The sequence below is a fragment of the Phaseolus vulgaris genome, chromosome 11 (genome assembly GCF_000499845.2).
Source record: "Phaseolus vulgaris cultivar G19833 chromosome 11, P. vulgaris v2.0, whole genome shotgun sequence".
Taxonomy (NCBI): Eukaryota; Viridiplantae; Streptophyta; class Magnoliopsida; order Fabales; family Fabaceae; genus Phaseolus; species Phaseolus vulgaris.
Genome location: NC_023749.2, coordinates 3,111,179 through 3,255,357, shown reverse-complemented (window position 1 = coordinate 3,255,357; position 144,179 = coordinate 3,111,179). Strand labels below are relative to the sequence as shown.

Sequence of the window (144,179 nt, the reverse complement as noted above, 5' to 3'; positions counted from 1 at the left end):
ATGCATGCAAACACTGTCATAGGAAAACAAAACAAGAAAATAAGACCTCCAAAAGTAGTCTAAAACATTTCCCAATAAAACAGGCATATAATAGAACTACACTTCGATATTGACAAGTTTAATGTCAGAATAAATAATCAAATATAAACTGTATAAAACATTTCATTTTTCACTTGAGAGGCACCAGGCAACAAATCCTGACATGCACTTTTACGAATAAAGGATGCGGATCAGCATATATATAGTACCCATGCAAAATCCATAGTCAGGTCATACATAGCCAGAAGGAACCGAAGAGGAAAAAACAGAACACCATCCAACAAAAACTTAATAATTGTAAATTATAGATTGACAGATGAAAAAAACTGAAGCATTGCAAACTCTAACCTAGGATTTCACAGTATATGATATAACACCAATTCATGGAGTAATAAATATAATGTGTAACACTGAAATCACACAAACATCAATACACATGCTGTCCCAGAGACAAGTCTCTAATACGGAATGCACTTGCTGTATCAGAAACAAAAGTCTCCTATATCACAAACAAAATCACCAATACACTTGCTGTCCCATAGACAGAAATCTCCAACAGAAAGTATTCTCTATCCACAAACTAAACATGACTTCACGTCGCCTAATTACACAACCTACCATCAGATGTATACTCCTAAATTCCTAATACATAACTACCAGCAGTTATTTTCTACGCATGGCTACCATCCTACAGTTTAATACATTATTGTTTTCTAAAAGAGTTATTTGAGTTCTGTTTCTAGAGAAGTTTCCATCATTATACCTCAGAAGTAGAGTCACCGTTTACAGGCTTTGCTTGAGCCTCTTTATCAAGAGCTGCTCTTCTGCGAGTAGCATTCCTTGTTTGAGGTCCTCTTGACTCCGCTTGCGCGGGCTTTAATACAGCTTTTCCCTTACCCTTAGAAGAGCTAGTGCTTTTATCTTGAAGTATTTCCTTTCTAGATGTGTCACCTATATTAACAGATGATCTGGATCTAGTAGAATGACGACGGGTGGTGGAAGGAGAGGATACACCACCTCCTGCAGGAGTTGTCCCTGATTCAGAATGACCAGCAGGTACAGTGAACTTCTGACCAGATTCACTTCGCTGGATACGAGACCAAAGAAATTCCTCAATGGCTGCTAAACTTGCTAACGGATCAACCAAAACAACATTTGATGAATAATCCCTAAGTGACTTTTCACCCTGAGCTCGACAAAGCCGCAACTTGAAGGGATGAGATAATGCACTTAGTCCAGAGGAGAGGCGTGCACTCCCACTTGATGACCTGGATGAATGACTCAGCACAACAGGGAAACGCTCCAAAGAGGACAAGGCATTTTGAAGCTTCTGGACCAAGACAGTCATAGGAGTCACAGTCCCAACCTCAGTTGAGGAAGGTAGAGCAACAGCTATAAATAACTTAAACCTTGTAAGTGCTTGTTGGCGAAGGTTTGGAAGGTGGGTTTCTAAAGATTTATCTTTAGAGAAGTACCCACAAGAAAAGTAATTCAACAAAGCTGCAACAACACCACTACCAATAAATTCAAAAGTAGATACACCATCACCTTTGCCAAGTTCCTTTAGCATGTCAGCTATGACCCCGATTAAATACTCTTCCAGAACAAATCCAGAAGATTTAGATTTCCCCTTTCCAATGGTCCCTTGTTCATCCGCACCAGCATTTAACTTCATGCAAAGATTTTTCAGATTCAAAAGATCATCAGTAATACCCACTTCCGAAGCCCCAGGATCCGAAGGAAAGTACTTATCTTTAAAAGCTTTTGCAGCTGTACTAACAGACAAACGAATACTGGAATTTACTGTTGGAATCTCCACAGAACTTGGAGGCGAACCAACATTTACTGAAACAGGAGCCTTCAAATCGTCCAAAGGATTTCCATCAGGATTGGAACTTCCACTGCGTCGCCGATAACGCCTAGAGCGAGATGATGCTCCAGATATAGAATCATTATCCTTCTCAGCAGAAGATGCCTGAGTAGAGATATTGGTTGAATTTCCCGGTAAAATAAGTTGGTCCACTGCATGCACAACACCTTCTCTAATGAACATCTTGGAGAATGTCCCAGGAAGCTTTTCCATAAGAATTTCAGCAATTTTCAAGGCAGGTACCAGCACATGTGGATCTTTCCATGCTAGGACCCCAGCTAAGAAACTATAAATCAAATAGAAAATGCATAAATACTTTGAACACATAAAATCAGTTAGAATATCAAGTAATATCAATCCCATTAAATTTCTACATACCTTGATATATTGGTCACACTCAATAAAGACTGGATCATCTCTGCTGTGCTGAAATACATCAATTTTCCAATGACAGAAAGACATTTGTGCCGAACAGGACCATTGACACTAGAACCATATATCTGTATTAAAGGCAAGCCAGTACCATCAATTAAACCAAAACACAAATAAGGAAGCAATGTAGCAATTTCTCATAACTAGTTTTCAATTTCACAAATCTATGAAGCAAAATTTAAGCAATTGATCAATGCAACAAATGTCAACCTGTATTAAAACTGGGAGAAGATCCATGGCAAATTGCCTAAGTAGTTCAGGCTGGTCATTTAATAATTTCTCACGGGCTGATATCTCAGGAACAGTTCCATTTGAATCTTCTTGTTTCCCAGAGCTACCAGCGGGAGACTTCCTTACAATGGGCCCTTTCAAAAACATGTTGGAGATGATAGGGAGAGAAATTGTTCCTTGTGGCAATGGGGGAAGGAGCTCATTTGCCAGGTTTACAATCTCAAATATCTATATATAGAACAAATAATTAGAAAACATTCATCTCTTAAAAAATATAACAGAACTGGAAATATCAAGGCTCTAAAAAATGGTGCATTAAGGTCAGGTGAATGTTTGATAAACGAACCATTACGAGATAAAACTACACGTGAATGACCAAAAGAAGAGTTCTGAAGTTAAACCATACCTGCTCCGGGGGCCTACTTAATGCAGGAGAAACAGAGGCATTAGAAGATACTCCAGAACCAGATAGAATATCTTTAAGAATACCACTAATTCCGAGTAGCAGTAAAGTTTTAGCTCCAAGAGGGGATCCACTCGCACAAGTTGAAAGAAGTCGGATTAAACCCTGCATATGCCCAAGTCAAGGAACAAAAACTGCAGGCAAAATGCATCAAAGACTTGAAGCAAAAATTACACTTACGGTATATGTTGGTGTGCTGAGAGAAGCTTGACCCCCTCCAGAACTGCTGTTAGAGATGAGGGAGGCAGCTTGTGTTACCAGTCCATGGTTGCACAATTCATCTAGTTTGTCAGGAGATGACGCAAACGCTTCAGCTATTCGAGTCAAACAAACAGAGGCGTGCTCTAGAACCTACAAAAATTTATAAAGCAAAACGTGAAGGTATATATAAATAATTTATACTAGAGAATATAATTATCAAAATTTCCCACCTCTCGAGGTAAACTTCCTTAAAAAGATAAATTTTATGGACGCAAAATAGAAAATACAGATTCCATTACGTGACAAGACCGACAACAAAACATGACCGTACCTTGGCATCGTGATAATGAAGAAGGTTTGTCAGAAGCGGAACAGCTTCCATCACAAAATCAGATGCATCTGAAGGAAGTTTCTTGCACATATTTGCAGCAGTGGACAATGCAACCCGCTGAAACAAAGAATAATGTCAACTTACACTTGCTCACTTAAGGCACCTGAGGCCAAATGAATTATGACAGTCCAAAGGGACAAAACTATAATCAACCACTGAATGTAGGTCCTTCACTGACAATTTACCTGAACTCCAGTAGAAAAGAAGTCCAAATAAGAAAGCACGGCCATAAGAGCACCTGCTCGTAGGCAGGCAGTGGGATGCTCCTGAGATATCTTCTTCAGAGCTTGAAGGGACTGTTCATGCCATCAAACACAGTAATCAAACTATAAGAATTTCATTTTCAAAATGCTATGTCGCCGATAAAAAAATGAAAATTTATTCTCAAACTGAAAATATGACCCAGGGAGATTGTAATGTATAATTTTAAAAACAATTAGGCAGCACCAGAGTTCAACATCGAAGCATATAATATTTGTTTTACAAGTTTTGAAGTCCCACAACAGTCATGAACTAAGGAACAACCTGCTCAGCCAAGTCCATGTATTCTATGGTGAGCAACCTCGCGCAGAAGATTGAAACTGCACCATAATGAACAACCGCAGCACAAGATGAAGGTAGCACGTCGCAGAGATGGGTTAATGCTCTTGCAGCAAGAAGCATGATGTCGGGATTGTTCTCGTGATTCAACAAACCCACAAGCACAGGAACAAACGAATCAACTGAGAATGTACTAAGCGACTCTTCGGTCCCAATTGAAAGCATTTCACAGAGTTGCGTCAACGCTTCAACCTGCCGCCCTTCTTCGCCGTCCGCTCGCAATCCAAAAAGGATCTTTTTCAGCCTCCCGTTCTGGTGAGAGGAAGATGCAGAACCCATGGCAGAGGATGGGAGAAGATCATCCAACCCAGCACCAAGCTTCCGAAGAAGCCCCTGAAGTGCACTACTCGCAGAGGTCAGATTTTGATGCAAAATCCCCACACCACCTTCACTGTCATTATCGTCATCTTCCGCACCACCATCCATGTTCAATGACAGCCCTCTGTCAGCATCTCTGTCCCTAATCCTAACATCGTGTTCTTTCTCCTTACCCTTGTCGGAGTTGTCCTTGCTGCGGCGATCACGTCGAGAACCTGATGATTCATTGGCAGAGTCCATGGGAGGAGGATTCTTCGGAGGTAAGGGTTGTTCCTTAGTTCTGGATCCACGGGAGCGAGTGTTGACAGAAGAAAGAGATGCGGTGGCGGTGGCGGCGGCAGAAGCAGAGGAAGAAGAAGAGAGACGCGCGCGCTTGCTTGAACGGGTTGTGGGACCAGAGGAAGGGGATGAAGGGGCAGCTGAGGAAGCCTCCGCCCGCTTCCGGCTCCGTGTTTCCATACAAAATCCACCCAACCCGCAGTCTATCAACTCGCTCGCCTCCGAGCGTCAATCACGCTTTCATCCGCCCTATAATCCCTACCATGGATCGAATCTTTGTTGGCGGAACGAATCTGCTCCACAATTTGAAACCCTAGAAATTGCCGATGAGGGAATTGCACAGTTTCCGAACAAGGCCTTGAGTGAGATTTCGGAGGAGTGTAATCAACGGAGACAGATTCTGAGGTAATAACGAAATAGGGTTGTTGCCGGAAAACCCTAAGCCAGGGAAAAATGGGTAAGAGAAGAACAAAGAAAGAAAAGGAAGAATAAAGGGACAGAACAGAATCAGGCTTTTATATGTAACTTTCTTTGCCTTTTCTTTATATTAAAATAAATAAATAAATTATTTGATGGTGGTCACTTTCGTTCGTCCAACAGAACTGAACTAGCCATCCTCCTCTGTGGCACTGTCGCAGTGTGGCGCGTACACACCACTCTCGCGACGTCGTTTCATCCAACCCCACACAAGTTACCATAAATAATGAAAATAATATTATGCATATTTGTAAATCAAAATATTGTATAAAAATTTAAATAAAATGTAAGATTAAAACATATTTAAAAGTAGACGCAGATAATTAAGGGGAAGGATCTAAAAATTGGAAAAAAAAATATTTATCATCCCATTATTCCATATAATTATACTATTTAACATATGACTCTCAATAAATTATCTTTATATAAAAGAAAAATTGGTAATAAAACAAAATTATGCCATATTATGTCATTTCGACCATGTATAATCATATTTGTCATATAATAAATTAACACCGGTAAGTTTTGTGAATTAATTCATATCTTAAATATATTACAGACACTTGATTTTATTTGATATTTTCATATTAATTCAATATAATTTATTTCCGTATAAAGCTCAATATATTCTATTCCTAAAGTACTTATTAATATCAATTTAAATATTCACATTGTGCATAAATCAAAGTTTTAAATCCATTAACTAAATTCAACAACACTTCGATTGTCATAACTCAGTAATCAACACAAAACTCAAGGATTATATTTATTTATTTTTCTTCAAATTTTGTTATTACTCAAATATATTTGATATTCTGCCAAATCATGGAGATATCTGTAACCTATAATTTTCAATTTCACACCAATTATAATTAAAATTTTGAGTTAATTTCATTTACCCATAAATTATTTTTTTTAAAGTGAATCATGTTGTAAAGAAAATATCATGAAATTTTAAGTAATTTCGCCAACCTTAATATTTACCAAAACCGTGAAATTGAATAAAAAATCATTTTTCTTATAAAATAAATGATTAAATAGTTTATTCTTAATTTATATCATCAACTTTAATATTCATCATTAAATATCATTTCAGCCAATACTTTGTTCTCACAGAATATACTATTTTGATATATGAAATAAAAATAAATAAAGAAATCAAAATGACCTTTTAACCACACAAAAATTAACAATCTACATATTATAAAAAGACACTTTAAGAACGAAACCCAGAGACAGTATCTTAATATTATTTATTTGTTTATTGGTAATAATTAAAATTCATCTTAATAATACGAGCATATCTTAAAACCGTCTAACGTTAATAATAAAAAAAGTAATAAATAATGAAATAAAGCTTACATGTAAATATAATACTTTAAATCTTTTTTAAGTGGTTATTTAATTAGATTTAGAATTTCACCTTAACGATATAAGAAAAAACTTCATTAAATAACATTATGAATTATTGTTTTAGATTAATTATTCTTTAACAAAAGGTCAATTTAAATACTTTTGGAATATGAAATCACTTTTGATTTCGTCTTTGAATTCTGAAAATTAAAAACTTTGCATTATTTCAAAAAAAATATTAAACTTTATTTATTTTTAAAAAATTGTAAATAATTGCAATTTATAATAAAAATTTGATATTCCGTTAAAAATATTTATTTACAAAAATTGCGTCTGAATGTTATTTACAATAATTGTAATCAGCTCAAACATAAAACTTTAAATATAAAATTCCTCAAATCTCATTTTAGATTGTTTATGTCAAATAATAGATTGAGTGAGTTTTTTTTTTCATTTTACATAATAAAAAACGAACGTTAGAAAAGTTTGATTGTAAAAATCGTAGATAAAAATATTTGCTGGTAACGATAAATTTATAATAAAATTGCTGAATTGTGTTTAGTTAAAACTCGAATGCAAATTATAACTTTTACCTGAAAGCTTGTTGAAATTATACTTTATTTATATAACACAACTTTGTTTGTATGTAAAAACATAACTCTACATAATAACAATTTTATGCTGCCATAAGAGAAAAACAATTATCTTAATAATATTTATATTGTTCAATTTTAATGATAGATTATTAATATTTTTATAAGGTTGAATATTTTTGTCAAGTTCTTAAGGTTGAATATCTTTTGCCAGGTTCTTAGTTTCGTTAGATTTTTCAGTTTGTCTTCGTTACTTTGTCTCTCGTCCTCTCTTTTTATAGGTGGTTTTGGTGTGTAAAGACATTCTAACAGTCAAGTCAGATGATTAGTTCGGGGTTAAAATTTTCATTATTTTTCTCCTTATGTGTTTCTCCTATTTATAGTTTTGTCTTAGACCCTTTTATGTAGACATAGATTATCCAAGCCCAATATATGTCTAATTGTGTTATTAGGTCTTAATCATGTTTTAACTATAATTAATCTCCTTAAGATTAACTTATTCTGTCGAGGGAGCTTGTTACGTAGAAAAAAGAAAGCTATATTAATATTCTTATACAAATAAATTATATAAGAACAGTAAAATTCTTAGATTCTTTTTTGAAAAAAAAAATATAAATCCCTTTTTTTTAAGAAAAAGACTATTCCAATTAGAATAGTAATTAAAAAAACCTTATTAAATGAAAGAAAGACACATCTTTTATCTAATATCGAAGGATTTGAACCAAGATTTCCATATGGATAGGATAAGGTATTTGTATATCTCACTTATGACTTAAATATATCAGTTTATCTTCGAAAAAGGGAAAAATGAAATGAATTGATTGTAAATTTTTATAAGATTTTACGCTTTCTAATCCCCTTAAGGAATAGATAAATAATTGTAGAAAAAATATAATCTCCACGACGACACCAAAACCTTCTAATATTATTTGAGAATCAAAATTATAGTTATAACCTGCGAAAGTCTATCATTATGATCCTTGATTAATAGATTTGTTCGCCTTATTGAGAAGTCGAACGGTATTCCATACAGACGAGATAGCCAAAAAACACCAAAGATTATTAGACCACGTAACGAGGTGTTTTCGATATTTAGTAATCAACAATATAAATAATAAAACATTCATCTAAAATAAATATTATAAAATAACAAAGATATATTTTTTTATTTTAACATGGGCAATGTACATGTAACTATTTATTAGATATAACTAAATATATGATAAATAAAAGCTCCAAGTATATAAATATGTTATAATTAAAATGTATAGAAAAAAAAATAGTTTGTAATATAAAGTACATTTTATAATACAATTCTTTGTATCTAATTTAAGATTATTTTTAACTATTGATGATTATTTTAAGAAATAATATTTAATCTGCAAATGTTAAGAAAACAAATTAAAAGTGAATATGTTGTTCTTATAAATACCTTTATTAAAACATGGTTATTCTCATTTAAAAAAAACGACATTAATATAATGTAAATCAATTTAAATACATGTGGGAGCAATAACATTTTTAAACATTATCATTCAAAATAGTTAGTTATAAGAAAAAACAGTAGAATTGTGTATTATGATTTTATTTTCTAAGCACTTCATTTTGCTTTTAAAAACATGTTAAAAGATGGATAACTTCTTGATAAAAAAAAACTTATGAAACAAACATAAATATTTTATATTAGTTTGTAGTCTTGTAAATTTTTAAAGTTTGCTATGTTTTTATAATTAAAAATAAGTTGTGAATATTGATTTAGTAAAATATTGGTTAAAGTGTCTAATGCAGTACATCGCTTTATAGTACAAGATTTTTGTCTTAATTAATTCGTTTGTCTTTTTTTCATGCATATGTCATTGGAGCATTAGAGGGTATTAAATTATTTATTCTACATTAATTGTAACTTCCTTTGTATGATATCGTATAGTATTTCTAGTTGAGGTTTAGCTAATGAAACAATGTATGTTCATGTGTCTTCTTCAACAATTTTTGTGTGATTTATGGAAGTTATATTTTTTATAAATAGGACCGTGTATGAACTGTTGTAACCAACCTAGAGTTGAGTGTTCACTGAGAGAAACTTCAGGTTATAATACCTCTTAGAATGGATTTATGATCATAGATGTATATTGAAGTTAGTTAACACTTCAATTGAATCACGTTAAATTTCTCTATGTCTTTTATTTGTTACTCTTTCTTGTTTAATTGTTTAAGTATTATTCTGGGTTTCTTTATTATTGTTTGGTATTCGTTTGTGTTGGTAGATGACATAGTGAGTTTGTGAGTTATTCCTCAACAAACTAATGTAGTGGGCATTGAAACTTAATTATCATGACTTTCACATACTACAAGGATGACAAATTCAATAGCTTTAATGATTTTGGGTTGCAATGGTTGAAGATTGGTGCTTTTTTAGTTCAACGAGGTCTCTTTGAAGCTTTGAAAGTTGATTCCAAGCTTGATGTAACCATGTATGAGAAAGACGAGAAAACATTGTCGGAGAAGACTCGTAACGCGATTGTTTTGTGTCTTTTGAACAAAATGTTAAGCCAAGTATCCAAGGAGAAGATCGTAGTGAGACCATGGATAAAGCTTGAAAGGTTGTACATAACTAAGTCCTATATGAAGCAAGCATTGTACTCGTACAAGACGAGTAGTGAAAAAGACATTTAGCGAATAGTTGAATCGATTCAATAAGTTGATTACTGATCTTAAAAATATCGACATTCACAATGATGATAAAGATTAATCACTCATTGTGTGTTCTTTGCCTAAGATACATGATCATTTGAAGGAAACCTTATTGTATGGAAGAAAGACTATCTCTTAGGCTCTGTTTGCTTCAAGGGTTCCCCTGTTATAAAGGAAGGATGTGGGGGAAATATACATGGTTTGGATCAATAGATGTGCAGGGAAGGGGGGAGAGTGGATCCGCATGAACAGTGAATTCTCTTCCCCCTCCTCAGATGCAAAGAAAGATTGGAGGGGAAAGTCATGTAGGATAATGGTGTTTTACCATTTTCCCTTTGTTTTTGGTTTCGCATGGAACAAGTTTAGGGACCAGATTTGGATCTTAGTGATTTTGAATCGTTGGATGATAGAGAGTGGTGACTATTTGAGAAGGAAATGTTTAAACTAATTGGAAGGTTAAAAAAAAGTTGTATTAATTATCAATAACTAATATAATAATATATTAGATTAGGATGACACAACAACGACTAATTAATGCAATAATATATATCATGATATCTTTTATTTATATTATTTTTCCATCATATTGTGTGATATTTCATATTTTGTTCTATATATTTTCTCTTTATAAATAAATTTATTTTACATTTCACTTCACATATAATATTTTTCATTATAAAATGTCGTATAAAATATCTACATGATTGTGTATTTACATATAATCCATTTCAATGAATGGGAAAATCTTTCAAAATGTATAAATAAATATAACGGTAAATTTGTATATTCTTATATAATATTATTTTTATGATTATTTTCATGTTTCGACAATGTTAAATAACTTGTATTTTTTCAAAAATAATTATTCAACAGTATCGAAAATAATTTACAATATTTTAATTAACTCAAATCTACACAAAAATACCTCATATTTAATTATTTAAATATTTTTAGATATAATGGTAAATTTGTAAACTTACATTTTACAACTTTTAAAAAAATTAGAAAATTTCTCTCAACCATTACATCACTCCCGAACTTCAATAGACTTTTCTTACAAATTCACTTTAACATACCACAATCCAATTGCACTCACTTTTTTTACACTTTTTCTCAAATCCTCACACATCCACTCCCTCAAATTCTCACACATCCCCTCTCCAATCCAAACACAAACTTAAGAAGGTTTAGACTACTCTAAATTCAAAGGAGTTGAACGAAAAAATTGACATGAAGTCAAATATTGGAGATGCCCTTGTAATAAGGGGGATTCGTTAAGACGTTATACAATATAGACACTACTAGAATATCTAATACTTGTTAGATGATATTATGATAAGGGAGTATATGATTTTTTATGATAACAAACACTATAATATGTGTTAAAGATATAGCCAAACTTATTAGTGTGCAGGTATAAATTTTAATCCAATAAACAATCTAAAATATTAACCTTTTATATTGTCTCAAACTGGTTAAATTTGTTAGATGGTTTTAGAGTACAACAACATGACGAATGATCTCGCAAAGTTAAACATGTTAGACTTACTATACGTTTTCATGGATTACAACATGTTAGATAACATTTAAACTGAACACACATTAGACAGTTTGGACATTGTCTTTACAATAAATGATATAGTCTTCGTTCTCACAATAGGCGGTTTATTGTGTTAGGGAGTTTCTAAACTCAATCTATGTGTTCTTAAATTGTTCTAAAACCATACTTATATGTTTTTGAAACTCGTCTTTGAGGTATTAACTCATTTGAATCAAAGTTTTCACTCACCTTGTTAATTGGACTATTTTGAAAAGTTTTCAATATACAAAAATAAAACATAGTCTTTCAAAAATTTCATATCTTTGCTTTCATGATTCTATTCTTATAAAATACATCTCATGGATGGAATGCAATTTATTTGAAATACTAATATGCTTTGATGACCAAAAGTTAATATAGTTCGGAAAGATTTAGAAAATATAATGTTAAACAAAAATGTTTTTGAAAAATAAAGAATACAATAGTTCTATTGTTGAGAATATTGTAATTTTTTTATATATATTTTAATCATGTAATGTAAAAAAAATGATAGCATAGGAAATGTCGAGTTGGAAATAGAAGAAAAATTAGTTACACTACAAAATCATATAACACTTGATCCGTAAGGAAAAGGGAAGGAAAAACACAAGATGTAAGACACAAAATGTATTTATAAAGGACTACGTCCCTCTTTGTTTTCGTTGATGTAGTGATGTTTTGGATGAAAATGGATGGATTTGTGGTTTGTTTCCAATGATTTAAAAGAAATGGCAAGATGGAAGAGATGTGCACTCTCCTTTATTAAAACATGAGATTTTAGAGGAACAAGTGTTGATAAGAGAGAATGAATAAATATAAATTTTAATATAAAAAATATTTTATTTAATTTTACATTACATCAATTAATCCAAGCATTTTTTTATTTTTTTTCTCTTAGCTTTTTTTTTTTTGTCATCTAAATTCACTTCATAATCCAAACACCATAAGGTTGTGTTTGGATTGAGGAGTAGAAATGTGATGATTTGAGCGAGTAGATGTGTGAGTATTTGAAATGGAAATGTGAAGAAAATTAATGTGTTTGGATTGAGGTATGTTAGAGTGAATTTGTGAGAAAAAATGATTGAAGTTTGTGAGAATATTTTTTTAAAAGGTGTAATATAAGATTGTAAATTTACCATTGTCTTTAAAAAAATAGAATAATCAAATACTATATATTTTTGTGTAAATTTGGAAGAATTAAAATTATTAGTAATATAATCCAATATAATTCAATAATTAATTTATGAAAAAAACGAGTTTCTTGATGAACAAATAATTTACACGTAAAATTTTGAATACTTGTAAAAATTGTCAATTGTTATATAGAAATAAATAATTTAAATATTCATAAATTTAAGAATTGTAATTATAACATTATTTTGAATTAAATATAAATAGTATTATTATATATAATAATTATTATATATTTTTTTATCATAAATAAGTATATATGTTTGTATTAAAAAATTATTTTATTATTAATTATTATTATTTCATTTTATTAATATATTTATGCTAGTTAAATTTATTTAATAAGGATAAATTTGGAAATAACACTATGACATGACTTTTCATTTGTTTACCTTCATTTTAAGGGGAGATGATATTTATTCTTCACACTAATATCCTCTCATCTCTTCCCCCACAAAACCATACATCCGGATAATTGATATTCTTTCACATAATTGTTTGTGAACAGTACATTCATAAAAGTAAACAGTCCCTAAATGTTTTAGAATAATTTTACCAATATAATATGTTTTTTTACCCAAAACTTATATGATCAAGTTATAACTAATTATACAAGACTATTAAATCACAAATTAAAAATAATGTAAAACATAACTCAATTCAACCACATAATCTTACTCTTAGGAATAAGAAAAATACTGCTCACATCTTTTAACATATTTTTTTCTGTAACTTTCTCAATTTCTAAACAATGAAATGAGTAACTTAACATGTTTTACTAAACCAAAAGAAAACAAAATTACATTTCAAAATGACTTCATCATCATAACATATAAGAACATACAAAAAATTAATGCCAATTTCATCCCATGAAAGTTAAAGGCTTACACACATGATAGGGGTATTAAACTCCTCAAATGTGATTTTTTAAGACCATCAACTTGTTTCCACACCAACATAGACACTACCACCACCACCACAAATCCACCATGTTTGGACCAAGTATGAGGAGGATAACCAACCACCCAAAGAAAAAAACACCACTTCATGCAAACAAAACCACATAATTCAACCTGCACCTAAGAAATAACCTTGTGAACTTTGAAAGCATCCAATCATGCAACAAATGAACCAAATTGGATTCATAGAAAGTGAAAACCATAATCGATTACATGGGTCGATTATCCATTTAAAAAACATAGGTAGTTAATTTCACTGAAAAAGCGAAAGGTAATTGACTATCTATCTCTACAAAGGCACGAGAACATCGATTATGCGAGTGAAAAAAACACCAACATCGATTATAGACACCAAAGATTTGATGTTCACTTAAAAAACACCTCGTAATCGATGTTGTGAGTATTCAAATGCAATTGAACATCGATTATGAATTGGAAATACCAACATAATCAAACATATAATCGGTTATGGTTCCTTCAAAGTTTTTTGTCTAAAAAATGATCATTGGAATTTTGTTCTTACATCAATTATCCAACATCAAACCACTAAATATGTTCTGCAAAACCATAAAAGCATAGAGAAATATGGATCAAAGCCCCAGGAAAGCACAAACTTAACAACCAAAAAATTTCAACACAACAACACACAAAGCCTAAGAGTTCACAACAATCACACTTATTATTGTGAATGAACTCATCTACCTCCATTGATGAGTATTTAAGAACTCCACCAATAACCCGGTCACCAAATTCAAACGGTAAAAAAATCACGTGTTAAGGAATCAAAGTTGTGCATGATTAGGAATCTTTGCATGCAAGATGAACAATGTAAATTCCTTACATAAAGTTGGTGGCATTATGAACAATGCATATGCCAATATGATTTTCTTATGCTTTCTTTGCCCTCAAATGGGAAAGAAAAAAATCACGAATCTCGCGATTTTGTGCTGGTAAATCAGTAACATTCAATAGATACAAATGCGTAACTTCCTCGTCTTTCCCTTTACACAGAGCACCAAAACCAAACAATATTTAAATATTTTAAGATAAATTTACCAATATAATATTATTGTTTATCCAATTTTTCTCTCATGGAGGATATAACTTATTTTAATAATATAATAATACATATTAGTACGTTGAATTAGAAGTAAAATGAATATAATTAAAATATTACCCTATTAGATTGCAAAGTTTTTCCTTTTTCATACACATATGTATTTTCTATGGATATGTATAACTCATAGTCCCTTCAAGGCCTAGAAGATGTTGGTGCATTGTACACAGTCCATGTTTTTGGGTAGACACTGTTACGTACAAAGTTTGTTTTAGTTTAATAAAACATTTCTAATATGTTTAGGTCGGTGCATTGTATAAAGTCCTTTACTCGCAGGACTTTACTTCGCAAACCCACGTCCAAATAAATTATAAAAAATATTTATTTAAGTTTAAATTAAAATGTTTTATATGTATTTTTATTCATTTACTATTTACAGTATATTGTGTGGTAAATAAAGCGGACAAATATTCAAAGAATAGAAAACGAGAAGAACCAACAACACCGGATATGGGATCAAATTATTACCAATGAAAAGAAGTAACGTTATTTCATAAATATTCTGTTATATAATTTAATTTTAAATACTTTCTATTTAGTTTTAAACCTTTTTATTTTTCTATTCGGATGTTGCTTGGTTTGATATTTTTGAATATTCGAAATGTATTCAATAATAATTTTCACTGTCCATAATATTATCTGATATCGTTAAATAATTGGTATATTTGTATCTATTTAAATATTTATTTGATGTGACATTTCCTCTCAAACTTCTCACAAACACAACACAGTACAAAACTACAACAGTGTCAACCGGTCAAACTGCTGAATTGTAGTTGCAATTGCAGTTGCAATAGCTACCAACACCATCTCATGTTCTAATAACACCCTCCTCAAGCAAAACAGTGAAACAATTTTTTTAATTTTTTCAAGTCTTTTACTTATCTTATAATTTCTTATAAATAATATATATTTTTGAATAAAAATTTGATACGGATAATTTTTTTTGCAGTTTGAAAGATAATTTATTGTCTTATTTCATATGGAAAGTAGCCAGGTGTCGTGTGTACGCTGAGAGGCATTGGGCGTGAGGGTCACCGAGAGGTGATACGGCCGAAAACCCATACCGACAACTTCCCATGCACGCCACGTGTACAAATAATATTTTTTTTATTTGCATTTAATTTCGTAATTAATTTTATGGATGCTTTGCTTTCTGCATCGTCTCTGGGCGTTCAATTGCTTGGCCTATGGTCTTGGACCGTTTCGTTGACCTGCCCCACCTCTCCTATAAGGACAGAAACGCAACCGTTTCATCTTCATTTCTTCTAAATTTTTGTTTGCGTTAGCTTAGTAGTTGTAGCAGTAATGGTGAAGTAGAGGAGAGGAATCGCGATCTGGGACACGGTGTAGCTCAAAGAATAAGGATCGAGTTCAGATGGGTTTCTTCAGTGCCATTTTGGGGTTTTTCGGATTCGGGGTTGGAATTTCGATTGGTCTTGTTGCCGGCTATTTTCTCTTCATCTACTTTCAACCCACTGATGTTGAGGTATGTATGCGTGTGGCACCATACACTGTGATTCTTTAAGCATTGTCTTCGTGTTTCACTTTGATTTGTGGCTTTGACAGGATCCTGAAATCAAACCATTGGTGGAGCAAGAGCAAGAGACTTTGCAGCGGATGTTTCCAGAGATTCCTCTCTGGGTAAAAAGTCCGGATTTCGATCGGGTAACCCAACTACTCAATTGCTTTGATTGTTTCTTTTTCTGGTTTTAGGATGGCCACTGAACTAATAAGTTTCTCCGTTTCTTCTCCAGCTTGACTGGCTCAACAAATTTTTGGAGTATATGTGGCCGTATCTTGATAAGGTTTGTAGTTTTTATGTGCTTTGCCTGGACTTTTGATCCTCCTTGTTTCTTGTCTTGTTTGACTGCAGTGATGTTTTTAATTATTTATTAGGCAATTTGCAAGACTGCCAAGAACATTGCAAAACCCATAATTGCTGAGCAGATTCCTAAATATAAAATTGATTCTGTTGAGTTTGAAACACTCACGCTGGGTTCACTGCCGCCAACTTTTCAAGGTTAGTAGATCTGGACATTCTTAGGGTTTTGACAATGTTTTGTGAACTGTGTCAGCTATTTTTATCGAGTTTTCTTTTTTGGTATAACTAAGAGATATAGTCCCACCGGGTCGCTCCATTCTTTTTGGATAAAATGGTACCCGAATCAGACTTTTAGATGTGACTTTATGCCCAAACCGAGAGTTTAATCCCAGACATTGGTTAAGGAACCCAAATAGACAACTTGTGCTGACAATTTTTTGTTTCGTGGAGTTACTATTCTATTGTTTGCAAAGGGATAATATAGGAAGAGGTTTTCCTGCTGTCTGGGAGAGAAGTAATTTCGAATGTTAACCTTCAATTATATTTTTAACTTACAAAGTTAATCTATTGTAAGAAGAAAAAATAGCTGTTAGATCATGATGAGTGAACCCTTGGCTGTTTGAAATATGACTGCAGCTTGTCTAGGTCCATAAATATGGCTATTTTTAGACACTGGCAATGATAATGTCTTTTCGGGACACACAAGACATTATCAGAAAAAAATTGATTGATAGAGAAAGAGTAACCAACATTTACACACAAGTTTCTCGTTTGTCACTGTATGCACAACTCCAACGTCATGGATTTTGTTGGTCTAGAATCAAAATTCCCCTATTAAATTCAAGGTTTGAAATTGAGATTGCTCTGTACTTGAACTGGAACCAACAAGTGAGAGGACAGTTTTCAGCTTGGAATTGAAGAAAACTTGTTTTATATGATGCATTTCCCTGGAAGACCTCTGTTGAGTTTTATTTCTTGTGTGAGTCGGTTGTTAAAGTCTTAAAGATGACTCTTTTATGTCTTCATCTTTGCATTAAAGGGTTATTTGCTATTCTATATGTTATAATTGATTCTGTCTAGATAACCTTTTTTTTGTCGTATTTATATTCATAATATTTCTTTTCTTGAACGCACATTGATAGGAATGAAAGTTTATGTCACTGATGAGAAGGAGTTAATTATGGAGCCTTCTGTAAAATGGGCTGGAAACCCTAATGTCACTGTTTCTGTTAAGGCATTTGGGTTGAAAGCAACTGTGCAGGTAATTTGTTGTGTTTTTGTGTGTTAGTAGAAAATGGGTAGATGATTTTTCCCCTTCTTACTGAGATCTCTGATTTCTATATCAGGTTGTAGATTTGCAAGTTTTCCTATTGCCTCGCGTTACTTTGAAGCCTTTGGTTCCTAGTTTTCCTTGCTTTGCCAACATAAATGTCTCCCTTATGGAAAAGGTTGGTGATTGTTGTATTACTCCCCCACCTACTTTTTATACACACTTGAACATTTAATGGAAGACACAACGAATATTTGATAGGGTTTCCTAGTTTTCGTCAACTGTAGTAGCTATATTCGATAGCAAATTCTGTCTCTGGAGGAGTGATTTCTTGTTGGAATTAACACTGGTAGAAACCCCTTACTGGATGGTTGGAAATTATGTTCATATTAGGAAGGAGGAGCAGGGATAGGTCTTTCATTCTGATCTACTTGTGGGCAAATATCATGGTCATCCTATTGAAAATGCTTAAATTTAGGATATATTTCTGGATTATTTTGTTGCTTGTATATTTGAATTGTTTTGTTGTCCCCGTAATGTCTTTGAAAGTTTTTAAAGAATGAGCTATAATTGTTTTTACTGTTTAGAATACACATCTATTAAGGATCACTATCTTCTAGAAACCACAATCACAACTCCCTTACAATGTAAGCCTAAATGAGATAACCTTTGCAATTGTGATGTTAAGAATGAAAAAACTAATCATAGTCATTGATATTTATGCATCTTACAACTGAAAGGTGACTTTCAACATATTTTGAAATTCTAGGACAGTTGGGACTTGTTCCGTGAACGTGATATGATGGGATAAGGGAATGTGATATGATGGGATAAGGGCATGTGATACGATGGGATAAGGGAATATGATATTATAACAAGATAAAGTATAATCATATTTAGTGTTTAGCGCACACAGACAAGACAATAAGCTAAATAAAGATAGCATATAATATACATTATGTTGAAATGACAAATTTTCATTAAAATTATATATAATTTTCTAATAATCGAATTTCAATTTAAATTTGTTACAAATTATGAAAATTACAAAAAAAATAATAACTTTGACTAAATTATATTTTATTTATAGAACTATTTATTATAAAATAAGAAATTAAAAAGATTTTAAAATTATAATTAGCATATATATTATGATATAAATTAATATTATCAAAATTATACAGAATTTTATTTTATTTATATAGGTACTTTTTCTTAAAATTGTAAATGCATTATGAAAGTTTTGTTAAATTAATATTATGATGCATTTTTTTTAAAAGAATTTGAATAATATGATTTTTTTTATATTCTAAATCTAATTGCTATTATAATTTAAATTTATGTTTGAATATATATATATATATATATATATATAATTATCATATGCAATCCTATATATATATGTTTGAATATATATATATATATATTTATATATATATATAATTACCAAATGGACCCTTTTATAGTGACGATTAATTATCAAACTCTCAGCTTTTGTCAAAAATAACTTGCTTCATGTTAGTAGTTTAGCAACTTTAAATATAATTGTGACTGCTTTTCTTTGATTAGGGTGGACTTCCTCCATATGTAAATGTTCTTTGATTTTATGTATATTTTAGTTAATGCTTATTATAATGATATCTGGAGTTGTTATTGCCATTTTATGATAACCTATGATGTTGAAATTCCAACATTTTTTCTTCCTTATAGATAATTGAATTGTTATTTGATTTTATTTTAATGTTTGAGGGAACTTTGGTTTTGTTTTCTTCCTTCCCAAAATTGATATATCAACTAGTGATTATTTTTTATATATGGTATGTACTTATCTTCTCTTTGTTTCCGGTGTACATTATCTTGTAGCCACATGTTGACTTTGGGCTAAAGCTCATAGGGGCTGATCTTATGTCTATTCCAGGCGTCTATAGGATCGTTCAGGTAAAAAATGCCATTGTTTTTATTTGTGTTTGCATGGTAGACTTGCTTACATTTGTTTTCCACCCTTTAAGCCAGAATGGCTGCTGCCTGCATAGTAGACCATGTCACCTGTGGTAGATATGAAGAATTGTTTGCTCAAATAGATTTTATTTTGGAATGAGTGATATTATCAATCTTGACCATTGATTTTGTGTTTGCACAAAATATCTTGCTTGCAGAATGAAGGGAGAATTATCATGGAACCATTTCTTGCATCAAGCTGGTTTGGTGTTTGTTCATGATAGATAGAAATTTGATTGCTTGGGAAATTGGAACTTGTGTGTTAGTGATTGAAATTGCTTGTATAATGTGGATGTGAACATGAAGAAATACAGTAGGTAGTGTGGAGGTCTTAAATTTAATGGTTTGTGGACTTGTTAGGTGTTATCTTACAGTTCATTGAGGGTATAATCAGGTCTTATTAGCTAAAGTGGTTCAATGGTGTGCAGTTATAATTTTTTATTGAAGCCAGTTTCTAGTTTGGCTATTTGTGATTTATTCTTTTGTAGCATCCTATTTTTTTTTTTTTACTAAGCTTATTTTGGTTTATTGAAGTATTCGGTGCTTTTAAACTAATTTAAAGAGTGTTCTTTTCAGGATCTTATCAAAGATCAGGTTGCAAACATGTATTTATGGCCCAAAACCTTGGAAGTTCCAATTTTAGATATGTCAAAGTATGCTTCTTCATTTCTATAAATATTTTTCAAAATATATTTTTATATTGCCTCAACTCTTTTCTGTTTTTCTTGCAAATGTTATTGGGAAATCGTAGAGCCTTGAGGAGGCCCGTTGGAATTTTACATGTAAAGGTTCTTCATGCAATGAAGCTAAAGAAGAAAGATCTTCTTGGTGCATCTGACCCTTATGTGAAGCTAAAGCTTACTGATGATAAATTGCCATCGAAAAAGACTAGTGTGAAGCACAAGAACTTAAATCCTGAATGGAATGAAGAATTTAATTTGATTGTTAAAGATCCAGATTCCCAGGTTTTAGAGATTAATGTTTATGACTGGGAGCAGGTAAACCTCTTGAACTTTTTGAGTGTTTTTTCTAGTTTCTTCTTATGATATCTCAACTGAATGTTGGTTTTATATCTTGTTTAGGTTGGGAAACATGACAAGATGGGTATGAATGTGGTATCTTTAAAAGATGTTTCCCCTGAAGAGCCTAAAAGTTTTACTCTTGACCTCCTAAAAACCATGGATCCCAATGATGTCCAAAATGAGAAGTCACGTGGGCAGATTGTTGTAGAATTGACATATAAACCCTTCAAGGAGGAGGATTTGGCCAAGGGGTTTGACGAGACGCAGACAGTGCCAAAAGCTCCTGAAGGTACCCCGGAAGGTGGAGGTTTGCTTGTAGTTATAGTCCATGAAGCTCAAGATGTCGAAGGAAAGTATCACACTAATCCACATGTACGACTTATTTTCAGAGGGGAGGAGAAAAAAACTAAGGTAGATAATCCTAAGAAATATTTGCATTTTTTTATTTCTTCTGAATTATCCGCAATAAATAAAATAGCAGGTTTCCTAAACTTTCCTGTGGAAGATAGGAAAAACCACTTAAAACGCTCAGGTTTTAATATGCCTTAATGAGTTTTTAGACTTCTTTACATTCAACTAATCCCTGTAGACTGTTGATAATAGACCCTACTTGGGAGGGGTGGGGTACAAAGTCTAATCTGGTAAATCTCTTTTGGAATGTAGTATAGCGTCAGAGCTTTTAATCAAACATATTGTAATTTAGCTATTCAACCCACCATGTGGTATTGGTTTGTGAGTTTAATAGGTTGCTAAAACAACGGCTGTATAATGACATTGCTGATTTGATCTAATGGATTCACGTCTTTAGTCAAATTCCAAATTCATTGATTTTGTTTAACTATACCAAAAGTAGAGAAGACCAAGAAGATGGTAGCATGTACATTATTTGGATTGGTATTAGTTTTTTTATGGAATGCTAATGATACTGTGGTCATAATCACAGCGCATTAAAAAGAATAGAGATCCAAGATGGGAAGACGAGTTCAGTTTTATGGTGGAGGAGCCTCCCACCAATGATAGATTACACGTGGAGGTTCTCAGCACGTCATCACGAAACCTTCTCCACCAAAAGGTACATAATCATAGCAAGTCTGTTCCAAATATGTAATGTAATATTATTAATATGATGGTATGCTGTAGAAAAGGTACATGATCATATCAAGTCTTGTGTTACGAATATATACTGTAGAAACTAAAAAACTAAACCCGCCAGACTAGGAACCTCAAATTGTTGAAAGAAGTTGAAGTACTTGCAGAATCTACACATTATTAATGATTCCAAATCCAAATATAAAAAATTTAGGTTGCATTATACACAAGTGCCTTTAGCTTTGGGTGATGTTTTGTTCAATTTTCCTGCATGTGCTTCCAATTAAAGCATTTATTTTACCGCAACATGCTCAGAGTTTTCTATTTTCTATTTTAACGGAAGCTTTATGAGTTTACATATTTATGAAGTTGATTGTTTTAATTGGAAGCAAAGAAAGTAAATCACATGTGTCTAAAGTTCAAGGGAGGTTTATATACGTTGGGAATGATGACTGTATTCGTGTTTGTAGAATTGAATACATGTGAAATTGTCTTCGGTAGTTCATTCTGAATTTTTTGGGAGATAGGAAGGTAGAGAGGATATTTTATATGTTCTGCGGTAAACTATATGCTCATGCATTAGTTTTTTGTCATGACTATCTTTGGCCATGCCTTTACTAGTTTTTGCCCTTCATTGCTAAAATACATATTTATATGCTCACCTTCAACTTTATGTTTTTAACACTCAGACGATTCCTGGATTGCATAAACATGTTCTTTTAAGCCCAATGGTTTTTTTTTTCCCCTTTCGTGTTACTTGACTTAGCTGAGTTATCCGCTGCTCCTTTTGGCATTAGGAAACTTTGGGTTATATCGACATCAATCTTGGGGATGTTGTTGCCAACAAAAGAATTAACGAGAGGTACCATCTTATAGACTCCAAGAATGGTCGCCTCCAGGTAGAGTTGCAGTGGAGAACCTCACAAGCATGATGAAATAATTCTCCATCAATTTGTATTTCTGATTCCTTTCTCCGCCCTCCTTTCATTTTAAAATTGTCTCGTGAGATATATTGGTTTTATTTGTCAATCATGTACATGTTTGTGAAAAAGGTTTGAAATAGCAAAAGCATAAATACGATTTGGTTTGGAGTATAATATACGTTTACATTATTTGTTTGAAGACCACCTATTTATATGATGCTTAACCGACTTTCATTTGGTCTCTTGATCTGTGCCCCGTGTTTCTTTTTTTCTGGTTTCTTCCCAGATTAATTGACTAGCCCCAATCCAATATATCATGAATCTAGAGGCAATGAAATGTAGTAAGAATTTTGTTATCTGGTACTTTTGACTCACGAAATTTACGTAGTCGTAAGCAGCCATTCATGTTGGTCTGAAAGATTCAGTTTACAAGAGCTAATATCTCATCAAAACCTACCCGTGGCTTCCATCATTTGGAAATTGTTTTGATAAAAATTCCTCAAATTCTCCTTAGGGGATTCCTTATTATAACCGTCTTACACAATTTTTTTCTATTGTACGTTTATTTAATATATTTTATTTTATTAATACAAGGAAATATTTTGTCATTTTATATAAATTATTTAAAAAATAAAATTATTTTTAAAATTTTTAAATTAATATGAATGTATAGTAGTTCCTTGTTTCTTATTTTAAGAGAGCATACTTTCGTAAAAATTGAGTAAAAAAAAAATTGTCAAAACATCTCAATCTTAGATGTCAACACTCTCTCCCTCCATTGTTTGTTAGTGTATATTAATTTCTGTGCAAATATTTAAATTGAAGATACATTTTATACAGAATATAATGTTTAAAATTTCATATCAACTTTGAGAAAAATGTGAATATTTTTATTTAAGGTTTTTTTTAATTAACGTTTTTAAGAAAAAACAAAGTTAAATGAGAATTTTCAAAGTGTTTAAGTTAACTTATACATAAATTTAAAATAAAATTTTAAAGAAGTCGTGTTGAAAGATTTTTATAAACTAATTGTAACTTATAAAAATGATTTTACTTTATATTTAATGGTGTTTATAAAAAAAAGTTTATTTAGAAAACCTTTACAAAAGTGATGGAATAACTTAGTTGCAATAGTTAAAATTTGAGATTAGATTCATTTAAAAAATTATTCAAAATTTAAAATGAAACACTATAGTTATAACAAAAACTCAAATATATAATTAATTCAATTATTTTTATATAGATTTTTTAGTTTTTAAGTATTTGTCTAAAAGCAAATTATATGGATAATGGACATAAAGGTGACCCTCAAAGGATTATATGACCATAGGATTAAACTCTAAGCTTTAGTTTAAAAATTACTTGAATACGTTTTTATAGTATATATAGAACTACGAAGTTTTGAATTTTATCTTTTATGATAAAATATTCTTCTTATGTTGCTCTAGAATTAAAAAATAATTGTTTTGTATCTCAATGATACTCGTAAATATATGTTGAATAAAATATCACGCGACACTTTAGCCTTTTTAATATAGTATCAATATTTAACATTTAAAAAATAGAATCTACTAAAAAAATATTATTTATTGAGATGAAAATAAAAAAATTATATTTTACATAAGCTAAACTTGACACTCACTCTTTTATAAGGACTACTAACAATTATAATAATTTTACATAAATAAAAACAATTCATTTCATAAAAACCAAAAAATCTTAAATCTTATGTTACAAAGATTTTAAAAGTTAGAAAATTGTAAGAGAAACTGTCATCATAACATTTTTTTATTTCGTTTTATTGTGTTTATTTACGTGTAAGTTTTAAACGAAAATTATAAACAGAAGGTAAACAAGTTTTCAAGATTGTTTGTTTGAATCTACGTCTTTATATATATAGGAATTTTCAATTATAATAGTTTGTTTTTTTTATACACAATTTTTTTCTGATTTTATCTTTATTTAATATATCTTATTTTATTAGTACAATAAAATATTTTGTCATTTCATATAAATTATTTGAAAAATAAATTTATTTTTAATTTTTAAATTAATATTAATTTACAGTTTTTATATGATGCTTTCCATTCTTCCTTAAGGCAACAATACTAAAAGAGAATACTCTCACACGTTTCCACACAAAATCTTACATATCAGATAAAATAACCTCAATTTTCAATCATTCTCTTCACTTTATTTCAAGCAACTATATTTTTTGATAAAATCATTTTTCTTTTGTATCTACCATCAAATTAATCCTAACCTTAAAGTGAACATCATCATACTATTCGATTCCAAAATAATCAGTGGAAGAAAAGAAAAAACTTAAAGAAAAGAGACTCTAATTGAAAAAAAAGATTGTTTAATTAATTTATAATTATTTTACATGTTATTTTTTGTTTTCAAAAAAATTATGTATTTATGTAACATTATTATTTTTGTATATATATTAAATTTTTATAATTATGAAATACTACAAGAAAATCATGAAATAAAAACTAATTTTTAGAGACCAAAGTAATTAGTTGCAACAGTAACTAAATTAGATATCATTTTAGAAACTAAAAGAAAAATTGGTTTCTAAATTAATTTTTATTATTGTTAAGTAGTTTCTAAATTGATATCTAATTAACAACAAAGTTTTTATTATTGTTAAATAGTTTTTAAATGGTCTCTAATTTAGTTACTATTGCAACTAATTATTTTCGTCTCTAAAAATTGGTTTTTATTTCATGATTTTCTTGTAGTTGAGTAAAATAAATGCACAGAAAAAGAATGGATTTATTTAAATACACAATTAAATAATTTTTGGACAGATGGATAAGAAAATCTTAAAGTTTATCTCTGGTCCGAAACAAATTGAACATTATTGCCTTGCATAAGAAACTTGCTCATATATTTATGCTGAAAACTTCCACAGTACCTTTTTATTACCTGGTTTTATTCACACAAAAACTCAAATTATTCAATGAAAAATATATAGTTTTATTTAGAAATATAAAAAAATGTGAATGCAGTTTGTCCCTTCCTAATTTTGATTTGTTTTTAGGTGATTGATTATGAATTGTGGTGAAGCGAGGGAGTGAGCCAATTAAGAAACGTGACGTGGCGATAGAGAAGTGGGAAGGCATGGGAATATGCTATGGTACTGGGAGCACCACCCATACATACAGCACAATTATCCATCCATTCACTCATTCATTCATTCTCAGTTAACAGTTTGCAGTTAGCAGTGCAGTGAGGTTTGCTTCTTTGTCGTTTGGTTTTCCCTTCAAACAGATTCCGTTATCCCTTCAGTATGGCGTTGCCGGTGGTGGTCGACTCGGAGTACCTCAAGGAGGTCGACAAGGCTCGCCGCGATCTCCGTGCACTCATCGCTAACAGGAACTGCGCTCCTCTCATGCTTCGTCTCGCGTATGTTCTTCTTCTCTATTTCGTTTATTTTCTCCAACCAAACAGTTTCATGCTGATACTTAGGTTTAGAGTTTTCGCTTGTTGCACGGTCAACGCCGCGATCGTGCAATTGTATTTCGTTTTTCCGTTCATGAAATTGCTTAATCTGGTGCAGCTGGCACGATGCCGGCACTTACGATGCCAAAACCAAGACCGGTGGACCTAACGGTTCGATCCGGACCGAGGAAGAGTATTCTCACGGCTCCAACAATGGCTTGAAGAAGGCTATTGATTTCTGCGGTATGTTTTTTCTTGTCTCGTTCGCTTTTATCTTTTCCTAAAATTATCATTCAATCCTCGTTTTCATTTTCCTAGCTAGGTAGCAGGTAGCAACATATTTGTGGTTAGGAATTGAAATTCTCCGTGTTTATCTATTTGCGCTTTGTGCTATTTGAGTATTGAATTTATAACGAGACATATAGGCTTGAATTTGATTTTATATTGGCGTGGTCCTGCCTTGTGTTGAATCGAGATTCGAACCTATTCCAGTTTAACTTGCCTAGGATATTTTTAGCAAAATAGTACCGCTGGTTGTAACTGTGCTGGTCCCCTTATTTTTCTGAGAGTTGGCTTATTTTCTGATGTCACAGAGGAAGTGAAGGCAAAACATCCTAAAATTACATACGCAGATCTTTACCAGGTGATCATTCTGTTTTCTTTCAGTTATTTGTTATGAAAGTCTGTAGTGAATCTGATGATTTGGTACTGATTCGTTTAGTGAAAATTGTAGAATGGGGTAAATGAACTTCTAAATTTGTCTGAGATGTATATGATAATTGATTCAGGGTTCCATTTTCTGCAGCTTTTAATTCAATTTACTCTTTTTGTCCGCTGTTTTTTACGCAAATCTGGTGGATGAATGAATCATAAAGTTACAGACTTATCTAGTCCAGTGACGCAGTGCCTTGTTACACTTAAGGCTCATGCTCTCATAATGTTTGACAACCCTGATTACTTATGGTTTCAACTTACAACCCTTGATGCGGCTGTGATATTGTGGTTAGTGGTTGTGTTCACAACCACATCACACCTTTTGATATGGTTGATAATCACAAAATGATCTGCAACATAAGTGCAATCAAAGTTCTCAAACAAGTTTTTCATCATTCTTTCTCTTTACTTGGTAGATTTAGATGAAATTTTGAAGGCTGGGGAGTTTTAGGGTGTTGGCAAGTTGACGAACGAAAGGTATTATTTTAAAGGCATTTACGGCGTGTTCCATACTACACACAAATGTTTCCCTCTCAAAAGAAAGGGGAAAAATCAGTAAAACAAGAATTATGGGGAACTATGTCAATTTTTGGATTAAGAGCTATACTTATACTACACCTAGATTTTCTAGTTAAAAAGCTTACTGGAGTACAATTAAAGCTCAAGCTCCTCTGTTAGTTAATGGGATGCGTTTCAAGTTTAACGTTAGTGCTTAAGATTTCTGCAACGAAGTTGAACACCATTTGACTGGATTTTCTTATGCACTTATGTACTAATGTTTAAGGTTAGAAAATGTCAGCAATTTCGAATTCTGAATATCAAAGTTTCCCTTAACGTTTCTGTAATAGTTTATATCAGAATCAAGCGTTTCTTGATTGTGTATATGACGCACAAGTCAATTAAATCCAATGAGTGCATGAATTCAGATTCTGTTGAAACAGAGAGGCAGAAGATTATCACTCATGGGGCATACGTTGTATAAAACAAGACTCACATTCTCAAGTAGAGAATTAAACTAACTGCCTTATATATTATACAATCTGCTAAAAAATCATTTCTTTCTTCACGTGCTTCCAGCTTGCTGGCGTTGTTGCAGTTGAGGTTACCGGGGGTCCCACAGTTGATTTTGTTCCTGGTAGAAAGGTATGTTATGCCATACAAAGTCGGAATATTTATTCTTATGAAATCACCGAATCTTATTTAGTTTACGTAATTTTCTATTCTTGTAGGATTCAAAAGTATCTCCTAAAGAAGGGCGGCTTCCTGATGCTAAACTAGGTGTGTTTTTAAATTTGTCAGTTGTAGAACTATTCTCTTTCCCTGGACTGTGAAATATGTTATATATTTTGTATTCCCTTCACAATAGACAGGGTTAAGAATGTTAATGAAAGCATAAGAATATGCCAATGCTGTTTGTAGGTGTCCCTCATCTCCGTGATATCTTTCATCGAATGGGCTTGACTGATCGAGATATTGTGGCACTGTCTGGAGGGCATACGCTGGTAATTCTCCTTTCGTGTATTGTCTCTTTTATTACTTACTGTGTTTATGGTAAGATATACTTATCTTAATTTCTGTGGTCTTATAAGGGGAGAGCACATCCAGAGAGATCAGGGTTTGATGGACCTTGGACAGAAGACCCTCTGAAGTTTGATAACTCATACTTTGTGTAAGACTCGTGTTGTATGCGATATTATTAATTTTTGCTTTTCTACAAAAACATTTTGTAGAGCTTCACTAGTGCCTGGCAATACGGAAAACGGAAAGAGTTTGATTTTTGTCTACTACTGAATATCACCATTGACCAGGGAACTTTTGAAAGGCGATTATGCTGGACTGCTCAAACTTCCAACAGACAAGGCTTTATTGGAGGATCCTGAATTTCGCCGTTACGTTGAACTATATGCGAAGGTAATTGAGATTAATTCAAATAACTACCATAGGAAATGTGTTTGTGCCGTATCCAAATTACCAATTAATGTTTCTCTGTAGTGTTTTATCGGTCTGTTTGTTTAGTATAAGCACCATTAAGCCTGTGAGCTAATTGCATTAATTATTAGACCAATCTTTTGTCCTGAGTTACCTCTAGGGCTGGTCCAGTGGTGAGGGATTTGTGTCGTATTCATAAGGTAGTAGGTGGTTCTACTCTCATTGCGACATTGTCACCGTTGTCCACAATAAAATCTTCTGGCCTGAGCTCATTAAGTAGTGATTGATTAGTAGGACCCTTCATACCCATAAGCCTTGTGCTTTGGAGTTTACTAGGCTATCTTGGCACTTCATTAAGTTAAAATGTTATTTTTCCCTTTGTGTTAGTTGGGTGGCAAAACCAACAAATTAACTTATTTAATGTGACATCAACCTTTTATCCATTGGTTGGTCAGGTATAAATAAAACTACTTACTTTTCCGGCAATTGACCATACCTTGGCGTTCGTTTTCTTTCTTTTTATAATGATGAAACTAATTTGTACATTAAACTAAATAACATGCCTGTTAGCCTGGAACAGAGCTAGACGTAGATTATTGGATGGCCAACCGTAGAACAGTTTTACAAAAACATAATTCTAAGTTTCCATACTTACATAAATTAGAAGAGAATTACAATTATAATTTAATTGTCTAATGAGTTGCACCCCTTACGAATTTTTGCTTCATTACATTCAACTTTTAAAATAATTATAGTACCTAATTAATTGAAATATTTTGAAATTATTATAAAAAATATTATTTTATTTTTCCATGGTCCATGGCTTTGGTACAATATAGACGGGTACGGTCATTTCCTTAAAACCTTAGAATAATTTAGGTCATAGGTGTGAATTTGTGATTAAATCATGTCAGAGACTTAGAAGTTATGATAAATCAATGGTTGAATTATAGAGTAAAGAAAAAGAAGAAAACGATGTTTCCTAAATTACAGGTCCCTCATTCTATTTCTGTCACAGACGCACAGTCTTACCCAGGGAGAAATAATTAGGGAAAGGGATTGAAATTTGAGGGTTGTGCAACTTCCCTATGTGCTTTCAAATAAGGTCACGCTGCATGAGACGACATATAAGAGAGAAAAAGGATTTTGAAAAGATCAGGGAGAGAGTTAGTCCCATGAATATGATTCTTTGTATCAGTAAGAATTGAACACATTTTAAGGAGTTTACGATATTTCATGTATTTTGTTTAACCAACTGAACTAGACTTCCTTGACAGTCCATAAATATGATTAAATCATAAAATATATAAATTATAATTCACGCTATAAATAATTAATAATTATACTAAAACTGTCTAATAATTCAGCCTCCCATTTAAAAGGTGATGGTCTAGTAATACTATTGTGAAAGAGTGGTATTCTATTTGAATTATGTTTTTTTTTCATTATACGTGCACAGTCCATTCTAATTGGTGGCCCTGCTATTAGCGCTTGTATTGTATGTAGAGTTTTAGAATAACTTTAGACATTTATGCGAAGTTTATGTTTTGCTCCATTAAAGAAAATTAAGAGCATAGCTATTTGCAGCAAAGTTGTGATTGCTGTTAATGCATCATTGAATTGCTTGAATCTGTCCGCTGTCTTATATTTTTAAACTGTGTCGCTCTGGCAGGACGAGGATGCATTCTTTAGGGATTATGCTGAATCGCATAAGAAACTTTCAGAGCTAGGCTTCGTGCCAAGTTCAAAGGCGATTTCTGTTAAGGATGGGACCGTACTGGCACAAGGTGCTGTTGGAGTTGTAGTTACTGCCGCAGTGGTGATTCTCAGTTACTTGTACGAAGTTCGCAAAAGAGGGAAGTAGACTTGGACCTGTTCATCTCTCTTGGATATTACGTTTGCGTGACCCCGACCCATTATGTGCAAAATAGGGTTCATTTTTGCAGCTTCAGTTTCTGTTTACTTGGAACCAATAAAGAATAATGCTACAGCCACTCTGAATTTTATATGAATAGACTAAAAATATCCTGAATACTCAATTTGACAGCAACGTCATAATGCGTAAATACAAAAGTTAACATTCCCAGTTACGTGTTATTCACTGAAAGGTTAAAGGAGGGTAGGCGTGCCCATCTGCTCAAATCAAAGAGGCTAATTTGTTGTGCATGTTTCGTGCGAGGAGATCAGAATTACGAAAACTGGTACTGCACTAGCTGAGAATTATGAAAATCATGCATTTAGTTAGGCTGCACTAGCATAGAGAATACTAGTTTAAGTGATAATCAGATATATTACCGTGTGTTGGACAGAATTATTTACATATTCAAATGATTTGTATGTATAAAATAAAGAAATGATTAGTTCATAATTGTTATAAAATTGAATATACACCATCAAACATAGCAATTTATTAAATTGTTTCCTTACAAATTATATATATTTATATTTTTTAACTTTGTATTGTATAATAAATCCTATCAATGTGAATAATTAAGATTTTTTTTATCAAGTGTTGAATACAAGGAAGGTATAGTAGATAACGGTGCGACAAGGAAAAGTGTTTGTTATGGCAATTAGGAATTAAAATTGGAGTCTTCCTGCCCTCCTCTATCTCTAATATATGCCAATAGAGAAAATGTATAGGATGGAGGAGCGGTAAAAGGAAGAATGCACAGAAAAAGGTGAGGAAGTTTGTTAATAATTTAATTTATAAATGTATTTATTTAATGTAGTATATTGAGAGGGGAAAAGGTTGAAGTTGAGGAAGACACATGTGGAGGACAGCCAAAGAGGTAGGTAAGGGCTCTTGGAAGTTAGGAGAACCTCCCACGAGTACCTAAGCACATGACAAACTCGTGTTGATGTGCTGTGCTGGCTATGATCAATCATGTAAATGCAAATCGTACGCCACAGTCTCTTCCTCTATATGTAGTAGTAGTAGTATATTAGACGACTCCCTTTTCCTTTCAACATTCACATTTCCCCTCCCATGTGACTTGGCCAGTGTTTACAATTGGGGGGAGCAAGGGGAAGAACCCTTAGCTTGCTCCTCCTTTTTGGGTTAGCTAAAAACCCCCATCATATCATATCATATGTTTCCTCATCTCATCTAATAATTATACCCAACTCATTCACTTCTCTTCTTTCGCCTTTCTTCAATCATATATTATTTATTCGTAACTTTACTATTCTACGCACATTGCATCTTTTGGCTACCCAACGAAATTTTAGTTGCCTTCCGCTGTTGTCTCCCCCAATAAAATCTCCCACTATCATACCATATCATATAACAATGAACACAACTAAATGCTAATGGTCTTGGTTGAGTTGTTCATTCTCTTTAAAAAGAGAGGATCAATTTCTTTTGCACTAAAATAGTGTGCATTAAAAGCCAATGCAGTTAATACGAGATGAGACGTTTTGGCGAATAGAATTTTTAAAAGTTGTGCGTGTTTTTAGGTGCACACAAATTGATTTGGTTACTCGGGGTGCGGTACAGGAAGTGGTGTGTTATGTGGCATAGTTGAACATAGAACAGTGGAAGGATTTGGTCTAGAATTGCAAGTACAGTCAGAAGAGATGAATAGGTGGGTGAAATACTCCCAAATAATTTCACCCATGTGGACTGAATCTTTTCCCTACAATCGTGCCGTTCCTCCTTGAAAGCAACCTGTACCCATGAATATTAACCCTTACCAACCACTTTACGTTCTCAGGGAAAGAGAAAGAGTGGATATATGTGTGGTAGTGGATAACTACTATAATAAGATGACAACAAAAAGATGAACGATGCCCCCGATCCCAACCTTTTCCTAAACTTGCAACACAAGGTTTGAGGGGAGAGAGAAACCAAAAGTGGAAGGTAAACCAAAGCCCCTACACAACCACAACCACAACCACACTCTCACTCATTTCGATTTCCAATTCTCCCCTTCTCTTATTTCAACATCTTTCCTTCAACTCAGCCTCCAACACTTCTAGAAAGTAGAAACTTGTCTATTTGATCCCTCTCTCCCTCTCTCTCTCTCTCTCTCTCTCTCATGCATGATAATGCACCAATACAATAAAGAACCACAACTACCATTACCATCTCTGTGCTTTTCCACGCTATTCTCTTTTGCCTATTGCAACTAACTTTCCCGAGTAAACTATTCTTTTAGGGAAATTAAGCCCACACCACCCTCTTATGTTTAACACACAGTATTGGTTGGTTATTATAAATCTTCTTCATATGTAAATTCTGCTTATATTACTGTATCCTTACGTTAGTTGCTGTCCACAATAAAACAAGTGAATGATTGTGAAGACCCGGAAAACGAACTATTGTTAGAGTCTTTTAGAATTATGTTTCATGATGTCAGAAATGAGAATCATCAATGATCAAATATATATATATGCAGAATTAAACTGCCATCCGATGCAGTCATGTGCTCCATCGAAAAAACATGGCTCCGTCTTCTGCGTGTACACACATGTTTATTAAAAAAAAAGGTTTAGAAAGATGAGAGGCTGTAACATTCCAAGATAATAATAAGAATCAAACTGAAATGCTGCGTTAAGGTAGGTAGATCCTCCTAATGAAGTCAATTTGGAATAATAAAAGGCTCTATAACTTGAATTTGATTCCACTGTCACATGTACATTTTTTTAATCCTCAACCTAGACGATTAAACAACAGATAGCTCAGAGCTTGAAGCTTGACATTGAGCAGCTATTGAAGAAGGAATTAGGAACTGAATTTTTACTCAGCAGAAGAAGAAGATGAATTGGCAAGTGTGGGGTTTTTAACTTTTATATTAGGGGTAAAGCGTATGAGAAATAAAAAAATGTTTCTTTTTATTCCAAAAAGGGGGTAAGAGATCACATCTTGTCCTGCCTTGCCCATACTTTAATACATTCTACTTTACACCAACCTGAAGGTTACCCATTGTTAATGTCTTTTAACTAGTTATATCATTGATGCAAATATAGTATAAATATATCATCAGATAGGGAGAGGAGAGAGAGAAAGAGCCAACAGCCACTCTCCTTAACCTGTCTCACCAACACGCGTCTAGAAGCACCAATTAGGGTCTTCCTTCTCTGTCCTCTCTCTCCCTCTCTCTCTCTCTGTATGTGTGTGTTCTGTCCCCTTTCTTTTGGAGTCAAAAGCCTATAAAACCACACCCCAACTCCCTCTTAAACCGGCTTCTTTGTTGCTGCAAGCCAATCCTAATTCCTACCCTTACTCACATTACATACGCATCATATCATATCTCTAAAGTGAGCAAAAAACAGAAATTTGACAACACAATTCAATTCTGAGCTAATTATGGGAAGATCCCCTTGCTGTGAGAAGGCTCACACAAACAAAGGTGCATGGACCAAAGAAGAAGATGACAGACTTATATCTTACATTCGAGCTCACGGCGAGGGCTGCTGGCGCTCCCTCCCCAAAGCCGCCGGCCTCCTCCGCTGCGGCAAGAGCTGCCGTCTCCGCTGGATCAACTACCTCCGCCCCGACCTCAAGCGTGGCAACTTCACCGAAGAAGAGGATGAACTCATCATCAAACTCCACAGCCTCCTCGGTAACAAGTAAGCAAACTCATCTCATATCTTGTATCCCATATTCTCGTATTCTCATCACATGAAAAAAAATCTTATCTTTTTGTCTAAATCAAAACAAGACCACAACGTTGTTGGTTGACGTTGTTGCTGCTGCTGCTGCTGTTTTAGGTGGTCTTTGATAGCTGGAAGATTGCCTGGGAGAACGGACAATGAAATAAAGAACTACTGGAACACTCACATAAGAAGGAAGCTTTTGAACAGAGGAATCGACCCTGCAACTCATAGACCTCTGAACGAAGCTGCTTCTTCTGCAACAGTTGTAACGGTTGCAACTGCCAGTAATATATCTTTCGGTAAACAAGAACAAGAGACAACAAGTTCGAGTAACGGAAGCGTGGTTAAAGGGTCCATCTTAGAACGCTGCCCTGACCTGAACCTCGAGTTAACCATCAGTCCTCCTCGCCAACAACATCAACAACAACAGCCTCAGAAGAATCTTTGCTTCGTTTGCAGTTTGGGTTTGCCCAAGAGCAAGGATTGCAGCTGCAACGTGGCCAACGCAGTCACTGCCAACAACACCGCTCCTCCTGCTTCTGCTTCTGCTTATGATTTCTTGGGCTTGAAAACCAACGGTGTTTGGGATTGCACCACCTTGGAAATGAAATGAATCCAAGCCATACCTATTAGTTAGTGTTGTTGGAGAGAACTGAGAGAATGAAATTCATTAGTTTTGAATTTTCTCTCCTTATTCCTTTCTTCTCTTCTCTGATTTCTGTAATTAATTAATTAATTAATTAATTAGTCGCTGATGCATAATATATAGTTCCAGTACAGTTGAACATCTTCCCCACTTTTCCCTTTCTTGTTACTCTTCTCTAATCTGGAATCATCATAATGGTATACCAGTATATTCATTTTTATTTTCTTCGGATTGGGATGAGTAATGACAGCTCTTTTAATCATATTTTACTGCATATTCAATGCTTTATCTGCATCATCACATCCCAGGTCATCATAGTTAATCTTTTTTCTTTCCTAATTCTTGATTTTTAATATCAGTATGAATAATAATTATTCGAGGTTTCACATGGATGCATTGAACAATTGCGGTATATCTGAATCCTGTGATTTTGGGTTTATGCCATGGTGAATAAATATCATGCGTCATACACAGAGCACAGGCACCAGTGAGGCTGTGGGTGTGGATCTTTATTTCCCTTTTTCTTCCTCTTTAAATTCTTTTTGGAGGCTTTTGGGCTTGTCTTTTATGGAGAAAAATAAAAGGAAAAGGGAGATGATAGATATATCCATCCATGTATACTCAAACAGTGAGTGGATAAGCTGGGATTGGAGGAGAAGTTTTTTGGATGGAATTAATGCTTCTATTCCACACTGCTACCTAATCATGTTTAAATAAAATAATGCTCCCTACATCTACACATCATTTCATATTTATTCTTTAATCTAATTAATCACATGTTCATGCTCCTGTGTGGAGGAAACTGAAACATGTGGCTTGTTTGGTAGGAATTGAAAAAAAAAAGTAGTAAATCTGATTTGTACTGAATACAGCTAGCTAAATACTGATACAAATGATATGAGGGTAGAGGTAGAAACAAAATAATATGTAAAACACGTGAATGAACTCGCAGAATCCGTAGTACCACATGTTCCTTCTACCAACCTCATTAACATTTAATTATATAGGCCATGCTCCAACCAACTTCTGAAGTTTGGTGTGTATAGATGCGAACATACCTAGGTTTTCCCATACTTCATTTATTTTACCTTACAGAGAGATCCACTCCAAACTCTGCTCTTCTAGATTTGGTGATATATCAAATTAGAGAGAAACCAAAGACAGGTAAAACTGAGAAGGATGGTACAGAACAATTAATTAGGTAGTTAATTGGTTTGGTTAGGTTAATGAAACCCCAGCAATCCTAAACTAGATGTTGTTTTCAGTCCACATCTATATTGATTGTTAGTTATTTAAAGAATGTTTTGTGGTGGTTTTGGGTGATGAAATGGGAGTTGCGTGATTATGTTTGTAAAGTTGCTTGGTGTGAGTATGCTTTCTGAATACTGGCTAGGTAGCTAGTAGCCACATTATTGCGTATTAGAATAGGTAAATGGCATAAATCACATTAAAAAGTGGGAGCAACAAAAATAAAATTTGCAGTAAATTGATCCTACCAACCATTCAAATATTATCTGCCGCATTAACTGAGGGTCATGTCATGGGGTCTGTCAGAGACCAATTCGATTCGATTGCCCAGTTCTGGGTGCATTGGATTAATGGGGATGTTTTTCCCCAACCTAATAACATTTCCAGATTGTGACATTCGTGTCTGTTACAAAGAAATTGAATTACGTTAATGAGTGTTTTGTTTTGTGATTTGTTAGTAAAATTGTGCAGATTAGCAGTGTTGGGATTATCAGATAAGTACGAAGAGAAAGGACAGAGGTGGTGGGAGCGTCCCTTTTGAAAGCATCCCTTTTTTCCTTTTTCAAAAGTGTTAGGTAGAGACATTAGAAGGTTCCATGAGATATTTTTATTTATATTTATTTCTTCTTCACTGCTCCCAAGCCAAGGTAGCCTCACAAAAATGATGGTGTTGTTTTGATTGCGCAGCCATGAAGTGGCCCGAGATAGATAGGGAGTTTTTGTGATTTAAATTTATTGCTCTGTTTCTGAGACCGTGAAATAGCAATTGCTACTTACTTATTGTTCCTTCTCTACTCCACTTTGATACATGTTAAATTGGTTGAAGCTGCACCCACATCACATGCATCATTTCTAGTGGGTCCATTCTGATTCATCTCTAGATCCTCACTGCATCACCTTGGAGATTACTAAATTATGGACAAGGATGCCTTACATAAGCCATTGTTTGGTGCAAGTACTTTATCCAATTCTGTTTCTTGGATGTGCATGTGTAGCATATAGATATGGATCTCATCATATTATTAATTATGATAATGTTGATAGTACCTTAACCAACTTGATAAATGGCACCACACATGTCTACACTTTATGGCCATTCCCTGGGCTCCTTTATAGGTAAAACTGGGCCTTCCTTTCTCAATTATTGCTTCTCTTTTTCTTTCCCACTTCATGCACTCAACTTTACCACAATTTTCATTTTCACTTAATGTTGGACAAACTCTGTTTCTTCACTGCCATGACCAATTAATGTAAAGTAATCAAATTACCATTGCATAATGTTAAGAAAATGAGAAGGGTTGAATTGTTGGTACTCCTTTTCTAGGCCACTTGCATAATATAATCAGACAAAAGTCATAACTGTTATTTTGGAGATAGAAATTTCCTTGCTAGTGATGAAGTCATTTTCTTAAAGCTAAAGCAAAGAACAAGAAGAAGAAGAAACTTTTATTCTTTTTAACTTGAACAACTTGAAACATCATCCACTTTCTCTTCATAATCTGTCTTTCATCTATGAAACTGCAGGTCCAAATACAGTGTAAGCAACAGACAAACACTCCAAAAATATATAAATGTGAAATCTTTTGTACTTTAGAACTTCATTCAATAATGTAAGTGAGAGGTTAAAATGTAGTTGTGAAACACTTATGTGTTCACAGAATGATGCTATAAAAAGACTTCATGCTATGCACACGAACACTGTTTTATATTTAATGATTCGATAAAACAAGTTCAAAAACTTAGTAAAATTCATGTAATGTACTTGTACAAAATCTATAGGTACAAAATCTATAGGAAAGTGTATTTTGAATTCACCTTCACTTCGTCCTTCTGGTTTCTCCTTGTTCTTTTGTACTTCTATTATCGGTTCCTCGTGTTTCAGGAGCTACTTTCCGATCTCTTGATATTTGGTGTGGTACCTGCAGGAACACTCTAAAGCTTAATCAGTATTAGCGTTAATTACCCTCCAGAAAAACTAAAAAATTAAACATTCTATCTATTTATACTACTTGTTAATGGGTCTATTGAGTATGTCGCATCATTTTAATCCTTCTGTTTTTTCTCCAATAAATTAATTTTTGTATTTAATTAATTTTATTTATTTTTCAAGCATGTCTCTTATTAACACTGACACTTAGTAAGTATACTTTTTCACGTAATATTTTCACTAATGCTTACCGTTATTCTTGACTTCGACTTCTTAATTCCCCGATGTTTGGACCTATAGACCTAACCGGTTCATGAAATAAAATCTATAGTTAGACCTAAATTAGAAAAGCATAAGGGATATTTATAATTGGGATGAGGAAAAATATGCATTTGTGTAGTGGGGGAAGGAGTTGGACAAAATGTGAGGATTGGTCCTTCAAATTGAGCCAAAAAGTAGGAACACATTCCTTTCGAAATTAACATGAGATGAACGTGTTAGTTTGGCATGTATAAGGTATAGTTTGCTATAACTGGGGTTTCCATTCACCACCTTCCACTGAAATTAGGATTAGTCTTTTTTTTTTTGCAGGCATGGACTCAAGACATGGAACTAATTATGTCGTCAATGCTTTGACAATTTATCTTCAACATAAGCTTTCTTCTCTCAACAGACACATCATATAACATAGATCAGTTACAATAAACTTCTCCATACATAACTGTAAGAAGTAGATTTTTTTCTAAATATAAATTAATTTTAAATAAATTTATATAATCTTTTTACAAATTAAATTTTTAAAATAATTATTTTAGTTATATAAATATTAATATAGAAATTTATCTAAAAAATCGATAGATATTCATTAATAGTCCTTTTGAATATCCACCTAATATTATAAGAATTGATTACGTAAAAGGGGTTTATAAAAATTCAACCTTGTTTTCGAAATGTAGGTACTAATTAGAAACTTGAATATAATTTAAATATCTCATCCTTAACTGAGTTAGTAAGGAGTTTGTTATGTCGAAATCTAGATGAGTTCTGCGGATAGTTTTTCTTCAAATTTCAGTGAATAACTTCCTAGGAATAAAGGAGAATTTTATATGTAGAAAACACTCTGACGCTCAAGTTAATAAGAGCATAAATTTCTATGCATGTATGAGTCCATAGTACTCCCTGCAAGTGGTCATGTATTTATAAGCTTTCATGGGCTTTCATCTTTGACCCTGGTCTCTCCAAGTGTTAAAGCGGTTGTTTGTCATATCTTTCCACAAAATCTTGAATATCATAGAGTATTTTTATTATGTAATAAGGGATATTAGTAAAGTAGAGCATTTATGTGATATAATCAAGGATATTACGTGGAATATTTATGTGATATTATAAGGGATATTACGCGGGGCATTTATGTGATATTATAAGGGAGCACTTCAAAAAAATCAAGATTTTGTGGATTAAAAACGCATTAATTATGTTGTGACGAGATTGCTTATTTTTTACATTAATTTAACAAAATCACCAAATTGGGTCTATACCCACTTTATCGTATTTTGAGCCTGTTCGATCAGCCTCATCGAGCTACATGGGTCGGTTTACTCAACCCAATTCCTAGCAGTCCCAGGACGGTACAGAAAATGGAGAAGGTCGACATGCTCAGTTTCCTCACGATTTAGGTTGAAATAAAATACATCCAACTTAAACTTTGATCGATATATGTCCGATCAAATCTGGAACGGTACAATTTACATCATAGAATTCAAAAGAACTAAAGTTAAATTTATATTTAAAAATAATAATTTTAGAAGATATATTTTTGTTTAAATGAAAAAAAATCACATATCTCAATTATTTTCCTCGTGTATAAAAATAAGTTATTTCAATATTATATTATAAATAAGGATTGATCGCACTAATGGATAGAGAATATGAAGAATTAAACCTCAATTCAAATATATAATACTGTTTTAATATTGAAATTAAATGCTCAATATTCTAATTCATCATTTCCTTCTCCAAATTAATTCATACCTGTGATAAAAAGATGAATTACTATTTTTTAAATTGTTAAACCAAGAAGAAAAAAAAAATACTATACATAAAAGTTTTATACTGATATTTAATCCTAAATCACCTATAGTAAAAAAAATCAAGACAATTGATATAAAAGTAAATTAATTAATTAATCGGGAACATAAAAAGTAAATAATTTAGTTTATAAAAAGTTTATATTTTTTTGGTGAAAGTTGGTTGGCATTAATTTTGATGATTATAAGATAACAACGTAATAGCTACTTATAATGTTTATGTGTTGTGATTAAATTGTTGTGAAATTAGTTTCATAAATATATTTAGAAGTTAGTAATGATATAGAGATATTATAATCCAATAATAAAAATAGCATTATTGAGTTGAATAACCTACCCATGGTGTGGACCCTCAACATTACCAACTCGAGTATGTTTTGGGGCGGTAGTTGGTAGCCGTCCGACGTAGGCACATGTGCGCTGCTGCAGCGGTGGGTCCTCTCTAAACCACCGTCAATCACCCATGGTCCCACCAAACCCTAAACCTTCTTATACTCATTTGTCAACACACACTTCAATTCAATTCCGTATAATCAATTTAATATTGTTTAAGGAAAATCTCCCTATTAATTCAATGCTTTAATCCTTAATTCTTCTCTCTAATCTCTAGTAGACAAACCACTGCATCATGATCAAACATTCATAGAAAAGTCCATAGAAAAAAAAATGTTTCACTCATTCAGATCTTAAGTATGAATTATATCAATATTTCATTATTTTATTTTCAACGACAGTCAATGATGCTTTCACATTTTCTATCTATTTATATATTATAAAATATTTTAATTTTGAAATTTTAATCGATGTGGGATTCAAGATAATTTTAATAATACAAGAGAAAAGTGTGGTCTGTAAGAAAACCTTAATCATGTTATATTCTTGAGTTGTAATTTTGAAGACATGCATGGGACAGAGGCATTAGTAGGAGAAGCAGAGAGAGAGCTAATACCCTATTACCCTACAAGTCCCTACAAGTGTAGATAGAGTTGGATAAATGGTTGAGGTTGTGGCAATTTGTGGTTGGGCAAAGTGACAGGTCTGAATAAATTGTAGCAGCCTTGTGTTTGTGTTGTTTTACTGAGGAAAGAAATGAAGAGTGTAAAAGTTTTGTGATGCAGTGAAGAAATGTGCAGCTGCAACACCTGGGCACTGGTGAGGAACAGAAAGGAACATCCCAACCCTTCCCTGGTAGAGTCATGAAAATTAAATGCGAGAAAAGGTGCAGTTTGAAAGCATTTTAGACGTTTGAGGTAATCCAAATTAGATGGATGTGTGTGTGTGTTGTGTTGGTTGTGATTGGGATGTGAAGGTTGAAAAGGAGAAGGTTATTAATTTGGTTTGGTGGCAGAGGGTGATGATAAGGTGATAGTTGGAAAAATAAAGGGAGAGAGAAGTTTGTGTTGTGTTGTTAAAAGTGAATGGCTTTATTGCCAAGGAGTGAGGGTTATTGATTAGTGGTTGGTTAGGTCTTGGGGTGGAGCAGGTGTTTTAATTGGGTTGGGCCCTAGGTGGGCCTCAAGGGTACCAAACCGTGACAGGGACAGGGGAAGAAGAGAGCACCGTGCGCATGTTAGCAAAAATGTAGCGGGTGGGAAAAGTTCACAAAGTTTGGTGAGATGTCTATGATTAAATAATGAGATAGGCACATGAAGAAGCAGATACTATTAATAATAAAAAGGATATTATTGCAGTGTGTGTGTGGTGTGGATAATGAGCATGATGGGTGGATGGATGGATGGATGGGCATGATGGTGTTAGGTAGTGGTTGCTTGGATTTAGGTGATGATGATGATGATGATTGTGCAAAGTCAGTCATCCTCATTCATTCATTCATTCACCACATATGTATCTGATGCACATGTTCATCTTGTCTTTTCTCAGTCAACCGTCTATCCCTTTCACAAACTCACAACACTTTTTCTCTTTGTTTTGCTAAACTCAAAATTATTGTCATGTTATGTTATCTCTCTCTTTTTGTTCACAATTCTTCCACTTGTTCACTTCCTTCTTCATGTCTTCCCTAGTTGCCAACACTGTTTTTATGAGACCAAGTGGTCCATTCCCACTACACATACAAAAACTCCCTTTGCCCTTTCCATATGCCAAACCAATGTTTCTACCACTTCACAAACCATTTATGGAATTCAATTTTCAAATATTCACCTTTCTCCAATTCAATTTTTCAATTTTAATATTCACCTTTCTCCAATTCAATTTTTCAATTTTCAAATAACCATATCTAACTTTCTTCACAAAATCGTTACGAAACATTGATATCCAAAACGAACAATACTTCGAATGTGGTGATTGACTCTAGTAATGCTATTTTTTGAATTTGAAGTCGAAACAGTGATACTGTTTGTGGAAAAGATGTCTAGGAAGAATCCGTTGATTTTGTTCTTAAACGTTACAATGAATTGGAAAAAAAAGTAGTATATAAAATGACCTTTAACTCGATTCTCAATAATAACAATAATTTTATTATAATACCCTTTTCATGGAGACTGTAACATTTTATTTGGTTGAGAAGAAAACAGAGATAAATAATATATAAAAAATCTACCTATTTTGAAGTTTTAAAATGAGAATCAATTCAAAAAATTTATCCATCTTTAAAATTGGTTTTTATTTAATGATTTTCTTATAATATGTAATGAAATTGATTTTTTTTTAAAGATGGATGAATTGGGTCTGGTAATGTAAGATGGATTGATAAGCTATAGAATGTGCAAGGATGCAATGCCTTTGCGACCTAAATTTTAATTAACAAATATACAATATTTATATTTTAAAATGGTAAAATATATAGCAAAGGATTTTTTTTTGTTATAAAACGAATATTAAATATTTTCTTAACACTCAAATTGGAAATACAAATATTTTTTATTAATCATACTTTTAAGAATGTTATTTGATATATAATATGATAAATTATTATGGTCGATAAGTTGTTTTATGTTTATGTATTAAACATGGAGAATGCATGATGAAATTATATGATGGCGTTGAATTAAGTGAGTGATGAGAAATAGTTATTAGCATGGAGACAATATTATATTCGTTGAATATAGTATGAATATTGAGATAGGTATTTTTTAATTTATAATTGAATTATACATAAAATGATCACATGATGCAAAGTTAATGCATGACTCTATGTATGTGTGAGGAGCATACATTGGGGGATTTGAACTGTTAGTTGAAAGCGAATTTGGTGAGTAATGTGATATTGCATGATATCATTATTATGAAACATGTAATAGTCTCAAATGTTAACACTCAACACATTTAATTCAGACTTTTTGTGTTTTTGGTGGTAGTCAACGAATATGTTTGATTATCATTGATAAATAACTCATGATTTTATCAATTATTTAATTATTGTTACTTTACCCTATTTCGTTTTTGTTTGTTTTACAACTATGATAATTGTTTAGGGATACATAAATAGGAAGCAATTCATGTTTATCAATTTTCAGTAGCACTTTATGAAATTTTAAGTTTCTCCTTTTAAAAAACACGTATCTATGTATATTATTTAGTAAAATCATATATGTATAGATAATTATATTATGTATCAATACAATATTTATATATATATATATATATATATTACTTTTATTAAAGAATTTGAAATATTTATGATAAAATATATTGTGTTGTTAAAGAGATTTTAAAGAAATTGAATTACAAGTATTTGTAAGAATAATTTGATAACTTAAAATCGAATCATTTGAAATTTCACCTAAAAAGAAGAAAGAATTTGACATTTTTCATTCTATCGCATATTTTCTTCCTATTTCACCTTTGGCTTTGGCTTTATTTTGTTGGGATATGATTGACTTGACTTTAGATAGGAGATTGCTGACTTGATATCGTTTTTCCATAAATGTTTCTTTTCCATTAAATTTAATTATGGTTGTTTTTCGGTTACAATTGCTAATCTTATTTCTTTGTTGATACAAACTAATGTTACTTAGAGTTGTTTTTTTTTTTTCTGAATATGAATAATATTTCTTACTTATGTTAAACATATTTTTTTTAATATTAATATATATTATTTTGATTTAATGTTGTTTTCACCAATAATTATGGGTTGGATTTTGGAGGTGGTTTATGAGTTAATCTTCTAAGACGGTAACTTTTTAGATGTTTGAAAATCACAATAAGAAAAATTACACCGGTTGATAAGATTTTGACGATCAAGTCGTTAAGAACATTAAAAAGATGAGTATAGTGTGTATCACATATAATCATCATTCCCTTTGTTCGGGGTCTCAAGACCCTTTTATAACACTCGTTCACCATTCTTTATGAATTGATAACAACATCATGAATTGTCGACATATTTTCTTTTATTTTAGGGGTGATCATGCACAAAATATTGTTTATGGTTTTGTTCTGCTGAACTTGCGCCAAAAGAGATAATACAATTAACTGATTCAGTTGTATCAAATATTTAAGTTGTTTTCTGTTTTTCGTTACTTTAGTGTGCAACCTTGGTGTACTTATTATCCATCAAACCCGACCCCTTTAAACCCATTGAGCCCGCACTTTTATTTAGGTTGAACTATGTCTATTGGGTCCAAGTTTAGTGGGCCAAAGAGACATAGTCTAAGTAATCGAGTCAAATCCAATCACTACCAAATAATACAAATGTCATTAAGACTTTTTTCAATATTGATTAAGATGTATTTGAGAGTAATTTATCTACTGATGTTAGTATGGATTAGTCTTTAAATTAATATTATGGAGATTATGTTTTAATTGATGTTTACTAAAAAGTTAATTGGAAGCATGAGACTATTTTTGAATGAAAGTAAATGAATTTTTTATATAAAACTTGAACAAGTGGTTTAGAAAATTATGCATAGCTTCACGGAGTGCATGATGAAGAGGAAGAAGAGGAAGCATGGATTTTCCCAAAAACCCTTTGCCCAACATCCACCGCCAAAACTCCAAACATTTCCGAATGAAAAGCATGTTACAGAAAAAAGGTTTCGGGCGAAATGAGTTGTTTGGTGAATTGATTTTTTGACATGGCACTGCCATCACATGGTGTTGGGCCCTTTAAAACTAAAAATTCCCATAATACTAAACTTATAATAATCCATCTTAAATTTGTTTGATGCTGACATTTGAAACGGTTAGCTACAATTATTGGATTTTGTATCTCTGAATTTCCAACTAGTTCTGGACTAGCACACTGAAAACAAAAGTTGTTTTAGTTTCTTATAGAGGAATACTAACTTTACACCGTCTTATCTCAGTTTCAAAAGCACTTATGGAAAAGCTTGAGGAGGAAGATTAATTGAAGATTATGTAAAATGTGATACTAATTGCTAAATGTAACAACCAACAGAGTTGCTTTTGACAAATAAAATATTGTGTTAGCAGTTCTACCAACTATCACACTCATCAATCAAGTTTATATCATTGCAATGCAATGGGATCAGTGTTTTGATGTGGATGTGACGTGGCTTTTTGGTTACTTTGCCAAAACATTTACTCCTTCTTCAAACCAACCAACAACGTTACTTTCCAACTTCATTTCACACGCTGGCCCGTCCAGAGAGAGACACCTCCTGCACCTTAAACAACACTATTCGGATGCTGCTCTTTTTTCTCTTTGCACCCCTACCACATTTTTAGTTTTTATCCACCATCTAGTTGGGCCTCATGGATTGGCCTAACAAAATTAAGACCGTTTCTTCCTGCACCTCCATATGTTTTTGTGCTACCTCCATATTAAATATGAAAATACTTTTTATCCTTCTTCTTATACCAATCCCACACGTAATTTGAAGATATTTTTAGATTTGGAAGTGCTCTCCGGATTTATAAAATCCATAAGCAATTTTAGAAAAAATTATTCTGAATTACATAATCTGGAAGCTAATCTCATATCCAAAAATAACTTTTGAATTATGTAATCCAAAATATATTTTAAAAAATGATATTCTGGATTATATAATCTAGTAGTTCATTTTATATTACATAATTCAAAAGTTAATCTCACACTACAAGAAAATCATGAAATAGAAACCAATTTTTAGAGACCAAAATAATTAGTTGCAATAGTAACTAAATTAGAGACCATTTTAGAAACTAAAAAAAAATTGGTTTCTAAATTAGTTTCTATTATTGTTAAATAGTTTCTAAATTGGTATCTAATTAGCAACCAAGGTTTTAGAGACCAAATTTAGAAACTAAATAATTGGTAGTTAAAACTTTGGTTGTTAATTAGATACTAATTTAGAAACTATTTAACAATAATAGAAACTAATTTAGAAACTATTTTTTTTTAGTTTCTAAAATGTTCTCTAATTTAGTTACTATTACAAATAATTATTTTGTTCTCTAAAAATTGGTTTCTATTTCATGATTTTCTTGTAGTGTCAAATCAGAAAAAAATTTGGATTATGTAATCTGAAAACTGATCACGAATCTAAAAAAATTTAAAATGAAAAAAATTTCCAAATTATCTAATCTAGAATATGAAATACACTTTAACTTTTTTATATAAGGATATTTTTAGAATACAAAAATTTATTATAGGAGTGGCACAAACTAATGAAGGTGTAGGAAGAAGGAGTACAAGATTTAATGAAAGAAGAGAAGTGTATGGAGGTATCCTCATAAAATAATAAAAGCATTGATTCAATCAAAATCTTCACACTTGGTGAGAAAATGTGTGGTAGTGAATAAAGTAGTGATAAAGCGACAAAAAAGATGCATATTAATTTATGTATTAGGAATAGAATAATAATAGGTTGTAACCATCTATATTAAGTAGATATTAAAAATGTGGTATATTGATTAAATTCAGAAGGAGAGAGCATAAGTAGAAACTCTGAAGATAGAGATGCAGTGAATTGAGTTTGCAAATATACGTAATCAATTATAAGACAAACAGTGCAGTCTGATTTAGCACGCAACTACAGTGAGTCAACTCGTTACTGCAGAGTTGGATGAACTTTGGTCTGATCTGGCAAGATAAAATCCGAATGAGGTACTATTTTGAATCTAAAACGTGTGATTAACAATTCAGAACATTGTTAAATTCATTTTAGGTTACTTTAGGCCTAACTCATATGGGTCACGCTCATTCCAAAACCTGCTGACTAGGTCTCAGTTTGTTTTAGATTGCGACCCCTCTTTCACACTTTTTTTCAGTTCAATAACTTGATTGTTCGCTTCATCACTATTAATTAATTAGTATAAATATTAAGATGTGCATTTGTTTTTAAATTATTCTCGCATAACTTATTTTTAAGATGATGTTTGTCCTCATTAACCTCACTTATGTAAAGGTAAATTTATCTAAATTTTAATCGATATTATATTTTAACTACATTTTTATCGTAAAATGTGTATATTTTGAAAGATATTTGATAATACAATTAAGTAAAATTAGGTTTAACTTTAATTCATCTTATTTTCATTTATATTTGTTAAATTAATCTTATTATAAATGGTATATTCAAATATAAAAGTTTGAAGTTGATGACATGATTATTTTAGCATACATACAACCATGAAGGAGTATCACTTATAGGATGATCTTTAGTAATCTGTTTTGAGAAGATTAACCTTCAGAATTAACATATAGGAGAACGACTTACAAGTTCCCTATCATTCGAAGAGTGATATTTAGTAATTGATTTTGAGGAGATCAATCTAACCTCACAAACCCTTATCACTCGAAGGATTATTTTTAGTCATTGATTTTGAGAATATTGGTCTTTAGGAGATCGGAGTATAGTATAGCGACCTCACGAGTCCTTATCGTCCAAAAACATAATATATAGTAATTTGTTTTGAGAAAATTGGTCTCTCAATTCCCTTGAGTGTATTTTTAGGAATATGATCAATATCCTAGATGCGAAAATCATAGGAACCAACTAACTAATTCGTGATTTTTTAAAACTATTTTATAATATGGTAAGTCTTTTCTCCTATAAAAAAGAGAACTTAATAAGAAATACGGATTGAATTTTATTTGGACCACTTAAGTAGAGAAATAAACTCTTTAAACATAATTATAACTTATAACAACCTTTAAACCATAGTAAATTGACGTCTATCTTAAGACAAAAGATAAAAGTGATCCTAACCCTACAACTTTCACAAAAACATCCTTAAAAAAAGTCAACTTGAGATTTTTTAGGGTTAAGATATTTTCTAATATCCATTTTAGTATATATTTCATTATTTTTAATGTCTTTGGTACACTTTAATTTTATCATAGTCAATTGATAAAAGGATAGTTTATAGTGAGAATTAATAATGCTCATGAAACTAATAAAAGGGTATTTATATTTTTTTAATATGTTTCATTTATTTGTCTATCTAAAGACTAAAAGAATAATTTCATGTGTTTATTTTATATCTAGTCCCCTTTCTATGGTTTTCATTAAATATTATCCTTTAAACATGTTTATTAAATTAGTTTTATATACACAAATGATATTTCAATTTCTAAGTCATAAATCTTTAATTTCTAACATTTTAATTAGTTTACACACGATATAAGCTAAGTTTTGGAAATGCAGTGAAGTTTACAAATAGTTTTTTTCTCTCTCTCATCCTAGAACTTTACTATTGGAACACCCTCTCCATTGATCAACGCTTAAAACAACACCTCAGCTCTTAAAATTCTTTAGCTAATTAAACTACTTTTCATAAGGTTTGACAATCCAACTCTTATCGTTTGAATATAATTAAATTGTAATTGATTTTATTTTTAAATAAGAGAGAATTGAAAGTATAAATAGAGAGCATTCTACTAAAAAAAAATCAAATAAAAACTAATTTTTAGACACAAAATAATTAGTTACAATAGTAACTAAAATAAAAATATTTTAAAAATTAAAAAAAAAAATAATTTTTAAATTAATTTATATTATTATTAAATAATTTTTAATTTTATATCTAATTAGCTATCAAGATTTTAACTACCAATTATTTAATTTTTAAATTTAGTAACAAATTTTTTTGTTATTAATTAGATACCAATTTAAAAATTATTTAACAATAATAAAATTAATTTAAAAATTAAAAATTTATTTAGTTTTTAAAATAATCTATAATTTAGTCTAAACCCTAAACCCAGCAACTAATTATTTTTTGTTTTTAAAATTAGTTTATATTTTATGATTTTTTTTTTTAGTATTCGGAAAGAAAAATCTTAATTATAGAATTTTTTTTTTTCTTGTAAAAACTTTGTGATGCTTGAGGATTTATTTTTTTATTTTTTGAAGTTTCTAAAAGTGTTTCTTTTATAAGCTTTTCATTATAATAAATTGTTGACTTTTAATCCCTTATTGTGATTGTTCAAAAGGATATATTTGTGTTAAAAAAGGGGCTCCAAATACTTATTCACTAATATCTATTAGATATTAAAAAACTAAATGATTCATGTAGAAAGAAACCAAAATCCAAAATTTTATTTATTATGAAAAATTTGCAAAAGAAACACTTCAAAAACTTCAAAGAAAAATTACACTTTGAGCTTTAAAAAGATTTTACAAGATGATAAGAGGGAGAAGAATACATGGAAGGTTTCTATCACCTACATGGAAGCAGTAAGGATTAAGAACATTTCATTGTGTTTATGTAACCAAAAGAAACCAATGTGTTGCTATGTTTGTGATTTCTCATTCTTTACCTTTCTGCCTGTGTCTTCTCAGGGCCATAAAAGGGTCGAATTGTTATCATAACAATCATGGAAAGATCCCTGCAAACATGCCAAGCAAAGGGTATATGACAACATCTGAAATAGCAGAAGTGAATTCCCAGACTTTGATCAGATACGGCCTATCATAGTACGTAATCTTTACAAAATTAACAATGTTACATGAGAAATTAAGAAAGCATTTTGGCTTTGTTGCATTGCAGGACATCATAAAATCTCCTTCTGCAGAGCACAAGACCATGAGAAAAGCCACAACGTTCTATTTACTCTCTGGATGCATGGGTTATGCAGCCTTCGGAGACAATGAACCTGTTAACTGGTTTTGGTTTTGGGTTCTATGACCCTTATTGGCTTCTGGACATTGACAACCTTGCAATTGTTGTGCACCTTATATCATTTTATCTGTCGTGAATTCTAGATACTTCAGAAAACATAGACTAGTAAAATAAAGAATAAGAGAAGATTGAACAGAGCTCTTTTGCTAGTAGAAATACTTTCAGATGATTGTAAATAAAACTGAATTGAACTATAACAGTTACATGTGCCATAGTAGGACTTGATGATTAGTGCGTTGTCTCAAGGAATTGTGACGTGTATCTTATTTCAAGGACTTAGATACAACATGCTTCTAAACACTTTTGAACATTATCATGGTCCAGGTTGCCACCATCATTGGTTTGTGTTGCTTTAATTTTGATTTTAGTTTGTCAACTCCAGATACTGGTAACTGCATAACTATTTCTGAACTGTATATATTATTCCAGTTTTTTTTTAATCTTTTTTCTACATCCTTCTCATATCATCCCTTGATATTAATATGAAGAATAATGTTTTTGACAACTCTTTTTAATAAATAATTAAAGAAGTGATGTTCAACTAGTATGCAATTTATAGGCAATAAGGGGAAAAATAAATGGATTCAGTATCGAAAAGTTGGTGAGTAACCAGTTGAACTTCAATAAAAAAACAGAACCCTGTATGAAAAAAGAGAGTAACAAACACAGTTCCTTTTCGCGAACATCTACATTAACCATAAGTACTAACCCCTACCAAGATTTGATTAAAAAAATACATGGACAAAAACAGAGGAATTAGTATATATATAAAGGGTGTCCTAATTATTTTGCTGCCATAACTCATTTCTTAGCCTTCAGTGTGGCTGAATTTGCTTCAGCAGCAGCTTTAGCTAGTGTTGTTGGCTTGATCACACTCTTGGGGTTGAGTGCCTTCCTAAGTTTGAACACTGCCCAAGCTGTCCCAATTGCATGCCCTGCAGCGTCGAGGCCTTCATTAGTAACCTGGGCTGCTTGCTCTCCATACCTAGTAAAACCAAAAATGGAAAGAAAAGCCATGTCAATCGTAAAGAAGGCTCAAGATTCTTCCTGCATTAAAGCCAAACAATAAACAAACCATTGGTTGGATGAAAAGGGTAAGATTTCTTGAAGAAATGAACTTACTTGTGTGAAACGAGTCCAGTGGTCAAAGTCGATGAAGTGGACATAACATTCCTCCCAGCTACTTCTACAGCATCCACCACCTTGTCTGCATCAACACATAATCAAAATTAATGCTTTCTTCCATGAACACATAATCAAAAGACTATACTGAACCCCAAAAAACAGCTACAAGAAAATAATAACTTACTGAATCCATCCATGGTTGCAAGGACGATTTCTCCTGGAAGAAGACTAAAGAACTTCTTTCCAGGTTTGGAGTTTACTACAGAACTTGTGAAGAATCCAGACACTTTGACAACCCCAGAGAGAACACCAGTGGCTACTTTCTCTGACATCTTGGTCAACTTCTTAACCCTTATCATATTCTCCATGGCCTGAGGACTAATCTGGGAGTGGGAACCAGGCTCCAATCTCTTCTTCAAGAAATCATTCCCCCACTTCAACCTCTCCACAGTAACATCCCCAGCCCACAAAATCCCCCAAACAACATGCCCCGACCCCGCCGCAATCCACCTCGCAAAACGCCCACTGTAATCCTCCACGTTCGGCGCCAACGTTGTCCAATAAGCACCAGAACGCTCCTCCACCACTTCCCTCTTCTCCTCTGATTTTAATTCTTCAGGTGATGTCTCTGCTGACACTGAGCCATCCAACACCTCCCATCCACTCACACCCTTCACTTTCTCCTTCGACAGAAAGCTATACTTCTCCAGAACCTCGTCCAGCTCCTTCAGCACCCTCCCCTGCCCCTTCGCCGCCACCGTCAACCCATAATTCAACACCTCAAATCCATTCTCCGCCTGCTTCTGTGGCACTTGCAGCGTGAAGAAGTAGTGCGACTCGTCCAGCTTCACCGCCGCCACGTCCTTGGCCAACGGCCACTGAACCTTATCGCCGACGCGAGCGAGAACCGCCACCACTTTGTCCCCTTCTCCGAGACTCGATATGGTGAGGTCCCCTGAAGCAAGATGCACGCTTGAATCCTTTTCTATGAGATGAAGAATCGCACCCGGAACCGTGACGAGAACGTTTTCCATGGCTTGTGTCGCTTTTGGCTCTTCCCTAACGAGATTCTCTGTTTCCAGTGAAGGATAAATGGAAGAAGAAGATGATGATGATGATGATGAATGATGGGAAAAGGGAGAATCGGCGTCTGGATTTGTTGAATCGACTTGTGGGTAGAATGAATTTTGTTGAAACATGACTTGGAAGTGAAGAACGAAGGAAGACGAATATGAATATCTATATATATACCTACCGTTACTTCGTTGGATAGATCAAAGACGAAGTCGAACGTTAAATAACATAACATATATAATATTAAAATTTATAGGCAAAACAAAACCGACATGCCGCGGAAAAGGAAACACGTGGCGGTGGGGAATACGTGTAACAACCGCGGTGACGAACGATTATAGTTACTTTCTGTTTAAGAAATCAAGGAATGAACTCAGAACAATCCAGACTCAAAACGGGTCAGTCCCTTTCACTGGGCCCATGGCCTTCCATAGCCCAATTGGCCCAATCCAATCATATCAAATTACGTTAGACAAAAACAAAAGCCATTTATATATACTATAGTTGCATTTACGGTGTTTTTATTTTCAAATATTTCTCGTGAGAATTTACTTATCCAAAAAAAAATTATCTGAAAAATGTTTGGATCATTAGATAAACGATTAAGTTTTTGGTTTATATAATGGGAATTTCTCACTTATCTAAAATTATTTTCTATTTTATTCTTACTTAATATTTTATTTTATTAAATTATTTTGGTTATTTGAACATCTTATAATTTCAGAAGTTAAAAATTTTATTTCATTTGTTATCATTTAACTGAAAGAGAGTGGAGAGATTGATTAGTTACTTTTCTCTTTTAAAAATCTTTTTCTCTATTAAATAAAAAATTAAAGATATTTGTTAATATTTGTTGTTAGATGTGAACTGCTTAGTAGGAGAGTAGAGAGAGATATTGGTAGTTACTTTTCTGTTTTAAACCCGATCTTCTTCTCTATTAAATGAAAAATTAAAGATAGTTGTTGTGTCTATTTCATTTTCAATGAGTCAAATCAAACTTTGAATTGAAATGTGCATTGAACATTACTTTAACTCCCTCCCTCAAAAAAATATATTTCATTATTGTTACCCTTACTCTTTTGTTTGAATTTTGAAAGAATTATTTTTGTTATTTTTGTTATTTTCAATTTGATTTTTTGGTTTTCTATCATTATCATTTCTCTATCTTTACTCTTCCTCTATATTTTTTTATTTTTTTTTAGGTTTGATTTTCGAAATCATCTTAACTTTTCATAAATTTATGACTTTAGAGACCACCTTCAAAATAGGTTTGAAGGTCTGGTCACCAAAGAACATTATGTAGAGAAGGTATTTCATGTGTACTTAACTCTATTTTTTACATGCTATACCAATATTTTGTTTGTTCTTGGTTTAATTCCAATAATTGATAAAATATTAAAAAAATATGAAACTCAAATTCTATTTAATTATTTTTTCGGTTGAGTTTGTAGTTTTAAATAAATTTTAACTATTATCAAATATATACATTTTTACCTATCGGTAAATTTACCATATATTACTACTATAATAACTATATTTTGATAAAATTTACGTATTTTTTTTTATTAAAATGAACTATAAATTTATACTCATAATATAAGTGTGTGAATAATAATGCTGATAAAAAAAAGTGTGTGAATAATAATATCGTTTATTTAATTTTAATATTAAACATGATTATATATAAATGATAAAAATAAAAAAAATACGGTTCTCGCTAGTTTAAATAATGTATCTATAATAATAATATTTAATGTGATTTTAAGTGAATGCTTATATATTTAATCTCCTATTAATTTAGGGAATGGATTTTAAATCTAAAATTAATTTTGGGTTAAAAAATTACATTAAATTAAAAAAATTATTTAAAACACCTAAACATGAATCTCTATGCGCCTATATTAATTTTATAAAAAATAAACTTTTTATAAAATCAAATTGGTAAGTACCTACCCAAATTTCAATGTGCAAGTTAAAAGCGTGCATGCCCTAGACGGTGAACAGAATAATCTAGAGGAAACTAAAACTTAATCTACAAAAAGAACAAATTAACAAAAAAAATACCAAATAACTAAATAAACAAAAAAAAAATGATACCAAACAACTAATAGAACAAATTAACAGAAGAAAAAAAGAACAAATAACTAGAAAAACACATTACCAAAATCATCTTTACTGGGATAATTGGCATGGCTCGTTCAATAGAGAGACTTTGCTGGTATCGCATTTGTTAGAAATGCATTCAAAAGCAACAGCACTTTAAGATGCAAAATTGGGACTTAATTCATTTGAATTATTAATCTCATTAGTAATCTATTACTTTCTTGCTTACAATCAAGATTATTGTTAATTCTGGACTAATAAAGTATTTCTCTCAAATAATAATAAGTTTACATATATTGTCTATAAGAATTAAAAAATAATCTTAGAATATGAGTGGTATATTTGAATTATTAATCTCCTTGTGGTAGTTTATCATTGTAAAATGTAAAACCAATTGCGCATGGAAATAGAAGTTTTCATAACAGAGCAAAGGCCATGTAGGTGGTGTGCGAACAGCAATGGAGTAGCATCCACCATTTACATGTAGATCTTGTGTCCAAGAATTTTGCTTAGAGTTTGTGAATTTTCTTTACAGGTGAATTTGAGGAGCAACTAAGTGAATTTTATGGTATAGTTGTTGAATTCTTTAAAATGTGATGTTTGATATTAAATGATGTAATGGAGTGAAAGTGTGATCAAGACATAATATTTTCAGGAAATGAAATATCATGTTGATATTATTATTATGGTGTATTGATTTGTGAGTGTCCTGTGACTCAGGCGATTTTGACTCAATTAGTATAATGAAATCATATAGATAAGGTTATTTAGTTTGTGAGAGTCGAAGGGAGTTCATTTGACTGAGTTTGAGATTTAAAAGAACTTATTTGAGATGATGAGACATTAAAATGATTATGCGCATGGATGTGTGGATTCACAGTGAACAATATGATATGTGTTGGTCTCTGAATGCTAATTTCAATACATGAGTCTTCTGAAAGTAGAGTCAAGTGTCTGAGTATGTGCATTAGTAAAAATCTGACAAGAGTAATGTGAATGATAAACGTGACAGACACTTGATGAAATTGTAAAAATGTGTGAATGTTGATGGTCTATGTTGATATTTAAAGTTTTTTATTTGAAGTTTTAAAAATAACTAGCTTACCCTGTGTTTTTGTTTTCTGTTTGTTTTATTTAATATGTGATTATCATGTTAATTTACACGGAAGCAGCAGATGAGGTTGCACGTAACAAAGCTCATCAGTGAGCAGCCAGAGGATGAAATACTTTAAATTGAAAGTTTTGTTTTTTTAAACTTTTGTGTATATATTAAAATTTCTAAGAGGAGAGATATATTATAAGATACAATATGAGAAAGTAATATATATTTATATATTAATTAGATATTGCATGCATAATATATTATCAGATATAGATAAAAATAGAGATGTTACATTGTTATATATAATATTTTTTATTTATAATAATTATTTAAAACAACTACTATAAATTTGTTGTTATGTGTGATTCTAAGTTTTTTTTATGTAAAGAACATGTAGTTAAAAATACAACTCAAATAGTCTACCTAAAAACATTGAGTGTTGTGATATAAGGTGTTTTGTATCTAGGAATTAAACAAGAGTTTGCAATTTGTTAGAATTAATCATATTTAACGATATGCATAGTTCCAACTAAACATTCTTTCATAGCAGGGAGTTAGGATGGCAAAACAAGGCACAGGCAATTTGCATTGGACCTCTCAGTCCATTTTTTTTTCTTTTTTTTTTCATTTTTAAAAAAAAATTTCATATTTTTAAAATTGAAATTAGACAATGATCAATATTTTGATATAAAATTTTATTTACATTAATTATTTGATAAAAATTTTAATTTATTAAAATATTGTTGATATTTTTTATTTTATTAAATATTAATTTTTTTATTAAAATTTAATTCAATTTTATTATTTTTTTACATTTTTATTGTCCAACAAATAAAATTAATGACTATAAATAAATAGATTAAAAAGAGGTGACGATCTATCCGTCAATATCCATCAATATTGAACATGTTAATAATTTTGACACACCAATCTCTTTCATCCTACTTTTAACTGTCGATGAAAGTTAGGTCAAAACAAACCAAGTGACTATTTTATCACTAATAGATAATAACTTAAAAGTTATCAATCTCAAGTATAGTTATAAAAAGAATTTTAAGTTATTAGTTGATGATTAATTTGGAGAATATAAATTAACTTTTTGTAGTTTATTTTAAAAAAGGCTATAAAAAATATTTTTAACTTATACGGAAAAATAAGTTACGTTACGTTATGTTAAACAAAATCCTAGAATAATTTCTAATTGATTTATATTATACTAAACATGAATGAAAAACAAACATATATGAATATTTACAACAAATACGGCAACATTTCTAAATTAGTGTCCGATAACTGTTAGCAACAGCTTATAAATGTATTTTTATTGGTAATTGTTCAGAAAACGCGTAATTGTTCAGAAAACGTGTAATTATGTTGCAAGAAAACTGGTGGAACTACACATGTTTCATCCTCCTCTGAAAGTTTAACTCATGATTTTTGAAGTTCAATAAATTTGAATTAACAGTGAACAGTTTCTATAAAAAAAAACATTTATTTCAGCGTTTTTTTTCTCATCAAATTAAAGTTAAAGATGTTATTGCGTTTTTTCTTTCAGATGAATAACTTCAATCAAGGGCATTAAATGCGACTTTGACTACAGGCACATGTAACTTGGTTTTTTTTGTCTTTCCCAACACTTTGCTTTACAGTTTTCTTCTTCTTTTTATCTTATGGCATCAAATTTTGTGCTTATTTTTATCAATTTGATGCCATTTTATGTATTTTCCAAACACATTTTATGTATTTCCAAACGAACTATGCAATATAATAAAGTTATGAATGTCCTTAAAATAATAGTATTTGGTGAGGCTATTCATATTCCTATATATCTGTTCACTTTCCTTTATATAACATATATGAAACTAATTAAATAATAAAGAGTTCAATTGTCATATTTTAAATAATAAAGATTTGCACATTATCTTTTAAGTGAAAATCATTCTACATGTTTTTTTAACATGATTATTATAAAACCTATCGATCTTATTCAAAATGACAAATTATCTTGCATTTACATTGTTAATATAATTTAATTGAGAGTGTTCCTGGATAACTTTTACATTTTAAGTGTAATTTTTCACTATTAATGTTTAGGTTGGAGATGTTTTTAAATTTTTTTAATTAAATTCGAGCAAGAGTAATTTAAAATTTTAATAGTAATTAAATTTCAACGAGGAAAACCAGGTTCCACTCATAATTAATGTTTTGTTTAATGCAGTCTAACATTCGAATACCACAAACTTCAAAGGTTTCAATAATAATAACTAATGCACAGAAAAAAAATATAATTCATCCTATAATTTTATAAATGATAAAACATAGACTCCAAAAAGTCTAAAAATACAAACTAAAGTTAAATTAAATATTAAAAAAAAGGTACAACAAGGATTACAACTTCAACCTTTGGCTCTAACCAAACACGTCCTAAATTAACAATTAAAAAAAAAAGAAATAGAAAGTATTTGGATTGACTATACTGTTATAGTCGTGGCAATTTACAGAGCTGCCACTCACTCTCATCTGTAGTCACGCGCCGCATAGATCAAAACCACATGATCAAAGCTTTATAACGGTTCCATTTGAGTAACGACAATGGGGCTTCGAACCACGTGCTTCCCATCCGTCCACGTCAGCGACCCGAAAACCGCTCCGGATTGACCCATTTTCATATTCCGGGTATCTCCCACTACCGTCACCACATAGCTCTGCTTCTTCACTGCCTCCGAAAACACCAGCCGCGACGGCTTCACCGTCACGGTCACACCCCTCGCCGGAGCCTCCACGCTCACGCGGTAAACGGAGTTCGCGGACCCCACGTTGGTCACTGTCCGAATGAACGTCATGGACGCCACTCCTTTGGACGAAACCGGAAACATGGCAACAAAGGAAGGGTAATTAAAATTCGTCGGTGATGGCTTTCTCGCCGGACAACTCGCGGGTGCGCGAGTAATCACCTGAATAACCCTGGGTCCGTAACCAATACTGCAAAGGAAATTAACATAATCATTGTTGGTGAGGTCATAGACCAAACCAGGATCCATGGCTCTTCCAAGGTTAAGATGACCAGCGCCAAAATCATAAGGCGTGGAACTGTTTCCGGTGGCTTCGTCGGTCATGACCTGGTTACGGTTATCGAGGACGGTGGCGGTGGTCATCATGGCGGACCTAATGACGGCGGGGCTCCAGTCAGGGTGCGCGGATTTGAGCAAAGCTGCTGCGCCACTCACGTGAGGGCAAGCCATGGAAGTGCCAGACAAGATGTTGAACTCCGTTCTCCTCGTATCGGAATCCAAACCGGTCGGGCCGACGGCATCGGTCCAAGCCGCGATGATGTTTACACCGGGAGCAATCAAATCCGGTTTTAGTATCTGGGGGTTCAAACCGTTGGGTCCTCTGGCCGAGAAAGAAGCAATGACAGGAGCCGGTTTGATTCCGAGAATGGTGCCTTTGAAATCAATCGTGGCCGTTGGGTTTGCTGAAGTTGAGATGTATTTCTTGATTGCATCTCCTTCACTGGAGCCAATAGCACACGCAGGAAGAAGATGGGCATCTCCCACCAGACCTTCACCATTGGAGATTCCGTTCGCCAGAATCATTCCCACGCCGCCGGCTTTCTTCACCACCAACCCTTTGGCAACCCTCGGGCTACTTCCTCTGTCACATACCACTATCTTACCCTTCACCAGGTTCGAATCCAAGGAATTCTCCATGCAGAGGGAATCCCCAAGAACCCCTGATTTCCCAGGGTAAACTAGTTGATACATTTTCCCACTCAACGCCGCTCCGGAGTAGAGCGACACGCCAGAGAGCTTCCTCCCGTCGCCAAGAATCACCTGAGCTGGAAAGTCACGATCAATGGTGCCTGCTCCCACTGTCGTCAACCATGGAGCGAGGTTGGTCACTGACATTCCGCTTGGCCCGTCGTTGCCGGCGGAAGAAGACACGAACACTCCTCTAGCAACCGCACCGTAGGATCCAATTGCGATAGGATCAAGGTAATACGGGGAGGCGATACCATCGCCACCGCCTATGGATATCGAAATGACATCAACGCCGTCAACGACAGCAGCGTCAAATGCAGCGAGGATGTCGGAGTCGAAGCAGCCAGCGTTTTTCCAGCAAACTTTGTAGACCGCCAATCGCGCTTTCGGAGCCACACCCTTTGCGATTCCCGAAGCGTACCCTGACATGTTAGCCTGGAAGGCGTAGCGGCCCGCAGCGGTGGAAGCGGTGTGCGTGCCATGGCCATCCGCGTCGCGAGGGGAACGGAATTCGACGGTTTCGTTGATCGGATTGAGAGGACCGGAAGCCGCGCCTGCTTCGTGACCCTTGGAGAAGAATCTAGCACCGATGAGCTTGCGGTTGCAGTTTTTGGAAGAGAATCTGACGCCGGTTTCGCACGCGCCTTTCCAACGACGGGGAATGGGGCCGAGGTTCAAATCCGAAAAACTGCGGTGCTCCGGCCAGACGCCGGTATCAAAAACTCCAACGATGACATCGGAGCCATAGTCAGATTCGGACCAGAGGCCTCGCTGATTTCGGAGGCCGAGGAACTGCGGGGAGCGTGTGGTGTGGAGCTGGCGGCGACGGTCTTCGAAGACAGCAAGGACGGAGGGATGCTGGCTTATGGAAGCTACCTGTTGGGGCGTGAGAAGGGCGGAGAAGCCATGAAAAACGGTGTTATAGACATGGAGGATGTGGGTTTGTTGGGCAAATTCGGAGGTGTACCAGTGATAGTGGGTGGGGAACACTGAAGGCTTGGATTGGGAATCCACACGAAAGATGAAGGTTTTGGAAGCTTCATCGGAGATAACAGAGTGAAACAATACGAAGAAGAAAACAATGGAGAAAGCGAATTGGGGAAGATTGAGTTTCAACACTTGCTTAGCCATTTCACACAGTGGCTAGTGAGTGACTGATAAGCAACTCTCCAGTGAGAGCGCAGTGTTATAACACTCCACTGTGGGGACACTCAACAGTTTTTTTTTTATTATTAAAAATCCATTTTTTATTAAAAATAAAACCAAAAAAAGGATGAAAGTTTTAAATAATATATAATCCTTTCCAACGTCTTAATTAAATAATAATAATAATTAATCTCTGATTCTGCATAACATAACATCTTTGTTTGTAGCAAGTAAGATAGAATGTGTCAGCTCCAGTATCCCAACAAATATTTTGGACCGCATGATGTTCTTTAAAAAACAGATGCATTTTCAAACTAAACACAACAAAATTTAATTACTCCTTTAATTGAAAAAAACCAAACAACATCTACCCTTCTATTTTCAATTTTGGATTTAAGTGCTGGCATGAAAAGGACTTCACTTTAATATAATTCTAATTCTAATTATAATATATAACAACAAAAACTCAAATAGATGGTAAAATGTAATTAGGATGAATTGAAAATTACAAATGACATCAATAATAAAGTTCTTATCTGCCTTTGACACTAATTACATAAAAACACATTAGTCCATATTGATGAATCTGTCATATAAATATTCTTTATATTATTACTGTGTAAACAACAAAAGTGTCAAAAAGAAATTAGCTGAATTATTATATAATTGAATTGAACTTTTAAAAATATTTTAGATAAAAATAAATTAAATCACACTACATTACAATTTAAATTAATTGCACTTTAGTAAACTACTCTAAATTTCTTTTGTTTATATTGTTATCACAAAAACAATAATCATTATGGTTAATGAAATATATAAACTGAAATAAATATCATAACATTGAATTAAATGAACTAACTATAGTGTATGCTATCTTTTAAGTGAGTAAAATCAAATTGAAATAAACCAAACTTGTAAATAATTTAAATCCTTTGAGTTATTATTTATTACCCTATTATTTTTAAGTATATTTTAATATATAAATACAATAATTAATTCAATTATTTGTGTAATGTACTAGTATAATTAAATTCATTTAATTTTGGATTGATTTAGTTAGTGAAATCTATATCAAACCTACTATTAGACGCTCATAATTAAAAGACAATTTCAAATAGATTTTTATTAATATGAGAAAAAGGAAAATAATTTTATCTTTTTATTAATATTTTTTTTTATGGATATAGATACACTATTCCAGAAAATAAATACAGTGTTGCGATTAAAACATAAAGTGAATAAGTAATCTCATCAATGACCTTGACTCACCCCACTCCTTCTCCTTTTTTTCTTTGTTGGTTGTTGAAAAACATTTTGGACAATGACATATATATTCAAATTTAACTTATTTCCACATAGTTTCTAACATCAACATTATTGTACTAACGTTCGTATAGATATAATTAATTAATACATTATTATTTTTGTTTTGGACTTTTAATTTTTTTTTGTTTGCTTCTTATAAAATTGATTTGTTTAATATTGATTTTCAAAACAATTTTTTTAAAAATTTATGTGATGGTATGATTTTTAGAGATAGAAAACCAAATTTAATGTTACTTAAATAATTAAAACTAAATATCAATTAAAATGAGAAAAGATATTAAAATAAAAACTATTTATTATCTTAAACTCAATTAATAAAATAAAGTATTTTTGAGGAGTGGTGTAGATATCATATAAATGTCATGAGTTATCTTCTTACAGCATTTAAGAGAGTTCATGCACTTATTTCCAAGCATGCATGACAATTGGGAGCTTCACCAACTAATATTTTATCCATTCATAAAAGTGTAAGGTTTGTCATGAAATTTTAGACACTTATCCTATGTACTATTGTGTTTCAAAGTAAAGTATTACCAATAATAACTATTCTACATTTATGCATTAAAATTTAGGAAAATAATATTTTAACACTTCTTAAAAAAAATTACTTTCACTTTACCATCCATTTTAATAATATGTTGAGTTATTAAAATAATGTTTTCATTCAATCGGTTATCAACATATCATCATTTTAAACTAATATATATATATATATATATAATATTTTACTATTTTCTTTAATTCAGATGAATAACACTCAATCAGTTTAGGGATAAAAAATATTTGGATTACGATGGTTAATGAGATTTGAAGTGATATGAATAAAATTGTTTTTAAAGGCTTTTCTCAATTAAAGATTTATTATTGGATCACTTCTAAATTTTCTTCTCTTTCTAAATTCCCTTTTGTTTGTGTTTATTTTTTTATTAGTGTCTTAATTCGTTGATCTGTCTTTATTCCCTTTAGTTTGTTGTAAGTAGAAAATGTTGTAAGAATTATATTTAGAATAGATGTGTCGAAAGTTTTATGTTGTTAAGCTATTTTTATTTTCTTTGGATTAGATCCTTAAGTGATATCATTTATAAAAAAATAATAATAATAATATATATATATATATATATATATATATATATATATATATAACACTTCACCAAACACTATCTATAGTCCTATTTATCTAAAAGTTTCGTACATTTCAATGAAACATAAATTTATATAGAAAAAGAAAAAGAAGTTAAAAAAATTGTTTGTTCGTATTTATTTAAAAAATATATATAAAAAATATAATTCTCACTGTCTCCGTGCATAAAAAAAAATACACATAACATGCACAAAATTACTTATTATTTGTTTAAATTCTATTACATGATTTGTTTTACATTATAGGTAATGTAAAATAATTTATATTTTTTATCTGAATTCGGATACGGTAATAGATATAATAATTTGTCATCAATTTTTCTAATTACATTTTAAATACAAAAGTAAAACAATAATTTTATAAATTTAACAATTAAAAAATTATATTTATTCATTACATTAATTAATTTGTTCATAATTTATTTTATTTTTTTCTTCAAATAATTTAATTACTTATTTATTTTTTAGGTTAATCTTTTAATTGATGAAAATTTTTATACAATAGTAATTACTTGCAGTACAGGTAACTGGTAACTACTTCAATCCGAAAAAAAGTCGCATAGCAACATACTACCGACACACAATTCTTTTAATATTATTTTTTCATCAACCGACAGAAAATTGATTGATAATATCTTTATTATTTATATTCACAAGAAGAGTTTATTATAACATATAAAAAAAGATAGTCATAAAAAAGTGAAAGCAAAAGAAAAAGAAAATGAAAAGTGATGAGAAGATAATCATAGTTAATGCTAAATTAAGCTAAACTCAATTACAATACTTCTACCATCATTATTTATTTCTTACTTACATAATAATGAATGAATACTATAAATGAAATGAAATGTGAAATTATTTGCTTTTGAAGCTACAACAACACAGAACAACATAGGTAACAACCATGTACAATGTAAGAGCATCTAAGACGGAGTATGTTTCCAAATCCATAATCTTCTACTACACTTTACAACACTTCTTGAAGAAGAAACCTTGCACGCATGCTTTCAATTTGCAGAACTTGTTAGGGCACTGCACGGAATGTAAAAAAGGGAAAGAAAGTCAGTCCACGCGCTTGAAAGCCGCGTGGAAAGCAATAAGTGATATAAACTTTATTTTATTGCACAATCTTTATCTTTGTCTCCGGTTTAAGTAGGCAAGGACATAATAAGAGTGGCCCAAGAGATGTATCGGAGGGTGGAAGATGATTGGGTGGGCCATGATGGGAAAGATGAAGGGTGGAGATTGTACTGTTAAGAGATTTGTGCGTGGGAGGACATGTGATGATTTGAGTCATTCACGGCCTCAAGAGTGGTCTGGTCCGACACATGTTTTGTTCTTTTTTTTTCTTTAATTTTGGTTTGAGCTGGAAAGTGGTTTGTGTCAGAAGTTAGTAAATACCATTTGACGACGAGTTTAGATGTTGAGTCAAACTCGAATATATGCCATGGACGCACTTCAAAATCAATCTATGGAAAGTGCTTTTGCAGAATATATGTTCCAACACAAATATATTTCATTTTTTATATGCAGATTAAATTAGAAAATAACTTACACTTACAAATAAAAAAACATATATAAACTTTCAAATGCTTATGTTTCCACACTCACAGTCATATTCAAATAATTTTCGACTGGCTGATTTATTATAATATTATAAAATATATTATTAAATATTCAATTTTAACCTAACTTAATTTTATAAAATTAATTTATATGCTATAAAAAATACTTTTATTATTTGTGATCTCAAAAAAGATATGTATACATATAAACAAATCATTCACTTATTTGATATTTGTATAAAGGGTAGGGGCTTCTTTAGGTTTAAATGAGCATAATTCAACATTAAAATACAAAAACAAAATGTAGTATATTGTAAATAATTATAAATGAAAAAAAGTTTTGGTCACTAGAAATTTCTAAGTAACTATAATATTGATTCATGGTTGATTATATCAATCTCTTTAATTTTGTTTCAGTGATTTATTTATAGCATGGCATTTATAAGTTACTTACTGGATAAAATGAGAGCATTCAAAATGAATAAAAACAGCACATGCTTCCTAAAGTTTATCTCTTTTTTTTATATATATTTTAGTACAAGTAAATAGAACAGTAGAAAATTTCAGTATTCTATCTAATTTTCTTCCTCTATCTTTATTTCTTGTTCTCTGTCTATCCCCTTAAAGAGAGATTTGGTGAGTTCTACTGTTTTTTTCTTATATTAAAAAATTATATGGTAATATAAAATAGTTATTTTTCCGGTTTACACTGTTTAAAATATTTTCTATCTAAACAAAATAAACCCAAGAGACATAGATTAGAACAATACATAATAAAACTTAACAAGTGATTTCACAATTTAAAGCAAAATGCTAACAAAAACTCAACCTATCATATTCTCTACTATTAACTAAATTATAATTTTATTTTTAATTTGATAACTGTCTTGTTAATTATAAGTATGACTTAATATGAAAACATACATTGATATAATTGAAAATAAGATGAGAAAAAATAGAACAGTATATTAGTTGACATGCTACAGCAATTTGAGTTACATACGTTAGACAAGTTTAGCTAGGAGATAAGCAAATACATTGGATTAAAAACAAATGTATTTGAAATGATTTTAGGTTTGGTTAGTGATATTTGTTTTATTTTAAGTTAGATGTATTGATTTTAGGACCACGAATAGAGTGGTGATGGTTTAGATAGGAACTAAATTTGCAGTCCAAAATGAAAGGCATATAAACTAAATATTAATGAAGCCCAATGTTGGCATGGCCAACATTCTGGGCCAGTTATAATTTGAAAGTAACTTGGCCCTGATAAAGGCTTAGGATTGTGGTCCATGTCAACACTGATCATTGTAAACCACCCAACTTGTACAACTAGTACCTGTTATTTGGTTTTGGTTATAATCGCAAACAACTACAATATATTTACCACAAAATTTAACCATTTAACAGAACCCATGCAGAACCAGGATATTCAAAATTCTCTCTGAATGCAATATTTGTCAAATAGATAAGGCATTCTTGTAGTGTAAATTTCATTACATTAGTCAGCCTTGCATTAAAGAATTAAAAAAAGTTCTTAAATTATTTATATATTATTATCTTGATTCTCAAATGTATATTAATATTTAAAAAAGTATTTCAAAAAAGCTAATGTGCATTTATTGCTATTTAGCTTCAAGGAATAGCGTGCTTGGTGTGAGAGTTATGAATTGCGTTAAAAATGTCTAGGTTTTAAGGTATATTATATATATATATATATATATATATATAATATATAGAACTAAATATCTGTACATGGTTTGTCAGGGATATGATAATATGTAATATAATAGGTCCAAATCTGTATCATAATACTTTTCAAATGACTTTAATACTATATTAGTAAGTTGAATTTAGTAAGCTGAAAGATAAGAGGATATAGATGTGTTTAAACATGGATAGGACTGGACAATTTTGATGGTTTTTTACATTGTTGTCAAACAACATGCAAATATTTTTAGCAAGGTAATTAATCACTGAACACATCACGTGTATTTGTTAGGAATCTAAGTGTGAGTTTGAGTCTCACATTGAGTAGAAAGGAAAAAGTTGAGCGACACACAAAGAAGAAGACTCGTAAACTCATTACCTTATGATTTTGGATTGGAGTCCTTACTTGGATTTGACTTTCTCATTGGTGTTTGAATTTCTCTAATGAATTCCCCCTCAAAAGATCCAAGAGCGGTATCTGAGCCACATGTTTGTCTTTGTAATCATCTCAAACAAGTACATTACGATTCTTGTATCGAAAGTCTTCCTAATAGACATTGAGGTCTGTGTGTCTCATTAATGTGAATAATAGTACAAGAGTTGTATTGAGGTAGTCGTAATTAAAAATATTTTCACTCGAGAGAGTTGTATCAATGTAGATGAGACTCTCACTTGAGGAGGAAGAGGAAGAAGAGGAGAAATGTGAATATAAGACACACATTGAATAAAAAAATAAGAAAAATGAGCAATATAAAAAAAAAAACTAATGAATTCATTGCATTAAGATTTTTTTGTTGTAAGTGATGTTAAGTTAATCCCTTTTAAGATTTTTTGTTGAAAGTGATCCATTGTGTACATGTTTCATTGGTATTTTGAATACCTGTAATAAGAGCTATCTTTCTGAATGCCTGTAACTACGAAGAAGGATATATAGCCTATGAACATTTCTTCAGGTTTTATCCTGCAATGGTGCTTTGATTTGATTCCAATAGCCACCATCCTCCTCAGCTTTTATACACAGAGGGTAGTATCCCTAGGTTTCATACTTTTTTTACCATATAAATTTATTTTTGAATCTATTCATTCAAGTATCAGAAGATCATACTTAGTTTTATTGCTCAACAAATGATTAAAAAGGCATGTGATGAGAGCATTATTGAGTAAGAATAATTAGCAAAGAAAAAAAAAGAAAAGAAAAGAAAAAAAGGAGAGTAGTTGAGGTGGGGTTGTATAAAAAGACGAATTTGGTGATAAGGTTGAATGGTGAAGTAAATGCGTCCACAGCAGCACGAAAACGACACTGAAATAAAAAGCTTCAGCCAAGGAATCAACACTAAGGCCCGGCCCAGCTACAATTGCCCAATTCGGACAACTCAATCCATCTACGTAATTTAGATATCTACATTACCTTAACCGACAAACACTACTTACCTGCGAACCCTTTCTTTTCATATTCCTGCTTTTTTTTTTGGAAAAAACCTCAATACAATTTTGAGGTTTTTCTTACTTTGAATCTTCACTTTCATATCGTATATTTACAATGGCATCATTAGGGTATATTATACTTCACAGTATCATACTTTCTGAGTCATTCACAGTACTAAATATTTTCGAATCTTGTCATGTATATATCCATTTGCTTATATGAATGTATTGAAAATGATACCTATAAATATTGAAATATATATCTAACTTGAAAAGATATTTTCAATCTTTGACAAACACGCACATCGCCATCTTGATAGGCTAGCTAACTTATTTGTAATCTTTCTAGCGTACTTTGCACAAGAAATTTGGGTAAATAGCAGAGAAAAGAAAAGCCCTCTGAATGAACCTGTTGTCAAGAAACGATGGCGCATTTACCCAAGTATTATTAACCAAATACTACAATTAATTTCATGCACATCAACATCTTTTCAATTTTGTTGGCTGTCTGAAAGATAAAGACGAAAGGAAAAAGTCAAAAGAAATCCCAATTAAGCAAGCAAAATGTGACAGCGGATAGTTTAGCCTCCAAGTAATATTGCAGACAGTTGTTTATATTACTACTACTATTGTTTCTGTACAATATTATTTTTTAATCATTAGATTTACTTTTAAACTAAAATATTGGTGTTGCACTTGCCCCAAAAGAAGTGCACAGTATTGGAAAAGTATAAAAATACTTTTGACATGTAAAAGGTCCTCCTTTGTTTAGTTTATTTTGCTGTCTTCTCAGACATTGTTTCTGATTTTCTAGTTCTGGTTTTGTACAAATCCATGAGCGAGCACTGTCAGCAAGTTAGCAAACTGCAATGGTTAAGTAAGAATGTAGAATGCAAAAGCGTGATTTATATATGGTAAGGCATCAACTTTTCGTGTGAAAAGTTGAGCTAATCCATTCTTTTCAACAATTTTCATCATTAAAGAGATTGCAACCAAAGTTTGTTGCCCTTAACTTATCATACACCCGACAGTCATATATTACACATAACTTATTATCATGACTAAGGATTGAAGATTAGATGCCCCACTCAACACAATTAAACTAGCATAAAACACAAGAAATAAGAAGAGCACATGTCATACACAGTCATTGGATGGACCATATATATATAGAGAGAGAGTTATTTAAGTATTTTATAGGAGATAAGAGTAAGATTGAGGATTAATTGATTGATTAGCTGGGTGGATGAGCACATAATTTAGGAGTACGATTCCCACTTAAAAAAGGGCATCTATTTGGCTCTGTCTTGAATTACATCGAATCCCATCTCAGTTGGGTCAGTGGCCTGAACTTCATAGCTGATGCCATCCAAGGCTCTTCTCAGCCCATCCTTTGATGTTGCGTACAGCATCTTTGCTCTTATCCTAGATGCTGTTGGAGACCTGAAATTTTTCGCAAAAAACAAACAAACCCTTGCCATCAACCATCTTATTTAATTCACACCATAATTGCATTTGCACCTAAACAATAACTCAATTTGCCCTATTGGGTAGTGGGTCATTTTCCCATACCATTTTCCTACAACATTATTAGTCCTATAGAGTCAAAATGCATACCCTAAGGTGAGTACCAAATAATAACCATAGTCATGACATATGAACAATACAAGGTTGAATAATTGATACCATGCAATGAAGAAGATCTTGCTCTTCCGGCAGTTATCAACGGTGACAAAGTCAAAATCGAACACGGCATATCTACAATCGTCGTTTGGCAAGGACGCTGCAAGATCACCATAGCTTTCGCCGGGACCACCCACCTTATCAACGGTCACAAGCCTTGACTTTTCATCGATCTTGAACACTATGTATCTATGCACCTTCTTCCACTTCATTTCCATGAATGAGTTCTTGCACTCATCCGTCACCCACATCCCTGTAGTCGCCTGTTAATTCACCAATCGCAACCAATTCATCACTATAACAGCACAACAAAATCTACAAACCCGATTCATCATGAATGATATCACAACTAAGCAAATCGAACCACATACACTTTTTGTATAGTATTCATATCAAAATCAGAACAGATAGAATGGGAAAAAGGGTTACAGATGCAGTGGAGCGGTACCATTTTGAAAGCCATCGCCATTGTTATGTGGTGAGAAGCAGAACAAAGTTTCCCTTACTTTTTCTCTTTTCTTATTAAGCGTTGAAAGTTGACAAGAATCTGAAGGAAGAGTGAGACTTGGGTCTATATATAAGCACCATCTCCCCGACTTTGCCATCGCTGTTTCATCTTATTTACAAACGTGTCCTCTTTTATATTTAATAAATCATCAAATTAATTAATTATTCATTAATCTAATCTCATCCTATAAAATATCATTCAAACTTTCACTTCATGCCTGTTTGGTAATTTTACAAAATATAATTTTATAAATTTAATTAATATTCACAATTTATTAAATAAAACTAACGTATATTTTATTTTACCAATTTAACATTTTTACCCATAATTATCGATTTTATCAAGAGAAAACCAGGTGCGTTAAAAAATGAAAAATACTTTTGTATTGTTAACTCGTTCATAGATTCATATATAATGAGTTTTTTTTAATAATATATTAACTACATTTTTCATATCTATAATATATAACTATTATTAAAACCTTTCTTCAGTTCTTCAGATGGTAAATATTGAATTGATTATAGACATTCATAAGTAGATGACACGAAATGAAAATCCATTTTCATCTTATCACTTGGAATTCAATGTCAAATGGGGTGCCAGTTTAATACTTTGATTGAATTATACATATATATATATATAATTAATGATTTTTTCCTATAACATAAACCATCTTTATGATAGATAATTAATAACTGATAGTTAATTAAACTTAAATAAATTCACATTGATTCAGACATTCAATCATAAAATTAATGAATTTTGTAATTAAACAAAATTATTGTTCAACCTGCTCTTATTTACAAATGTTATTTAACATTGCTTAACAGAATTTACTATTTTTTTATGATTACAACAAAATTTACAATTGAAGTAAATACGTAGACATCATTATTTACATAAACAGTATTATTTAAGAAAAATATACTTTAATGAACTAATAAATAAAATGGTTTAATTATTGATAGAAAAACTAATTATAATATTTACGAAACTGATTTAAGCATTTAATATATAGAAAAATTAACATTAGTGTATTTGTAATAAAATTCTTAAATCTATGTGATATTTTAATATTTAAAAATGTAATAAACAACTCATATGATTACTGATACAAATTAATTGTGTCTTTTTTTATAATGAAGAACATAAGCATAATAAAATGGCAATTATAGTGAGGAAAAGGTACATGACAAATAATGAAATTTAAAGCAAAACTTTTCATTAAATGTTACTCACTGAGATTTTTTATTTATTGAACATGTAAATTAATTAGTAAGAAGTAATTTAAACTTAATTAATATCTTAAATTTGAGCAACATGTAATTAGGTTAAATATTTGTTTTATTAATAAGAATTCAAAATATATCGAGTTTACCATATATTTAACTAATTAAGTTAGATTTCCTTTCCTTGACAATTAGGTTGAATATTTAGGGAAAAAAATATTACTCATAATGGTTTTACCATTCACAAATAATTGTTTTCGTACAAAATATAAGCAATCTTTCTTTTTAAATTATATTTTCTTATTATAAAGGCACATGTATTGTCTCGGAGATCCAAGATAAAAATTTCAACAATAAAATTCTCTCTTTATATTTTCGAAGCAATATTATACATACATTTGATGATTTTAAATGTAACTTAACATATATTTCAGCATTGTTTTATTAATTTGTTAAACAATATCATTATTAGAAAGCAAAAAACATTTTAATATTACACGAACAGTCTTATACTCTTGTAGCTAAAATAAGAAATATATCTCAAAAAAAATATTTCTTTAAATGAAAATAATACTTAAATACATAATTCTTATTAATTATCTTCTAAAATATTACATTTTTAACTTTTGAAATGACTTAAATTATTTTATATATATATATAGAGAGAGATTTTAAAATTTCCCTTCATACATAATGTTAGGCTTTTTTAAAAAAAATTTAATTACTTTTAATTCTCTAATACTTTTGTAATATTCAATCTTTATCATTAACTCTAGTCAATTAAAGGCGGGAAGCCATTAAAAATCTTAAGTACACAATTCAATTAAGAAATGTTTAGTATTTTATTTAAATTAATTAATTACATATAATTATTTTTATGAATTTATAAAATATTATGTGTAATAATACGTCATATTTTCTTTTAAGATTTTCTTTAATTCAATGAAAGGACAATTAAACTAATTCACCGAGGATATATGATTTGTATTTGATAGAAGATATATATCTCTTTAACAAAACCTTCTACCTTTCAGAATAATTTAATTATAAGGCATTAAATGTGCAAAATTAAAAATGAAAAGCTTTAATATCTTAAATTTAAAAAACTAAAACTATTTAGCAATTATTTCCTTTAAGGAATATGAAAATATTTTCTTTTTTTTTTCAGAAAAAAATTCTATTTTTTTATTAGTTTCTTTCCTTACAAATTAATAGACATCACCCAAAGGAAAAAAATCATATATTTGTAGTATTCCATTGTTGCCATAACCAGTTTTGTAATTCCATTACTAATGTTAGTAAATTAGCTGTTTAGTTAAGACACATGTTTATATTTACTGTTTAGTTTGAAATTACCTCTCTCACTCACTCTCTCTCTCTCTCTCTCTCTCTCTCTCTCTCTCTCTATATATATATATATATATATATATATATATATATATTTAAATTAAAACATTATTTGCTTGACAAAAAAACTATTATAACATATATACATTTATTTCGTGGTAAGACATTGGTGATAGAATGATACATGCATGCATGATTATTTTTCATTATTCCACTTGAACGAAAAGAAGATGAAAGAAGAAAAACTATAGGAGAAGCATAACAAAGTCCCAAAGAGAGAAGGAATACATAAAAGCTAACAGATGAAAGTGCTACAATACTTATAAGGAAAAGATTTTCTTAACAACCAAAAAGTAAAATACATAAAACCATTATAATAATAAAATAATATTTTAAATTAAAAAATAAAACAAATTTAATTAAAATATTAATTTATTTGTTTGTTAAGTATATGTTTGTTACTAGTGTCAAGATATCAACCCCTACTTATAAAACGAGACCATTGTTAGGTTGTAATGTGACAAATAAAATCAAAGAAAAAAAAATCAATGGACCTAACCCAAGTTGATCATGCTATTAATTTTTTATCGATAATAAATAAATTAAATAGATCATTTCACATATGTTTCAACTCATATATAGAGTATATGCTTCCAACCAAATCCAAAATAAACCAATAACATAGCAACAAAAAAAATCTATTTAGATTTTATGCACCCTAGGTATGAGTTGCCTTGTACAATGAAACTTAACTTATTGACCAATCCAAAAAAAAATAAAAATATAACATTATTTTGTTCAACAAAAATTAGGAAAAGAATAAATACTAAAAAAATCATTAAATAGAAACTAATTTCAGAGACAAAAAATAATTAGTTGCTATATTGTCAAAATTATTTTAGAGACTAAAAAAATTATTGGTATCTAAATTAGTTTCTATTATTGATAAGTAGTTTCTAAATTGGTATCTAATTAGATATCAAGGTTTTAGATACCAACTTAAAATCTAAATAATTGGTAGCTAATTAGAAATCAATTTAGAAATTATTTTCCAATAATATAAACTAATTTAGATATCAATAATTTTTTTAAATTTATAAAATAGAATCTAATTTTGTCCATATAACAACTAATTATTTATTGTTTTTAAAATTAATTTTTATTAAATAATTTTCTTATAGTGATAAAGATGAGAATGCAGATCTCTCATCTCATATTTAATCTGCAAAGTACATATCAGATTAGTTCGTCCCACGTAAAATTGTGGATCAATTTTGTTGAACCACAAAAAATTAAAAATTAGATGTAATAATAATTATGTATTCTATTTTCTATATATATATATAAATGAAAGAAAAAAAGAGATAAAAAAGTTTGATAAATGATGAAATAAAAAAGATAATAAGAAAAAAAGTGTGGTAAAATGAATAAAATAGAAGAGAAAATAAAATTACAATTAAATTGTATAATTGTACCAAAAGTCATGATCATAAGTTGTATTGGTATCTGGGTTCCAATGGACCACACATTGAAATAAGTGAAAGTTAATGTATATTATTGATGGAAGATGTAAAGAAAAACACCCACCATTCAATGTATTAATTTTATCCCATAAATATGTTTTGCAGCATTGACTATAGCCACCATGGTACTGTTTATCTCGGATCACACCCACAGTTCCCTCGCACTTTTTGTTTCTGAAAATAGTCTTTGCGTGAAAGCAAAGCAGAGAAGAAGATGATAAAAAAATGTGATGGTAAGTGTTTCATTGCCATGCTTCTTTGAGCTTCGAGATTTCACAGCCCAAGGGCTAAAGTTTTCCCATGCATTTGTCTAAGAAAATGAAGCCAACGGAGTTAACACCGCAACCAATGTCTTATCATTTAGTTGATATTAAGACAGTGATAGAGTTTCTGACATATGCAGTGACTCAGATTTTGTTTTAACATTATTTCCATTATTCAATATCACACTTCATCAGTTCTCTATGTCACTATGTTACATTTTCCCACATGCGTTGCTTCACCTCAGAGAGAGAGAGAAGATAATGGAGATTTTACAAACACTAAAATCCAGTGAAATAGCCACCAAGATAACTTGTGCAGCTGAATAGGGAAGCATGTATATCGAACCAAGGGTCCTCTAGGTTGAGGTGGCATCATTTATTTGTTCCTACCATCACAAAATATTATTATTCTTTTACTCATAAGTGTGAAGAGATGGTTGTGCATGATGTCTAAATGCTTTAATATTGATGCAGCTTCTTCTGCATGGAAGTACTCACTCTTGTTTGTGGTGCATGATAATCCTCAATTTGACAAAAGAACACCAAATAATATAGGCTAACTTTATCTTGTTGGACCTTATTATGCATATTATATTCTGATTGAATGTTTTATCTGACTTGTCAACATTAGGCAATATTGATGACCTGATTCAATTCTAACTCTAGACTCAGCTTAATATCATTGTTTACACCAAGAACTGAAAAAACTCAGATTTGGCCAGCTAAAGGGAGAGACAACATGCATATCATGTGCTGTGCTGCTTGTACATTCTGGTTCATAATGATTTCCATTCTCAAGATCTGATCCACAAGATAGATATATAGCAGTTTTTATAGTGTCTAGAAATTATTGTATAGTAGAATGGTGCATAAAGTAAGAGGGCATGAACCATTCTCTAATCCCAACCACAAGGCCATAACCTTCGAAACCTTTCACACATAACTTAAATGGTTCAATGCAACACTGCTAAACCAAATTCATTCTCACTGCTAAACTTTATGTTATATCATCATGTTAATAATAAAATGACATTATTTTATAAAAACTAGTGATAAAATCACATATTTTTATAGGCTCAATAACACTTTATTACATATTTAATATGTAGATAAAATATAATTTAAAATATGTTATAATAAAACGTAGGAGAAAAAAAATCCACAATGAAATATGCAGTCAAACTTATTTAGTTGTCAAATTAAAATCCTTGAAAGTCATAAAAGTAAATTAAAGAAAATTAGAAAACAATATTGAAAATTGAATTAAATTCAACTATTAAAAAAATAGTTTTTCTTTGATGAAACTTGACATTATTTACTTTCAAAATAAAACAGATCCAAAAAAATATATATATTAATTTGGGTGACTGTTTATCTACAAAAATCAAACTAAACCTAAATATAAAGTTTAGTCCTTGTCAAATTAAAATCCTTGAATCATAAAAGTATATTAAAAAAATTAGAAAAAAATATTGAAAATTGAATTAAATTCAACTATTAAAAAAAAATAGTTTTGCTTTGATGAAACTTGACATTATTTACTTTCAAAATAAAACAGATCCAACAAAATATATATTAATTTGGGTGACTTTTTATCTACAAAAATGAAACTAAACCTAAATATAAAGTTTACTCCTGGTAGTTCAAGTAATATTTGTCCTACTTATAAGATGAAGACTAAGTTGCATCATTTAGATAGGTGGTTTATCATATGTATCAGCTTTATATATATATTAGAGAAAGAAGAGAAAATAAAGAAAAAAAGAAAATAATATATTTTATTAATAAAAAGACTTATATTATTGAACTAATTAATACTAATAGAACAATTATAACTGATAAACCTGTTATAATCGAAAAGATTTCTTTATACTAAAAATCTAAAAAATATTATATAAGATCATCTTTATCTTTTATAATATGAACCATTTTTAGATTCTCATAACATTAATCTCATCCACTATAGTTATGCGACTTACCTTTGGATCTCTCCTACTTTCTTCTGTGGATTTTGTTTGTTGATTCACATTTTTGGACGAACTTCCATTTCCGTGGTTGCAGTATGCACAACTTCAATCACAAAATCATGCATGACCTTGGTTTCTTCAATGTTGGTGCACAGCAATTCTCATACTTCAATAGAGTCTACAATGACCACTTTCGAATCTTTATAGCAATTTACTTCAACACCCTACAATGACAAAATTCTAGAAATCTCATCAAAACATAATTTCATCGCAAGTTTATTAAATCTAAAAACATAATTTCATCGCAAGTTTATTAAATCTAACAACAAAAGTTTATAGTAGAAGGATTGGTTCAAAATAGCTCTAATACCATATTAGAAAGTGAACTTTAAATTTAACCCAACCCCATAAAACTAGTTCATGAGGTGAGGTTTATACCCACTTATATACAATGAAATATTCACATCTCTAGTCGATGTAAGATCTCCAACCGTTATTATTGTAGGTTAAGTTTTTTTTGGGTGCTTTCCATTATCTTCAACCTAATAATCTTGTATTTACATGGGATGGATAAAAAAATGTATTTTTTATCAAGAAAAAAATTAACTAAAAGTGCCAAAATTTAACCTTATATAAAACACAATTATAAAGATTAGTGCTTGGATCTCATGTGTTGTATGAAGTATTTGAAAAAATGATGTTGTGCGGAATGTTAATTTCTATATGTCTAGGTTTGTTGGATTTTTGTGTAGGTTCTTGTGGTATATAGTTGTTGAGGCTATGAATAGGTATTGTGGCTCGCGGGCAAGTTAGTAGGCAGGTAAAGTTTCTTTAGATTTTGAAGAGAACAGATTCAATTTTGAGTGGATTTGCATGGGATTTGTTTTTGGGTGAAAGAATTTGATTTGTAATTGCGTTTGTGGACTTTTGGTTGTATTAGAGAATGTTTTGTTTGTATTGTTTTGACTAAAGAATGGTTATAAGGACCCTAATAGGATAAATAATTATTTCTTTTGATGTGACTTACAATTCGTTTCAATTAAAGATTGGTTTGGTGGTCTGTAGAGTTTGAAGAATGTTTGTAGGTCAGGTGTTGAGTAGTTTGGTATTGACCACTTTCTGTATAAGGGTTGAGACACCCCTGAAATGTCTGTATAAGGATTGAGACACTCCTGACATGTCTCATTTTATTTTATTTATTCTCTGTTGATAAAAAAAAATATAAAAAAAAAGTAAGATTAAAAATGATTCAAGACAAAAATGGATAGAGTTGTCAAAAAAGTCTAGGGCAAATGGTGGCCAACAATGAGTGATTGATGGTTGTGCTACTAATGGAGGCTAAGGTTTCTGCCATCAACAAATGGTAGTCAATTGCATAAAGAAAATAAGGAATAGCTTTGAAACTATGATTGAAAGGATACGCCATAATATTTTGAAAAGTAGATTAATGGAGGATCATTACTTTTTGTACACCATAAGCCACTTGCAACATTTGCAAAATTGATCTTAAATATGATGAGACGAAATAAAATTTAAAATCAATTTCAGTGTATGTTTTAGATCATAATTGAGTTACATTAATACTTTTTTGCATATATTTAATATTACCTTTAACCTAAATGAAATTAAGTTCAATTTTCTTAAATAAAATTTCAATGTTCAGAATATAAAAATAGATGCGTAACATCTACAATACACTGGCTAAAAAATTCTAATTTTTATACCAATCTTACACGATGAATATTATTTTTTTATCATATATTTTTTTCTTTTATTTCTACCTAGTTTCCATTGAAAGTGTACTCATATTACTCCTTCTCCCACTTAATATCTATCATTCTCTTCACTCTAGTATGACATAAGACACAACACCGTCTATTTTTCATTTCAATATAAAATATCCACAAAATGGTTATTCTGTGGGTTTTTTTACTTCATTTCCTTTTATTAAATTTCATTCCTCATTCATTTTGTTAAAATCACAGGGCCATAGAACTAATTAGCCCCTTTAAGTTAATCTAACTAATTATCATTGAAACATAATTAGGCCATAAAACTTCGTCCTCGTTGTTGCATATAAAGATCCAAAAAAGGTCTGCAACTCCATTGGAAGTAATATACAATCCACGAAAATATAAATGACTCTAAAAACTTCGAATTTTATAAAATTAAGTTTAAAGTTCATTTTTAATACATTTCAGATAACTTAACGATCATCTTTTATCACAGATTTATCACATGAAAACTTCTTAATATATTATTATTATAATTATTTAATATATATTCTTAATATATTATTATTATTATTATATTTATTTAAAATATATTCTAACGAGAATTAATATCAGTATAAAGAGTCTCTAAAATCTCACATGATTTCATATAGTTAAAGTTTATTTCCTAATACTTTCGAATGAAATGATACTGAAAGAGCACATAACAGCACATTGGGGAATTATGTGTTCAGAAGATGGTCCTCAAAAGTAAAAGATCATATAAGGTAGGTGAATTCTGACCTCTGCTAATGTGCATGCTTGATGTATATATATTCAGCATATTATGCTGGACCACTGATGCATCTGCAGTGTTCAGTTTGCTGAAGTTGTGTATAGTTAGGAATCTCATCTGGTTGTAGCCTATTGGGTGCGTAGTTATGATTGTGTTATCAGCTTATCATATTCCTTTACCAGCATGCCAAGTAAAGAGAAGCTTTTGGTGGAGAGATATATAATATAAACTGCTGCTGAAATAGTTTCTATACATATGAAACTTTGTCACTAAAAATGTAGTTATGGAATTCTCTCTGCCTCTGTAACATATCAAACTTTATGCATAGAAGCCATGGTTTTCGAATGATTGTGGGTTATTTCTTGATGGCCAATTCTACTGAGAGAGGAAGGACCAGCAAGTGACACGTAAATAATTGACACTGCCACTTTGCCAGTGCCAGCTTTCACGTGTGATATGGGATCCAAGAAACAAAGAACTTTTGTCTTTTGGAATTGCTCACTCAAACCAGTTAACTTGCTAAACCCACAAATTTCTTCTTTCTTCTTCATCTCTATGATTTCGTTTTCAAAATAAAAGAAACAAGAGTATGACAATCTAGGTAGAATCCATACTCATAATACGGACACTGAAACGATATGGACACGGATAGGGAAATACGTAAAATTTCTAAAGGATAGGATATGAGAACACGTATCTATATATATTATATAATTAAAAATTATATAAATTAACAATAAAGATTTATGTGCATAAATATGTTTCAGATTATTTTTTGAAACAGAAAAATGTTTTTCATAACTGGTTCACAAAGATTTGTTTCTTATTTTTATAATCATAATGAAAATTTATACAATAAAGTTTGAATTTTGAAAAAATTAATGTATTTTTTTTTTTAAATTGTGTTATAACCGTATTAGAATTGTCAGAAATCTAACAAATACTTTTTAAGCTGAACACTTCACGGATACGTGTTCTACAAGTGTCGTCGGATACCAACACATCATCTAAGAAGAATATCCAAACTTTATCGATGACAATACTTAAAACTGTGTTACGAATATACCATTTTAACGAGTGTGATTTATTTATTGTTTATATTTGGATAAGAGTTGGTAATTAATGAGTTTTTGAAAAGAGCAATGTTATAATCTTTTTATTAAGTATTCTCCTAATAAAATATTTAAAGTCTTGCAAAAATCAAATGCATTGATGCTTGCTGCACGAAATAAGAAGAATAATAAAAGAAAGAAATCACTAAATTAAATATTTTAGAAAAATTAGAAAAATAAAACATGATTCAATATGTAATATAATTTAAAATTGTATAGTTCCAATCAATCTTTTGTGACACATCGAATTAAAAAAAAATCTATATAACGCATAATTATATTTTTATTTAAAAATTAATTAAAGAACCCGTGATGTTAGATTATTATATAATAATTTCTTCAACCCTTCTCTATCCAAAATCTTGCCCAGAATCACCAATTATTGTGCACTCTCTCATTTAGTTCCATGGATCGTATCTCACCAATTATTGTTGGAGATTTTGGAATTATTGTTAAAATTTCAATGCACATTCACATATTTTAGGAGAGAGAAAAAAAAACTTGCCCAATCCAAAAGCAGAAAAAAAAAAAGTTATAGCTCTTGTCAAATTCTTCCTGCACCTACTTATTTTACTCTTTAACTATACTTCTTAAAATATCAAAATTAAATAGATTACACAATAAAAAATTAATATTTGTGATTTTTTATAATACTAAAATTTATATTCTGGATAACTCAAAATATAATTTTTCCCAAATGTTCAAAATATATATATTTTTTTTTCTGAAAAACTAACATAGAAGGATAGTTATGATAGTCTAGGAAGAAGCTGATGGAGGTGAAGGAAGAGTTTGACCTAGCTCTTGAGCAAGAGTGTGGATCAATTAACATGTAGAGTGAATCGCAAGGTGATGTTGTGTTTGCTTTTATTTAACAAAAGGTTTAATTTCACAAATTATTATAAAACACCACATTTTTTTAAGAAAAATGTATAGGAATAGTGATAATGATAAAATTTATTGTTTATTATTTATACAAATTTTGTAAACAAGAATTTAAAAACAGAGTAACATTTTTAATCATTTGTAAAAAGAAAAGATACTTTCTCAAACAAAACAAGTTTTCATATACTATACGAGCAAGCACTACACACTAAACCTTTGAATTTAAGAAATTACAATAAAAAAAAAACAATTTTGATTAGTTCCCTACCTACTTTGATAACTTCATTATATGAAAAAACTGAACTGATACTTGAAATTGTTAATGTTAAATACTTGAAATTGTAGAATTGTAGCTTTCATAGATATGCAGGTTCGTGACTAAGACAGCAGTATACAAAAGCCTAAAGGGGATCAAAGAAAATCAATGAACCAAACAATTGAGTGTGAATGGCTGGCTACAAGAGCAATACAAATTTTGCTTAGTTCTCCTCCGAAAAATCTTTCTGATTAACAGTGTAAGTGGCACTTTCCCAAAAATAAAATATACATGATTCAGGTTACACAAGACTGAACTCAACTTGCAGATTAACTAAATTAGAAAAAATTAGAAACAAAAATTAATAGAAGAAACATTCAGGAGTATGCACAATAGGCTCACAAGCAGAGACAATTCTAACTCCACACTGTCCTTAGAATAGCAATCTCAGGAATAAATGACATTTGTATCACAATAACTATTTACACACCTAGAGTTCTTGTGGTAACAGGCTGTCTGAGACTTCTACTTATTGGTAGGTGAACGTAAACTTCATGGACGTCTTGTTTACAAACCTCTCCTCTATCCCGATCTATCGCATAGCAGATGTAAATTGTTTCGATTACATTGTCTAGCACATGCACCAGGTAACCCAACACTACTATCAGTAGCACCCATGCCATCGCAGCCACAAAATATGAATCAGTCCCAAGATTGGTACCAGCTTTTAAGATAGCACAGGCCTGGTACATAAACAATCAAGACAAACTTTGCTAAGAGAAACATAAAATAATGATAAAACTGTAAAACAAACTAGTAACAATGTATTAAATAGACAGAATAACTAAATCCATTAAATAACTAACAAGCTTGTTATCCCTAAACGGAAAAAAAGGTTCATATTATTTTTTATGACAATATTTTCCCCGAGCCTGGAGTTTTATAAGAAGATGAAATTTCAATCAACTGACTTGTGTATCCTCCCGCAACCTCCTTCTAATCTCAACACAACTACCAAGATATGAAATATAAATTGACACCAATTTATGGTTACCTAGTAAAAATGTAGAGATGTTAATGGACAAGAATGTTGTAACTTGCAAATTGTCAATATCCACAGGTGTCACAACTACAAGAGAGCTATATAATAAATCTACAATTAATGGAGATTTTATAGCCAATTGTAGAGTCCTTAGTATTATTAGGGAAATTAGCTTCTCAGATTTACATTTTGACACTTTATTGTGAAATTTTAGTATTTTATATTTTTAGAAGCAATTTGCATTATTTTAATGACTTTGATAATCTTATTTTGCAAAACAAAATCTTAAGATAACCTAGAGTTGAGCACTAGATCATCAGCGATTCTGCATTGGGGGTAGAATGTCAACAAAGTCAGCATTAGGTGCTCTCTATAGCATCAATTTCTGAAATCACAGAAAGATACTATTTTGGAGTGTCCATCGCTAGAACGCCAGCACCAAGGGTCGGGCTCAAGAGTTTCCAGTCAGTGACAACACTGGGCACTCAAGGTTGCAGGCCAAGAGTTTATTTTGAATCTTTGGACCAAAAGAAGGCATACGAGGTTGTTTTGGTCAAAGTCTCTAGGAATCTTAACCGGAACATTCAGAGTAAGTTATCATTTTGTGAGAATTTTTTTCGTATTTAAAAACACAAGGGTAGTTATCTTTTAGCATTTTGTTTAGCTAGTACACTCATTGTGTTTGGTTCTCAAAGGAGTCATATACTTGTTTTCCAAGCTATCAAGTATCATGATCAAGGTGGTCCGATTTATCAAAGATTCGTTTCAATATGTCAACAATTTATTTTAGGTGGCATTCTGTTCATGACTGTGGTAGTTTTGTAAAAGCTCGGGAGCCTACTGGTTGGCCTAATTCCTATGAAGATATAGTCCTCAGTCTTGAGCCGGTGAGGCGAAGATCCCAAAGAGTAACATTCTTCAAGCTCTAGAGTTCTTGGCAAAGGATCTAGGAGCACAAATACATTCATTATCCCTTCCATGAAATTTGTGCATCTTTCTACTTACTTTTGGTGTTTCTATAGTTTTTGGGTATAGCAATTGATCGTAGGTTTGTGTGTCAAATGGACCATTGGGCATAGACTATAATTGAAATTATTTGCCAAAAGTATGGGTGTGTTTAGGAATTAAGATTTGTGACCTTTCAAGGAGTACCATGTTGAGTAAAATAAACTACTTGATAGAGTACTTAAATCTTGAGATCTCGCACCTAATGGACAAGTTTTTTAGGTTAGACTCTTCCCTTGTGCTTAAGTCCTAATTAAGTCTAGGGAGTTATAAAATATTGAGTCATGGTCTTGAGTAAAGGAACCGAGCTTAATCTAATTTCGTAGGTTCAAACTACAATTTCATCATTTGGCTTGCATTGGATTGAACTCAAATGTGTAGGATGAAAAGAATGAAATTTTGTACCCTGATGGCTTTATTCTTTCATTTTTCTTAACACTTACAAGAATTCTTTGTCTTCAATTGTTTCCATCTTATGAATTACTAGCTGGAATAGTTTACATTGGTAGTAATTAGCACTTATTTACTATTGGCATGATATAAAGCTTCAATTTCATATTTTTTTCATATCGAAACCTAATAATAATTTTTATAAAAGTTTTCATGTGATGGCAGATGATAGTTGGTATTTGGGGTTGTCAACCTAGCTGAGATATCAGGTTCCATTGTGATGTCTAGCATGAAGTTTTAATAATAACAAAAAAAAAAACTAACTTTAGTTACTATACAAATTATTTCATGCCAAGAACTTACAAATCACAGCACATTTCTAATACAAAATTCATACTAGCATAGCATCACGTACCACAATTGTGTATGTTGCAGAAAAGACAAAAACAATTCCCGCCAGGATCCGAGATGAGATGGTCTCCACGAAAACAGCAGAGAGAAGATTGCGTCTTAGTAGTTCATATGTCATCCTTGCAGAAGAGCAGTAGGCTTCACCAGTTATTGCAGCGAAGTTAATGGTGAACTTGTTGAGGTAATCAACTGCTGTCAGTAAGGCGTTTACACAGCACCGCAGTACAAGGTTCACTATCCCGGGAGTATCCTCTTGTCTTGCACTGTCAACTGCAGAACGCACCACTCGAACAACACAGATAAGCAATCCCGACAAACATATAGTGCCAGATGAAGGACCAAAAGCATTTCTGCAAGCCAAATTCCCACAGTTAATGTTTTCTTAAATGAAAAGCAACCAACCAGTCAACACAGTTGAACACTTCTTTTCATCAGTAATCCTATCAGCCAATGAAGGAGTACACTAGAGGGGAACTACGATAATATATTCAGAAGCTAAAAGACACACAACAGGTAAGAGCAATCTTGAACTAAGAAATTTTCAAAGCAACCAGCAAGAGCTAAACAATTACTGAAAATGGAATTAAATAAGACATTTCAAAACAAGTACTTAAACACTAGATTTCCGGAGTAAAAATTTATGAAGTGAAAATTGATATGTACTGTAAGCAAATCAAAACACACAATTTAAGCCAAACTAACCAATCTAACAGTGGAGTCTAAATGAAACATGATATTAGCAAACAAATGTAAGGCAACAACAACAATGCTGACCTGAGAGAAGTTCGAATACTCCGCTTAGGAGTTTCATGATCCTTAGTGAAATACCAATTAGCAATAGTGCCACTGATGACATAAACTTGAGCTTCAACCATAGCTGCCGCAGACCACAACATGGTGAGAATAGCCAAAGCAAAATAAGCAGGAACCCACGAATCTTCCTTCCACACACAAGCATATCCGCTCTCCAAATTCTTCACCGCAATCTTCCCATTAAACCTCGAAAACACCATGAAAACCACTATCGGCACGTAATACACGAGAAGCCCAAGAATCAAACAAGGCAGCACCCCGAACAAGTTCAAATTCCTGGAAAGTGCGTGGGAAGCGACCCCGATTATGCTGACAGTGAGCTCCACGCGATGCCAATTCATGACCAAGATCCACACGGCGACCCCAATCACCAAAAAGACGAAGACCATGACGATGATCCGGTACGCGAGGGGGAAAGCAGCGCTGCAAGACGAGCCGAGGGTGCATGCGACGAACCAGTAAACGTTGAGGAAAATAGGGATGGCGATGAAGAAGGGAATCGCAGCGTAGACAATCTGTTTGGTGTAATGCTTGAGTAAGAGAAGCAAAGCCCAGCAGAACGGGATGCTGAGAACGAAGGTGATGACGAGGGTCCATATGAGACCCTTCACCAAGTGTGAGGAAGAATTGACGGAAGGCCACAGGGAAAGGTAGGAAGAAGAGGAAGAAGGGTTTAGGACGCAGGAGGAGGAGGTGGGGTCGTAGGAAAAAGAGGAGAGAGAGGGGTAGTTGGTGTTGCGGTGGAAGACGGCGAAGATGCCGAAGGCGAAGGTGGAGATGATGAAGAGAAGGAAGAGGATGAGAAAAGGGAGGTCCTTGAAGGAGCGAGGACCTGAATTGTAAGTGATGTGAAGGTATTGCTGGTTTGACTCCGATTCTTCTTCCACTGCCGAGGATGTCGAAGAAGGGTACGAGGGTTTCGATAGAAAGGGTTGCGACGCCGCCGAGGAATCGAACGGAGAATCGCCTTTGTTGTTCGGATCCTCATTGCCACCCATCATGATAACGCACCCCAACACACAGACACACAAAAACAGAACAAACAGAACAGAAAACAGAGTTTGAGAGTCTCACGTTTGAATGGTGGCTGGCTAAGGTGGTGTTCTGTTTGGTTGGACTCAATTCTGAACTGTTTGGTGGCACTCAGAACATGACTCCCTTCGACTCTAGATTGTTAAATTGGTTTCTTGAATCCAAATACATAAAAAAAAAATTATGAATGAAGTGAAATTCTCCTCACCAGTAATATACTGCAGATTTTGTTTCGTTATTAGGGAAAGGGTAATGGATCTGATGGGGCAAAAAAAGATAATGCAGCAAAACTTTTGAATTTTGCAGTTTGGGTGTATTTTTAGCACGCACAATAAATTAAAATATCATACTTGTATTTTATTTTATTTTATTATATGCAAGTGTTTACTATAATATTAACTGATTGTGAGGATATTCTAATATACTGTTATTGATATGCTTTATGATCAAAGAACGTTTTTTAAAAAAAAAAAATTATAAAATAGTTTGAGAGGGAAGTGAGGCCAAGCCCAATAGAAAATGAGACAGCAAGGCAAAGGATGGATCACGTGAAGCACATGGATGATCTTTGTGTTATGTTATGCATTAGGACAAAAGTACCTTCAAATTAAGGGACACTGCGTACTCTGTTCGAAGACTCTGAGCTGCGATCCACATGTTTTTGGACTCCATGCCCTTCAATCTTTTTAATTAGTTTCTGTTCAGCCTCATGTGGTAAACACTAGTTACAAAACTTCCTTAATATTAAAAAAATGTTTTCATTTATGATTATAATTATTATATTATGTATAAAAAGATATCCGGAATATTCTTGGAAAATATTTCATCAAAATAGATCTTAACACTAAAAGAAAAGTTAGAATAGAGTTAGAAGTAGTTACAACTAAAAAAATAATTATAACTAAAAAAAATAGTTACAACTGAAAAATAAAATATTATATTAGATCATATTTACTAACTTATTTAGTAACTAAAAAATTTAATGAATAATATTTTTTTTTTAAAACTTTATATGTAATTAAAATTGTTAAGTTTTGAATAACTTAAAATGCCTTCTAAGATTTAACAAAAATTTGTTTATTTATTTGTATAAATAAATAATAATAATCATTTTAATAACTTTTTTATATTATATATAATACAATTATTATCTTCAAACGCATCAAATTATATGTAGGTTTAAGTTTATTCATTTATTTAGATGTAGATTTTTTTTTCATCATCGTATATAGTATTAGATAAACTTCCAAATTAAATGATACTTGTGAAAACATTTGTCAAATTTTAAAATATTCTCGTTAAACTAGAGATCGAGATCCGACGATAAAATCAGTTAAAACATAATATATCATTATAGTATCTATTGCATATCTCTTTTTTAATAAAATCAGTTAAAACATAATATATCATCTATTGCATATCTCTTTTAACTAAAAAAATAATCTTTTATTTATAGAACTTTTCCTCAAAATAATATCACAAGATATTAAATAATAACAATTATATCTTTTAAAAAAAATCTTTATCAATTAATATTTTATTAGTTTTTCCTTATTTCGATCTAACTAAAACAATAAAAAATCTTTGTTATATTACTAAAACATAACAAACATTTTCCCAATTACCTCATATCAAAATTTTATTCAATTAAAATCATATTGATAAATTTTATCGATATAACACGGAGAGAACAAAATACACTAAGCTCGGCATTGGAATTAACTCTTAAGACAAATAAAATCGTTAAGAGCAAACATTAGCCTCTCATAGCAACAAGAATTTAGCATCTAGTGAAAATTAACTGTCGTTAAAGCTACTTGTCCAAGTAGATAACTTATAAGTGTATGTAACTTTTGTACATTTTCTTTTACTGTCCATTTTCTTTTACTACACATTTTCTTTTACAATGAAAGAGAAATAGAAGGATTGAATCAAATCAGCTATGTGTGCTAGTTATAAAACGTGTGGCAAAAAAAAATATTTGAATAAAATAATTCTTTCCCTTGTTCAATAACAGAAGGCTGTGTTAAATATAGATACACAAAAATGGCCTTTAAAAAATATAATAAACAGAAAAACATAAACAGACTAAAAAAACACCAAATACAGTATGTTGCTAAGACTGTCACATATAAAAGAAACTGGATTTCAGTATATTTTTGGCAATAACAATCTCTTTTAAGTCAAATTGGGTGTTTGGACTATATTTTGTAAACCATGGTTTAGATCTTGAATCAAACCAAATAATAGTTTTGCAATACCATAACCCAAGCATGTGCCATGGAGGAAGTTCAACTTTCCTCATCCCACTCACTCTTGGGTATCTCCCCAGAGTCTGCTATCACTACCTTCTTTCTGGGTTTTCCACTGTAGGTTCCAGCTCCCCCTTCAATTGCATACACAATATCCATGCCTTCTACAACCTTGCCAAATACAACATGCTCTCCATCCAACCTGCAATGTTTACATCTAAATTGACATCATAACATACTAATAAGTATTAACTACTGATGATGACACAATCAGCATATATCTTTCCTTTATAGTCACAAATTCAAAGGTAGAGTCTATTTGTTGGAGTCCCACTTAAGTAAAATCAACTACTTGATCCAGATTAATAGTTTTTCCTGTTTTCCATAAAAAAAAATACTTGTTTGATACATGCGTGTTGTAAACCTTTAAAAGACTGCACTTAACCTATGAGACCTTAATCCAACTGCATCTGTTCCTCAGTCTAGAAATTGTCAAAACCATGCAATATCAGAACAAAAATAACTTACCAACTGGCCTTCACCGTGGTAATGAAAAACTGTGAGCCATTGGAGTCAGGTCCTGAATTTGCCATAGAGACAACGCCTGAAATCATGGGAGTAAATTTCATATAAACAAGTCAAACACATCTTGAAAATGACAGAAAAACATCAAGTTCTAAAATATTGATAATAAAACGAAATGCTTGCAATGCAACCAAGCAATTTTTTACACACCAGCATGAGAATGTTTAATCTTGAAATTCTCATCAGGAAAGGTGCCACCATAAATAGATTCAGACCCTTTACCATCATGATGAACAATGTCTCCACCCTGAATCACAAAACCAGATACTATCCGATGAAATGGTGTCCCCCCTTTGTAATGAAGCTTTACACCATTTTCACTCTTTTCTTTCCGCCCTACACAACATGGAACACTCCTAATCAGTGCAAGGACCAGTTGGAATTAAATTAATAACAAGATGAAGAAGAGACTACAGCTACCTGTACACAAAGCTATAAAATTTTCTGCAGAAAGAAAATTCAGTCATTAGAAATTGCACTGTTGTAAAGTATAGGTAAACGTTACAATGTGTAAATAGCATATATATCCAACAGAAACCTTCATCAAGCACATTTAAGTTTTGAATGAACAGAAATAACTGAAGTCTAGACACCCTCTACAAAAGTGTGAAAGAAAATGAATATCTACAAACATTACATTTTCTACTAAAGAAGCTAACTCTTGGTTCGGGCAAAATGAAAATTCATATTCTTTAAGCAATTAAGCTGCAAAAAAGAGAACTTGAAATAGAAGAACATTGACATACCCACAGTTTTCGGTACAACTTGGCCATATAATCCAATCACTATCCTACCTGCAGGAGTTATTTTGTGAGTCAAATTAATTCAAATGATTGCATAGGGTAAAGTTTCTAAAGTATTGCTAGACAACCTAAACGCTGTTTATCAATATCAATGTCCAAGAATACTCTATGTGTAATTTCATGAACCTCTTCTATTTTCTCCTCAACAACCTACATCAGAAACGGGAAAAGTTTATCAGTTAAGATGGAAATCATAAGCTGGAAAAATTTACGGATGACCTTATGTTGAAATTACAAGGTTTTACATAGAAAGAGAGATGACAAAAAGAAAATAACCTCGATATATAAGTACAAAAATTTGATACAATGATCTTATTCAAAGACTAAAGCAATAACATTTATTTATACAAATTAATAAACTCCTAATCTAATGCTGTATTATAAATCTAAATCATTGTCTTGAATGAAAATATTTTTAGAAACTATTCTTACAATAGAACGTTTTTAGGATTTACTCTTAAATGAGATAGTTTTTAAGATTATTCTCGTTAATACATGAGTCATACCTTAATGTTCATGGATATTTAGTGTTAATCAATTGTGCTCTCAACACAGATCCACATATGATAAAGTGGATGAAGAAAACCTCTTATATTTAGAATGTGACACGAGATACAACTTTAATCAATGAACCTATACCAAATAGAGAGCTACCACCACAACTAAAGAAGCAGGTTCCAATTTTTGACAATACAAACCTAAACTGAAATTCATTCAAATATAACTCAGGGTAACACACCAAAAGCAGGGAATGATCATGATAAGCTGGGAACGAGGAAGTTTGAACAGAAGACATGATGGTTTGATTTCAGCTGAAGACTCAAACTGAAATCAAAGGATAAAGTTAACTCTGGCAGTATTGCTTGCCCTTGGACTAGAACATTTTTTTGCTTTTCTCATCAAAATACCTTCCTCTTTCTATTTATGTCACATTCTTCTACCCATACGCTATCCTAACCTCTTACCCTGTCTTCACATCCTTCTATCAGCACTAAATGCATCTCGTGCTTTGGACCCTAAAGTATAGATACCCAGTCACTAGTAATTAAAGGAATCATGGGTAATAACACCCTCCGTGCTCCACCTCCTTTTGAATGTCCATTATCTTCTTTCTAAAACCAAACAAGGCACGAACGTGTAAACAAAATCGGTCTGTAGAGATGGATGGCTTTTCAAACTAGCTAATATTTGCCATGTCCCCCCTCCCTTGATGCAATTTCTTCGCAGCTAAACCCGATTTTGCCCATGAAGCTACTTAATTTTCTACTAGTATGCGGATGTTAGTTGAAATACATTACCTAGGTTCATACACCTGGTACTCATAGACTAATCCACCCAAAAATATCCTTAAGCAACTTCTACTCTAAAATGAAGAAGGAACAGATCATAATGCATAAGCATGCTACACAGCTATAGCACAATCCACAGAATCGAGTCATGAGAGCTTCATCACCAATCAAATTGTATAGAAGGGAAGCCAACAAAAATAAGAATAATTACATTGGCAAAATTTAAAATGCATCCGAAAGCAATACCATTCAATTACATTATAAGAGTTTTGTTTTAGATGCGCACTTCCTAGTGAGCCATCACAGATAATGTAAGCAAAATTAAAAAGACAAAAACGCGCATTTTCATTTCCTTCTATAAGAAAAAAAGAAAGTAAAGATGGAAATACAGATACAAACAACGCGCCAAACGATTGGAATGGAACGTTCAGATCAGTGCAAACAAACTGAAAAGAAAAAGTACCAAACACCATCAAACTCACACTAATACCAGCATTATGCCTGAAACCTGGCCCAATTGCCCAAAACAGATCCGAATAACAACAATAAGGATAATAGTTAAATGGCGCACCAGTTTTGGAGTAGTAGAATCATAAGTAGTAGTAGAACCAGTATACGTGAAAATGAGGAAAATTGAGAGAACAAGGAAGAGAAGGAGGACTCGTGGGTGAACGAGAAACGCGATCGTTCTACACATTGCTTCAGTACCCTCTTTGCTCCCTTATGCCAATCAAAGGAAAATCGAAACTTTTTTATCCTCCGTGGCAGATGACATACTGGGTTTCGCTCAGACCTAAAAGGGTAAACGAAACGTTGGAAAAAGCGTAAGTAGCTGTAGCTGAAGCTGAAGATGATTCAAGCTCGCAACAGAGGACGGTGCGCAAAGCGAACAACAGAGCAAAAAAATGTTTATTAACTATTTAATTTGAAAGATGGGAACGATGAGGGGTGTTGGAAAAACCTCACGGTCACACACTGACACAAAAATAGTGAATGAATGAATTTCTGAACTTCGTGGGAAAAACAATCTTAGCAATGTTTTATTAAGATAACAGGTTACAGAATTTAAAATTTAATTTATTTACAAAAAGAAAGTGTCACAAGTTTTCTTCTGTATTAAAATTTAATATATATATATATATATATATAATATAAATGTCTTATCTGCTTGCTTGACCAATTGAAGCTCGTAATTAAAAATATGTTTTTATTTTTTAGTATAATTATTTTTTTTAGTTTTTATATTTAATGTCAATATTCAATTTATTACAGTGATTTTAAAAAAATCAATTTGATTTCAAAAAATTTTAAAAAAATATGTAATTTGGTCTTTTTTAACTGATGATGATGATGATTTGGTACACATAATGTCATTAATATGCAAACTTGGACGCTACACGTAGGCACCAACTGTTATGGTTTTTTCTTCTTCCCTCCATCCATTATTCCCCATCAGGACCGCCACTCCATCCTTCATCCTCATCGCTTTGATTTTGACCCGAAACTAGTGGGGATTTAAAATGTTTTTTCCTTTGCCGATTATAGTGTTTCATCTCAATGATTGACCAAAGTGTTTTTCCCTTCTTCGATTTTAGGGTTTTCTGACCTTCACGATCTTCACAGCCTTCACAATGGGCTTCTCCCTCGCGATGGCCTCTCTTTGGTGCCTTCTAGTCGTGGGAACAGTTGTGGTGGTTGGTGTACTAGTGCTCAACGCATAAGAGGTCATCGCATCATCGACAGCGAAATCTGGTAAGCTTGACACGCCGTCGACATCCATGAGACTTGAGACTTGATGCCGAAATGCAAGTGAATTCACACCTAAGACCTGAGGCAGATTCATTGGGGATGGAGAAAAACGCTATATTTCAGTATCACGTATGACTTTCAAAGTATTTATAGTAGCAGAATTGGGCAAAGAAATATGAGTAGAAGAGAAATTGTTTGATAACAGGAAATTATTTTAACCCAATCATTGAGATTGGACTAGAAGAACCTGAACAACTACTGGAATTCTAATAATATGTCTTTGGCATTGATGATGACATGCCATACTCTTAACTGAATTCATATAATTCATCTACATCTGCAAATTGTTTAGTGCGAAAAATTGATTTAATGCTAGAGAAACAGGAGAAGTGTTGATGGAAGGGGAAAGGATGGAGGCTCTGATGCAATTGGGGAGAATTGATGGAGGGAAGAGGAGGGATTACACTTAGGCCCTGTTTATTCAGGGCGATGGAAAGAAGGTATTTACTATTTGTGAAGAAAGTGTCAAAACCAATACAGATAGAGCCAAAAGCACATGGAAATTGAATTTTTTTTTCCATAAAAACTTTTTTTGCTTAATTGCGAAGAAAGATACAATTTATTAAATAAATATATATTTATTTAATTAATTAATTAATTACAATTTATTTTCTTGTCCTTTTCATTTTACACTTAAATTATTATTATTATTATTTAAAATAAATTTATAATTTAAATATAAAATTATAATAAAATTATAAGAAATAATTATTATAAAATAACATAATTAATAATATTATACATAATACATTATAAATATAAATAAAAATAAAAAATATTTTTTAATAATATAATAATAAATTTATATAATAATTATATTAATTACAAAAAATAAAGATAAAAATAATAATATATTTAATGTAAAAATAAGCTTTTATCAAAATATTTATAATTATAAATATTTAAATAATATCTTAATTAAAATAATTATAATTTGTAAATAAATAAATCAAATTAATTTTTTAACAATTTTTAGATATAAGGGTAAATTTGTAAACTTACATTCTTATCAATTAAAAAAATATAATTTTAATCATACTTATCACATCACTCACAAACTTTCATAAATTTTCCCTACACTTTTCATTCTATTTACCTTATACCAAACACCTTAACTTTCTTTACAATTTCCCTTCAAATCATCTCAAATTCACTCCCTCATTTCCACTTTCTCATCCAAACAAAGCATTAGATTGCAGTTGTACATAAATTTGACACATTATATAATCATCACCAATTAACGTTGTTAGTAGAAATTTAATAGAAGGGACCAAATTGTAGACTTTTTTCAAAACTTTGGAACCAAAGTAATTTTTTAAAAAACATTGTATTAAATTGAATATTAATCCTAAATGTACGGACTAAAAAGGTAATTATACCTATTTTTTAAAGGTGTTCTGGTACGTTTAATATATTCCACATCATTTAAGAATTAAGATTAATAACAATTTATATATTTTTTCCTTCCTTAATCCATCTAAACATCTTTTAAGAACAAAACTATGATGAAACTTCAAAGTGGATAATATCTCGGATAGAGTGATTGACGCTAATGATGTCATGAGATCAAAAAAAAAATCTTCATTTAATAAAAAAATAGCTTAATTAAATTTCCAACATTAATTGAATAGGACTCTTTTAGTTCAATAAAAGCTTTCTCCTATGGCGTTGAACCTAATTTATTTCTTAGTTAAGTATGTGTGATTTTTTTATTCTTAGATAGAGAGAAGAGTTGCACATGGAAGGGAATTTGTTTGTCAATAAATTGAAAAAATATGGTCTTGTTATAGGAATGACTCAAGAGTAGAAGGAATTTCTGAAATAATTGAAATCTAGACATCCACGTTCTTACATTTCTGTTTATATTATCATCTACCATTAAAAATGTTTATTAAACACTAAACTATTAAACGACCATTTTCGTAAAACATTTTTTGTATAACAAGCTGGCAGGAACTTCTTATTTAAGGTTGTATTATATGCGTTCCCACAACTTCCTATTTTTATAGAAGTAATTTACAATAAAGCTATTCAAACAAATCAAGTTAAATTAAACTCATTTTTCACTGAACTTAAGTTACAATCTTAAGTTCAACCAAACTTTACTTTTTTTTAACTAAAAAAGAGCACTCAGAATAAGTCAGTTTGGATGGTGAAGTTTTAAGTTGAAAACTAAGAATTATCAACTATTTCCCACCAAAAAATTATCAATAGAGCCAAGCCAGCCTGTTTATGTGTCAAGAAAATGGCCACTTTCATCCATTGGATAGTGCGAAGCACCAAACTCACCCTATCAATATCAAACCCTAAAACAATTTAATAATTTTGTGATTACTAAAACAAAAGTTATAATTGGAGGTATTGAAGGTTATGAAACTTTAGAGTCTATTTAGAGTTGTGTGAGGTTTATAAACCTGACTTGTAAGTCTATTTTATAAAAAAAAATAAAATTAATCCAACTAATTAAAAAAAAATCTCAAACCAATTTGTTAAAAATCTAAAAAAAAAACTTAATCTATCTAAAAATCTCACTCTGCCCAAAAATTCTCAAGTCCAACCTAAAAATTATTTTAAACCCAATCAACCCAATTTAAAGATCCATAATCCTAATCCAATATAAAGATCCCTAATCATAAACTCAATATGTCCTAATTTTTCAATCCTAAAAAAAAGTCTCAAAAAACCTGCAAGGCGTGCAACGCAGTGCGACGAGGTGAGGACGATGACGACTAGCGGTGACGATGATGAAAACCGCTTTGGAATTTTTTTCAAAACTTGGTGACTCAGTCTTGAAATCGTGAGTTTGCACCGAGTTCACTAAGTTTGACCGAGTCTACTGGGAGTTTACTAAAAAATGAGTCTACTCATGAGTCAACTCGTGACCCTTCAGTGGACTCTTAAACTCGTAAAGGTTTACATGTTAACCCTAGGGTTTGATAACCTTGGAGCTACTTGTTTGGGGGGAATCCCACCGCTTTCATACATTGATCATTCAATGGATTAACGGGTATAGTCTGCAAAACACGAGGTCAAAATGAAATTTTAAAAAGTGAGAAAATAAGGCACATTCAATCACACGCTTTGATCTTCTATCCTCAAACAACATTGGTTAGTTCCATATCTACTTCCATTAACTCGTTCATTCCGATTAAACATCAAGTAAACACATAGCAGTTTAGAAAATGGAGATTTAGAGCATGAGAAATGGAGAAAATGAAAAACAATTTTGAGAAATCAAATTGGGCAAAATGAAAATGAATATCAAATAAGAACTTCTATTGAAATGATGGAGCTTCGATTAAGAGTTAAATATTGAAATATTTGAGATGATTTGGAGATGAAGAGCAAACAACCATTGTGCGTGTAAAAAAACACAAAACTCCGTAAGGATGTAAAAAGTTGCAAGAAGTGTGTAAAAATGAGAGATTGAAAAATATATTGTGGAAAATAAAAAATTTAGTGCGGTTTCTTAGAAAACCACCGAGACTTATTAGGAACCCCTGGTTTGTGCCTCTCTTTACTGAAGTTATCATAACATGTCTTAAAAAATCTTTGTTATAATTAATTTCTTTTTTAGTGATAATTATTTTCATAGAGGGAGTACTATGTTGAGATGTAGGTGATATATTAAATTGGAGATTTGTGAATGAGATATTTTGACCTTACTAATATTGAAATCATATACATAAAAAAATGAGAAAAATATTAGACGGTGAGAGTAAAAAAGATTCCAATAACTTAGTATTTGATGTGAAACTAATTGTGTAAAGCAGGTGAAATAGATTTATCATATAATATGAGTGAACTAAGTTTTAACTTTATTGTGATGACAACTTAGTGAATAAAGTATGATAGGTGCATATTTGTTTAGTATAATTTATCATGTGAGTCTCATAGAAGTAGAATAAAGTGTTTGAGATATATGATACTAATAACTCATAACATGTAACTTTAGAAGTAGAATAAAGTGTTTGAGATATATGATACTAATAACTAGCTTTTGACGGAAAAATAAACACTTAATTTATAATAAATATGTAATAAATAAATTGAAATTGTATATGATTTAATATATATATATATATATTTATATATAAAATAATATTGTTTGATAGTTGATAGAATTGTTAAATAACATTACTAAATATATTTTCACTAATTTATTTGGTTAAGAAAGAAATAAAGAACGAAGTATTTATATTCTTTTACTTTTTACATAACTTACATAATATTTTGTTTTTGTTTTCTTTATCTTTCTCTTTGTATTTTATGTCTCACGTGCCAAGTAAAGCAATCATCTTTCTCTTTTCTACTTTCCTTTTTCTTTAAGTTTTTTCCGTAACAAAAACAATAAACTGAGTTTGGTCTCATCTTTAACGTTGGAGTTTGATTGTTGATAAGACAAAGCACTGATGTCTGATCTGTGAATGATGATATACACGCCTGCTCCAGCCATACAAACTCTCATCTTATCTTCATTCAATTTCAATTTTTTTATTCTCCTCTTAGCACAACTAAACCAAATCAAGAAAAATGAAAAAAAAAGTTCAAAAATTAAAATAATATAACTATTTAATTATTAGTAATTTTTTAGTTGACTAGAACAAAAATAATTATTAGTATTTAATTGGCTAGAAAACAATAAACTCGAACGGTCAGGATACTTTCATATTCAACACTTTTTCTACCCCACTTCACAATCAATAATAATATTTTTTAATAGATTTTCTATACCACTTAACTATAAATTTATTTTTTATTATATTTTTTATTCTAAAACTATAAAATCAAAATATAAGAGATGTTAAAGTATATTTTTTCGAATTCGAATCTTCATGAATAAAATGTAACATATTAATAAGTGTGAGAATGAAAAAAATGAACACACTCGTAATCATTATTTGTTGAATAAAATAAATGGTAGGTTTGCGATGATCATGTGGTGTATATGAGAGTGCTGATTTTATAGGCGCAACATCTTATCTTATTAGTTATCAAAAAAGATGAGAAAAACGCAGTCCATGATTGATGAATAAGAAAAGTGAATTTAAACCTAACAATTTATAATGTTATGAACTCTGCATTCAAAAATTTATTTACATACTTTAATTCATTTCTGTAGTCGTAATAATAGGGTTCACACTACTAAATAAATTATTTTAAAATTTAATAATATATTTTTGAAATATTTTTAAATCTAACGACAGAAATTATATTAATTTCAAAAACAAATTAATAATATTTAAAATAGTAAAATGAAATTGAAAATATAATATTTTAATTTTGGGAACTCTTATGAAAAATAGTTTAATAGAAAGTAGAAGTTATGGTTATTGTTTGGCCCACACTTACGGCCTTTATCAGGCGGGACACAATCACATGGGCTGTCTTTAACACACGTACCGTACAAGACAGCTGTTTCTGTTTTTTTATCCTCTTTTTTGTTTTTTTTTTCTCCTCATGTCTGCTAAATTACAAATACATCATTTTATCACTATCATATCACATAGGAAAAGTGCGAAATCATCTAATTTCACTCTCACTTTTTGTAACTTCCTCATCATCATAAAAATTATATATATATAATTTCTATACTCATGATAGTATATTATTAAAAATATATTTTTTTATAGAAAAAACTATTATATATTTAAGACAAAAAGACTTTTTTATTTTTTATTCTAACTTCTCACCTTTTTGTTTTTGAGATTCATGTAATCATGTAATCAATACTTCTATATTAATATATGATCAATTTTTTTAAAAATAAAAAAAAATAAGAAATATATAGTAAGTTATATTCTTTTTAAAAAAAAAACTTTTGAATTTAATGAATATACTAAAAAACATATGAATTATCGTACTTTGTTTTTTTTTATATCATTTATGTTATATATTCTCTAACATAAATCAATATCACGTTTATGTTAAAAGTTCACTATCATCTACACATACACTTGACTTTATTTCAAGACTCGTGCATTGATTTAAATTAAGATTTGTAGATGTTATACTATATTCGTTGTGTATCTTTTCACACGAGTATATATACATATGAATACCTTATTCAAATCACTTCACATGACAAAGTCATTCCATATGATATGTTAAACCAATTATTCTTTTCAAATTGCATATTCAATCGTATGAACTTTCTATGACTCTCACCACCTCATAATATTTATTTATATGATTTCATTGTACTAGTATATTCAAGATATCTTCTTCCATACGAATCCCTAATCAATGAGCATCATAACAATCTCAACACGACATTTCTTTTCTTAAAGAATACTATGTCGTAATCACATTTTCATATGATTCGTGGTTCATTTTACTCATCAACATACCATTCAACTTCAAAATACATTTCACAATCAATTGAAATAATCAACCAATTATCAAATTGTTTAACTTCAAACTATTTTCATCAAATAGCATTTATTTCACTTAAAAAACAAACCCTACAAGAGAATTTTGGAATTTGTGACCACGTCACATTCACATCCATATCCTCTAACCCAAAGTTCTAAAAACTCACCTGATGAACACTCACAAAGAGTTTCAACCCCTAAAGAAAATATGATAGTCTAACCGACATTACAGACTTCTGATTAATTATCTGAACACATCGCTAAGACCCTGCACTAAGAAATATTAATCTTAAAGAGGTGTCAGTTTAACTAGGATGTCAAGTTGCATAGTGATGCCTAACATAAAAGTTTTTATATAAAAAAATATTAATTTTAAAGACACGTGTACCATATGCTCAACACGTTTACCCAAGCGAATAGAAAAACTCAAAATTAACTTAAAGAAAACACAAACAAAAAGAATCTCACTCTAAACAAAAATCTGATTAAACAACTTTGCTATATTAACGGTTAGGAGTGAAAATGTAATATTTGATCATCAATATAACAAAATATGAGGTAAAAATCTAAAAAAAATGCAAATAAGAGAAGAAAGGTTTCTTCAACAATATAATTATTTTATAACGAAACTTGAATAGCTATTTTTTATTTATATAAATTTCTATTTTAATAATAAAATATTATAGTATCATTTTAATTATCCTACTTTTATCAAAAGTTATTTTTAAAGTTTTACAAATTTTATTGTCCGTTAGTGTAATGTGATAATGATAATAATCAAAAGTGTTTTTCTTTAAAAAAAAAAACAAGTCCAAATTTTGCTGAAAGAAAAGTTACTTTTATTTCTTCTTAAGATATTTAAAAATATCTCATCTACAAAATTTAGACCAACAATTATGTTGAAGAGATGTTGACGAAAGCATTAATGATCTTTTCCACGAAACATCTCTTTCTCACATCACATTTAGGTCACTTCTAATATATATTTTTTAATTATGACAAAGATCCTTAACATATAAGATAATATATAAAGGGACGCAACGCCACAAAGAAATTGTTGCTTCCACTTCTGTCAACAAAAAAAAAACAAAAAAAAAAAATCTGTTGCTGTACTCTGCAAAATTATTTTTTTAATTGAAATGCTGTGTCCCTATTAAGGATAATCTCATTGCTAATTAAACAATTTTTTAAACTAGATGTATTTTTATTGGCTAAAGCTGGAATTGAACTTTATAATTTTTTTTAAAATTAATAAATATTAATTTTATTTTCTGAAATTCAGTTCGATTGGGATAGTTAAAGAAAAAAACTCATTAATCAAAATGAAGCCCCACAGGTCCACTTGCATTAAAAGATGAAAAAGATGTTAGTTTATTATAGACATTTGTCGGTTAAAACTCCATACTCACATATTATGGCTATTAAATTTGTATGTCATTTGATGCATTATAGATATCCACTCAAATATTTATTAAAAAATTTTTATTAAAAAAAAGTCAAAAAAGATAATATTATTAAAATTTAATATAAAAAATATGTTTTTGTTGTTTCCAATTTAAAAATAAGATATAAAAGATATTTATATTCATTCTCTATATTCTATATTGAATTTTTCATTTAATTTTTTGAGATAATATAACTATTACTTTATCTCATTGTTTTTACATATTATTTAATGTTAATATTAAATGTAGTTTTGTGATTAATATTAAAATTTCGTTTTGTTTTTTTTTTCATTTACTTTCATTCAATAATAAAATGAAAATTATTTGTTATAACTACAAAATTACAAAAAACAGTCATAACTAGACAATAAGTTATTAAATTAATTCTTTTAATATTCAATAAATAAATAAATTTATCACAAAATTAAAGTTTAATTAAATTTAAAAAAATAAAAAGTATAATTCTGAATGAGTCGACTTCATAAATAAATGCTAAGCTGCAGGTCAGTTGTAACTTGTATATAAATCCCAAAACGTATTGAAAATGAAAACCCTAATTTCAAAAAGGGACCCACGTTGGAAGAAAGAAAAACTTTCTCTCTCTTTTCTCCACCAATTTCCGCATCACTTCTTACCAAATACTTGGCACTTGATTGTTGTCGATAAGGATGAAAATTAATATTTTCTTTTATCATACGTTTATTAAGATTAATAATTATTTTTTTTAAGTTTTATCTATTTTCAGACTTCATATTTTTATACGATAAAATGGTTTCAGTAAATTAATGAAAGAGAATACGGAGAATGTATCTTGAGGTCCATACATGTACATCACATGCGCGCCTAAACAGTATATACGTACATACCTTGGACCTACACTCTGGACCTTACACATGTGGTTCAGAACAAATAATTATTGTCCTGTATTATCTTTTCTTTTTAAATATGAGGTGAATTTTATTCATTATAAAATATTATATAAAATTAAAAAGTTTACCCAAGTTGCCCATGGGGGATGAACCAAATCTTTTTCTAAATACTTCTAATTAAAGTAATAATTTGCCACCAAGTATATTCTTCTTCTTTTTTTATCTATTTGAGTCATCACATGCCGTAAAGAAATACTATAGTACCCTCTTTGGAAAATGATATTGCTTTTTGAGGTTGTAATTAAATTAATTAGAATATGCTTCTTCTCATCACCTCATCACACTTTTAGAGAAAATTAGATGATCACTTATTTAATTATTTATCAAATTATTTTTATCTCACTGAGTCGGTCAGGAACTCGACAATTTGATTATAATAAAATATTCACGTGACGATTTGTGACCAACCGATCATGACGATAAGTCATGAGTTGATAAGTCAGCAGGGTTAAATCATAATTAAGAGTTATTTAGTACAATTTTACACACGAAGCAACCTCCTAATTCGGCCCACCAACAAAAATCCATTAAGATAATATAAATAGCGCAAATTCCAATAATCAGAAACGTCATTATCTAGAGTAGTACTTTGACAATTGAGTGTCGACATCCTAATTAACTTGATCGTCAAAGTGCCTTCTGCATGTACCATCCCAACCTGTGTGAGACCAGACGATTGAGAGAAAGAAGGAGAAGCAGAAAGTTACTAACGATAGCGATAGCAACCTACCGAAGGGAGTAAAAGAGCAATCGTTCCCTAAATCCGACACCAGATCGAAAACATTATTATTCCCTGATTTATATGTTAATTATAAAAGAATTCTCATATAAACAATTGTTAAGATATAACGTGAATATTGTTTCCAGATTTCAAACTTAAAATGATTTTTTCATTTAATATATTTGTAAATGAAGTTAACAGTGGTCACGATTAATTCGTACTATGATATTTTATTGGTAGGGCTACGGTTGATTTTGATACTCGATCGATATATAGTTTTAAACTAATGTATTAGTAATTTCGTTCTTAAAAAGGTTATGACGTTAACAGTGATGAATTAAAAACAGGGTTAATTGTCCATTCATGTTCAACATCCGCCATGAATCATGTTGAAAAGAAGAGAAAAAAAAAAGTAATCTATTTAAAATTAACCTAATAAAGCATGTTTATTTTTTATGGAAGATGAGTGGAACTGAAAGCAAGTGCCTTGCCGACTACAATTGAAGCATGCATGAGCATTAAGGAAAGGAAATGGAATGTTATACTTTTTCAAAAAGGTAGATTTGGTTTTAAATTTATATTTCAAAAATAGGGTAGACTTAGAAACGAAAATAAGGAAAAAAAAATTAGGTGGGTCTCTCTCTGGAAGATCAATGAATCCCTGTTCTTCAATTCTGAATTTGAAAATATAAAAAATGATGAAAATATCAAGTGGAGGAGTTGGTCCCACCAAGGTAGCCACAATCTCTACAAAAAAGGATGAATCTGAGAACGACCACGGAGGAGTACAACTTGTCCTTTTTTGAATTAACACGTTGCTCTCCTATAAATAAATAAAAAAAATAAAAAAAAGTTAGAAATCCTCTACAGTTCCCGTCCAGTTGCCGCTACAGAGATTGCACTCATCTTCAACGTTAAGGTGAAGGACTGAGAAAACGTGCCCAGAGTGAGGGACACTGCTATAAATATATCACAAACGTCTTCCGTTTTCTCTATTTCCGAATACTCAAAAACGTTAATTGTATTTTGATTTTGATTGTGGTTAATTTGATGGGCACCGGAACCACCTTTTCGCGACCCACCGTTTCGACCACCACTAAATGGCTGGGCTTCGTGGCCGCCGTCTGGATTCAGTGCATCTCCGGCAACAACTACACCTTCTCCAATTACTCCGACGCGCTCAAATCGCTCATGAATCTCACGCAGTTGGAACTCAACAACCTCTCCGTGGCTAAAGATGTCGGAAAAGCCTTTGGGCTTCTGGCGGGCCTGGCCTCCGACCGCTTCCCCACTTGGGCCATTCTCCTGATAGGCTCCGTGGAAGGCCTGATAGGATACGGAGCCCAATGGCTGGTTGTGAGCCAGAGAATCCAGCCCCTTGCGTATTGGCAGGTATAAACACTTGTAGAGAAGTTTTTCAGATTTGAGTTTCGTTGGTTTAGGGTTTAGGGATGAATCTTGTTGCTGATTTACTAATGAGTTCGTCGTATTTGGTAAAACGACGCGCAGATGTGCGTTTTTCTGTGCATGGGAGGGAACAGCACCACGTGGATGAACACTGCCGTTTTGGTAACGTGCATACGCAACTTTCGGACCAACAGAGGACCCGTTTCGGGGATTCTGAAAGGTTTTGTAGGGTTGAGCACCGCGATATTCACTACGCTCTGTTCCGCGCTTTTCGCCGACGACCCTGGCTCCTTCCTCGTCATGCTCTCCGTCGTTCCCTTCGCCGTTTGTCTCACCGGTATCTTTTTCCTCCGCGAGCTTCCTCCCACCGTCGCCGCCGCCGGAGACGCCGAGGAGGTGAAGTATTTCGGCGTCTTCAACATCGTTGCCGTCCTGCTCGCGATTTTCCTCTTGGTGTATGGCTTCATCCCCAGCCCTGGCGTCTTGGTGTCGCGAGTGTTCGTCGCCGTTTTGCTCGTTATGCTGGCTTCGCCGTTGGGGATTCCGGTGTACGCGTACTTGAAGGGACGGCTCGGAGCGGGGAATGACTTGGAGGGGCAGATGGCGAACGAACCGTTGCTTGGGAGTGGGGAAAAGGATAGCGAAAGGGTGGCGGCGGTGGAAGAGGAGAGTTTGGTGGAGAAGAGAGCGCCGGTGTTGGGTGAAGAGCACACGATATTTGAGACGGTGAAGAGCGTGGATTTTTGGATCTTGTTCGTGTCGTTTCTCTGCGGGGTTGGAACCGGGTTGGCCGTGATGAACAATATGGGTCAAATCGGGTTGGCTCTCGGGTATCCAGATGTCTCACTTTTTGTCTCTTTGACAAGTATATTCGGGTTCTTTGGACGGATCATCTCGGGTACTGTTTCCGAGTTCACCATCAAGTAAGTCAAGTCTTAGATTATTCTACCTCAACTAAACCAACTTGCTTTTTTTATATAAATTTTTATTATTCTTTCATATTATGACTTTAACAAAAAAGCATTGCCTTTTACATTCAAATGTAGAAAATTCTAATTTTTAAATAAAAAATTATGGCTGAATTAATATATAGCACTTGAAAATGGAGTTAACATGAAACAAATAAAGTGAAATGAATAGCAAGTGGATTGTTAAAATATTATTGGGAATATCGGTTATATTTATTCACTTTTTTTTTCTTTCAATTTTTTGTCTGTACTTATCTTTTTAATAGAAGTGGAAGGGATTTATGTTGGTACTTGTTCCATTTATACGTAGACTGACAAAAAAAAATAATTACTAAAAATTACGTTAGAAATATCTTTTGATTTTTCATTTATTCACGCGTTTTCTAAATGCAGTGGTACCTACTTTTAATTATACATAGAGATATTATTGAAAAATAGTTTTAAAAAAGTAATAAAATGTTAAAAACGACTGTTTGTTTTTAATGTCTCATAAAGAAGCAAAACATAACTATCAAAATAAAATATAAGAATAACAATTTTTTTTAATCTGAGTTACCCGTTTTGATTTTAAATATTTTTTACAAACTTTTTTGCATTTTTTTAAAAGTTTTATTTGTTTCCATTTAGAACCTTTTTATGTATTAGTTATTACATTGTATTATTATATCTTTTAATGAGCAGAACAATATTTTTTGATGAAAACATTAAAAATGTTGAGATGTATAATATATGTTTAAATTATTTCAGAGGATGGTACAAGATTTATTTATACGCATACGTTGCGTTAAAATTAAATTATTTAATTGCCCCCGAATTAAAAGAATGTATCAATCTTAATGAACTTATGTAGTGCCTAATGGCAGAAGAAAGTTAGATACTAGTTTGATTGAGTTGATTTGGAGCATGACTAGTCAATTATAGAAAGTTAGGTTCTAATTTATTTCTTAAATTTGATTTTGTTCATGTTTTGTTTCTATTACAGGAAAAATCAATTTGTCACGGTTTGCAAAGTGTCTTTTATGTTTAATTATCTATTTTAGGCGTATATTTGCAATGAGAGAACTAGTGGTAAATGTTGGTTAACACAACACTGCTCTTAAAAATAGAAGGAGAAATAATCTTTTAGTGTAACATGGGTTCATGTGAGAAAATGAAAAAGGTTAACACAACAGGGAATCGTTCCATATTAGTGTTGCTAGAAGTAGAAAAGTAGAAGGACAACTAATTTTTTTATTGAAATGTGAGTTCATGTGAAGAAATGTGAAAATTTTGAAAATTTGTAATTGGTGCCTTTGACTACCAGTTTTTGAAGAAACATTTTTTCATGGAAGAATATTGAATTGGTGTATAGATGCTGTTTTGTTAGACTCTGTAGGCAAGACAAGATTCATTCTTTTTAACTGGTAACTGTTGCTGTTGGTTCATCAAGTTTGAACTGTGTAGGTTCATTTCTAACTGCAAATTTTGATGTACAGGAAAGCAGCAACACCTAGACCTCTTTGGAATGCAGCATCTCAGCTTCTTATGGCTGTAGGTTACATACTCCTGGCAATGGCTGTACCAGGTTCTCTGTACATTGGGTCCATTTTAGTTGGCATATGTTATGGAGTGCGGCTTGCAATTACAGTCCCAACAGCCTCAGAGTTATTTGGACTCAGATATTATGGTCTCATCTACAATATTCTCATCCTTAACCTTCCCCTCGGCTCTTTCCTTTTCTCTGGGTTGCTTGCTGGCATACTGTATGATATGGAGGCAACCACCACTGAGGGAGGAGGCAACACCTGTGTTGGAGGCCATTGTTACAGGCTAGTCTTCATAGTCATGACTGGAGCATGTATTGTTGGCTTCTTCTTAGACATTCTGTTGTCATTCAGAACCAAAACTATTTACACAAAGATTTCCATCAGCAAGAAACCCAAGAAATCCTTATCAGTAACAAGTAGCCGTTGATTCATAATGGGGACACTCAGTGACATTCCTGGGATTGATGAACTGCATTCTCAAATGATATCCCAATATTCCTTTTATTTTGTGTTTGGAAGGATTAGTAAGAATTTTTATATTTCAAATGGAGAGAGGTGTCTTTGGTATAGATAGTGATAAGTTTTTTGGTAGATTAAAACACTATGTTGTTTGTTCTATGAACAGGAATGCTGGTATCAGTTGTTTTATCATATTCTTTGGTTACTAGAAATGTGAAAGTGACTGTATTGCATTGGTAGTATGTTGAATGAAGGAAGCAGCAGGTTCCATTGATGCATTAAGGCTATACTAGAAAATTATTCATATCATGTTTTATCTTAAGGTATAATAAACCCTGTTTTTCAATGACTTTATTCAATTTAGTCTCTATTTAAAAAAAAATCAAAATCATCTCAACCATTTTTAAAAACAATTTAATGTAATCTTTTTCATTAGACTGTTCTTATTTTAACAAATTTATCCCAATAATTCTAAAACTGTACTTCTGAATTATATATGTGGTTATCATATCGAATTTTTTTTAGATATGAGAACTAAATTGAATAAAGAAATGGGAAAAAAGTATATATATTTTTTTAATTATGACAATTATAATGTAACAATGTCTAACCCTCTCCTCTAAAAAGTCTTTGAATCTATTTACAGTTAAAAGAAATTTGATTCCAAGACTTTGGCATCATCTTTTTCCTTTCTCTTCGTGTTTCCTAGCAAAAACAAATGACACCAAACAAACCTTCCATAAATCTGACGAGACACGGATAAACCAAGTGCGAACCATGAGTTACAAATCTACGGATGCCAGCAATACTCCACACAGAACATGGACAAACAGAATAAATCCTCACACATTCACAGAGTGAAAAACAAGAAACAAGAACGAGAGAAAAATAAATAAATTTCTCTATACATCCCAAAATAATGACAGTTTTAGTTATATAAAAAAATCTAAAATGACTGAAGTTTTAACCGTGTAATGAAGCTTTTTTATTATTATTATTTTCTTTCTAATATTTCCTAAACTCAATTATTTTCTTTTTTATTTAAAATTGGATTGAAACTCATGTTTATAGGCAAAGTAAATCTAGATAATATTTGAAATTGACTGTAACAATTGTTGTTGGTGTCGGTTTTTTTTCAATAGTTATGTCTTAAGCAGTGCTTTTTTGTACTTCAGTTTTTTAAACTTTTTTACTTCTTTAGACTTCAACTCTTCATTTCCTTAGCTTCTTAGCACTCGATCGAGAGTAAGAGTAAACTTGCAAAAGGTTATTCGAAGATCAAGTAAGTACTCTGTAAAACTGATCAAAGCGTACCTTACTCTTTCGTAAAATGCTTATTTATATTATTTGCTAATGAGCTATTTGATTCATGGATTATATCTAGTGTATATATTCAATAAATCAATATTATTTTTTTGGAGTGTCACCCGGATATCCTGACTTATAAGATGTTTCCTTACTTGTCATTTATTGTCAAATTGTTCTTTAATGTGACTCATTATCCACATTTTGTAAAATGCATATTTTGTTAAAAAAGAAAACTATTTAGGATTTTATAGATCTAAATCCAAATAATTGGATTGTATTACTCTATTTTAAATCCATATCTTCTAAAATAAAGTTTGAATATTTATAATTTAATTTATTCAAGTTTAAATTTATATAATATTTTTCAAATTTAGTTTGTATGGAAATTTTTGTAACACTTTTATTGGTAGATTAAATGATCATAGTGTATGTCTCATTTTGTATCTTTGGTCAATAAATTTCACTACAAAAATCAGTAAATTGTCCGTAAATTTAATATTATAACTCTTTCAATATGGTATACTTTGCATGTATCACTTTAAATATAGTTATATATAATCACTTTAAGAAACACCACAAAAGTCCATGCAAAGTCAACAAGATTAATTTTATCATTGTTTACTATCTTTTCACATAATTTTATCATTTGTCTTGATATTCATATCCTTAGTTTCTATACTAAGTTCAGCATTTTAAAACAAAATACTCATAGTACGAGATGTAAGCATTAAGATAAAAATTTAAAAAACATGAAAAATTCTAAAAATATTTTACATGTTAGTAAAATATAAGTTAATAAGTCAATTTATATTGAAATTTTGGTTTTAAAATTTTACAAAATAACAATCTTACTAGTAGTGTTCTGACTTTAGTTGATATTTACAACTATATTTAATTATAGATAAATTAGTTTAATATTTATATTTCCAAATACATAAACAAATTTTTTAATTACATATACAATATAAAACCTTAAATTTGCAATAATATTTTTAATATTAATTTTAGTTGAACAAAATAAGTCATTTCATAAGAATAACAAACAACATTGTATAATTGCCATTCATATATTTAGAGAAGAGTAGTGATACATATATCTTCAAGTTAACAAAAAGAAACAAAAAATGAAGATATTTTTAAAATTGTAAAAAGAAACAAAAAAATGTAGATATTTTTAAAATTGTAAAAAAAAAACAAAAAAATGTAGATATTTTTAAAATTGTAAAAATAAATCTTCCGTTGCCGGGACTTGAACCCGGGTCTCTCGGGTGAGAGCCGAGTATCCTAACCAACTAGACTACAACGGATTTGATGCTAACAATTATATGTTTTATTATTTACATAAGTTTATTATTTTTAAAAATTGGATGATGTAGATGTACTTATTCGTAAACACGATGCTGTTAAATTACTACATAATTATAAACAATGAAATGAAATATGAAAATTTAAATAATTAATAGAAAAAGTTAAAACAAAAAAGGAGATTCCGTTGCCGGGACTTGAACCCGGGTCTTTCGGGTGAGAGCCGAATATCCTGACCAACTAGACTACAACGGATTTCATGCTATATTAAGAAATCAAATTTTCTTCATTATTTTGATATTGTTGGTCATTTCCAATGTTCACCTGTTTTAAATTTAATTAATAATTTACGAATTATAATGCATTTATATTTTATTTCTTTATCTATCATAATTAAATTTGTATCCAATAAAATGGAGGTTTAGGAAGTTTACCATCATTTTGAAAATTTGAAGTTATCATAAATTGATTTGATTTAAAATTATACAATGGTAAGGTTTTATTCAAAACTTATATTTAATTCTCATACTTTGACCATGTTTATTCAAACATTATATATACAATGGTGAGTAATCTATATTATTTTGTTATTCTTTTAAATATATTTAGTAGAGTATTTATTTCAAATTGATTTAACTGGTTCTAATTAATTTAGAGAGACTAAAAGTTATATATTTTATCAACTGAAACTATATGTTGATTTTTTTTTTAAATCTCATACGTTGCACTGGTAAAAGTATTAGTAGTGTTCATTTGGTAACTTTGTTTTATAGCTTTCCAATTGAAAAACTTTACTTAGCGTATGATGAAGTTAAATATTTACATCAATTACACATGATTTCGGCTGTACAGAGAAAGGTGTAAAGAAAGTGGCTTAAAGTAAATAGCATCATCATTTTTTTTTAGTTTCAACTTCTTTGTAACTCAAGACTTGGTAGCCAGAATTTTTATAAAAAAAAGTTTTGTATTTGTATGGAATTCAGATAGTAATTCTTACCAAATTGAATAATTATTTATGGTTTCTCAGTCTCTTCTTTTTCCTCTTCTTTCTCATACTCGTTATTTAGTATTTGATTGATAGTTAACTTATATAAAACTTTTTGACGATTAAATAAGTATTTTATACTAAAGTGAATGATATATCGATAAAAAATATCTTAATTTTATATTTCACATACTTCATATTTAATTGGACCTATAATCTTCTTCGCACCTTGGATCAATAATTAAAATGAAAAAAAAAGAAATATAAGTACATCTAGAAAAAAACTATTGATGTCTATCAATAGACCCGTCAAACCCCGAACCATAAAGTAATTACTACTGGTGCCACGGAAAGATATGTTTTTAGACTATTTCGTCTATAAATCTTACCTAATATGTAATTTTACTAAAATAGTATTATATATTGCATATTTACTAAATTTATAACATATTATTGATTTATTGTGTATTTTATATAAGATTGATCAACCTGTAATATTAGGTAGAAGTTTAAGCATAGACCATAAACACGAGTAGCTCCATTCACAAAAAAGTTTCCAACTCACATCATGAAACAGTAATCAAATACTGCAAAAACTTAAATTATTGTTGAAGTCGCTATATGTTGGAATTTGTCTTTGTGGTAGGTCCCCAAAACGGCAGCATTAGGACGATATGATCCATCTTTTGAAAAATGCTGAAGAAAAAGTTCATTAGATTAGTTGCAACACCAATAAAAGCATGCTAGTTAAGCCACTTTCCATAAGATATGATCTTCTTGTTGAATAATATTCTCGTTCTTGGTGACAAATAGATAAAAAAATGTATCCACATTTGCAATGCAGCGTTTTAATAATCGAAGCTGGTGTTCTGCTAAAATCAAAAGCCAATCAAATTACTTGTAATAGCCGCAAAGTGAACCCTATTATGCAGAAAAATCTGTCTTTCTCTTGTGTCGTCGGTGAGAAACCCAATTGAAAACCATACATGTGAAACCAACAAGGCCACCCCAAAATTGCAGAAATGTGTTAGCTTTTCAAAGCACAACAATGATGGAACCTCAAAAAAGCTTGGTTGGGGAAGAGAAATGCTCCTGAGATTAATTAACAATGTAAAAAAACCAGCACTTTAACGAATGAAACACGGAATAATTTTTTCTGGCGAATCTTTTGGCGGGTGGTTTACAACAAGGGAGAATCTGCCAGCTTTACTGGCAAAGCCAAAATTCTTGAACCCACCACGAAAAACCCCAAAATCTAAGACCCATTTACATTTAACAAACAAACAAAAGCCACAATGCTGGTTCAGCTAAAGCAAGGTGAAAATAAGCATAAAGCTAGCTGAGGACACAAACGCCATTGAAACTGTTCTTCTGGGGGAGGACTCTCCCATGGCCAATCCAACTAAATATGACCCATCTGCAAGCATTGTTTCTCCTCCGGATCCTGAACTTGACCCGGAATTCGTAACGGAGTCATACACTACGCCGTTTTCCGCACCCGTGTACACCACTGCTCCTCCTTCGGATCCCATTCCTGTTCCTGTTTCCGTTCCTGTCACTGTCCCTGACCCTTGTGATGATGATGTTGAGGGCATGGGGTTGGTGGTATCTCGTGAAGATTTCTGACTGCAAAATCAAATCATGCACACATTGAGACCATCATCAAATTCTCAAACAACCAATATTTAAGCACTTTCAAGTTAAATTCCTGTTCAATGCTGATATTCTAGGATTAAATGCAGCATCAACAAGGGTGTGTAGCATATAAAAAGTTATAGGATATCATTAGGTAATTGCCGTAGCACCAAGCACCAACCATCATCAATGCTCCCTTAACCATCTACTATCTATTTATTAATAGCATGAGCATTAAAAAGTTCTCCTTTGGCCATACAAAAACCCACCAAACGCACTGATGCAGGAAATAGTAAAATCTTGCTACTGAAAAAATAAAGTGTGCAATAAAAATATATATATATATATATATATATATATATATATATATATATATATATATATATATCTGATAACTTAAGAATATGAAATAAATTTAACCTTAACCTACAAAAGAATATCATAGGATTAAACTACACAAATCCTCACATAAGAATAAAATAAGCTTGCATAATGTTATGACAGTAAACTAAAACAAAAGTAAATCAGCAAAGATAGATTTGTTTGATATTAACAAAAAAGACCACATATGATGTTTATGCGACATTGAACTACAATGTCTTACATCTGATATACATGACTTTCACGGTGGACTAAATCAGGGTTAACTGAATTTTTTTCAGGTAAACAATACAATATTTACCCTTCTGCATAAAAGTAGTGTGTAGAAAACAGTAGGTCGCAGTTTCAAAGAAGCGATTTTAAGGGGAGGAAAATAAGAGAAATGAAACAATTGGAATGAGTAGAATAGAACACTGCATTAAGGAAAAAGTTAGGTAGTGAAGTGATTAAGCATGGGACAGAAACAGAGGCGAGCACGAAATGAATGGAAGGGCTATAGTATGAAATGTAGAAGCAAGAAAGAGCAGAATGTTAACCTTGGAGAGGATGGACAGAAGGTAACGGTATAATCAGCGCCGCTACACGTGAACGTACTGGTAGCATCATCGTACGCGTAGCTATACGATCTGGGGCAAGCAGCCTTGAACATCTCCGAGTAAATGGAGGGCCTACAGGTGGCGGGTGAGCCGTACGCGCCGCTGCAGCAGTACTCGGGACTACCAAAAGCCTCGCACGCGCTCTTGCACGCGCTTCCCTCGGAAGCTCTCAGCTCCGCCGGGCATTGCTGGTTCAGATCCGACGTGCAGCCAGTGGAGGCGCATAGGCCTGACCCGCCAGTACCCTCCACGATCATGGGAAGGTTGTAGCCGTCGACGAGGCTGACGTCATAGAAGTCCTGGCCTCCGGTGCCCAGCGTGAACTCGGCGAGAGTGGCCGGCGGGGCGGCTCCGGCGCCGTTGCATTCGACTTGGCCGGAGCCGCAGTCTCCGGTGAGGCAGGAGCCGGATCCGGATCCGTCGAAGGTGCAACCGGTTCGGGCCCAGAAACGACCGGACCAGCCGGTGGAGGCTTGAAAGGCGCGAGAAGTGTCCTTGGGAAGCTCGAAGCCGGTGCTTTGGAGTGGTGGGCTACCCGCATTTGCGAGAATGCCTGGCCACACTGTGTAATCACATCGGTTAACAAATGTGAAGGTGGCACCCATAACCCCTGAACAACATCAGCAAGAAGAAGAAGAAGAAGAAGAAGCGACAGTTAGTAAAAAAAACATTTTTTTGAAGTTTAACAAGGAAAAACATAATATGACGATGTAAAGAAGGCGTTTTTACCTGAGGGAGTGAAGAGGAGAGCAATGAGAGTGAGGCATGAGAGTGGTATGAGATCCATACGTTGGAGTTGGTCTTTTTTCCTGCTTGGGTATGTTCTGTGTTTTGTTATGTTATGATCAGTAACACGCCCTCTCTACAGTGCTAGTGAAGGAGTGGCAAAAGAGCAGGGTCTGGGAAGAGGAAGGGTAGTGTTTGTTTGTATTGAGGAGGCAGAAAACGACGAGAGTGATTTAGGGGTAAAAGTGGGAGTTGAGAGTTTCTAAGGGTGAGGTTTTTACTAAGGACACTGTGTGTCAAAAACATATGCTTTAAAAGAAGTGCCTGAATAAATATAGTATGTTGATTTAACAATGCACATCCATTTAATTAACAACCACTACCATCCTCTAAATGCTATTCATTCATCTCTCACTAATCCTCCATTAATCCATCTTTATTTAATCGGATTAAGTTGATTTTACTTTTAAATTCTATTTATGATTTAATTTTATACTAGGATGATCGAGTGAGTAGTCAGGAATTTCACCACTCAATAATCATGACGAGAATGTCACATGATGATACGTGATCACTGATGGATCCTTGGTGACTAGTCATGGGTTGACTAAGTCAGAATTAATCCACGATTAAGGACTGTTTAGCATAACTTTAAACATGAATCAACATCCTAATTCGACCCACCAATAAACGTTCATTAAGGTAATACAAATAACATGCATTCTAAAGAGAAATGTACGTCATTATTTACAGTACTCTGACACCCGAGTACCGATACCCTGATTGACTTGAATGTTTGAGTGTCTTCTACAAATACTTTCTCTATCTATAAAGCCAGACGATCGAGAGGAATAAGGAGAAATAATAAGCTTGGAACCAACCAAAGGTAGAAGAAAAAAGAATCATTCTCCCTGAGCAAAAACCTGTTCGAGAAATTTTTTTTATTTTTTTTTTAGCACTCTAACTATTTAAACCAAATTGGAGTTGTTTATAAACGCCGTTTTTTAGAAGTTAGAACATCTTAAAATGAATGGCTCGATGAACATTTAATATTTCAGTCACAGCCATTAATCAAATATTTAATCAATCATAGCATACGATTAATTTCAAAGATTAAATTCGTGTAGGAAAAAAGAAAATAAAAAGTCTCTTTTGCGCGGGTTGCTTTTCAATGTTTCGTTACTTTAACCGTCTCCTCTTTTCTTATTTTCCGCCAAAATTTTAACGTTACTCTGACACGCGTGCATGGATTCATTGTTTCACAATTTAGTTTCTGAAAATATTAAAAACTCATTAACGTTTTCAGAAATATGTAAAAACTGTTTAGGAAACTAATTTTTAACCATTATTATTGCGACACGAGAATTAATCAATAAATAATTGTGTTTACCGTAAAAGTTAAAGTGAATGACAGGATTATGAGTGTATGTTTTTTATTTCAGTTAAATTTAGTTAAGTTAAAAATAATAATGTATGGGAATTTTTAATTTTTTCTTATATAGCTGCATCTACTCCATCTTTTATCATTCTATTTTAAGGATAAATTAAGATATGATGAAAAATAGTTAGGAGGTGTTTGGAAGGTGGTGTTTGTTGTTGTTTGCCGTACTTACCAGAGTGGCAGAAGCAATTATTTTAGAAGCATTGGATTCCAAAATCCCCTCTCTTCTTTTTATGCCATACACTGTAAACTGCAACTATTGACTTTCAAACCTTCATCAACCCAAAATCTTGGAAATAAAAGGTCGCAAAATTAATAGTTTTATAAATATATCTATTCCAATACAAGAGTATCTCAAATCTGAAATATTCAGTATACTCAAGAATAATTGTATTTTAAGTCGAGTGAATAATCTGTCTATCTTTCTGTGTTTTTCTTATGAGTTTTTATTTTATTTTTTCTGTATTTAATCTTATTATTAGTCTAATTCAATAATAAATAAAATCAATTATTTTCTGTATAAATCATAAAAATATCTTAATATTCAGTATCTCTTAATATTTGCTGATATAAAAATTAATATTTTTAAATATCTGTGTTAATGGGCATTTAAGCACCCTTTCCCAGACAAAGCATAATGGATATATGGCCCACTCCACTCAAATGAAAAATAATCAGAATAATTAAAAGAAATAAAAAAAAGTTACTTGATGGTTTATGAGTTTTTAGGTTCAGGATATAAAAAGAGTCCCCACTTTGTGCAAAGTTAACTTTCTTTATAATAAAATCATGAATCATAAATAGGATTTTTACAATAAAAAAAAGATTATAAAATATTCTGAGAGGTTAAGAAAGTTATCACACTTATTACTAAAACAAGTTCATTCATATTTAGTTTTAATTATTAATTAAGGGGTTGAACACAATTAATTAATACTCGCATCTTAAAATTTAATCATGTGATCTAAATTCAGTATTTCATAAAAATAACCTTGTCATGCTTTATTTATCATCCACTACAATTTAGTATGATAAAACTCTTAAGACATCCGTGAATCGTGTTTATAAAAAAACTTAATTTTAATTAAATTATCCTAGAAAATATAATTATTTTATTGGATGAGTTTAATTATTACGCATAATAAATGGTCAATTATTAGATAATTAGATGTAATTAATTGTTTTCTTTCTAAACTATATTTTCTTAAGAAAATATAATTAAATGTATGACTCGTTATTAGATTACTAAATTTTTTGAAATGGATGGAATAATTATTTCTATTATTAAAAGTTTTCTTATTTCACTTATTTTCCATCATTTTATTTATCCATAGATAATAGTATATAATTATTTGTTTTTATATATCAGGCAGTTGAATAATTTTCTTTAGCGTTTTGTGTTTTTCTTTATTTATTTCTAAATGTTAAGTTTCGACTTTTAATTGAAAATGTATGTGTAAAAGGTATTTTAATATTCACTACAATAAAATCATCAAATAAAAACTAATTCTTAAAAACTAAAAAAACTAAAATAATTAGTTGTAATAGTAATTAAATTATAAATCATTTTAGAAACTAAAAGAATAGATTTTTAAATTAGTTTTTACTGTTAAATAGTTTATAAATTGTTATCTAATTAACAACCAATGTTTTAACTACCAATTATTTAAATTTTAATTTTGGTAGCAAAATCATTGGTGGCTAATTAGATACCAATTTAGAAACCAAAAATTTATTTAGTCCTTAAAATGGTCTTTAATTTAGTCACTAAAACAACTAATTATTTTTAGTTTTTAAAATTGATTTTTATTTCATAATTTTCTTGTAGTGATTTAAGTGAATGTTTGATATTTGATATGTAATAAATATTATATTAATTATATATTTTTATTTTGTTTGATGTATTTATTTATATAGTTTGTGTAGAGTATATTTAATGTTTAGAATTGTAAAAATTGAAATACTAAATTTGTCGCATGTTTCTTTTAACTTAAAATTTTAGTTTTTATCCTTAATCAGTTTTACATTTTTTATATCGGACGTTACATATGATCCAACCCAGACTAATACATTATTAAAAATGTAACACATTTTAATATCTCATACAAAACGACGAAAATATTGAATATTTTGATCCAAATAGTTAAATGTTTTTTTTTTACTTCTACTGAAAGAGGATTGGTTGAATTTTTAAATGCATTTAAAAAAAATCATAAATAAGTAAACAAATAACTTTTATTCATCGTTGTGATAAATTTTATCCAAACCATGCAAATTGTTATTTTTCAAGATGTGTTTGAGCTTTACGACATCAATACTTTCTTTGTAACATGATTTATTATATATTACCAATGTTGGAAGCTTATATCATTTGGTTTTGCCAGTCAAATATTATTCTTTTTAACATATTTTGAGTAAAGGTGTTTTTATCATGACTATTTTACCCAGGAGCAAATAATATTTTTTATTATGATAGTAATAATGATATTGTTTTTTAATCAATATTATTTTTGAATATAAGTATCGTATAATCGATCATAATTATAAAAAAATACATAATTTTTCCTTATTTTATCTATATAATTATTATGCGTGTGATATAAAGGATAAGGAGAAGTGTTTTTGTTTTGTGCTTTTCCTTCTATTCTTTTTGTAGGATCACTGTGACGGTCCCATGCAATTATTTTCTTTTTCTTTCTTCACATGTTATCAGTACCTGAATCAAAAGAAATCTCAAAGAAAATTAATGAGAAGAGAGAAGTTTCATCATATATCAAAGTTTTTAACTTACAAAGAAACTTTTTTTTCTTCACTTTGTTTTTCTTACTACTATTTACAAAAAGTTCATCTTCACATTATTCATATTTTTTATAGTTTCTTACCAAAAAATTTAAATAATTCAGTTCGACATATAAAAACCAAAACTATGCAAGAAGCTTCACAAGTGATCACTTCATAAGCCTATCCTCATGTATACACTAATGCACTCATTACAATCTATCTCTCTCGTAACAAGTAAAATAAAATTGATCAACTACTACAGTGTTGATGTATTAAAGTGGGAAAAAAGAGACAATATAAACAAAAAAGAAAAGTATTTACAGTGTTTCCTATATGATATCCTTCAACTCCTGCATGATGAGTAGAATCAGTGCAGCATCTATTTGATAGTTTAGTGTAAAATAGTAAGAAGGGTGACAGCATGAAGAGCTTACAGGGCTATATAAAGATGCAGCTATTTTGGTGAAACTATCTCTATCTATCTGAAATGTCCAAGCAAAGGTGATCCATAAATGCTGCTAGAGAGGGAAGAACAGCAACAGAGCCACTAAAAGAGAGGCAACATAAGCTACACTCTGCGTTTGAACCACAAATGATGGTGAAGAACCACTGGACTGTAGCCTTGATAAGTACATCATAGTTTTGTTTACCAGAGGAAGAGTTGCCCCATCTTTACGTGCTCCCAGAAGCTTTTGGCTGTTCAACACCACACACCATACATGCACATGTTAGTAACCATATGGACTACAAACTCTACCCCTTCTAAAAAATCTAGAACAAGACAATGTGTACCAATAAAAGAATGTCTAAAAAATGAAAAAAAAATCTACTTTGTCCATCTGTTTCTGTCTTATTACGGGATTTAAGGGTGGGATGTCGGGCACCAAAGAAAAAACACCAAGGAAAATCCAAACTCAAAAAGGAAAAGCTGAGAGTTTGTAGGAATTAAGAACCTCACATGTAACAAAAGTACAAATTATGGAAGGGTTCATTGGAACATGGAAAGAGAATAGATACAATACAAGTTTACTCATATTGGTTCTGGTCAAAGGGAAAGAGCCTAGAAATGTAGTGTATACAAGTCCTGATCCAGTGATCACCATTTTCTGCAGGTTTGGTTAGATTTCACCAATAACTTCTTATAACAGTGCTACTTATCCTAAACTTACAAATCATAAAAAATTGTCTTGAAAAAAAAAACATTTTCTTTAGATTTTAAGGAAAGTATAGAAGGTCATGTAAATAATATGGACCACACAACATAAAATAATCTAAGTTGGACAGCTCAACAGCAAAAAGAAGACAGAACATAGACAAATAAAGCAATGGTTCTGCATAGGAACATGTCTGCGACTATGCATTACTTAATCCCACTCTGCATAAAAAAAGCTATAAAAGTTTCCATTCCAATCATGCGCTCCAATGAAAAGTCAGAATTACCCTTACTTTACACAGGAAAAGAAACTGGAAGTAAGAATGATGGGTGATGGTGAAATAGTAACTGTACCTGGAATAGGGTAAGGGGCAGAAAATGATCAAATAGTTGGCGGAGGCACATGTGTAGGTGCTGGTCTTGTCATCATACGCGTAGCTATACGCGCGTGGGCAAGCGTGCTTGAAGAAAAGCGAATAGGGAGAAGGACCACACGTGTCAGGCGTCGAGTACGCGCCGCTGCAGCAAAAACGAGGATCACCGAAGGCCTCGCACGCGCTCCGGCACGCCAGGCTCCTGCGGCTGGTGTTCACGCGCGTCACCCTCAGCTCCGCCAGACACCCGCCGTTGAGGTCGACGAGACATCCCGTGGCGCTGCACCCGCCCCTGGTGCCGTCCTTCGCCACGATCAGCATCGGGAGGTTGTAACCGTCGACCAGACTCACGTCGTAGAAGTCCAACCCGTCGGCGCCGTTAAGGGTGAACTCTGCCAATGTCGCCGGAGGCTTGGCACCGCCGACGCACTCTACCTTTTCGGAGCCGCAGTCCGCGGTGGCGCAAGAGAACTTCCCGTCCGGGTCTCGACCGCAGAGGGTCCGTGCCCATATCCGACCCGACCAAGATTTCGGGATTTTTAATGTCTTCGATTCTCCGCTCTGGAGAGCGAATCCGGTGGTGGGAAGCGGCGGCGAGGTGGCGCCGGAGAGTAATCCCGGCCATATCGTGTGGCGACACTTGTTCACAATCCTGAACGATGCTGATTGAACCTCTGCAAGTTTCAGCAACCACATAAGCCCTGAAACGAATTTATATTTAAAGTTTTTGTTTTTCTTTAAATTTGCGGTTTTGGAAATTACCTGAGAGGAAAGCTAATGCGACAAGGGTGAGAAAGATGAGAAAGAGAAGCCGGCGACCCATGTGGAGGACCAAGAATAAGCAAAGAACAGAGATTGATTTAGTTTAAAAAAACACCAAATAGGTTCAGTTTGATGTGAAGTTGTGTTCTTTTAGGTTGTTGTTTTGCTTTTCTTTTTCTTCGCCACCTCTTTCACTTCACTGTTTCTTACCATAGAAAACAACTTTCCTTTCCTTTTTCTTTTTTAATATATAGTTTCCCTCTTAACTTTGGGAAATAGCAGGAAATAATACACTTTCGAATACAACTCATGTGAAACATAATTCCACCATACTCATATAACGTCATCACATTAGGCAAATTTCAATATTTTATCTTTTATTTAGTAAGTAAAGCAAGTTTGAGTTTAGGAAGCTCGATCCTTAAATTGTTGAAAAAAAATCAGGTTGTGTTTCCTACATTTTCTGCAATCGATACATTATGATGGAGGCATAGTTTGAATAGTGTTGAATATGAAAGAGGCATATAAGTTGTTAGAACATAATAGTGATGTGGCAGCCTGGTCTCAGCCTTTTATCACTGTACAATAAAATGGCAACAGAGGAGAATCTGAAGCAGACAAGATGTATTATTGTGTTAAGGACTGAAAACTTGCTTAAGGACCAAGGAGGAAGAACAAGATATATTCTAATACTTTATATTGAAATAATAAAAATATAATTATATTTTATAAGAAGATAGTGAGAAAAATTGAGATTTATTATTCTTTTGTGTATCTTCGTCACTATTCAAATTACAATTACAAATTATTGATGAATTCTATTATTATTAAATTAATTATATATAATTGTGTATAATTTAATTATTATTATTTTCTTAATATTTTTACAATAAAAAGTATAATATTTTCTTATAAAATAACAATTAAATGATATTACTTAAACTCTTAAATGAAATGATTATTTAAAAGTAGTATGTATGTTGCATGCATGTGTGTATGTAAAGAAAGTTTTTTAAAAGAGTTCCTTCGAATCATTTTTTTTTATATAAACATCCTTATTCAATTTTAAGAACCCATACAAGAAGCCCTTCACGAAAAAAATATTGTATTGCTTCCATTGAATATAAATAAAATTAATTTATAATATATAAGTTTATTGAAAATTTTGTATAGTTGAATTAGATTTTTATTCCACTTGCATTAATAAAATTCATTGAAAATGCTCTATTGAAAAGAAAAAAAAAAGAGTTTGTTCACTTACAACCCAACTCACCCTAATTATTTATCCGGTGAAAGTTAATAGACTTTGTTAGTGTGGGGGTTCCTTAGAAAAATAAAATTCACTATATTACTCTATATTTTATTAGTTATTTGATAATTATCCTATACAATTATAAATGAAGTAATTTTATTTTACGTAAATTAACTCATTTGGGTTAAGCTGTATTTTTAAGTCATCAAAAAGTAACTCAAATTGTGTTTACTCACTTTTTATAAAGTGAGTCATATTGACTCATTATAATCACTTTTATGTATTAATAGTAGGTTTGGGCTTTTGTTCCGCAAAAATGAACCGAGCCCACAAGTATGTAAAAAAATGGGGAAAAAAAGGCCACAATGGTGTTGGCACATATTGAAAAATGGGAAAATTCTAACTGCACCTCTATGTTTATCTTTTGCACCCCGTATTTTAAAAAATACTAAAATTCCCTTACAAAAATGGATTTAGGTATTGGTGTGTGTTGAAGTTGTTAGCTTGTGGTGTTTTCCTTCTTTGGTGGTTTGTGGGTGGTCTAGGTGTTTGGTAGTGGTGGTGGTGGTGGTAGTAGGTGGTTGTGTTGTACGGGTTCACATATTTGCACTTTTGATGTTGTATGGTCCAATTAGATTCTTTGAACCATGTCAAGGTTATTTGGAGTTCATATGAAGTGCATCATCGTGATAGACCATTATAGTTGATCTTCTTATTTTCTAGATACATCGATTTAAGTACGCATTGACATTTGCTCGGCGTGTTTTGCGCCAATATGACTATGAGTAGACAATTCCTTCACCTCTCATGCAATATGAGGGTGAATTTTTTGTGGTTATAGATGACAGGTGATTACACTTTGTTGACCATTTCGTCACAAGTATGACACTAGCGTCTCATGCATCTCATTGTGTTGTCAAATACATGCAATAATTTAAAATTGTGTCACTCATATAATTTGTGGTCTAAAGGAAGATTGGCCGATTGTATTGTCATGTCATTGTGCTCATAGTTCATATGATGGAGACACAACCTCGATCATAGCAGGATCATGCATGTCTGGTATGTTATTGTGTTATTCAATGTATGTATTGTTTATTATTTACCACAATTTTTTGTTTTAAAAATTAACAAAATTCATTTCAATCAATGCAGGGTATATTCAGGTGGATCATCAACGTCTTGTAGATGATGATTTATTGTAACCACATCGTTGAGGGCACTCCAGTATGGAAGGGAACACATATTGCATTCAAGTTAGTCCATGACATGACAAATGAGAGGGTTGTTTATGTTAAACATTCTCGTTCTTTATACAACAAGCGTTAATGATATATAATAGTTAGATAATAATATATATGTATTGTTTACAATCCACCTTTAAAATTATGGATTAATTGTATGTTTTTTTACAACAAAATTTAATTTAATTTGACAACCATGTTATCTTTTTATTTTATTCAAGCTTTTTTTTTTCCGAACAATGTTTAGTTTCAAGTGTATAAATGTATGCAAGAAAAATGATTGCACAATATCTATAAATGAATATAAATCTTTTGTAGTAATAACCTATGTAGCACAAACACTGACACAGACACTTATACGACACGGACACAGATAGGGACATAGAGATACGTAAAATCTCTAAAATGTAGGACACGGGGACACAAATCTATCTATTATATAATTATAAATTATATAAATTGACAATAAAGATTTATATGTACAAGTATGTTCTAGATTATTTTTTGGAGCATGAAGATGTTTTTCATGACTATTTTTATAATCATAATAACAATTTATACAATAAAGTTTGAATTTTTAGAAAATTAATGTATTTTTTCTTTTTAAAATTGTGTTAGAACCGTACTAGAATTGTCAGAAATCTAACAAATACTTTTTGAATTTGACACTTTACAAATACACGTCTTACAAGTGTCATACGAGTGTCGGTGTCTGATACTCGTATTGGACATTGACACGTCATTTAAGAGAAGTGTCCAAGTTTCATAGCTAATAACTCATTCCAAATAATATACAATAATTTTTTATTTTTGTGTATTCTAGATTATATCATACAAAAAAAAATTATTTTTGAATTTCATAATCTGGAATACAAAATTTTGTACTTCATATTGCACAATCTAAAGTTCACATCTTTGTATTTTCAAATTGTATTTTGAAATGCATAATTTAAAATACAAATTTGTATTTTGGTTGCACAGTCTAGACAATTATTAACTTTTGAATTCCATATTCAGAAATTGAAAAAAAAATACCAATAAAAAAATAGTATTTTTTTTAATTATGAGTGCAAGAGAAAAAGATGGGAGTGAAGGACGTCCAGTGTTGACTCCAATGATAATATATTGGACATTTAACGTCGGTCGAATCTCATTTTGTACTGGAATGTTTATATGTTCTTTTACTCATTTATTCCACATTAAACAACTCAAATAATTAAGCAAAACTAGTGCGATTTCCAATTAAAGAACTCAAGAACAAGCATCAAATGCAATTTCGTATTTTTGAATCATTTTCTCATAAATATAGCAAAAAAGCAAATACCATTTTAACAATTCCATAAACCAATGTATGTTGGTTTTTCATACTTGATTTAGACTAAATGTGACCTTATACAATTGATTGCAAGTAAAGTTCTTTTTTAATTTGGATGATTATTATTAGTCGTGGTATCATGTTATAACATAAAAGAATGTTGTCACTGGGGTCGTTCCAAAACACACACACACGCGTAGTAATGCTCCTAAAGAAAAATGGTTACGAGATTCAGAGATGGGCCATTTCAATAGTGAACTCAAAACTGTTAAGACAGCGCTGTGTGATCTTTTAATACGAATACTATTCTCATTATTCAGCCGTAAAAGGCACCACTTTAACTAGGAAATAATATCCAAGGACCAGGCCTTATAACATGTATTCAACAAAAGTTGCAAAATCTATGAATTTCTATCACAATTTAGCTGGCAAATGTAGCAGAATATTTGTTCGATCTTCACAGTGCAGAAAAAGGCACTAAAGTGGAGCAAAAAATGGGATTCTTTTGGTGACAGGAGAGACCCAGCTACAGCATGGATGCCAAAAAGATGGGCTACCATGATGGTGTTTGTGGATAAATTACATCACACCAATTATATTGCGTATGCAAGCACAGACATGCATCTTTGCTAACAAGGTTGACCACCACTGCATCAACAATTAGTCATGTAATAATGCTGCAATAGTAAGTAGCCACGTTATGCAATGGAATCACGAGTCAATGCAGTTCCAAAACTGCTAACGTCAATCTTCCATGATCACCACAGGGAGAGGGAAACCCACATTCAAAAATAGCATGAAAGGAGATATAGATGCCAAAAACATGAGGAGTTTTAATCATTGCAGTGCATAATCATCCCTAGAAGTAAAGATAAAGAAAGTAATTCTTAGTATCATCATCTTTTTTCTTGCTTAAGTTAAGATAGATTAAATATACCTTCAGAGTGGATTTCATACATGATTATGGTATGATCATGTTCTACTCTAATGTAAGTAAGCTAAGTGGTTGAACATCAGCATATACTCTTTTCCAGACAAACCAGATTCAGCTATAGATTTTGATTGCTCTTTATAGGTTTGACTTCCCGAAATCTCAACCAAGTTCACCACTAAATGGTGTAGCATGCTGCCAACTTTAGTAGGCACACTAGATATTGTTAGTTGTTTGTTGAGTCCGACAAATACAAGCATTCGGTTAAAACTTGAAATTCTGTTTCTGTTTCAACATTATCATTGGAATAAAAAATGTAACTTTTCATCCATGGTCCCCAACCACAATTGTGGACCGTGATATGATTCAACTAAAAAAACTGTCTCCACCATGACATGCCTGTCTTAAATGTTTTAATCCAAGCTTCATAAAAACTGTATTCGTTCTTGATTTGCTATTTATATCAATAGGTTTCTCCAATCACTTAACTTGTTTCTGCTGAGTCACTTTGACATGAATTTTGCAAAATCAACTCCAAACAAAAATGACTCAAAATGTCACTAACTAGTATTAGCAAGCGTAAACATGAAGCAAAAAATTCGTAACAAATGGCACTGTTGGAAACCGCTAGAGAAGAATCATAATTGAAGCAGAAAATGGAATCGTTCATAAACATCATTTTGCTTCGGAATTGCTTAAAAACGTGCAGAACAGGGTGAATGTGCTAATTATGCAGACACCCACGTTAACCACCAATTCTCCTGACAATGAAGGTCAGTAGAACTCTTAGTTGATCCAACGTTGGAAACAACATAAAAAGGACATTTTGCCGCATGGGTAAAATTTAATACCATCAAGAGCTGATAGATAGTAATAAATGGGGTGCAAAGGTGTTGATTATGCTAAGAATAAGTTTAAACAAACTAGAAGGTAGGCAATAGAATGAAGTTGGTCAAGGAGACAGCAGCTACAGAGAATGTTTCTGGTCCCAGTGAGTTGAAAGTGTGACTAAACAAGGAGTGGGATGAGGGCGTCCAACATTCTTCATGAATATGTTTGGCTGCTGCTAAACCTTATGCTTTTTGGACCCTCAAGTCATGCATGCTTCCCTTTCTATTTTAATTTCTACCCTCAGTATGATAAGCAGCACCACTATGTAAATGATGTTCTTATCTCAACTCATAAAAAAGACAAACTCATCATGGTTTATCATCATGAACGGAAGGAGAATAACCAGTGAGCTCTTTGGCCAAGGCATTCAAATTTAAAAAAGACAAATCTGGAGGCTGTAACTTTTCCCTGCACTATTTGGACCACTGTCAGAAAAATTCTTGACAGTGAAAACGAGGGGTGAAAGAAATGAACCATTTTACCCACCATGAAATATAATGTATTCCTTCAAGGTTCAAAATTATTGAATAAATATTTGGCAGAACTAAAGAAAGGTTGGCTCTATTTGTTTGTTTTACTCGAAGGTAAAAAGTGCTGGTGTACTAAAAAAGAATAAGAAAATCTTAATGATGGCAGCTAGAACAATAAATTCCATCTTTCGGAGGAGGGTAAAAAACAGAGAGAATCTATGGGATGAAGATAACATATAGAGAATAATTATTTTTTTTTCTTTCAAGGAGACACGGGAGAATATAAGAGTACTACAGAAAATGAAGATAAATATTAACAATTTAGAGGTGCAGCTGGGCAAGGGCACATGATCTAACAATGCTACCAATGTTTTGTGTATGTATTTATCCCTTATGCCATTATATTATTGTGCATATGCAAATATGAGCAAATAAATTGCATGTGGAATATGTTCTAATTGGGTTTTGAGCATGGAATTTGGTGGAAGGGATTCTCGAGTCTACAAAGAGTTGGCCATGTGACAAAAGCAGCTTTCTTCGACTTGCAAAGCGACCACGCCCGTTTGGCTGCAATCATGCGGTCTACACTGTTATTATTTCCTACACTCCTTCCTTTGCTTATTTCTTTTTTCATCCCTTTGTCCTCTCCAAAATTGACCTTGTTCTCCCACAAACGTACTTTTGCTACTCCAACACCATAACCAAAGGGATAAATATGTGAGCCAAAAATTAAGGTTAAGGCAAAGGTGTGGACAAGGTTGGTCGCAGTTCCATTTGTGTCTGCTATAAAACTATCAACTAAGCATGCTTTGCTAGATTCAACTTTGGCCAATGTAAAACCATTAAAATTAAAGGGTCAAAACTTTGGTTCATGAACATTGGAGTAAAACTACAAATAACTGTTTACTAAAGTGTTCATTCAGCTCTCTCTGATCTTACCGGGCAATTAAAAAACATAATCACAAATGGCCAAATTGATCAGAATTGAAAGAACAGTGAAGTTGGGAAAAGGAAAATTGCCATTATCATTAGCTCGGATTGCGAGAGGCCCGCTCGTGCGGACAAGCCATCACGCTTCCTAAGCAGGTAGTAAAATATGTCATTTCAGAGCAATTTACTCATTTTTAAATGAAATTTGTTCACAACTCATGGCCCAATCCAAACCAAGACGTGAGCATTAAGGTAAATAACAAAGGTTGTAATTACAAAAAGGGACTCAACTCAAGAACAGAACCAAGGTATTTTTCGTCAAAGTACCTCGGGAGCTTTTACTTTTTGTTCTTCAAAAAGTGGATTCACTCGCTTCCCAAAACAACCCTCTACAACACCTTTCATACACACTCTCTCTCTCAACCTTCGAGAACCCTTTTGTGTCCTGTCCTGTATATATACCACCACTTCAACACTCCTCTCCTACCATCTTCTCTTCCATTTCTTTTCCAACCTCAACTCACCCCACACCTACTTTCATTCAAACTCTCAAACCCCATCTCCTCAAAACAACAACAAGTCACCACATCAAGGAGCTAGACTCAGTGGCCCCAACACAATAGGATTTTGAGACTTGAGAGACTAGAAAGAAAGTGAAAGTGATCCACGAAGCCAAAGAAATGGCATCGGATAAGGTGGTTGAAACAGTAATAGCAGGGAACTACGTGGAAATGGAAACCGAAGGAAAGCCAAAGGACGTAAAATCCCAGTTATCTAGCTTCTTGTGGCACGGTGGTTCTGCTTATGATGCTTGGTTCAGCTGTGCTTCCAACCAGGTTGGTGGTTGGTTTTAAGAACATATTCCTTTCTATATAGCTTATTATCTTTCGTTATGTTCCAACATCACGAGCTTCCTTGTTCGTATGTTGTTAATGTTGTTCTTTTGAGAATCATGTTTACGTTATCTCCTCAACATGTCAGGTGGCTCAAGTGCTGCTTACGTTGCCATACTCATTTTCCCAGCTGGGAATGCTCTCTGGCATACTTTTTCAACTCTTATACGGTTTACTTGGCAGCTGGACGGCTTACCTCATTAGCATACTCTACGTTGAATACAGAACAAGAAAAGAGAGAGAAAAAGTTAACTTCAGAAACCATGTCATCCAGGTTCAACTCACCAACATTGACACAACTTATTTTAATACAAGTTCAAAGTACATTCTCTTAATTAAGTTTCAAATCTGATTGTCGTTTTAATGACATGTATTATGCAGTGGTTTGAGGTTCTAGACGGGCTCCTCGGGAAGCACTGGAGAAACGTGGGTTTGGCCTTTAACTGCACATTTCTTCTGTTTGGATCTGTCATACAACTGATAGCTTGTGCAAGGTACCTACCCCAACTTAATCTGAATCCTCTGACCCTTCCTTTAACTCTTTCTTCATTGTTTATTAGTTCTGGCTAGATACATAAATTCTTTATTATAGTAATTTATATTTTTATCTTAATCAAGCCAAGGAACCAACATCACATGCATGTCCCATATTAACCTTACCTGCTGCAACTTCATTGGGGTCTGAATATTGTTTTAATGTTGTTCAGTAACATATATTACATAAATGACAACCTGGACAAGAGAACTTGGACTTACATCTTCGGAGCTTGCTGTGCCACCACTGTCTTTATTCCTTCCTTTCACAACTACAGAATCTGGTCCTTTTTGGGCCTCCTCATGACCACTTACACTGCTTGGTACCTCACAGTTGCCTCTCTCCTTCACGGTCAGGTAACACTAATCACAAAGTTACAGTTAATCAGCTGTTTATTAAAATCTAAAATTACTATTACTGATGATGTTAAACTATTAATTGCATCATCAATATATTTGTAATAGTTTGCTTCTCCAACTGTTTTTTGGTTAGACGGAAGGAGTTAAGCATTCGGGTCCGACCAAATTGGTTCTATATTTTACGGGGGCCACAAACATTCTCTACACATTTGGGGGACATGCTGTTACTGTGTAAGACAATCTCAGATACATATTCGTGTCTTTTACGTTTTAGCAAATTTGCCATGCTTATTTCTTCCACTTGGCCTTGCCTTTGGACGAATCACTAGTTACTACTGTCTAATTAAGATAACTCCAAATTGGAAAGCGAAATAACAATGCAACTGCTCAGCCTTAACGTCATTTGCTAGTGACTCAACCTTCACTTCTGTAGACATAATCTGAACACAGAAGATCTAATTAATGACCCATCTTAAGTCTCTTTCTTTTTTCTCTATTTTCATTTCAGAACATCCAGAAGCTCTATAACAATAATATATACATTCTAATACAAACTGTTTTTATTTTGTACACAAGCTTTTGGGGTGAAGAGAAGTATGTAAAAAAGAGTGCTTTATGTAGTTTACAAAAACCAAAAATATCTTGCATTGGTCATCATCAGAAGACCTCTTTCCCGAAAATACCCTTGGAAGGCGTGGGAGGCAAAAAAAAGTGCCTTCTTTCTTTGCTATCCTTGAGTTTTGGAGAAAGCCTAGACTCTTTCTCTTAAACGTTTGGATGCTTTATTGCTTTATATCATGAAAAGGGCCCTTCCTTATAGATCCAGCTTTCCTCAGTGAACGCTGCTTCTTTGCTTTCAGGTCTCTTCTCACAACTCAGCAAAATCTAAACTTTGCTCCAACAAAATATTCCCTTTTCTTTTTACCTTGGAAAAATGGTATCTTTATGAGCACCTTTATTCCCTATATGAAGAATTTTCCCTCATTGTTCTTCATTGACATTTGAGTACATTCTTTTCATTCCTCATTTTCACCCTTGGTTAATTAGTATGTACCTTTTTCAACATTCGAGAAAGACATTAACTGATATGTAAGAAACAAGAGGCACAACAGGAACTAAAGGAACAACTTCATAAAACTCAATCATCCATACTTCTTAGTTATTTTGACAGACAAAAATGAATGCAGAGAATGTGTTATTCAGTTAAAGATAAAACAAAAAGAGCAAATAATGTAAGTTTGATTGCAGAAATTGTAGTAGTTATGATGAGGATGAGGATGATATGATAGTACTGTTAATTAATGAGAGTTGTACTACTGATACAGGGAGATAATGCACGCGATGTGGAAACCTCAAAAGTTCAAGGCTATATATCTGCTGGCAACCCTGTATGTGCTGACACTGACGCTTCCATCTGCAGCAGCAGTGTATTGGGCATTCGGAGACATGCTTCTTAATCACTCCAATGCTTTTGCTCTCCTCCCAAAATCACCCTTCCGTGACATGGCTGTCATTTTAATGCTCATCCACCAGGCAAGAACACTCATTTTTACCTATTCATTCATTCTTCATCTATCAAATTATACTTATATGGCCATGCTATTATGTACTATTGTAATTGAATTGAATGGTTAAATTCTGTGACTTGCAGTTTATAACATTCGGGTTTGCATGCACCCCATTATACTTCGTGTGGGAGAAAGCAACAGGGATGCATGAGTGCAAGAGCTTATGCAAGCGTGCTTTGGTGAGATTACCAGTGGTGATCCCCATATGGTTCTTGGCCATCATCTTCCCCTTCTTTGGCCCCATCAACTCCACCGTTGGCTCTCTCCTTGTCAGCTTCACCGTTTACATCATCCCTGCCCTCGCCCACATCTTCACCTTCAAATCATCCTCTGCTCGACAGGTACCATATTTTTCATCTTCATTTCACACAAACACATCATTTCTTAATCATAAATCTGAACAGTTACATTTTCTAAAAACTTGTCCTATCTACTTCACGGGCTACAATTGTACTACTACTACTACTACCTAGTCTCAAATCTGTTCATACCGTACCCTTCATTAACTACTTGTTGAGTGGCAAAGGAGAAAGCTAAACTAAACAAGAAACAAGTTTTATTTTGAGTAAACTTAAGAAGGGCAAAAGGAAAAAAAAGTAGATATGTGGGTCATCCAATCTCTATGAAACATCACTGTCGGAACCCAGAAGTTTTGACTTCGTGAACACCACAGCATTGTTGGAATTTATTCCATTCATTGTTTCTGTTTTAAGCATTTTGTTATTTACTGTTTGCTTTTACTGTGTCTACAACAAACACAAAGAATAGGGATGAGGAAAGGAAAATTATGATTGTGAAGAGTTAGCGTATGGTCACCGTCTAGCAGACAGACCCCGGGATTTTCTCGATAACCAATCACTTTCTAACATTCTTTATCACCATTGTTTTAAATAAACAAGCTTGGTATATTAAGGTGCAACATTGGTGGAAACAGAGAATATTGTGTTTGTATAGTAACATTTTGAACGTGGTGTGTGTGATGCAGAATGCGGTGGAACAGCCTCCCAAGTTTGTTGGAAGATGGGTTGGAACCTTTATCATCAACTCGTTTGTGGTGGTGTGGGTCCTAGTGGTGGGCTTTGGATTTGGTGGGTGGGCCAGCATGGTTAACTTCGTACACCAGATTGACACGTTTGGACTCTTCACGAAGTGTTACCAATGCCCTCCACCGCTTCTGCCGCCACAACAGCTGAATGCCACCGCGCCTTCGCCGCTTCACCACCCTCATCACGGCCACTAAGTGTTGCAGTCTTCAAGTTGAAACTCGTGCTTTTTGCTGAAATGATTAACTCTGATGGTTAATGTGAAGAATGATAAATGAGAGTTGAGTCACATTCTGAATTTAGTATTGTATTATTATTCTTCTTCCATTTCCTTCTCTTCGTTAAGCTAGTTTTGCGACCACTTTGTCACCGACAGTTATCATAACAACAAACGAATAAAACGAAAAGATAAGATTTATGAATTTCTACAAAAAATTATAATAAAACTCTTATTAGAAACTAACCTTTTAAAAAATCTACTTTCAAAATATTTTACAAACTATTGAATAAATTTATTCGAAAATCGTTATAAGGTTAATGGAAAATTTCAAACCAGTAAGAAAAATTAAATACTAGTGATAAGTCCAATAAAAGTCAAAGAAATCATATTAATAAATAAATTCTTGGGGATACCAATAAAATATATACATTTTTGTGATAAATAATACCTTTTTTCAAAATTATTAAGATTTAAGGGTTTTTTCATATATATATATATATATATATATATATATATATAAATGTCACTTATTACAAAATTTACTAAAATGATTAAAATTTAAGGCTTTCTTCAAATAATAATAAGCTTCACTTGCTAAAATAATCTTCAATCATTTATTAATCCACCTAATTCAAAATTTAATAGGAAAATATATGGTGCATTATATATTTTTAAATACATCAAAATTAAAAATAGTTCTTTAAATATGAGGAAGCTTAAAAAAAAATTGAACCTAGTCATCAAGTTGGTCCTTGAAGTGTGGTTGCTGAATTTATCGAGAATATATAGAAGATTTTTCAATGATCAAATTAATGAAAAGTAGAGGAATTTTAAAATTACAATAAATAATAAAAAATAGTATTAAGTCATGAGTTTCTGATTAAGTATTTTTCATTCAATAATTTATAACCAAGTTTGTTATATATACATTGAAAGTGAATAGCATATCTTCCAATATCTATTATAATTAATATAGCTAATTTTTTTTGTCCCTTAAGTGAAAGATCTCTATAGTATAGATGTCATCCCAAAGGGACCTAATTAAATAGGTTAGATTTTAAAATCAATTATTAATATTCAAAACAAGTGATTTTTACTTTTTCATTTTTTCCATTGTTGCGTCCTTTTTTCTTCTTCTCTGTACTTTTTTTCGTAAAAAAATTATGTAAAACAAATTTTGATAAAAGCTGTAAAGTTACAACATTCATTTTTTTCCTCCTTCCTTTTTTATTGTTTTTTTTTTCTATTCTTCAATTTCATGTCTTTCGGGTGTGGATTAAATTGATCCCAATTAAAAATTAAGTACTAAGTTGATTTTAATAAGAACATACAATAAATAATATAATATTAATTGTTTTGTATGTAAGAGTAATACTTGTAACTTGAAAATTCATCAAATTCATAACAACCTTTTCATGTTTTATTTTTCCATCCCTTTGTATCAGTTGAATAAATTTAACAAAATGTTTATAAATTCTATCATCGTGTGTTTAAAATATTTAAAAAATTTCCAATAATGAATACAATTACTATCACTAACATATAAATAGAAGTAAGAATAAAAAGGAAAAAGGACTCTTCAATAATTAATAAAACATGTTCTTTATGTTGTTGAATGGACTGGAAATTGTCAATCTTATGTTGTTAATTGCATTTGACGTCATCTGTTGTACACATTCGGTCCCGAACAGTGGAGGTGAGTTACTTACAAAAGGTACCTCGATGTCTAACTTAGGATTCGATATAAGACAAGTGAAAGTAATAAATATTGTTCAATAATGCGTACTTTTGTCTTAAGTGTAGTGTATATTTACAAAGTCCTAATAAGTCATCGATTTTGAGTTTGTATTAGGATAGATTGCAAAATTAATTTTAATATTATGAGATTAATTGCATATTGAAGGTTAGAGATTGATTATCAGAATTTAGACTCATCTTTCTTATGTTATTAGTAAAGTATTTGATCTTACAATTGAGAAAATATTTAGCTATATCACACACTTGGTAATTGGTATCCATAATACAAAACACATTTAAAAAGAAATTTTGCAAATTAAATTAAACTGTACTTGTTTTTACTTATTTATTTAAAATAGACTTTTGTTTACTTGCATTGAGAAATTATATCGTCGTATGAATGGGAAAGAAGAAGAAAAGGAATGATACTGGTTGACTTTACCAATTCAACTCCTCCAGACCTAAAAAGATATATATTTTAATAAATAATGTTCAGACAGTTTATTAGAGAAAAACATCTAACATGACATAATTTTTACCAACGAATGATTCCTGTCAATGAATTTTTTAGAAAAAAAAAATATTTTGACATCACTGTTTATAAAAAAACGTATACTTTACAATTGTTATTTTTTAATAAAATAATATTTTTTCAGTTGTGAGGTGAATGTAAAAAAACAGAAACTAATGTAAACATATATAATGGTTCAATTTTTTATTCTGAAGGGTCTCTTTGCATGGACAAATATTACATTCATAATTTTCACTTAACAGTTTATAATCTTTTAAAATGTGTTCATCTTCTAAAATATAACCTATATCTCAAGTAAAATATTATTTTTTTCTTCAAACTTTTAACAATAGTTACATGAATCAAATGAGCGTTGGATTCTCGTATCCATTCATTTGGAAGCACAAAACTTGGCAGAAAATGATTTAGAAAAGAGAAAGCACACTTTTCGATATACCTTTTCTCTTTTCGTTTACAATTAACTATAAAGAGATAAAAGAAGTAGCAACATCAATCTTCTGAAAGGAAGAAAGCAACTAAAGAGCATAAAAGTAATTCAGATGACAGTAATGTCATTATGTTACTTAAATAATAACTGTCCTTGTACAAAAACTGATGTAGCTTTTTTATTAAACAAGAACACACTTCATATAAAGCAAACAAAAATTATACAAACAACACAACCCCAGTTACCATTTCTCTTCATCACTTTTCCTATCAGTCTATATTTTTCTCAACATTTCTTCATCTCACTAGATGTCCAAGAGATATTTTTCCTAACATAAAACTCAAGCACATTTTTTGTTGTTGTTTTTTCTGATAAAATCTGAATTTGGCAAGACTGAAAAAGTTTCCAAAATTGAAGTGACAAAAGCAAAAGAAGCTCTCATGTTCCATGTCCTCGGAAATGCAAACTCAGAATGAAAACGAGCACCCTTTTTCTTGTACAACAATGAGTGAGCAGAGTTGAAAATGATTAGAGATGAAATAAAGGTAGTCTGATGGGAGAAGAGAAGAGAAGAAAGAAGAGAATAGTTCCAAAATCCACAGCATCTATCTTTTCCTTTCCACCTAGTTTCCCAGACGTTTTTCAATGAGCAGCAGAAGATAGCAGACATGAGTTCATGAAAGAAAACCAGAACCCCTAATCAAACAAAACCAAACCAACCAGCATCTGCTGTTACACGTACATTAACATCATACTGAACAACTTTCTCAAAAATTAAGGCTGCTACACACTGTAGTAATTGACACAACACATACATGTATTCATGTAATATAATGTAACATATACATATATGCATGCAGATGTGGATTTGGGTGGGGAATCTAATAATTGTGTATCTCCTTCCCTCCAAAGGCTAGTGGAATAAACAGTGATCTATAAAATATCTAAAGTAAACAGACCTTTCATTTCAGTTCTGAGATCAGATGCAGCTTTTCATTTATACAAACAGCAGGCATGCAAAACCTTGCAAAGAACCAAAAGAGAAGAACAAGTTACAACCATAATCACAGAGCCCTGAGACTTTTCAGTTAAAGGTCATCATCTTCTCTAAATGCCTCTCCTTTTTTCTCCCAAACAGAACAAGATGATGATGCTGTCAACTTTGGAGACATGCTCCTTCATTCGTTTTTAGTTTCATTTTTAGCACATTTTCCTTCTTCTTTTCTCGTTCATCAATGTGAATTTCCCCTTTCTTCTTCAAAAGAAAACTCAACTTTATCTACTTTTCATTGAATGGAATCAGACAAGAGTAACCGAGCCTTTCATTCTTCTTGGAACTCCAAACCTTTTGTTGTATAACGCAACCATCATTTGCAAGCTTGCAAAATTCCCACACTTTTTCATTCCCACTTACCTCTCTTTTCGTTATCATGCATGCTTTAACGACAAACCAAACTTTTTATTAACCAACACAATCTATATCAGAGAACTGCAAAAAATTTACTCAAAGCATGAGAGAAAAATAAAAACTGAACAAAACTTGTTAAGAAGAAACAAATCAAGAATAATAACTTCTAGTGACAGAAATCTCACCTTGTGGAATTTTACTTTTTCATTATTTTCCACACTTTTTTTTCTTTTAATTTCAATAATATCATTCTTTTAAAGAGTGTGATGTATTTTTAAAGTGACAATGATAGTAACGACTTATAGTACTTGGTTAAGATTTGTATTTGGAATAAGTTTTATGATATTTTTAGCACGAGTGATTATGTTTCTGTTCGTTGTGAAAAATGAATTACAAAATTTAAGAAAACAAATTTATGCATTAAAGAATGTTGAATATAAAAAATATTCTTGTTAACCCTTTCATACACACTTAAATTAATATCTCTTATAAGCTCTCTCATACACTCTTAAATTAATATTCTTTTCAACCCTCTCGTAATTTTCTCAAAATTTGTGATTGAAGAAAAATGAAAGTGTTTCAGAGATATGGGGTGAGATATGGGGTGCAACTATGATAATTTAAAAAGATTATGTTGTGTTTTATTTATGATTATTTTAGAAAAAAAGTTAAAACTAACTTTTTAGAATTAGCATGGAGGTGCATAGGGAAGATACGTGGTGGAGATTAGAATATGTCTTATTTTATTATTCACTTTTCTTTTAAAAAAAAGCTGAAATGTTAAACTTCAACTGTCCAAACAAATTGAATACATGGGAGGCATATTTATATATTTTTCGTGAGGCATTTTCTTTAGAATGAAGGATTAATCACTCGTACTACTCTTTTTTTCTCTCCTGTGTTACTTTATTTTTTTTTATTTTTCATATCAGTTGTTTTCATTTTTTTAAAAATATTTATTTAAAAAGCATGTTAAAATCCAGGAACCATTATCACTCGAGAAAATTTGCTTGATGAATAAATGAAGAGGGAAATTGTGGAGCATCCAAAGTGGGCTTACAAGGATGAAGCCCAAATTTGAAGCACTTTAATCTGGGGGCAAAAACTTCCTATACCCAACATTTTTTAACCTGCACCCAACAAAATTTTCAAATTCCGAAAGTGCTCTTTATTCTGGAAATGAAAATCTAAAATTGAAAATAATATATTTTAAAAAATAGAACCAGAAGAGATTATTGTGTTTCGAAAATAAAAATCTAAAAAAAAAATCCCAATTCTATTTTGGAACAGAAAATTAAAAATTAAAAATAATACATTTTAGAAAAATAGATATAGAAGAGATTGTTGTATTTTGATACCCATTTTTTTAAGGGCATTTTCGTTTTTTTTCCAGGGGAGTGCAGGAAGCAATTGCCTAATCTGGGAATAGCAATGGCCCATGAGTAAGTCTTCCATGCCTGTATTTAAAAGCTTAGATAACTCTTTTTCTTATATTACTAATTTTGTTTTGCATAATCAATAAAACATGAGACAGAATATAGGAAGATATTTATGATTAAATTATATATATATATATATATATATATATATATATATATATTACAAAGACTTTACATAGGTGCTTAAATTTCAATTTAAACATTATCTTAAAAAAAAAAATTTAAAATTACGTTTCAATTCAAATATTTTGTTCTTATGTTAAAATTACTTTTTCAAAACAAGTAAAAGCATGATTCAATACAAATGTCTGTACTTTCTTCATTTTTTATAGCTAAAATTATGTTATATGTGATTAAAATATTAAATTATTTTAACATTTTTTTTTAATTTCAAAGTTATTATAGTTTAATATACAAAAATTTATTAAAAAATTATTTTATTCGACTACCTCAAAGAACTTAGTCTAGGCCTGCATACTCTACTGGAACTGAAAGAGTTTTGTTTGCAGAAGATATTTCAACCACTAATCATATACTCTCATTATTAACTAGTATAATAGTATTTAATCAAAGGTCCAGAATTTGCAGTATAATAGTTGTAATGGTCCAGAATATAGGTTTTAAGACATTAGCAAAACATTATAGGTTTTAAGTTTAGGATATAAAAGTTTTACAAAAAAAGAAAAATCTCCATTAACACATAATAATGTGGCATAGAAACTTCTAAATTTAAAATCTTAAATTACAAAAGTAAACCAGAAGATGTTCTTAAAAATGTTTAAAGATGTCTTTTTATCACAATGGAGAATGCATTGATTACAAGCAATATAGGTAATATAAGAAGTATTCGAATCATTTTGGTGATTAAGTTCTGTTAAGTATAGGTATAAATCAAGAACGAAAGATAGGCAATGAATAAAAACAATGTTTCTTCAAAACATGTTCATTAAACATTCAAAATCACTTCACATAAATAACATCCTGAAACATTCACCAAAGTTTATACCGTGATTCAAAACTTTTTGTTCTGCAACAATACAACAGTAATATGTTATCCCATCATGAAAAGGGTTTAAGCCAAAAACAACACATCAATACCAAAAGAATGATTTGAACGAAGTGCAATTACAATAACTGCATTAAAGTTAACCTAAACTATTTTTGAACAAAAACAATAAACCCTGCTATACAACATTTGCCCCAAAACACATCGATTTACTCTATTTGATGTAAATTCAATTAAAAAAACTGAAAAGATTGCATTAGATCAGACAACAGCTACTGCAAAAACCATTTCCCAAACACATGTCAGTCGTGATAACGTCAACCATTCGTAGTTCGTGCTTTTCTTGTAAAGAGTGACAAATAATAAATGTTCATTCAAAATCATTAAACACCAGCAGAAAATATAAATTATCACACAGAACATAGTGAACCCAATCTTTCATAACAAAGTCTTCTCAGAATTCTACTCAACCAGCAATAATTCAACATGCAACATAACAAAATTTAGGTCCATAACAAAATGACAAGATCTGATCTCTGTTGGCAGATTTGTAATAAGATCACATGAACATCTGATTGTCAAAAGAGAAACAAAACCCCACACACCTATTCTACTAATTAAAATTCATAGTTCCAAACATAAACCACTGAAACCCTAAACCATCTTGAAATAAAAAACTTAAAGCAATTCATAAACATAAAACCCTAAAACAAACTTCAACGACCACCACCATTAGTTGGGCATTCTCTGGCAAAGTGCCCAGACTCCCCACAGTTGTAGCAGCTTCCACCGCCGCCGCCTCCACCGCCTCCTCCATACCTTCCTCCTCCACCGCCGCCGCCACCATATCTACCTCCTCCACCTCCACCGCCGCCGTACCTGTCTCCGCCTCCGCTGCCTCCCTGGAAGCAATCCCTAGCTAGGTGACCGGACTCTCCACAGTTGTAGCAAGCACCGCCGCCGCCACCTCCACCTCGTCCACCACCATAGCCACCGCCTCCACCATATCCGCCGCCGTAGCCACCGCCACCGCCACCACGTCCACCACCGTAGCTTCGGCCTCCATCTCCACCACCACGACGGGTTCCCTGGACGCTGGCACCGTCAGGACCGGTGACATCGACCGCCTTGGCGCGTCCGTCACTGTCAGATTCAATGGCAAACTCAACGGACTCTCCCTCAGCAAGGCTTCGGAAACCGTCAGATTTGATCTGCGATTGATGAACGAAAAGATCCTCGGAACCATCATCGGGGGTTATGAACCCAAACCCCTTCTGATCGTTGAACCATTTCACCTTCCCACTCGCTCTTGCACTCATTTTGTGTTCCTTCGTCACAAACCCTCAACACACAAACCCACTCTATTCAGGGTTTCTTCCAAGGGAAAGAGTCCTTTATATAACTACTTTTTTATTGGGCTTTTTTCATTGTGGGCCACGCCTTTTCTTCTCTTTTACTTATTTCAAACTCACTATTACAATTCCATTGACCAAAAACCCTTACTCGCTATTACAATTCTGCTCATCCTGTGGTCAGGGGATGCTGCATTTCCTCACCCTCCCCCATCCACCGTTGGATCATCCTTCACTCAAAGTTGACTGGTCAACATCTTTTCTTTCTTTCATTTTGTATGACTATTTTTTATTTTTTATTCTTTTTCATTTATTCTTTTCGTTTTCACCTTTCCCTAAAATATCTTCTATGCCGTTACCACATGCCAGCACAACACTCTTGAAAAACAAAATACTCTCTTAAAACTCAAAAACCTTTCACTAACTTCATTTATTTCACATTATACTCACTCTCTTCTCTAATTGTTACCGTTATACATTTTTTTAAATTTAAATTCAGTTTCTTATCACAAATTATCCTCTTTCTCAATTTCTTATACAAAATAGTGCCTCTTTTAGTTGTTTTAAAGATTTAGTGCATTTAAAAAATAGATGAATAAAAATAATATATTTATTAAAAAAGAAAATATTTTAATGAAATTATTGTTATTAATATGTTTAAGAAAATCATGACTTAAAATTACTGTATATGATAGCGAATTTACATTACAATCATTTTCAAAATCTATATTTTATAGTAATAGTTACAACTAATTGAAATCAATCAATTAATTAAATTTTTAATTCTTTCATCAAATAATAAATGTAGTTTAAGGCTTTTTGAAAAATAATAAATGTTTTTTTGAAGTAACTACTCTCCCGTTTTGCATAAAAGTATTATAATAAAATTATTTAAAAGCATGTATATTTATTATTGTTTTATTCTTTTTAAAATATCTCCAAGTTTAAGAAGTCCTCGAGCTATTATATATCAAACAAATAAATAATTTATATTGGTAATATTTAGTTTGCATATTCTTATGAACAAAAATTAGCTTATTTAAGTTTAATGTTGGTTATAAATTTTAATATGTTTAATCGATATTTTATTAAAATAATTATTTATTGATTTTTTCATTAAATATTTATAATCAACTTAGATGATATGATCACTTGATTTTGTTAAATTTCGTGAAGAAAAATAAAGTTATAAAAACTTTAATTATTCTCAGAAAATGTCATTATTCTATGTCGTTAATTTGTTTTTTATTTTAATATTTAATTTATAAAATAAAACATCATATTTTTAATAAAACTAGATAATTAAGATTTGAGAACTTTATTTTTTTAATTATTCAAGTTCTTAACGTTATGTTTGAAAATACAAAATAAAACTGTTATTTTCTCCTGAATCAAGTAAGAAATTGAATTAAAAATATAAGGACTTTGAACATTTATTTAAAAAAATTATTAGAAAATAATGTTTAAATTTATGATAAATTTAAAATTCAAGTAAGTTGTTTTTATTTTATATGTAGAGAAGCATAATTAATAACAAAGTAATGGTCAATTAAATTGATAACAAACTCAAATAAAATAAAATAATAATTACTCAATTAAAAAATATAAAAAAATTGAGTACTTATCAAAAAAAAATTAACAAAATTTTAATTCAAAATAATCAAATTTACAATATATTTAAAACTTAATTATGTCTAATACTTGTAGATATATATTTATGTTTATTGTATTAAGAATGCTCATTTAGTTTTTTATATAAATAACTTTGATTACCGTAATTATTAAAATATCTTATTATTATTATATATATATATATATTAATGATATTCACATCACAATAAAAAAATATTAGAAAAAAAAAAAAATTCTAAAAACTTTACAACAAAGAAACTTGAACATGTTATGACCATTGATTCAAACATAAATATTATAATTGTTGGATTTAGTAAAATTCAATTAACTTAAATACAATTAACCAAATTATACATATTTTACATTAATAATATTCTTTACATAGATAATATTATTATAATAATAAATAACATTTTTTCAAATAATTTTAATTAGTGTGTTTATTGAATATAATTCATTTCTTAAATGTGGTAATTCAAATAGGCAGTTATTAAATGTATAACTTTTTTTTATCGAAATCTATACATATAAGAATATTAAATAAAACTTAACTACTTAAAACTTTACATATATATAATTTGTTTCAGTATGTTTCTTTCCTATGCAACTCTTTAGTCGTTTAAAAAATGAATATGCAGATATTATTCCTTCAAACTTTAAATATATATATATATATATATATATATATATTCAAACATATTTTATTGTGAATTAAATAATAATAGTAGCAGCAGTAACAGTAACCTAAAGAGTAAATATGCGAGTTAATTTTTATTAAAAGGAATAAAAAAAATATATTAGTTTAATTAAAAAAAAAATGTCTTTTCACCTTTCCCTAAAATATCTTCTATGCCGTTTCGATATCAGCACAACATTATTGAAAGAGAAAAAAGAGAGTCTGAATCTTCAGTGGATCAGTTAACTGAACTATATTAGATATAATATAAATTCGAATATTGAGTTACTGTTTTTATTACTAGCTTAATCCTTTTTAATTGGCTATTATTGAATAACTTATTTTTTTAGCATTTTATAATGTTTATTTTAAATTCAGTTTTAAAAATGTTTTAGTTAGATGGTAATATTTTATAGTTATTTTTTTATATAAAAATATACTAAACATATATATTTTGAACAAATGTGTACAATACACATATTGAAAATTTATTATAGCAACTGAAACTATAACCACTGTAAAAATAGAATAATCTTTTAAAAAAAAATTAATTAGTTGTTATATTGGTTAAACTAAATACTATTTTAAAGATTTTTTTTTAAATTAGTTTTTATTATTGATAAATAGTTTCTTGGTATTTAATTTACTACAAAAGTTTTTCTACCAAATTTAAAATCTAAATAATTGGTAATTAAAATTTTAGTACTAATTAAATACCAATTTTAAAAATTATTTATTAATAGTAAAAATTAATTTAAAAATTAATAATTTTTTTAAGTCTATAAAATGATTTCTAATTTAATAACTATAATAACTAATTATTATTTCTCTAAAATTAAATTCTTTTTAGTGATTTTATTGTAGTGAACTTCTTAACTATTTGATCAAAATTTTAACATTATAATAGAAAATTGAATGTAATTAAATTTAATGAGTCTTGAATATATTTAAGAAAAATAAATTAGTCGTGTTAATTTTTTATATGTATAATTTTAATCTCAGATTGCATATATTTTTTTTAAAATAAAAGCTTTCATATTAGGTATCACTATGCCACTTAAGATCTCAGCTAGGCTGACACCTCAAGTAACAACAATCATCTACCATCACATGAAAAAAAAAATTATTAAACAAAAGAAAAAAAAATACAAAAATACGGGAGGACTAGACCAAAACCCATATGTTAACAAAAACGATACATAGGTAGACTATACCTATTCATAAAGAATTCTAAGAACAGACAAGGTGGAAGCCTATTATACCAAAGAAAAGGTTATCTATGAAAAAATCCTAAATTAGCCAACTTATCAGCACACGCATTTCCTTCACGAAAAATATGAGTAACTGTAAACCTAATTTTCCCACAGTAATTAAGACAAGCATTCCATCAATTACGAAGCATCCAAGGAACATTTGTCCTAGCAGTAAACGCAGCACAACTCAAATTGCATATTTAGTAGGGATGGTTTTGTAAAAAAAGAAAGGATAAAATTACAAGTTATGTTTAGTGTGTAAATATATATAACTACTTGAAAGATTATTGTCTTTTGCATTCTCTCCAATTTAAAAAAAAATTGAGACCCTTCTAAAACTTTTGTGTGTCTAAGATGCACACTTTTAAAAGCATGTAGAAGTATAATTTATATGACAAATTTGAATGGATTAAAATTTTGTTCAGAGTATATTTTCTACTCTCTTGTATCACAAATTATTACTTTTAGTGGATTTGTATGTATATAGTTTTGTACAAGCCAAAGTCTTATATGTTCTGTTTGGTTTTTAAATCAAAATTGTTAAAACACAAGTTAGGAGCTTAGTAACTTTTATTCAACTTTTGGATTTTTTTAATGATTACATAATTAAAGGTAGGAAAAAACTAAGTTATTTATTTGGTATAAATATATGACTTGTTGAGATTGCCTTCTTTTCTCACAACAATTTAATAAGTTTGGTAGATATTTATACATTTTAAAATCTTAACTTCTAACATGTGTTGAGATGAGAAAATAAGTTAATTTAATTTGTTTTTATCATTGTATCGATTTGTTATTGATTTGACATTCAAGGTTATACAGATTGAAATTAGTAATATCAGTGGTCCATCACTTTTTTAATTTTTTATTTTTTTATAATTATTTTGTTTAATTTTTTTTTACTTTGTTATAATTATTGATATCGTTTTTTGGACAATAAAAATGCAAGGAAGAGTAATAAAATTGAATCAAATTTTAATATTATAGTCAAAGAAATTTAATGTATAATAAAATAAATTAAATAACAACGATACTTAAGTATCAATGAATTAA

The 144,179-nt window shown here is 31.4% G+C and overlaps 14 protein-coding genes and 2 non-coding genes across 18 annotated transcripts in view; 5 read left to right on the top strand and 11 right to left on the bottom strand.

Moving 5' to 3' along the window:
• The window catches only part of LOC137832135 (E3 ubiquitin-protein ligase UPL3), a 10,887-nt gene extending 5,573 nt beyond the window's left edge, over positions 1 to 5,314 (bottom strand). For both annotated transcript variants that reach the window (XM_068640155.1, XM_068640163.1), the window contains exons 1-8: positions 4,153 to 5,314; positions 3,813 to 3,923; positions 3,568 to 3,684; positions 3,216 to 3,386; positions 2,979 to 3,140; positions 2,552 to 2,800; positions 2,288 to 2,409; positions 803 to 2,195 (exon numbers count right to left, since the gene is read on the bottom strand). In XM_068640155.1, coding sequence (XP_068496256.1) covers positions 803 to 2,195; positions 2,288 to 2,409; positions 2,552 to 2,800; positions 2,979 to 3,140; positions 3,216 to 3,386; positions 3,568 to 3,684; positions 3,813 to 3,923; positions 4,153 to 5,004 — 3,177 coding nt within the window. In that variant the 5' untranslated portion in view covers positions 5,005 to 5,314. The remainder of the gene's footprint in view (positions 1 to 802; positions 2,196 to 2,287; positions 2,410 to 2,551; positions 2,801 to 2,978; positions 3,141 to 3,215; positions 3,387 to 3,567; positions 3,685 to 3,812; positions 3,924 to 4,152) is intronic.
• A 10,234-nt stretch (positions 5,315 to 15,548) lies between these two features.
• On the top strand, positions 15,549 to 23,110 carry LOC137820363 (synaptotagmin-2-like). Its single transcript, XM_068624418.1, has 12 exons — positions 15,549 to 16,273; positions 16,354 to 16,452; positions 16,542 to 16,592; positions 16,684 to 16,807; positions 17,752 to 17,870; positions 17,956 to 18,057; positions 19,743 to 19,817; positions 20,454 to 20,530; positions 20,629 to 20,875; positions 20,960 to 21,310; positions 21,843 to 21,971; positions 22,786 to 23,110. The coding sequence occupies exons 1-12, from the start codon at positions 16,163 to 16,165 to the stop codon at positions 22,918 to 22,920; spliced, it is 1,620 nt and encodes a 539-aa protein (XP_068480519.1). The 5' UTR covers positions 15,549 to 16,162; the 3' UTR covers positions 22,921 to 23,110.
• Positions 23,111 to 25,959: 2,849 nt separating this feature from the next.
• Positions 25,960 to 31,094, top strand: LOC137820350 (L-ascorbate peroxidase 3). Its single transcript, XM_068624394.1, has 9 exons — positions 25,960 to 26,325; positions 26,480 to 26,604; positions 26,955 to 27,004; positions 28,153 to 28,218; positions 28,305 to 28,353; positions 28,495 to 28,577; positions 28,665 to 28,744; positions 28,884 to 28,986; positions 30,677 to 31,094. Exons 1-9 carry the CDS (start codon positions 26,210 to 26,212, stop codon positions 30,866 to 30,868), a joined length of 864 nt encoding a protein of 287 aa, XP_068480495.1. The 5' UTR covers positions 25,960 to 26,209; the 3' UTR covers positions 30,869 to 31,094.
• A 2,709-nt stretch (positions 31,095 to 33,803) lies between these two features.
• Positions 33,804 to 35,392, top strand: LOC137820356 (myb-related protein 308-like). The gene is made up of 2 exons (XM_068624406.1): positions 33,804 to 34,578; positions 34,720 to 35,392. The coding sequence occupies exons 1-2, from the start codon at positions 34,316 to 34,318 to the stop codon at positions 35,216 to 35,218; spliced, it is 762 nt and encodes a 253-aa protein (XP_068480507.1). The 5' UTR covers positions 33,804 to 34,315; the 3' UTR covers positions 35,219 to 35,392.
• A 15,751-nt stretch (positions 35,393 to 51,143) lies between these two features.
• Positions 51,144 to 53,075, bottom strand: LOC137823360 (protein EARLY-RESPONSIVE TO DEHYDRATION 7, chloroplastic-like). Its single transcript, XM_068628467.1, has 3 exons — positions 51,855 to 53,075; positions 51,668 to 51,752; positions 51,144 to 51,530 (listed from the first exon to the last, which is right to left on the bottom strand). Exons 1-3 carry the CDS (start codon positions 52,867 to 52,869, stop codon positions 51,347 to 51,349), a joined length of 1,284 nt encoding a protein of 427 aa, XP_068484568.1. The 5' UTR covers positions 52,870 to 53,075; the 3' UTR covers positions 51,144 to 51,346.
• A 5,153-nt stretch (positions 53,076 to 58,228) lies between these two features.
• LOC137824899 (subtilisin-like protease SBT1.6) lies at positions 58,229 to 61,055 on the bottom strand. Its single transcript, XM_068630579.1, has one exon. The coding sequence runs from the start codon at positions 60,839 to 60,841 to the stop codon at positions 58,514 to 58,516; it is 2,328 nt and encodes a 775-aa protein (XP_068486680.1). The 5' UTR covers positions 60,842 to 61,055; the 3' UTR covers positions 58,229 to 58,513.
• A 7,856-nt stretch (positions 61,056 to 68,911) lies between these two features.
• On the bottom strand, positions 68,912 to 70,284 carry LOC137824905 (actin-depolymerizing factor 5). Its single transcript, XM_068630585.1, has 3 exons — positions 70,157 to 70,284; positions 69,712 to 69,971; positions 68,912 to 69,468 (listed from the first exon to the last, which is right to left on the bottom strand). The coding sequence occupies exons 1-3, from the start codon at positions 70,175 to 70,177 to the stop codon at positions 69,318 to 69,320; spliced, it is 432 nt and encodes a 143-aa protein (XP_068486686.1). The 5' UTR covers positions 70,178 to 70,284; the 3' UTR covers positions 68,912 to 69,317.
• An 11,239-nt stretch (positions 70,285 to 81,523) lies between these two features.
• LOC137824893 (uncharacterized) lies at positions 81,524 to 86,390 on the bottom strand. The gene is made up of 3 exons (XM_068630571.1): positions 84,929 to 86,390; positions 84,159 to 84,504; positions 81,524 to 82,049 (listed from the first exon to the last, which is right to left on the bottom strand). The coding sequence occupies exons 1-3, from the start codon at positions 85,966 to 85,968 to the stop codon at positions 81,789 to 81,791; spliced, it is 1,647 nt and encodes a 548-aa protein (XP_068486672.1). The 5' UTR covers positions 85,969 to 86,390; the 3' UTR covers positions 81,524 to 81,788.
• A 1,720-nt stretch (positions 86,391 to 88,110) lies between these two features.
• LOC137825586 (peptidyl-prolyl cis-trans isomerase CYP21-1-like) lies at positions 88,111 to 91,944 on the bottom strand. The gene is made up of 7 exons (XM_068631290.1): positions 91,500 to 91,944; positions 89,708 to 89,789; positions 89,583 to 89,630; positions 89,257 to 89,280; positions 88,987 to 89,172; positions 88,780 to 88,855; positions 88,111 to 88,453 (listed from the first exon to the last, which is right to left on the bottom strand). The coding sequence occupies exons 1-7, from the start codon at positions 91,623 to 91,625 to the stop codon at positions 88,291 to 88,293; spliced, it is 705 nt and encodes a 234-aa protein (XP_068487391.1). The 5' UTR covers positions 91,626 to 91,944; the 3' UTR covers positions 88,111 to 88,290.
• Positions 91,945 to 102,882: 10,938 nt separating this feature from the next.
• On the top strand, positions 102,883 to 106,840 carry LOC137818653 (protein NUCLEAR FUSION DEFECTIVE 4-like). The gene is made up of 3 exons (XM_068622203.1): positions 102,883 to 103,598; positions 103,716 to 104,536; positions 106,057 to 106,840. Exons 1-3 carry the CDS (start codon positions 103,257 to 103,259, stop codon positions 106,532 to 106,534), a joined length of 1,641 nt encoding a protein of 546 aa, XP_068478304.1. The 5' UTR covers positions 102,883 to 103,256; the 3' UTR covers positions 106,535 to 106,840.
• A 2,268-nt stretch (positions 106,841 to 109,108) lies between these two features.
• On the bottom strand, positions 109,109 to 109,181 carry TRNAE-CUC (transfer RNA glutamic acid (anticodon CUC)). Its single transcript has one exon. It is a non-coding gene; the product is annotated as a tRNA-Glu (tRNA).
• A 180-nt stretch (positions 109,182 to 109,361) lies between these two features.
• TRNAE-CUC (transfer RNA glutamic acid (anticodon CUC)) lies at positions 109,362 to 109,434 on the bottom strand. The gene has a single exon. It is a non-coding gene; the product is annotated as a tRNA-Glu (tRNA).
• A 1,803-nt stretch (positions 109,435 to 111,237) lies between these two features.
• LOC137824721 (thaumatin-like protein 1) lies at positions 111,238 to 113,824 on the bottom strand. The gene is made up of 3 exons (XM_068630393.1): positions 113,506 to 113,824; positions 112,717 to 113,386; positions 111,238 to 111,790 (listed from the first exon to the last, which is right to left on the bottom strand). Exons 1-3 carry the CDS (start codon positions 113,561 to 113,563, stop codon positions 111,472 to 111,474), a joined length of 1,047 nt encoding a protein of 348 aa, XP_068486494.1. The 5' UTR covers positions 113,564 to 113,824; the 3' UTR covers positions 111,238 to 111,471.
• A 4,064-nt stretch (positions 113,825 to 117,888) lies between these two features.
• Positions 117,889 to 120,300, bottom strand: LOC137825874 (thaumatin-like protein 1b). 2 transcript variants are annotated; one of them, XR_011083371.1, is made up of 4 exons: positions 120,014 to 120,300; positions 119,232 to 119,925; positions 118,159 to 118,420; positions 117,889 to 118,074 (listed from the first exon to the last, which is right to left on the bottom strand). XR_011083371.1 is itself a non-coding variant. In XM_068631676.1 (3 exons), the coding sequence occupies exons 1-3, from the start codon at positions 120,072 to 120,074 to the stop codon at positions 118,243 to 118,245; spliced, it is 933 nt and encodes a 310-aa protein (XP_068487777.1). In that variant the 5' UTR covers positions 120,075 to 120,299; the 3' UTR covers positions 117,889 to 118,242. The 2 variants fall into 2 exon arrangements, 1 of the variants encoding a protein (XP_068487777.1); XM_068631676.1 differs by having other exon boundaries at positions 117,889 to 118,420; positions 120,014 to 120,299.
• Positions 120,301 to 127,529: 7,229 nt separating this feature from the next.
• LOC137828085 (auxin transporter-like protein 5) lies at positions 127,530 to 131,766 on the top strand. Its single transcript, XM_068634508.1, has 8 exons — positions 127,530 to 127,882; positions 128,028 to 128,213; positions 128,321 to 128,433; positions 128,647 to 128,830; positions 128,967 to 129,064; positions 130,159 to 130,366; positions 130,485 to 130,742; positions 131,387 to 131,766. The coding sequence occupies exons 1-8, from the start codon at positions 127,727 to 127,729 to the stop codon at positions 131,639 to 131,641; spliced, it is 1,458 nt and encodes a 485-aa protein (XP_068490609.1). The 5' UTR covers positions 127,530 to 127,726; the 3' UTR covers positions 131,642 to 131,766.
• Positions 131,767 to 138,635: 6,869 nt separating this feature from the next.
• On the bottom strand, positions 138,636 to 139,597 carry LOC137820856 (cold shock protein 2). The gene has a single exon (XM_068625150.1). It carries the CDS (start codon positions 139,530 to 139,532, stop codon positions 138,930 to 138,932), a length of 603 nt encoding a protein of 200 aa, XP_068481251.1. The 5' UTR covers positions 139,533 to 139,597; the 3' UTR covers positions 138,636 to 138,929.
• Between the last annotated feature and the right edge of the window lie 4,582 nt (positions 139,598 to 144,179).

Bases quoted from the DNA above. Each gene is read 5' to 3' on its own strand.
- LOC137820363 (XM_068624418.1), top strand. From the start codon at position 16,163: ATGGGTTTCTTCAGTGCCATTTTGGGGTTTTTCGGATTCGGGGTTGGA. The intron at 16,808-17,751 runs GTTAGTAGATCT...GCACATTGATAG, and splicing joins ACTGCCGCCAACTTTTCAAG to GAATGAAAGTTTATGTCACT. The intron at 19,818-20,453 runs GTAAAAAATGCC...TGTTCTTTTCAG, and splicing joins GCGTCTATAGGATCGTTCAG to GATCTTATCAAAGATCAGGT.
- LOC137820350 (XM_068624394.1), top strand. From the start codon at position 26,210: ATGGCGTTGCCGGTGGTGGTCGACTCGGAGTACCTCAAGGAGGTCGAC. The intron at 26,605-26,954 runs GTATGTTTTTTC...CTGATGTCACAG, and splicing joins GAAGGCTATTGATTTCTGCG to AGGAAGTGAAGGCAAAACAT. The intron at 28,745-28,883 runs GTAAGACTCGTG...ACCATTGACCAG, and splicing joins TTTGATAACTCATACTTTGT to GGAACTTTTGAAAGGCGATT.
- LOC137820356 (XM_068624406.1), top strand. From the start codon at position 34,316: ATGGGAAGATCCCCTTGCTGTGAGAAGGCTCACACAAACAAAGGTGCA. The intron at 34,579-34,719 runs GTAAGCAAACTC...CTGCTGTTTTAG, and splicing joins CACAGCCTCCTCGGTAACAA to GTGGTCTTTGATAGCTGGAA.
- LOC137823360 (XM_068628467.1), bottom strand. From the start codon at position 52,869: ATGTTTCAACAAAATTCATTCTACCCACAAGTCGATTCAACAAATCCA. The intron at 51,753-51,854 runs GTAAGTTATTAT...GTGTTGATGCAG, and splicing joins TGCAACCATGGATGGATTCA to ACAAGGTGGTGGATGCTGTA. The intron at 51,531-51,667 runs GTAAGTTCATTT...TGGTTTTACTAG, and splicing joins ACTGGACTCGTTTCACACAA to GTATGGAGAGCAAGCAGCCC.
- LOC137824899 (XM_068630579.1), bottom strand. From the start codon at position 60,841: ATGGCTAAGCAAGTGTTGAAACTCAATCTTCCCCAATTCGCTTTCTCC.
- LOC137824905 (XM_068630585.1), bottom strand. From the start codon at position 70,177: ATGGCGATGGCTTTCAAAATG. The intron at 69,972-70,156 runs GTACCGCTCCAC...GTGAATTAACAG, and splicing joins TGGCGATGGCTTTCAAAATG to GCGACTACAGGGATGTGGGT. The intron at 69,469-69,711 runs GTATCAATTATT...GAAAAATTTCAG, and splicing joins AAGATCTTCTTCATTGCATG to GTCTCCAACAGCATCTAGGA.
- LOC137824893 (XM_068630571.1), bottom strand. From the start codon at position 85,968: ATGATGGGTGGCAATGAGGATCCGAACAACAAAGGCGATTCTCCGTTC. The intron at 84,505-84,928 runs GTCAGCATTGTT...TTTGGCTTGCAG, and splicing joins AGTATTCGAACTTCTCTCAG to AAATGCTTTTGGTCCTTCAT. The intron at 82,050-84,158 runs GTACGTGATGCT...TTTATGTACCAG, and splicing joins CTGCAACATACACAATTGTG to GCCTGTGCTATCTTAAAAGC.
- LOC137825586 (XM_068631290.1), bottom strand. From the start codon at position 91,625: ATGTGTAGAACGATCGCGTTTCTCGTTCACCCACGAGTCCTCCTTCTC. The intron at 89,631-89,707 runs GTTGTCTAGCAA...TAACTCCTGCAG, and splicing joins TATTGATAAACAGCGTTTAG to GTAGGATAGTGATTGGATTA. The intron at 88,454-88,779 runs GTAAGTTATTTT...TAAACATTGCAG, and splicing joins ACCACGGTGAAGGCCAGTTG to GTTGGATGGAGAGCATGTTG.
- LOC137818653 (XM_068622203.1), top strand. From the start codon at position 103,257: ATGGGCACCGGAACCACCTTTTCGCGACCCACCGTTTCGACCACCACT. The intron at 103,599-103,715 runs GTATAAACACTT...AACGACGCGCAG, and splicing joins AGCCCCTTGCGTATTGGCAG to ATGTGCGTTTTTCTGTGCAT. The intron at 104,537-106,056 runs GTAAGTCAAGTC...TTTGATGTACAG, and splicing joins GTTTCCGAGTTCACCATCAA to GAAAGCAGCAACACCTAGAC.
- LOC137824721 (XM_068630393.1), bottom strand. From the start codon at position 113,563: ATGGATCTCATACCACTCTCATGCCTCACTCTCATTGCTCTCCTCTTC. The intron at 113,387-113,505 runs GTAAAAACGCCT...GATGTTGTTCAG, and splicing joins TCTCCTCTTCACTCCCTCAG to GGGTTATGGGTGCCACCTTC. The intron at 111,791-112,716 runs GTTAACATTCTG...TTGATTTTGCAG, and splicing joins TTCTGTCCATCCTCTCCAAG to TCAGAAATCTTCACGAGATA.
- LOC137825874 (XM_068631676.1), bottom strand. From the start codon at position 120,074: ATGGGTCGCCGGCTTCTCTTTCTCATCTTTCTCACCCTTGTCGCATTA. The intron at 119,926-120,013 runs GTAATTTCCAAA...TGAAACTTGCAG, and splicing joins CGCATTAGCTTTCCTCTCAG to AGGTTCAATCAGCATCGTTC. The intron at 118,421-119,231 runs GTACAGTTACTA...GGTGTTGAACAG, and splicing joins TGCCCCTTACCCTATTCCAG to CCAAAAGCTTCTGGGAGCAC.
- LOC137828085 (XM_068634508.1), top strand. From the start codon at position 127,727: ATGGCATCGGATAAGGTGGTTGAAACAGTAATAGCAGGGAACTACGTG. The intron at 127,883-128,027 runs GTTGGTGGTTGG...TCAACATGTCAG, and splicing joins TCAGCTGTGCTTCCAACCAG to GTGGCTCAAGTGCTGCTTAC. The intron at 130,743-131,386 runs GTACCATATTTT...TGTGTGATGCAG, and splicing joins AATCATCCTCTGCTCGACAG to AATGCGGTGGAACAGCCTCC.
- LOC137820856 (XM_068625150.1), bottom strand. From the start codon at position 139,532: ATGAGTGCAAGAGCGAGTGGGAAGGTGAAATGGTTCAACGATCAGAAG.